The sequence below is a fragment of the Hyperolius riggenbachi genome, unplaced genomic scaffold (assembly GCF_040937935.1).
Source record: "Hyperolius riggenbachi isolate aHypRig1 unplaced genomic scaffold, aHypRig1.pri scaffold_243, whole genome shotgun sequence".
NCBI classification, from domain to species: Eukaryota; Metazoa; Chordata; class Amphibia; order Anura; family Hyperoliidae; genus Hyperolius; species Hyperolius riggenbachi.
In genome coordinates this window covers 30536-152894 of record NW_027152454.1, presented here as the reverse complement: position 1 = coordinate 152894, position 122359 = coordinate 30536, and the positions used below count along the sequence as shown (strand labels likewise).

Below are 122359 nucleotides of genomic sequence, written 5' to 3'. Positions count from 1 at the left end.
TTAGGCAGGGGGACGCACTGCGAATCTATGAAAACGCAATCGCTGCACATGTAATGTATTTCAATTGCATTGACATTTTTGTGTGTTCATATGCAATTTGGTTTTGTGATTTTTCTGTGTGAAATTCAGATGGCAGGTCTGATATTTCTTGTGTACGATTTGTTATTTGAGTTTCAATGCAAGTCAATGGCAACACAGAACATGTTTGCATAAAAATTTGCATTTTGCTTGAAAATGTGCATGGAAAAGTGGCCCCCTATAAATTTCCCTGGTGTCTAGTGGTCTCCTATATATTTCCCAGCTGTCTAGTGGTCACCTCCCACCCATGAAGAGATGGGCAAGCAGGTAGCATTCTGGGAAAAGTATACCTCACTTCTCCTGGTTTTAGCCTTGTACTGCCAGATTGACCAGGTCCAGGCTTGATGACAGGGAAGTCACACAGGAGAGCCACGATCATCGTTGTAACCAGGAAAGGTGTGAGGTACTTAGCCCCGCATGCTTCCTGCTTGCCGTTTTCTGCATGGGGGTGAGAGGTCAGCAGAGTAAAGGGAAGGCTTCCCTGGTTAGTGTTGGTATGGTGAGGGAGGTAATGAGCTCATTGATGCAGCTGCAGTAGACCTATGTCTTGGAGCCTACAGAGGCTTCAGAAATGATGTAGATCTACTGTAGCAGAGTCAGAAATGGCTATGTGAACACTGGCTGATTCATAAATACCAAAGAGGAAAAAAAAAGTGACGCTAAAGGGGGGTGTTTGTCCATTCACTGAGAAGCTGCAATTTGATTGGTTGCGCTGGGAAGGTTAATTAAGCTGCACTTTTCTATGCACCAGACTTTATCCTTTACCTCTGTGCATTTTTGAGGGACATTCTAGTATTACTTACCTGTGTCTGCAGCTACATCATCTAATTTGAGTTTGATTGGACCATAGGTGACTGTATGAGGAGCAGGAAGTTCTCTCTTGTTTCTGGCTACTCTTCTGTGGTTAGTACAGTTCTAATAAATACAAGAATAAAACATTTTTTTAGGTTAATTGTGATACCATGACTTGTTCCACCAATGTGAAGGATAAGTGTGCCATGAAAGAGGTAGAACATATTAGATGCGTATCTATGCATTGTAAATCCAGTTGTCCAGTTCAGATGCACTCATTTCCATGTTTTCTGCATAACATATCACATATCTATTAATTATGTGATGAATCAACATTGTAACATTAGAAGCTGCTATGGACCTCTTCATCATGACTCTACAAGATACTGCTGCCTTTGTGTGTTATTAAGGATCCTGACAAAGAGGTTAGTAGCACTGAAACATGTTTTTTTGGTATATTGCATATAATTATAATCACATTCATGTTGCTGGTTTTAACTTTTTGTCACCTGTACGTGAATTAATATATTATTAACAGAAATTAGATGAGGCCAGCATTACTTTAATGCATATAATATGTACAATACGCAGTGGCGTAGCTAAGGAGCTATGGGCCCCAGTGTGAGTTTTACATTGGGGCCCCCCAAGCACTCTATACATAACAATTGATGTGATGCACCAAAACCTTCCAAGGACAACTACAGTGTCAGAGGTGCAGGAAGGGGATGGGGAACAGTATATTAAAGATTACTACTATTCAAAGCATCTATAGAAGTGATTATTACCAGCACAGTGCTTATAAAGAGCTAAAACTGTAATTGAGGGAGAGTCCTATGGGGCCTCTCTGATCCAAGGGCCCTAATGCGGTCGCAACCTCTTCAACTCTTATTGCTACGCCAATGACAATACGTTACGCATGATAAACAGGAGTTAAATACAAAGCCATTTATGTGTTGGGCAGCATGGTGGCGTAGTGGTTAGCTCTCTCGCCTTGCAGCGCTGGGTCCCTGGTTCGAATCCCAGCCAGGGCACTATCTGCAAAGAGTTTGTATGTTCTCTCCGTGTCTGCGTGGGTTTCCTCCGGGCACTCCGGTTTCCTCCCACATTCCAAAAACATACAGATAAGTTAATTGGCTACCTCTAAAAATTGGCCCTAGACTACAGTACTTATACTACATAATATAGACATATGGCAATGGTAGGGATTAGATTGTGAGCTCCTTTGAGGGACAGTTAGTGACAAGATATATATATATATATATATATAAACACTGTAAAGCGCTGCGTAATATGTCGGCGCTATATAAATACTAAATAATAATAATAATAATGTAATAGATTTGAAAAAGAAGCTTGAGGATCCAATGGCCATGCAAATGGAACTTAAAATGAGACTAAAATTGTCTTGGTAACTCCAGTTATAGATCATTGTTGGGTATACAATAGGTGTGCCATAACAGTAGAGAAAACATATTCCACAACACATTTTGCATACTGTGTAGATTCCCACAGTGCACAGAGTAGCTGACTGGCAGAATGTGTCCTCTCTTTCAGAGCTGAGTAGATATCACTGCTCAACTCTGAGTGGGAGGATGTGCTGCTCATATGGCTATGTATACAGCAGGGATTTATTACAGCTATGCATATACAGAAATTATTGGAATGGCAGCTTTTTGTACTTAACTTGCCTTTTTTGTTACTTACTCTTATCAGCAAATCAATAGCCCCTAGGCCTGTCACATATAGCATCTCACAAAAGTGAGTACACTTCTCACATTTTGTAAATGTTTTATTCTGTCTTTTAATGTCACAAAACTGAAGATGTGACACTTTGATACGATGTCAAGTAGTCACTGTACAGTTTGTATAACAGTGTAAATTTGCTTTCCCATCAAAATAAATCAACACACAGCCATTAATGTCTAAACCCCTGAGAACAAAAGTGAGTACACCCCTAAGTGAAGAATGTCAAAATTGTCCCAATTAGACATTTTCCTTCCCTGAGGTCATGTTACTCATTATTGTAGGCCTCAGGTGTGAATGGGGAGCAGGTGTGTTACATTTGGTGTTATCGCTCATACACTCTCTCATACTGGTCACTGGACGTTCAGCATGGCACCTCATGACAGAGAACACTCTCAGGATCTGAAAAAAAATTGTTGCTCTACATAAAGATGGTGTAAGCGATAAGGAGATTGCTAACAATCTGAAACTGAGCTGGAGCATGCTGACCAAGACCATACAGCAGTTTAACAGGACGGGTTTCTCACTTTTGTTGCCAGCGGTTTTAGACATTATACAAGCTGTACACTGACTACATTGTACCAAAATGTCAAATCTTTAGTGTTGTCCCATAAAAAAAGATGTAATAAAATATTTACAAATATGTGAGAGGTCTACTCTATTCTGTGAGATACTGTATATATGTATATAACAAGTCAGAGGGGCACATTTTATATAGGCCTCGCTGTTTTTCACAACACTTTTGAAGAAGATATCATTAGCTGTATTCTACTTTTTAATACATTTGTAAAATGCCTCAAAAAGGTCCACTTTCATCATTTACTGAGCTCTGTCAATGCCAAACTGACAAAAGGAAACTGAAAAAAAAACAACTTCAAAAATTTGACACTGCTTTCTCTATCTGGAAGTTGCTGAAAATTGTCTGGATAAAGACATTTCACTCGGGTGGATCTCTCATTACATATTTATGTGTAAATTACATATCCACATGTACTTTAACCGCGTCACCTCCCCCAGGACGAGTAACTACGTCTCTGAAAAATCCCACAGCACCGCACAGGGACGTAGCTACTACATCCCTTGCTGCCGTGCACTCCTGCTCGCTCCTGCACTTGTTCTCGCTGCCAATCAATTGATGGGAGATCAATGAATGGGAACACAGTTCCCATTCATTAATCTAAGTCCCAGTGTGAATGATCGCCGCCATCGATGAGGCAGGGAACACACTTCTGCACAGAAAAACTGAGAACTCATGTTAATCAATGGGCCAGTTCACACTTAATGTGTTTTTCGCTGCATCATGACATGAAAAACCGCACGTTTTTGTGCACAGAAACACACTTGGTGTGCAGAAAACGTATGCAGAAAAACGCGTGCAGAAAAGTGAAAGACAAGCGTGTTCCCTGCCTGCGATGGCGCTGTCATTCACAAGAACTGATACTTACCCGTACACGTATTACTTCCTGTTTGCGTAGTAATACTATCCACAGGAAAGTTATGCGCGAAGACATGTTGTGGGCCAAATAGTAAAATTACATCTACAAACATTTTTTTTCATTAAACTTTTTTTACATTTAAAATTAACCCCTTATCTTCCACACTCGCCAATAGTTACATGCATGCATATGCTTACTGCTTACTGCATACTTATGCTCATTGCAACCCAATGGCTGTTCATCAAGATATAAGTCTGGCTTTTATGACATGATCTGTTTGACACATGCTGCACTATAATCCTTGAGTTGCTGCCTCTGCTCTAACACACCATACTGGTTGCTTTATATCCTTTTTGCCATGTGGACACTCATTGTGGTGAACTGCAAGTATTGGGGGAGATGAAGATGCCTCTTGTTCTGATATGCTGTTGCAATTTTTGGATCCTTTTTTGAAATCACTATCTGCCCGCGGGCAGTATACATAAATTTATCTAGTGGAAATTCTGGACTGGCTCGGTGGATCCGAGTCCATTGTGAATTCACAAAACAACCTACATCTTATGACCAAGTTTGTATCCTAACTGCGCAGTTACTAAACTGGTTCCGTACCATATGCATGCTTGAGCTATCCTAGCGAGAATTCCAGGGGGAATCTGGGTGTTTGGGGGGAGCGGGTGGGTTTATGTGGATGGTGGTCTTTGGCGGGAGTTGTCTTATGCTGTATATTTTTTTACAATTTTTTGATAAGTAATCAATAAAGTTTTGTACCCTTTTTGAATTATAAGTGTTTGTGCTCAATCAGGTCACACCCCTCCTTTACCCTATCTCAAAGTTTATTTCCATGTATTATTTTATAATGGTGGAAAACTGAGAAATATTGATTTTTTTCAATTTTTTCTTATTATTCCCATTAAAACGCATTTAGAATAAAATAATTCTTAGCAAAAAGTACCACCCAAAGAAAGCCTAATTGGTGGCAAAAAAAAATGTATAAATGATTTCGGTGTGATAAGTACTGATAAAGTTATTGGCAGATGAATGGATGCATCGCTGAAAGGTGAAAATTGCTCTGGTATTTAAGGGGAAAAACCCTTGGAGGTGAAGTGGTTAAATAATAATAATAAGTAATACAATAATAGTTGTTGTTATTATTAACCTAATATGTACCGTAGTTGTAAAAAAATGTGTATGTTAATATCAACTTTGTTGTACTTTTCAATATAGTAGAACATAGGTAATATTTAAACCTAATCTCAGATTAATTACTATGGATCAAATGAATGAAAACTGGGGAGTGCAGTCCATCCCTTTTACTGCTCAGACTGGATTAGTGCTATTGCAGGCGGCAATGCTGCTATGCCCTAATATACTGTGCACAGAGGCCACTATTTGCCATTCACAGTTTACATATTAACCACTTAAGGACCGCCCCCAGCCGATGGGCGGCGGCAAAGTCCGGGCCCAAACTACCGCAATACACCCATCGGCGGGGGCGGCATCAGCGGTGGCTGTGCGGCGATCACGTCATCAATGACGCGATCGCCGCCGGCAATAGGCTCCGCCCACCCTGCTCGTAAACCCGCCGGCCAAGTAGCAGCGCTGGCGGGTTTCAAATGCGGCGATCGGGCCAATCAGAGCAGTATAATACACTTTTTTATTGTAACAAAGTGTATTATACTGGCTGCCTCCTCCGCTGATGGTCACTCGTCGTGCGACCATCAGAGAGGACGGCAGCCTAGAGGATAAGTAAAAACACACACACTTTAGCCCACCCAGACCCCCCGATCGCCCACCCCAGCCCTCAGAACCCCCCTTGACCACCCCAGCACACCAGTATCTGCACCCCACCACCCACCTAAAAACCCATCAATCACTCCTTGTCACTATCTAGGGACGCTATCCCCTAGGTTAGGTCCCTAACTGCCCCCTAGGGTCCCCTGATCACCCCCCCTACCCTCAGATCCCCCCCAGACAGAGCCGTCTCAGTCATCAGGCAACTATAAATATTTGCCTAGAGCGGCATGGGTGGGGGAAGGGCGCAAAGCAGGGAGGCCACTCGCCGCAGCTACTTATGCAGCCAGTGTGTGTTTTTTCTTCCTTCATGCTGGCCGCCTCTGTGACAGGCAGCTCAGCTCAGCTGTGCCGCCTACTGGACCGCCCCCTTCTCTCTTCACTCAGAGCGACAGAGGCATAGGGAGGGTGGGACATCTGTCTGCAGGTACAGCATCTTGGGGGGCGCTTTGGCAGTGAAGCCAATGCTATAATTTACTAGCCAGAGTCTCTGCTATGTATCAGCAGCTGCAGAGCTCGGCACTTGGCTGCCCCGCCCCCTGTCTCTCCCCGGCTGTGTCACATGACACATACACACACAGCCTCTTTCTCATTAGAGATGGGAAGTTCGGATCTTTTCAATGATCCGGATGATTCAAATCGGATCATTGAAAAGATCCGGATCTTTGATCCGAATCTCGGATCATTTTACAAGGGAAGCATTCGGTGAGGTGAAATGACTAGCAGGGCAGGGAGTGGACAGAGAAGGGAGGAGGGACGAGCAGAGAGCAGAAATGTTTGCTTGCACACAATACCCACATGCTGCAATCATATGCTTTACATATATTTCACCTACATGTTTATCTGTATACCTTGAATGGAAACGTCGCAGTGAAAGAAAGCATTCCCGGAAGATAAGTGCAGCTGTTTAGTGCCGAGTGCAGGAGGATCATATTGCGCTGCAATCACAGTGCCTGCAAAGTTACTGAGCTATGCTGAGCTGAGCCAAAAGTTTCCAATGTGATCACTGTGCACAACTACGGAACAGACAGCCTATAATGAGCAGCACGTTATAGCCAGTATGTGTGCTCTACACATATCTGGCAGTGGCACCCATGTCCCCTCTACCTGTCCCTGCAAGCCTGGCTCCTCTGAGTCCCTTCCAACAGAGCGATCCATCTCTGCTCTGCTTCCAGGACCCCGCTGCCCGCTGAGAGGGGGTGTGTCGCTCCTGGCCCCGCCCCTTTTGCGATCCGAATCACTCATTTTGATGATTCGGATGATTCGACTCACAAAATAGATTCGGATCAAAGATCCAAATCGTTCATGATCCGGACAACACTATTTCTCATTGCTCAGCCCAGCGCGAGGTTTAAACCTACAGGAGGAGATCTGCTGCTGCTGCCAGACATGCAGAGGCATAAGGTGGGGGAGATTCCATCTGTCCTCAGGTACAGCATCTGGGGGGGCGCTGCTCACATGCCTCCACTCATTGCACGCTGCCTGGCACTGGCAGTACTTCATTAGTTCATGAAATAGCTGTAGTCTCCAGCACCCCCCACTGCCCTCCCTCCTCCCTGTGGGTCATCTGCCCTGTCGTAAACACTGATAGAACCACAGGAAACATTGTGAATGCAGAAGACACACATACTGCTGTCCGTGTCTCTGCTCTACCTGAACTATTGACCCCTGTGTGTGCCTGTCCTGAGCTGACTCCCCCCCCCCCCCCCCCCCCCCCATGGAAGTATAGCTACTGAAGGGAAGCCAGAGCTGATATGCCAGGTCTGGGGATGGCAGAAGACAAATGAAGACTCTCATCTGATTACTGTCAGTAGGACATTCCACCAACAGCCTGCAGAGATCATTCAGGAGCAGACAGTTTAGAGGTATGCAGGGCATTGTATGGGATGCACACACACATACAAACACATTTGCATAGTATACAGACACAAACACATGCACAGAGTACACACACACACATGCACAGAGTACATACACACACATGCACAGAGTACACACACACACACACATGCACAGAGTACATACACACACATGCACAGAGTACATACACACACACATGCACAGCAAACTTTTTATCTGAGTATGCTAATCCCTGATCTCCAAACCGATGCAGCCAAAAACTGCTTGGCTATACTATAGCCTATCACACATTCCCAACCCAAACTAACCCCTGGCGCTCATTTATAGTATAGCTGAGCACCCATTCCTGATTGCCAAACTGACACCACCGAACATTGCTTGGCTATAATATAGCAGATGGCTTATTACAGATAAAATCTTTGCTGTGCCTCTCTGAAATCCCCATACAACTAGCCTGAGATTGGCAATACAATGGCAGAATGCTGGCACCTAAATTACGCACTCAGTGCCGCCATAGCGGGATGTTGCATTTCAGCCTGTGGCAGCACCCTAATAACCGGGCATGTCAGGAGCCCATTTTAAAGGACTACTGTAGGGGGGGAAAAACAGACTTACCTGGGGCTTCTAGTGATCACCCGCAGACGTCCTGTGCCCGCGCAGTCACTCACCGATGCTCCGGTTCACTTCTGGAATTTCTGACTTTAATGTCGGAAAACCACTGTGCCTGCACGGCCGTGTCCTCACTTTTGCTGATGTCACCAGGAGCGTACTGCGCAGGCACAGACCATACTGGACCTGCACAATACACTCCCGGTGACATCAGCGGGAGTGAGGACACGGCAACGCAGGCGCAGTGGTTTTCCGACTTTAAAGTCAGAAATTCCAGAAATGAACCGGGGGGGGGGGGGGGGGGGGCGGGCGGAGCATTGGGAAGTGGCTGCGCGGGCACAGGATGTCTGCGGGGGACCATTGGAAGCCCCGGGTAAGTTCAACTCCTTTTCCCCCGACCCCCCACCCCCCCTACAGTACTCCTGAGCCAAAGATACTTACCTAAAGATAGGGAAGCCTCTGGATCCTCTGGTCCCTTGTAGCTGAGCCCAGACCCCCGGACGATTGCTGACAAGGGCTAATTGGTCATCTAATTGGGGTCACAGTCCTCTTTTGTCACCAAGTGCAGCTGTACCTGTGCAGCTGGCAGCATGACTGTGCTGGTAACAAAGAGGAGCACAGCCCCAATGTGCAGCAAGTGGGTCTGCGCTCAGCGGCAGGGGACCATAGGACAGCAAGGGAAGCCTCAACAGGTTCCAGAGGCTTCCCTCTCTCTAGGTATCTCTTTCTGAACCAGAGCTTACTTTAACTGTTCCGGTATATTCATTATTGGATGGTAAAAATGTACAGTATGTGCGTACGAAGTGCATGTAAATGTTACCTACACACTGCGCACATTGCTTGTGTAATGCACTACACAAATAGCAATACATGTTAAACAAGTAATGTAAGCATTATGTGTATGTATTTTATGCAAACTGTGTAATGCTGGGAATCTCCAAAGCAAGCCTTGATCTATTCAGTACACTGACACTGTGCATAGATTTCTGTGTGTGTGTGTGTGTGTGTGTGTGTGGGTGTGTGTGTGTGTGGGGGGGGGGGGGGGGGGGGGAGGGGAGCAGAGTAGTTAGGGCCCTTTTCCACTGGCTGCAATCCAATTTAAAAAGCGGATCGCAGCCATTTTTCTAGTCGCTAGGGGACCGCATGTAAATTGTGTTGCTCATTTTCCACTACAACGCTTCAATCTTGGTTGGGTTTTTGCTGAAATGCGATTGCCGGCCAGCGCGATTCTCGTCGCGATTCTTATTCCCGACAATGGTAAAGCGGAACGCGGATAGTGGAAGATGGAGCTTGCAAGATTGCAAGCGCAAATCACCTGCATTTGCTAGTGGAAAAGGGTCCTAAAGGGAACCTAAACTGAGAAGGATATGGATTTTTCCTTTTAAAATAATACCAGTTGCCGGACTCTCCTGCTGATTCTGTGTCTCTAATACTTTTAGCCACAGCCCCTGAACAAGCATGCAGATCTGGTGCTCTGACTGAAGTCAGACTGGATTAGCTGCATGCTTGTCTCAGGTGTGTGATTCAGCCACTACTGCAGCCAAAGAGATCAGCAGGACTGCCAGGCAACTGGTATGGTTTAAAAGGAAACATCCATATCCCTCTCAGTTTAGGTTCCCTTTAAGTTTGAGTGACGCAGCAGCTGCTGCAGCACCACTGATGATGATATCAGCAGCGAGCAATCATGCTGTCTGAGGTGATGCTGCAGCATTGCTGCTGCTGAATCTTGGCCTCAGTCAGAGACAGAGAGACGCAGACCCAGAGACGGTACACTACAACTTTAGCGCTATGTGTGTGTGTGTAGGGGGGGGGGGGGGGGCGGCACAGGTTTTCTTGCCTGGAGTGACAAAATGGCTAGAAACGCCCCTGCCCCCAGACCACCCCCCTGTATACTGTATACATTTGTATACAGCTGCCTTACCCACTGATCACCTGTCTATCACCTGCCTATCACCTGCCTATTACCTTTTGTCACCACCACCCATCAGAGCAGACCCTAAACTGTCACTTGGGGGTACCTGATCACCCACCCAGACCCTCAGATTGCCCTCAGACCCCTCCTCCTGATAACCTCCCCAGTGCATTGTTTACATCTATTCTCCCCTGTAATCCCTCACTGATCTCCTATCGTCAACCCCTGTGTCTGCCACCCACCAGATCAGGACCCAGTCTGCCCCGTGCGGGCACCTAATCAACCCCCCACACCCTCAGATCACCCTCAGACCCCCCCTTTATTTTTTTATCAAAACTCAGTGACCACAGCTTTCTACTTCTCAAATACTCCCTTTTGCTAGGTAGGTGCTCTTTTTTTCTGGGTAGTCTCAGAGGAATACCCCCTAAAATTAGCAGCCCACCATGGCAAGAAAGGGGTATTCCGATGATGAGGTTCTCAGGTACATGGCCCAGTCGGATGAGGACGATTGGGACACCTCATTCGACGAATCTTCCGGGTCAGAGTTTGAACCTGAATTGAGCAGTGGCTCACTGACCGATAGTGATGATGAGGTTGAGGTCCCGGCTAAAGCCAGGCGTACAACACCCCATGTTGTTGGACCGCAGGTGGCGCAGGATCGGCCTCAAGGGCAGCAGAGTGGTGTTCGTGCTGGTCTGAGATTTCATGGTGGGGCAGGCACCAGCAGCACAACTTCTCCTGGACCTAGCACCAGTACTTCCATAGACCCTGGTGAAGTGGCGAGCACCAGCATGGAAGTTGAAACTGGTTCGGTGGCACGTGCAGTAAGATCCCAGTCGCAGCCACCAAGAAGACGGGCCCGTACTACCCCTAGTTTACCAGAGGTGCTGGCAAACCCAAATTGGCAATCCCCTGATTCCGCCGCACCAGTACTTCCCCCTTTCACCGCCCAGTCTGGAGTCCAGGTGGAGACAGATAATCTAGGATCGGCCCTACACTTTTTCTATCTGTTCTTCACCCAGGATCTCTTAGACTTAATTGTGGCAGAGACCAACCGTAAGGCCACACAATATATAACCGCCAATCCGGAAAAGTTCCTTGCCCAGCCTTTTCGGTGGAAACCAGTCCAAGTTTCCGAAATTAAAATTTTTTTGGGCCTTCTCCTTCACACGGGACTAGTAAAGCAGAATGTGTTGCGGTCTTATTGGTCTATGGACCCAGCATATCATGTTCCCCTGTACTCTGCTGCCATGTCCAGGACACGATTTGAGAACATCCTGTGCTTCCTGCACTTCAATAACAACGAAACCTGTCATCGAAGTGACCACCCTGCTTTTGACCGGCTCCACAAAATTCGACCCCTTATAGACCACCTGTCATCCAGATTTGCAGATGCTTATACCCCTGACCAGGACATCTGCGTAGACGAGTCCCTCATACGTTTTACCGGGCGCCTTCGCATCAAACAGTACATCCCAAGCAAGCGCGCCCGGTATGGGGTGAAACTGTATAAGCTCTGTGAAAGGGCCACAGGCTATACATCTTATTTTAGGGTCTATGAGGGAAAAGACTCAAAATTGGAGCCGGTCGGATGCCCTGACTACCTGGGGAGCAGTGGAAAGGTTGTGTGGGACTTGGTGTCACCCTTGTTCCAGAAGGGGTAACATCTTTTTGTGGACAATTATTACACAAGTGTGGCCCTCTTTCAGCACTTAAAAATAGAAAAAATCCGATGCTGTGGCACCATGCGGCCTAGTCGCCGGGGCTTCCCCCAACGGCTCATTACCACCACACTTGAACGGGGTAGAGGGCCGCCTTGTGTGCTGACGACCTGCTCGCGGTGAAATGGAAGGACAAGAGGGAGGTTTACTTCCTGTCCACCATTCACGCAGATAGTTGAAATTCAACGGCGAACTGAGGTAATTGAAAAACCCCTTGTCGTCCACGAGTATAATACTAACATGGGAGGGGTGGACTTCAATGACCAGAGGTTAGCGCCCTATTTAGTTGCCCGAAAAACAAGACGCTGGTATAAAAAAGTGTCTTTTTACCTCATTCAATTGCCAATTTTACAACAGCTTTGTTCTCTACAGTAAGGCTGGGAGAACTGGATCGTTTATTCAATTTAATAAACAGATCGTGATGGAACTCCTGTATCCAGGAGGTGCCGTGGCCCAACCCCAAGATGCAACTAGCCGGCTGCATGAAAGGCATTACTCCTATCCAATTCCGAGTACCAAAGGTCACAGAATCCGAAGAAAACTTTGTCGTGTCTGCAGCAGGGCTGGAATAAGGCGTGACACCACTGTTTATTGTCCCACCTGTCCTGACCAGCCTGGCCTATGCATGTACCATGAGCAGGTACACTATTAGAGAGTAGGGAACGCCAAACACAGCGGTAGGCACACAAGGGTCTCTCAGTGCTATTTCACACTGCTGCGATGCGTTAGGGCAAAATGCCTAGCGAAAGTCACACTTTGCGGTCCCCCCCTACGCCGGAAGTGCTTGACTTAACGCTAGTGCATGCCTACGTTACTGCGTGGCTTCTTTGGCAATATCGATCGGCCCGGAAGTCATGTTAGTCTATGGCGACGCAGTTCATTACTAGGCCGAATGCTACTCTTGTGGTATTCCCTGGAGGTCTGTTTTGGACGATACGGTGCAGCGGGCTCGACCCACCGGATTTGTCAATATGCAGTGTGAAACCAAACATCTGGTTTCGAGAGATCGTAATACACAGGGCTGCCAGAAACCTCTCCAATCACTTGGGACAAAATGCGTAATGTACTTCGCCACAACTCTGTGCGATTTGCACGTCGCACATTGTCCCATAGGGGAGGAGAGGTTTGTCCTCTGGAGGTAAGTTTTAAAAAAAACAAAAAAAAAAACAGGTAAGCAAAGAAGTTAATGTTTGGTTTGCAATGTTAAGGTTTTTATTTAAAAAGGTGAAAGTTTATTAATGTTAATGAAGTAATTGTTTTGCTGCTTGCTTGTTTTTTGGGTTTTTTTGTATTTTTTTTTTCTTTTTCCATCCAATAAGCTTCCAGGTGGACTGAGCGAACGCCTAACCAGCTGCAGCACTGATGTTGCATCCTGACAGAACATTATGCGTCTGTCAGCTTACACACAAGTCGGTGCATGCAGCGCTGCAGGACGAGATTTCTCCTCCGCAGTCAAAAAGATACGTTTGCCGAGGCATATGGGCCGAGGAGTGGTGTTGGGGTTTCATATGCTTTGGCAAGCACTTTGTATCAAAAAAGAACTCTGGCAATGATTTGTTCATCCACATCGATCGGTGTGAATAGATAAATCAGGTTTGCCAGGGCATACGAGCTGGTGGGTTTGGATTTTTGGGGCGGCAGCTCCTATGTCCTGGCAAACGCCTTCCCCTCCTTTTTGTATTGTTTTGTCTTTTTACTTCTCTCTTTTTTTCTATCCAGACCAACCAATCAGCTGCAGCACTGATGGTGCATCCTGACAGAACATTGCGCGTCTGTCAGGTTACACAAAATCGGTGCATGCAGCGCTGCAGGACGAGATTTCTCCTCTGCAGTCAAAAAGATATGTTTGCCGAGGCATATGGGCCGAGGAGTGGTGTTGGGGTTTCATATGCTTTGGCAAGCACTTTGTATAAAAAAAGAACTCTGGCAATGATTTGTTCATCCACATCGATCGGTGTGAATTGATAAATCAGGTTTGCCAGGGCATACGAGCTGGTGGGTTTGGACTTTTGGGGCAGCAGCTCCTATGTCCTGGCAGACGCCTTCCCCTCTTTTTTTTTTTGGGCAGATATTTTTTCATCCACATTGATTGATTGATTGTTTGATGTTCATTTTTCCTTTCAGCCCAGAGTGCATTACCCTTATGCCCAATATAAGGCGTATAGCAGAAACTCCTAATACTGGCCATACATGTAATGATTGCAGAGACCCTAAAATGCCAGGACAGACCCCACGAATGATGCCATTTTGGAAAGAGGACACCCCAAAGTATTCCATTAGGTGCATGGTGAGTTCATAGAATATTTTATTTTTTGTCACAAGTTAGCAGAAATTGTGGTTTTGTTTTTTTCACAAAATTTCATTTTCCACTAACTTGTGACAAAAAATAAAATTTTCTATGAACTCACCATGGCCCTCATGGAATACCTTAGCGTGTATTGTTTCCAAAATGGGGTCATTTGTGGGGTTTGTTAACTGTCCTGGCAAGTGGGGGGGGGGGGGGTGCTAAATTGTAAGCACCCCTGTAAAGCCTGAAGGTGCTCATTGGACTTTGGGCCCCTTAGCACAGTTAGGGTGCAAAAAAGTGCCACACATGTGGTATTGCCGTACTCAGTAGAAGTAGTATAATGTGTTTTGTGGTGTATTTTTACATATACCCATGCTGGATGGGAGAAATATCTCTGTAAATGACTATTTTTTTTATTTTTTTACACACAATTGTCCATTTACAGAGATATTTCTCCCACCCAGCATGGGTATGTGTAAAAATACACCCCAAAACACATTAAACTACCGAGTGCGGCGATACCACGTGTGGCACTTTTTTGCACCCTACCTTTAGGATTTCACAGGTCATTTTGAGAAATTTCGTTTCAAGACTACTCCTCACGGTTTAGGGCCCCTAAAATGCCAGGACAGTATAGGAACCCCACAAATGACCCCATTTTAGAAAGAAGACACCCCAAGGTATTCCGTTAGTAGTACGGTGAGTTCATAGAAGATTTTACTTTTTGTCACAAGTTGGCGGAAATTGATTTTTATTGGTTTTTTTCACAAAGTGTCATTTTCTGCTAACTTGTGACAAAAAATAAAATCTTCTATGAACTCACCGTACTACTAACGGAATACCTTGGGGTGTCTTCTTTCTAAAATGGGGTCATTTGTGGGGTTCCTATACTGCCCTGGCATTTTAGGGGCCCTAAATCGTGAGGAGTAGTCTTGAAACGAAATTTCTTAAAATGACCTGTGAAATCCTAAAGGTACTCATTGGACTTTGGGCCCCTTAGCGCAGTTAGGGTGCAAAAAAGTGCCACACATGTGGTATCGCCGTACTCAGGAGAAGTAGTATAATGTGTTTTGGGGTGTATTTTTACACATACCCATGCTGGGTGGGAGAAATATCTTTGTAAATGGACAATTGTGTGTAAAAAAAATCAAAAGATTGTCATTTACAGAAATATTTCTCCCACCCAGCATGGGTATGTGTAAAAATACACCCCAAAACACATTATACTACTTCTCCTGAGTACGGCAATACCACATGTGTGACCCCTTTTTGCAGCCTAGGTGCGCTAAGGGGCCCAACGTTCAATGAGCACCTTTAGGCTCTACAGGGGTGCTTACAATTTAGCACCCCCCAAAATGCCAGGACAATAAATACACCCCACAAATGACCCCATTTTAGAAAGTAGACACTTCAAGGTATTCAGAGAGGGCTATGGTGAGTCCGTGGCAGATTTCATTTTTTTTTGTCGCAAGTTAGAAGAAATGGAAACTTTTTTTTTTGTCACAAAGTGTCATTTTCCGCTAACTTGTGACAAAAAATAAAATCTTCCATGAACTCACCATGCCTCTCACTGAATACTTTGGAATGTCTTCTTTCCAAAATGGGGTCATTTGGAGGGTATTTATACTATCCTGGAATTTTAGCACCTCATGAAACATGACAGGGGGTCAGAAAAGTCAGAGATGCTTGAAAATGGGAAAATTCACTTTTGGCATCATAGTTTGTAAACGCTATAACTTTTACCCAATCCAATAAATATACACGGAATGTTTTTTTTTTTAATCAAAGACATGTAGCAGAATAACTTTCGCGCTCAAATGTATAGGAAATTTTACTTTATTTGAAAAATGTCAGCACAGAAAGTTAAAAAAGTAATTTTTTTGACAAATAACAATTTAATTTGGCACTCCGCAACGCGTTTTGCAGGTATAACCCGCTTCATCAGGCAAGGAGTGCAAGCTCAAAAAGGTCCAATAGTGGCAATGCGCCTCTGTCAGACAGAGGCGCATTGCCACTATTGAGAGGCGCATTGCCACTATTGAACCTGAGTGGGATCAGGTTCTAATGCTCCCCACCTGCAATTCAAGTGGTTGCCTATGTGGTGTTTGTGAGTATATCCACATCTGTTAATTATTTCGCCAACAATTGTTAGACTTACTGCACTATATTGGGCTCTCGGTTTTTCTTTTTGTTTCAAGTGCATTTTTTTGACAAAATTCATGTGTTTTTTGATGAATATAATAAAAAGTAAAACTTGCAGCAGCAATCAAAAAGCACCAAAAGAAAGCTGTATTAGTGACAAGAAAAGGAGGTAAAATTCATTTAGGTGGTAAGTTGTATGAGCGAGCAATAAACCGTGAAAGCTGCAGTGGTCTGAATGGAGAAAAAGGCTCTGGTCCTTAAGGGGCGAAAAGACTGGGGTCCTCAAGTGGTTAAAGGGACACTTAAGTCAAACAAAAAAAATGAGTTTTACTCACCTAGGGCTTCCAATAGCCCCCTGCAGCTGTCTGGTGCCCTCGCCATCTCCCTCCGATCCTCCTGGCCCCGCCAGCAGCCACTTCCTGTTTCGGTGACAGGAGCTGACAGGCTGGTGACGCAAGTGATTCTTCGCGTTCCCAGACACATTAGCACCCTCTATGCTGTTATATGGTATATGATATATGCTATAGCAGCATAGATGGCGATATTGTGGCCAGGAACGCGAAGAATCACTCGCGTCCACAGCCTGTCAGCTCCTGTCACCGAAACAGGAAGTGGCTGCCGGCGGAGCCAGGAGGATCGGAGGGAGATGGCGAGGGCACCGGATAGCTGCAGCGGGCTATTGGAAGCCCCAGGTGAGTAAAACTCATTTTTTTTATTTGACTTAAGTGTCCCTTTAAGCAATAACTGTTCATTCATAAACTCAGAGTTCACTGTGTTATTCATTTGTAAACAGGAAGTGCTGCAGTTACAAGTTTAGCTTCAATAGGGTCGTGTCACAAACTGTTCTCTCAACACATCTTTCCTTATGTAATGTTCACCTTATCCATATAGATTCTTTTGAACACCCAAAAACCTCAGTGGTGCAACCAGAAAATGCCTCAACAAATGAATATAAAGGTGGCCATACATGATTCAACCAAATCGATCAATTTTACATTTTTTTTTTATTTTTTTTTAAATTGTATAGAAAATAATTATTTTGCAATTAAGAAACAATTATTGTTTTTTTGATGAATATCGAATTAAATATGACGAAAAAAAAAACAAATAACAATATAAAAACTGAAATGTATTTAATCATTTTTTACATTTTCTGTAAAATCAGTGATACGTGTATGGTATATTGGTTACATTTTTCAAAAATTGAAATGTCTATGGCCATCTTAAAGCTGAGGCCTCACCACTATGCCATAGTGGTTCTGCATCTCTATTGTATGAACACTCTGTAATGTTTCATTGCAAGGTCCACTGCCACTCCAGATGAAGTACAATGCAGTCCACTGTTTGGAAATTCATGCTGGTCAAGAATATCACAAGAACAACACTGCAGTGCTCATCAGGGCCGGATTTACCATAAGGCACTGTAGGCACATGCCTACAGGTGCCTGATGTTGGAAAGGCGGCTGTGAGGCCTGGCAGATCTCTCGCCTTCCTTTAGCCTCTATACCCCAATCTAATAACACGCTCTTCACCTATACGCCAAGCCCCCATGAACAGAAGACCAGTACGCCTACCCAACTACGGTTACCCCGCAGGACTTCTGAGAGCAAAGTATAGAGCAGGGGTGCCCACACTTTTTCGGCTCGCGAGCTACTTTTAAATTTGCCGAGGCCAGGAGATCTACCAACGACCCAAATGCTAAGAACGCGCCCCCCCCCCCCCCCTGGCGTAGGTTAGCCAGGTGTATGTGCCTGCAGCATAGGTTACGTGCCCTCAGTATAGGTTAGCCTGGTATATGGGCCCTCAGTATAGGTTAGCCTGGTATATGGGCCCTCAGTATAGGTTAGTCAGGTATATGGGCCCTCAGTGTAGGTTAGCCAGGTATATGGGCCCTCAGTGTAGGTTAGCCAGGTATATGGGCCCTCAGTGTAGGTTAGCCAGGTATATGGGCCCTCAGTGTAGGTTAGCCAGGCATATGGGCCCCCAGTGTAGGTTAGCCAGGCATATGGGCCCCCAGTGTAGGTTAGCCAGGCATATGGGCCCCAGCCATGACGTAGCGGCCGCGCCGCCTCTCTCCTCCCTCTCTGCCGCGTCTTCTGACTCTTCTCCCCTGCATTCTTATTGGCCGGCAGCTAAACATGCTGCTGGCCGCAAAATTTAAAGAGACGCGGCCAAGAGGCCGCGATCTACCAAGAAGGCAGTCGCGATCTACCGGTAGATCGTGATCGACGTATTGGGCAGCCCTGGTAAAGAGGCTGTGGCCGGGAAGACAGGACTACTACCAGAGCTCACAAAACTAGACAAATGTGGCTGGGTAATATCAGGTAATAGTGCGGGATGCACTTGTGGAGAAGGCTACAGATTGCAGCAGGAGTAGTAGACTAGAGACAGGAAGCAAGATTTCTCAGAGCGACAGCAGCTCTGAGCTTCCGATAACCGCCACAATAAACGAGACACAATGGTTGTTCAGAGTGACCGCAGCTCCGAGCTTCTGTTGTCCGCCACACTGAATATAGGTGCCCATGCATGGTACAATTAATTTTTTTTCCGATTAGATCATTTAGTTCAATTATTCCATTATATCAAATATAAACATTTTTCCAACATGTCTGATCAGATTTTTATTGAAAAAAACGGGATAATTGTTCACTTTTCTTGATCGAAAACAAAAAAAACATTCTTTTAAACTTTCATTTGATTTGATTCCATTGGTCAAAAAAAATGGGAAAATTGAAAGTTTTTATTGTACCGTGTATGGGTACCATAAGACAAGGACAGACAAACAGGAAGAATGTTTGCCAATGGTTGCTCAGAGCGACCGCAGCTCTGAGCTTATGTTGTCCACTACACTGAATAAGACAAGGAGAGACAAACAAACAGACTTCTGTGCAGGCGCAGAAGTACTTCACCTGTGTAGAATGCTCCAGACCCCATGAGCGTGATTGACAGCGGCGCTCGCACAGGCGCAGTAGATACCGACCTGGCGAGGTCGGCATCTGAACTGGAGGGTTCCCGGGAGCCAACAGAGCTGCGAAGAGAGCAGAGGACGACTGCCAAGGACTGGAAGAAGCCCCGGGTAAGTAAAGCTCATTTTTCCCCCCAATGCTTCCTTTAAGTAAGAGAAGAATCTAATAAACAGTAGAAGTGGCAGATATGGGTCCTGGAGAAGTAACAAAGAATCATCAAGACTTCTATTACCTTGCAGTAGAAATAAACTAATTCCTATTAACTCTACTGTTGTTCAGGTAAAAAAATGCACATGTGTTGTGACGGGACAGTTGAATTGGGTGCTGGTTAATACTGATAGTAAATTATGTATTATATTACTGATATTTTTACTAACCCTCAGGGCTAGTTCTCTCATGAAGCAATGTGAAACATTTGCATCAGGCACAGAAATTGCAGAGGCAGCATGTTTCAAATATCAGGTATGTAAGTGGCTGACTAAATCCTGACTCAAACAGGAAGTGACTACAGTTTGACCCTCTCTGATAAGACATTCCAACTTTAAAACACTTTCCTAGCAGAAAATGGCTTCTGAGAGCAGGAAAGAGATAAGATTCGCTTAGCATAGCTGCTGTCCAATTCACCTGATTTGAAAAGAATACCATATGTGGAACTATTGTAGGAAAACCCCGCCTGCCACTTTTTAAAGTGACACTGAAGCGAAGTAAAAACTTAATAAATAAACTTATAAGTTCTTCAGAAAACAGCACTGTAGCCGACCCAAGCTGGGTCAGAGCGCTCAGATCAGCTCTTTTGCATAGATAACAACTGAAGTTTCTTAACTCTTCCTGCACTGTAAACAATAGGAAACTCATATCTTTGCTACTAATGTTCTATTTCTTAAAGAGACTCTGTAACAAACTTTTCAGCCTTAGTTCTTGTATCCTATAAGTTCCTTTGCCTGTTCTAATGTGCTCTGGCTTACTGCAGCTTTTCCTAATTGCACAGTGGCTGTGTTATCTCTGGTATATGATCTAATCTGTTTTCTTCTGTCGGCACAGTCGGGCTAAAGCTGGAATGTGTGGAATGTGCAGGGCTGCTTGTGATTGGTAGAAGCTATACACACCCCCTCCAGGCCCCCTGCAGGCTCTGCATGACTCACACACTCTGCTTATGTGAGCCTATCAGAAGCTGGTTAGTTTGTTTGTAAACACTGCCTAAAACTGTTAATTTGGTTTGCAGCAGAGAGTGGCAGAAACAGCACAGAGGGGCCCAGGAGAACATAATGAATAGAATGGTATGTTTTGCTGTAAAAATGTTAGAGTACAGATTCTCTTTAACCCCCTTGTCGTTCCAATTCTAACGGCAAGGGGTGGCGCAGCACTTTTTTAAAAAAATTTTTTTTAATATTGTAGCGAGCCCAGGGCTCGCTACATGATAGCCGCTGACAAGCGGCATCCCCCTACCTAGTTCGATCGCCGCCGGCGATCTTTGCAAGCAGAAAATCCCGTTCAGAACGGGATTTCCTGCAGGGCTTCCCCCGTCGCCATGTCAGAGGGAATCCCGATCCATAGCCGCTGACAAGTGGCATCCCCCTACCTAGTTCGATCGCCGCCGGCGATCTTTGCAAGCAGAAAATCCCGTTCAGAACGGGATTTCCTGCAGGGCTTCCCCCGTCGCCATGTCAGAGGGAATCCTGATCCACCCCTAAGCGCTGCCTGGCCAGGCTGCACAAGGGGTATGGAGGGGGGGGGGGGCACGGCACGGCGGGTAGCGTCGAATCGGCAGTGAGCGGCGGCGATTGGGATATGCACGCAGCTAGCAAAGTGCAGTAAAAAATTGTGAAAATCGGCACAGCGGGGCCGGAGAAATCCTTCTGCGTAGGTTACCTGCTCCGGCCGGCGCGAGTCCCCTGGTCCACCGCTGTCTTCTTCTCCGCCTGGTCCCGGCATCTTCTCCGCATCGGCTCCCGGCTGGCATCTTCCGGCATCCGCTTATAACTTTCTGTCACTCCAGTGACAGCGGAAGTTCAAATAGAGCGCCCTCTATTTGTACTTCCGCTGTCACTGCAGTGACACAGAAAGTTATGCCGGATGCCGTGATGCGGAAGATGATGCGGAGAAGATGCCAGCCGGGAGCCGGGAGGTGACAGCGGTGACAGCGGGGACTCGCGCCCGGCGGAGCAGGTAATGTATACCCGCTGTATTGCGTCGGTCGTCGGGCATTCGAACGCCGCTATTGACGCACTCCCGACCCGCCGGCGATCGAGAAAAATCTTCCGCACGGATGGATCGACGGGAGTCGACGGGAACGGTTGGATTTCAGAAATCCATCGTTCTGTCAGCAGTGTGCGCAGCGATTTCACGGCCGTTTCGATCACTGTGATCAAAACGGCCGTATTTCGCCGGGAAAATCGTTAGGTGTATGGGCCCCTTTAGCTGTACTACGCGTACAATTAATTATCTCATAAGTTTATTTTTATTTCAGATTCCCTTTAAAGTGAATCAGAAGCGTATTTTACAATAAAAAGCAGATGCTCACCTAAAGAGAGGGAAGGCTCTGGGTCCTACAGAGTCTTCCCGTTCTGCCGGTCTCCTCATTCCCCCCGCAGGCTCCTCTGTTTGAATCTCCAACCTCGGGAGACTTTGGCAGTCTTCAGAAGTGCTTGGGCTTCGGAAGAGTCTCCCAAAACCCGGAAGAGAGCAGTCCATGACCAATTGGTCATGGGTCGTGGACTGCTAACTCAGGGGCAAATCCAGGATTTTCAAGAGGGGGATTCCTGAAAGCGGCATGTGGGCGTGGCCAAAACATGATGTGCGTGGAGCCAAATACTAGCAGTTTCTAGGCTAAATTGCACCCAGGGCGAGGGCGTAAAATGTGCCCCAATGTGGAGACAGGTATAGGTGCCCACAGTATAGGTAGCCAGCCGAGTATAGGTAGCCCATATAGTTGCCCCCAGTATAGGTTAGATAGGTATATGGCTCCAGTATAGGTTAGATAGGTATATGGCTCCAGTATAGGTTAGATAGGTATATGGCTCCAGTATAGGTTAGATAGGTTTATGGCTCCAGTATAGGTTAGATAGGTATATGCCCCCCAGTATACATTAGATAGGTATATGTCCCCCAGTATAGGTTAGTTAGGTATATGCCCCAGTATAGATTAGATAGGTATATGCCTCCAGTATAGGTTAGATAGGTATATGGCTCCAGTATAGGTTAGATAGGTATATGGCTCCAGTATAGGTTAGATAGGTATATACCCCCCAGTATAGATTAGATAGGTATATGTCCCCAGTATAGGTTAGATAGGTATATCCCCCCAGTATAGATTAGATAGGTATATGTCCCCCAGTATAGGTTAGTTAGGTATATGCCCCAGTATAGATTAGATAGGTATATGCCCCAGTATAGGTTATATAGGTATATGCCCCAGTATAGATTAGCTAGGTATATGCCCCTCAGTATAGCTTAGATAGGTATATGCCCCAGTATAGGTTAGATAGGTATATGTCCCCCAGTATAGGTTAGATAGGTATATGCCCCCCAGTATAGATTAGATAGGTATATGCCCACCAGTATAGATTAGATAGGTATATGCCCCTCAGTATAGCTTAGATAGGTATATGCCCCAGTATAGGTTAGATAGGTATATTCCCCAGTATAGGTTAGATAGGTATATGCCCCAGTATAGGTTAGATAGGTATATGCCCCAGTGTAGGTTAGATAGGTAGGCGGGGGGGGGGGGAGCGGGGAGAGAGGAGTTTCCACTTACCTGCCTTCATCCTGCACGCAGCTTCTATCTTCTGCTTGTCCCGGCACGCGTCGCATCGGTAAGAGCTCCCCCTGTGATGACATGCGGTACGTCATTACAGGGGGCGCTGTTACCATAGCGACAGACGCCGGGACAGCAAGTACATGGAAGCCGCGCAGGATCCAGGCACCATAAGTGTAAAGTCTTCTCTCCCCGCAGCTCTGCCTTACGCCCGCCGCCAGCAGCAACCGAGGCCCCCCGCAGCGCCGCACACATATCCTTCTGGTCGCGGGGGGGGGGATGTTCCAGACACCCGGAATACCCCCTTCGGTGCGCCAGTGTAACTGGCAGCCTGCGGGGGAACGCGGACACTGGGAGGAGACCTCTCTTCAGGTGAGTAAGGGCCTGATTCACAAAGCGGTGCTAACAGTTAGCACACTGGTGAAAAGCCCTTTATCACGCCTAAACTTAGTTTAGGCATGATAAGTTTAGGTGTGATAAGTTTAGGCATGATAAGATTAGGCGTGATAAGTTTAGGCGTGATAAGTTTAAGCACCAACTGGGTTAGAACCGCAGTGCACAGCTGATCAAAAGTTTTGCGCTAGCAAAGTCTGGTGCACTTCACATAGAGTTTAATGGCGCTGCTTTGCGTGCGGGACTTTGCGCGCAATCTAAACTTATCTAAACTTATCACGCCTAAACTGGCTTTTCACCAGCATGATGCAATGGTTATCATGCCTAAAGTCTCTAACTGGGTTAGCACCACTTTGTGAATCGAGCCCTATCTGTTTTTTATTTAAAAATATGCTTCAGACTCCCTTTACAACTTAAATAAAGCAGCAGAGCAGATGTTAGTTTATATGATGTTGTCAGGCATAAATGTCACTGCTGACCATAGCTGTAAGAATCTCAACATATAAGGGTATAAATAGAAGCACTTACTGGTTTGCATATGGTATCAGTGTTGTGACATATCTGGACACTGCAGTGTAGGAAGACGTTGTTATAAGCCAGACCAACGAACTTGAACATCTGAATCCTGAACATTGCCTCAAAGCTCACCCCATTCATAATTATTGATAAAGTTTCATCCAGAAACACATGAGAACAGCTGTTTTAGAAGAAATGTATGACAAATAAAAACAATGTTAAAACAAAAGCATTTGTAGAGATAAGTACCAGTAAGTTTCTGTGCCTAATACTCCAGTGTGAAAACAGAGGAGGTACACAACAGTAGCTACTTTACTTATTATTGTTTACGGAGCTGATTCACAAAGCTTTTCTGCTGAATTAACTGACCTTTTCTTACTAACTCACAATTTATCTGTCCTTAAATTACTTAACTCATGATTTATCTCTCCTCATCTAGCTTAAAGTAAACCAGAGACGTACACACATAAAAGATACCTGGGGCTTCCTCCAGTCCCTTTCGCATCGATCGCTCCCACAACGTCTTCCTCCGCCTTCTCCCGGTCCCGGTAGAAGCCCCATAGGTTTGGTGAGTCGGGGTGCACTGCACATGTGCAGCCTGGCCGTGTGCGCACGCCCCGCATCGCTTCCGTTGCTGGGAGTTCTCTGCGCAGGTGCAGAACGCTCCCAACAGTGGAAGCGAGGCAAGGGGACGCGCATCCACACTGCGCATGCACCGACTGACCCCGACTGGCCAAACCTACGGGGCTTCTATTGGGACCAGGAAAAGATGGAAAAAGACCTTGTGGGAGTGATCAATGCGGAGGGGGCTGGAGGAAGCCCCAGGTATGTATAAATCTTTTACGTATGCTCCTCTCTGGTACACTTTAACTACTGATTTTTCATTCTGTATAGTAAACCTTTAAGGAAAAAAGTGCTCCTTGGGGCACTTACCTCGGGAGGGGGAAGCCTCTAGATCCTCATGAGGTTTTCCCCATCCTCCACAGCAAGCTCGTTACAGCAATGGCTCACCTGCAGCAACATACACAATAATATTGACAATCGGTGGTGCGATGGGCTTCAGCAGAAATAGCTAAGCCCGATCGCGTCGTTCTACTGAACATGTGTGGAACATCTGCTCCTGTGTAGTAGGTTGGACCCGATCGGACTTGGCTATTTCCATCTGAGCCCACCTGAAAACCACTAGTGCGATGGTGTGCACCACTGACAGGCTCTTGTCGGCAGACTCTTTGTGGGTCCCAGTGCTGGATCCCCTCTGGTTAAGAGTACAGGTTATATCTCTATAGGATCCAGAGTCTTCCCTCTCCCGAGGTAAGTACCCCCTAGGGGCACTTTTTCCCTTCAGGTACATTGATTTAGCTCATGGTTTATCTCTCCGTATTATATTTAACTCATGATTTCATTCTCCTTATCTGTTTAACTTGGAGCAATATTTCAAGCATTTAACCTCCCTGGCGGTTTATTTATTTTGCCAGGGAGGCTGCAATGTGTTTTTTTTTAAATTAAAAAAAAAATATTTCATGCAGCCTGTCAGGAATATACTGGGGTGCTTATGATGTAAGGATAATATTTTCATTTGCCTGTCTGACTGCTATGTACTGTACTTCAGATGCGTATGTATGGGTCATCATCTGGCTTTGGGGGAAGCTGTACTTGTCTGTGTGACAGTGTGGAATACAATTACCCTCAGTTCCTCGGAGAGCAGGGAGCTAATTAGAAGCCCTATTGTCCCATTATACCAATCAGGACATAGTCAGGGAACTTCAAAGACCTACATTTGCATCTAAAGAGGACTTCAGTGAATAATGCTTGGGGTAATAAGACAATGGCAGAAGTGAAGTGTGTTGAAGTCCTTTTGATACCATTTGCTACCTGTGGAAATTGAATTATTGGTGGAGGTGCAACCTCCTTATCTTTGATCAGCTAGGAAGTACTGTCAACAATGGGGTTGTCACCTGTAACGTGGACTAGGGAGATCTTTTCATGTATGTGGGTGATTGTACATTTTTCGCAGGTGGATGTTAGATCTCTGGAGATCCAATTATGACTGAGGATGTAATTAAATCTAGCTTCCCCCCGTCCACACAGGCTTACAGCCTCGAGGCGAATATTTCATTATAAAAACCAGGGGACATCTACCTCAAATCAGTTCTCTTCTGACGGTAGCTACGGCTGGTCTCCTGGCCTAAGCTAGTGGACTCCTGGCCTAGCCAGAACTGTGTCCGTCCACACAAAAGTCCACGATTCTTCTATCTGGACCCCTTTATTTTGGTAAGCAAAATCGCTTTGTGTGTTATATTTGTAACTTTTATCTTGTAACTATTTTTACTTTGTTTTTTGTAATCTTTTTGTATATATTAAGTTCTGCACTGTTCTATGTTTTTCTGGAATATTAAATTATTATTTAATAAGCTTGACTTCTGCTGTACTAAACTAACACTCATAGCCTAGAAGAGACTGAAGTGTAACCGTGTATAAGTTCATGCCTAGTTGTATGTTTGAGCAACACTACCGTATGAAATTGTAATTGCATTGTGTGTGGGGGCGTTTGTCATACGTTGGCCTAAGCGCGCAGCTGACCCAACGTACGAACAACGCCAGTGCGAGTAGCGACAGCAGAGTGGCTAACAGTATCGTTCGGAACGACTGTTAGTGGGTCTTTGCTTCACGACAGTGTAAGATTGCAACTGTGTGTGTGTGTGGGTGCGTGGCGTTCCCGTATTTGGCCTAAGCGCAAAGCTGACCCAAATACGAAAACGCAGATTGCGTATTGAGCACTCGATAGCTGAGTGAACGTGTCTAGCAACGCTAGTGGTGGCAGTGGGAAGTGTTTGAGGGGTTCCAGCCTTGGTTGTAGCTTAAATAAGGCTGTTCCCCGCTTACTCTGGTCAAACCCGCAGTCGGGAACCGTATACGCAGGCGTGCCGCGGGCCGGTTCCTGACATAATTGGCTGGCAGTGGTGGCATCAGTTAGTACATTAGTACGCAGTTTAGCTCGCTATTCTGAGTACTAAAGGCTGGAAGCTTGCTAGAAGCAAATAGCCTACAGAAGTCTACTCAGTGCAGAATCTATATACGTTTTTTTTTTTTTTTTGGTTCAAAGATACACACTTGGTATTTGCTTTCCCTTCCCCCCCTTTTTTCTTTTTCTTTTTTTGCAACACGATGGCTCAGAAAGCATCCAGCTATGCAAGGCAAAATAAAGAGATGCTACTCCACCTGTGTGAGCACAAAGGCATCGAGACGGTGAGCGGCCAGACTAAGGAGCAGTTGGTTCGTGCCCTCGAGGAGCATGATGAGGCAGAGCAAGCCCGTGCTTCAACGTCAGCGGATGCAGCTCACGACATGCCAGAGGAGGAATCGCTCCCGCTACAGGATGCGAGTGGAGACGATGTCCTGGATGATCCACCGAACACGGAGATGACATCTCTGGAAGCTGATCTACAGCTACTGAACTCGGCTGATCCTGAACTGCGCCTAAAGCTGATCCTACTGCACCGACAGGCAGAGAAGGAACAAGCGGCACAGCGACTCCAGGCCGAGAGGGAACAAGCTGCACAGCGACACCAGGCCGAGAGGAAAAGTGCTGAACGGCAACACCAGCTGGAGCTGGCTAAACTTCAGCAGCAGAACCGGTCTGCTGGACCCGCAGAACGCGAAGGTGAGCGAGTCCACAGAATCCCCCTGGATAAGTTCCCCGCTATGGACAAGGACTCTGACATAGACACTTTCCTACAGGGGTTTGAAAGGACTTGTCGGCAGTATGGGGTGCCCCGTGAGCAGTGGGCAAGATACCTCACACCAGGGCTGAGAGGCAAGGCCCTGGAGGCGTTTGTGAGTCTCCCCCAGGAGGAAGAAACAGACTTTGAGGCGATTAAGAAAGCCATTATTGCGCGATACCACCTCACGCCAGAGGTGTATCGCAAACGTTTCAGGACAGTGCAGCGAGGTCCTAATGACAGCTACCTGGATCATGCTTGCAACCTGCGCACTGCCTTCCAGCAGTGGCTAAAAGGACTGTCAGTTAAAACCTTGGATGCCCTGCAGGAGCTGATGATAAAAGACCAGTTCCTACACACCTGTCCTGTTGAGGTCCGGCTGTTTGTGCTGGATCGAGAACCAAAGACAGTGGATGAGGCTGCGGAAATGGCCGATGCCTACACCGCCCATAGAGCACCTGAGTCCCGGAGGACTACTACGCCCAGCTGGAGAGGAGAACAGATTGCTAAAACTGTTTCACCCAGCACCCAGAGGAGGCAAGCACCGCTGTCTCCTGGATTCAAGCAACCTGACACTCGGAAATGCTTTGTATGTGACAGGGTGGGTCATATCAGCACGACTTGCCCAGAGAGGAAGAGGGAGGCCCCAAAATCCAGTGAGGCCTCAAACGCCAGTGAAGTCCCAACGGCATTGTGTGCTACCAGGAATGCCACTGGCTATGCAGAGAATCTGCAGCTTGTCACGGTTGGGGGTACAGTTGCCACTGGGCTGAGAGACACTGGAGCAGAAGTGACTCTCATACATCCCCAGCTTGTGAACCCGGAGCAGTACATACCTGGGAAAATGATTGCTGTCAGAGGAATTGGGGGTGTCACCCCCGCCATACCCACCGCCTTGGTCCACCTGGACTGGGGGGCCGGCAGCGGATTGAAAGAAGTTGGGGTAACCGACAAAATCCCCACCAACGTGTTGCTGGGTACTGACCTGGGATGGTTAGTGGCCCGGTATGAGCCTACTCCAAACCCCGTGGAGCCTGCATCCCCAGCAGAAGTTCAGGACTCTTGCAAGGTACTGACTGATAATGCTGTGCAAATGGGGAGTGCTGGTGAGGCCCCAGGGGCTATGGACTGTGTGCTAGGAGCCAGCCCTAGTGAGTCTCCAGTGCCTAGGCCTGGAGTGGGACATGTTGATACAAAGAATGCAGAAATTGATAATGTCATTTATGACGCACGGACTATCGAGGCGATCGAGGCAGGAACTGTTGATGATACTTGTGAAGTGCTGAGTAGCAATGGGTGTAATGCTGCAGATAATGTTGATGTTTTATGTGAGGGCCCAAATGACCATATACGTAGGGCTGATTATGCTGATGTCACCTGTGTTGTGCTACATAATGCTGTGTGTCATGTGGACACTCCGTCAGCTGCCGGAGTAACCAGCGGCGCTCGCTGGGCTGCAGCAGGTGGACTGTCCACTGAAGGGGCAGATGGCACCAGGCCAGATCCTCCCCCTTCAGATGGTTTCAAGACCAAAGGCGATGTGATTTACGATGTGTGTAATGTGGGCGCTCCCTCAGCTGCCGTGGTAACCCGCAGCGCTAGCGAGTCTACAGCACAGGGACTGTCCACCGAAGTGGCAAATGCTGCTGGGTCAGCCACATCTAATTCGGAACCTGGCCCTGAGGGCCCAGGAGCCTCTCCGTCTGCAGCCTTCCTAGAATGTGTGACAGGCAGCACTGAGCTCTCTGGGGCTGTTCAATTTGACAGCAGCCTGGAAGAGCTCAGGGGGCTAGCCAGCAGGTCACCAGCTGGAAGGGGCGGGCTGAGAGGGTCCTGGGAAGTTATTCCCTCGGAGCTGTCCGAAGTGGAAGAGGCAGACCAGCAGATAATCGATCCCCAAAGGGACCGAGAGATAGCTCCTGCCACTATAGAGAAAGTGCGTGTAGCGACGGTTGGAACCCTCCCCCAGCTGCAGCACTGTCTCTATGGTCGCGAATTCACGGTTGTCACTGACCCTCATTCCCCTGGTTGGTTACGTCAGGTTGTCAGGGGCAATGACACATTGCAGCAACCTGACCTAGCTTTCCAGTCCTGTAGCTTGGAGCTAAGGAATTACCCCCCCAGGACTGGCCGACAGTGTCGGCTTTGGCAGGACGATTCGTTAGAATCATCTGCCGGCGCCATTTGGAAGAGGGGGCGTGTCAGGAATATACTGGGGTGCTTATGATGTAAGGATAATATTTTCATTTGCCTGTCTGACTGCTATGTACTGTACTTCAGATGCGTATGTATGGGTCATCATCTGGCTTTGGGGGAAGCTGTACTTGTCTGTGTGACAGTGTGGAATACAATTACCCTCAGTTCCTCGGAGAGCAGGGAGCTAATTAGAAGCCCTATTGTCCCATTATACCAATCAGGACATAGTCAGGGAACTTCAAAGACCTACATTTGCATCTAAAGAGGACTTCAGTGAATAATGCTTGGGGTAATAAGACAATGGCAGAAGTGAAGTGTGTTGAAGTCCTTTTGATACCATTTGCTACCTGTGGAAATTGAATTATTGGTGGAGGTGCAACCTCCTTATCTTTGATCAGCTAGGAAGTACTGTCAACAATGGGGTTGTCACCTGTAACGTGGACTAGGGAGATCTTTTCATGTATGTGGGTGATTGTACATTTTTCGCAGGTGGATGTTAGATCTCTGGAGATCCAATTATGACTGAGGATGTAATTAAATCTAGCTTCCCCCCGTCCACACAGGCTTACAGCCTCGAGGCGAATATTTCATTATAAAAACCAGGGGACATCTACCTCAAATCAGTTCTCTTCTGACGGTAGCTACGGCTGGTCTCCTGGCCTAAGCTAGTGGACTCCTGGCCTAGCCAGAACTGTGTCCGTCCACACAAAAGTCCACGATTCTTCTATCTGGACCCCTTTATTTTGGTAAGCAAAATCGCTTTGTGTATTATCTTTGTAACTTTTATCTTGTAACTATTTTTACTTTGTTTTTTGTAATCTTTTTGTATATATTAAGTTCTGCACTGTTCTATGTTTTTCTGGAATATTAAATTATTATTTAATAAGCTTGACTTCTGCTGTACTAAACTAACACTCATAGCCTAGAAGAGACTGAAGTGTAACCGTGTATAAGTTCATGCCTAGTTGTATGTTTGAGCAACACTACCGTATGAAATTGTAATTGCATTGTGTGTGGGGGCGTTTGTCATACGTTGACCTAAGCGCGCAGCTGACCCAACGTACGAACAACGCCAGTGCGAGTAGCGACAGCAGAGTGGCTAACAGTATCGTTCGGAACGACTGTTAGTGGGTCTTTGCTTCACGACAGTGTAAGATTGCAACTGTGTGTGTGTGTGGGTGCGTGGCGTTCCCGTATTTGGCCTAAGCGCAAAGCTGACCCAAATACGAAAACGCAGATTGCGTATTGAGCACTCGATAGCTGAGTGAACGTGTCTAGCAACGCTAGTGGTGGCAGTGGGAAGTGTTTGAGGGGTTCCAGCCTTGGTTGTAGCTTAAATAAGGCTGTTCCCCGCTTACTCTGGTCAAACCCGCAGTCGGGAACCGTATACGCAGGCGTGCCGCGGGCCGGTTCCTGACACAGTCAACTGAAAGTTGGCTGCATGAAAGCCCACTAGAGGGCGCTCCGGAAGCGTACTTTCGATCGCCTCCGGCAATCGAAAGTAACAAGATAGGCCGCAATGAGCGGCCTATCTTGTTTCGCTTTCCTCGTCGCCATGGCAACGAGCGGAGTGACGTCATGGACGTCAGTCGACGTCCTGACGTCAGAGCCGCCCGATCCAGCCCCTAGCGCCGGCCGGAACTGTTTGTTCCGGCTGCGCTGGGCTCGGGCGGCTGGGGGGACCCTCTTTCGCCGCTGCACGCGGCGCATCGCCGCGGAGCGGCGGCGATCGGGCAGCACACGCGGCTGGCAAAGTGCCGGCTGCGTGTGCTGCTTTTTTCAGAACGAAAATCGGCCCAGCAGGGCCTGAGCGGCGACCTCCGGCGGCATACCCCGAGCTCAGCTCGGGATTACCTCCAAGGAGGTTAAAGAGAGTCTGAAGCCTCCGAAATCACCTTTTTTTAGCCAGTCTTGTTAAGCACTAATGATTTAGCTGAAATGCCACTATCCCGCGGCAAAACCAGGCTATATGATAGGGGTGGGGAGGAGGCAGAGAGCCAAAGGAGATTGACACAAATGGAGGCAGAGCTGCAGCTCAAAGCTCTGCCTCCCCGGGCAGCAAAATCCATGACCAGGAAAGTCATGGATTTTTGCCCCAGTATTTGAGGGTGAATAAAGCCTTGTTTTGCCATGGGATAGCAGAGTTTCAGCAAATCCATTAGTGATTAACAAGACTGGCTTAAAAAAGGGTGCTTTTCGGAGGCTTCAGAGTCTCTTTAAGTGAGGGAAATCAGTATTCAAAGATTAGTTGCAATAATTTGTATAGCGCCTTTCTCCTGTCGGACCCAAAGCACTTGCGAGGCAGCCACAGGAACACACTCAGTAGGCAGTAGAGATGGCTCGAACCTTTGATTTTCAGTTCGCGAACCTCAAACGTGAACCTCCGCAAAAGTTCGGATCGCGCAAACTTTCAAACTGCAATAGACTTCGATGGGGAGGCGAACTTTGAAAACTAGAAACATTTATGCTGGCCAGAAAAGTGGCAAAGATGTTTCAAGGGGTCTAACATCTGAGTTTTTGCATGGAGGAGTGGGATACACGCCAAAAGTCCCAGGGAAAAATCTGGATTTGACGCAAAGTAGCGTTTTAAGGGCAGAAATCACATTGCATGCTAAATTGGAGGCCTAAAGTGCTTTAAAACATCTTGCATGTGTATACATCAATCAGGGAGTGTAATTAGAGTACTGCTTCACATTGACAGCCGAAACTCACTGTGTAACGCACCGCAAACAGCTGTTTGTGTAGTGACGGCCGTGCTGGACTGGTGCGCACCATGGCGAGAGTGCAGGTGATGGCGGCTTTCCAGCCCATATGGTCGCCGGGCTGAGGTAGCTCAATGACAGAACAGTAACTGTCCATCTGATCGAATTTGGTCTGTCCACAATGAAGCAACAACCTTATTATCTTGGGTGTGCCCCCCCCCCCTCCCCCCGAGACACTCATATAGCCGGCGGTTATTGCTTCCCTGCGGCAAGGTAACGATCACGATGGGGAATTGACACATGTACATGCCTTTTGTTTTGTTGTTGCAGCTGCAGTGCAGCCAGACAAATTAGGCAGGCATGTACATGCACCAGAAAAATTATTATAGCGGCCTTAAAAATTCAGGAAACCGCTTGGAGTCCTGGACCCTGTTGGTGGTGGTGGAGAAGGCCGCTTGACTGCAGGCAGAGATGCTGTGTGGGGAGCGACTTAGTCATGAAGCAGGCAGTCACACGGCGTGCAGGCAGAGATGCTGTTTGTGGGGACTGACTTAGTCTTTGGGCGGGCAGTAGCCCTCCGGGATCCATGCCTCATTCATTTTGATAAAGGTGAGGTACTGAACACTTTTGTGACCTAGGCGACTTCTCTTCTCAGTGACAATGCCTCCAGCTGCACTGAAGGTCCTTTCTGACAGGACGCTTGAGGCAGGGCAAGACAGAAGTTGGATGGCAAATTGTGACAGGTCTGGCCATAGGTCAAGCCTGCGCACCCAGTACTCCAAGGGTTCATCGCTGCTCACAGTGTCTACATCCACACTTAAGGCCAGGTAGTTCGCTACCTGCCGATCGAGGCGTTGGTGGAGGGTGGATCTGGACGGGCTAAGGCAAGGCGTTTGACTAAAGAATGTCCGCATAGCCAACATCACCCTGAGATCGCTTGAGCGGCCTGTCCTTGCCTGCGTGGACATGGGAGAAGGATTTCTGGCAGTGGTACCTTTATTCCGTTGTGCTGTGACATCACCCTTAAACGCACTGTAAAGCATAGTTGCCAGCTTGTTCTGCAAGTGCTGAATCCTTTCTGCCTTCTGGTGATTTGGAAACATTTCCGCCACTTTGTGCTTATACCGAGGGTCTAGTAGCGTGGCCACCCAGTACAGCTCATTCCCCTTGAGTATTTTCATACGGGGGTCCTTCAACAGGCTGGACAGCATGAAAGACGCCATCTGCACAAAGATGGATGCAGATGTACTATCCATCTCCTCTTGTTCTTTCTCAGTGATGTCAGCTACGTTCTCCTCCTCCCCCAGCCATGAACAATACCACGGGAAAGTTGAGCAGGACAAGCCCCCTGCAACGCCTGCTGCGGTTGTTCTTCCACCTCCTCCTCCTCCTCCAAAACAACACCTTCCTCATCTTCTAAATCCTCTTCCCCACACGACTCTTCCTTCTCCTCCCCCCCCCTCTGTGCTGCCGCAGGTGTTGAGGAAACATCTGGTTCTGATGAGAATTGATCCCACAACTCTTCCTCCTGTTCCTGTTCACGCTCCTCCACAGCTTGATCCACCACTCTACGCACGGCACGTTCCAGGAAGAAAGCATATAGGATCAAGTTGCTGATGTCGCCTTCACTGCGACTCACCATGTTTGTCACCTCCTCAAACGGCCGCATGAGCCTGCAGGCATTTCGCATGAGTGTCCAGTACTTCGGCCAGAACATCCCCATCTCCCCAGACTGTATCCTTTGACTGTAGTTGTAGAGATACTGTTTGTCGGCTTTCTCCTATAGTAGCAGGCGGTCGAACATCAGGAGGGTCGAATTCCAGCGAGTCGTGCTATCGCAAATCAAGCGTCTCACCGAAAAATTGTTTCTCCGCTGAATATCAGCAAAGCGTGCCATGGTCATGTAAGACCGCCTGAAATGCCCACACACCTTCCTGGACTGCTTTAGGACATCCTGTAAGCCTGGGTACTTAGACACAAATCGCTGAATTATGACATTCAGCACATGTGCCATGCAGGGTACATCTTTCCCAAATTCAAAGCAGAAATGAGATTGCTGCTGTTGGCAGCACAGGCAACGCGTTTCGCGAGTCAGAGCCCGCTTCCTCAGGCCAATAACAGTGCAAAACTCGGCAAAGGGATCTTCCAGTTAGTTTGGCACTGTTATTGGCCTGAGGAAGCTCTGACCCACGAAACGCGTTGCCTGTGCTGCCAATAAAAACCTTTGTTATTACAAAGATTTTTTCGTCATTGAGGTAAGCGACCTCAAATTTATTTTTCGTTTTAAACTGTTTTTAGATGCTTTTATACTACACCAGGGCGCCTCTTATCCCCTAATAATCGTTATGTGGGAGCATTCACCAGACAATAATCGTTATGTGGGAGCATTCACCAGATAATAATGATTATGTGGGGAGCAGTCACCAGACAATAATCATTATGTGGGAGCATTCACCAGACAATAATCGTTATGTGGGAGCATTCACCAGATAATAATGGTTATGTGGGGGGCAGTCATCAGAAAATAATCGCTATGTGGGGAGCAGTCACCAGAAAATACTCTTTATGTGGGAGCATTCACCAGACAATAATCGTTATGTGGGAGCAGTCACCAGACAATAATCGTTATGTGGGAGCAGTCACCAGACAATAATCGTTATGTGGGAGCAGTCACCAGACAATAATCGTTATGTGGGAGCAGTCACCAGATAATAATCGCTATGTGGGGAGCAGTCACCAGAAAATAATCGTTATGTGGGAGCAGTCACCAGAAAATAATCGTTATGTGGAGAACAGTCACCAGACAATAATCATTATGTGGGAGCAGTCACCAGACAATAATCGTTATGTGGGAGCAGTCACCAGACAATAATCGTTATGTGGGAGCATTCACCAGATAATAATGGTTATGTGGGGAGCAGTCATCAGACAATAATAGTTATGTGGGAGCAGTCACCAGACCATAATCGTTATGTGGAAGCATTCACCAGATAATAATGGTTATGTGGGGAGCAGTCATCAGACAATAATCGTTATGTGGGAGCAGTCACCAGACAATAATCGTTATGTGGGAGCAGTCACCAGACCATAATCGTTATGTGGCAGCAGTCACAAGACAATAATCGTTATGTGGGAGCAGTCACCAGAAAATAATCGTTATGTGGGGGCAGTCACCAGAAAATAATCGTTATGTGAGGGCAGTCACCAGACAATAATCGCTATGTGGGGGCAGTCACCAGAAAATAATCGTTATGTGGGAGCAGTCACCAGATAATAATCGTTATGTGGGAGCAGTCACCAGACAATAATCGTTATGTGGGAGCAGTCACCAGACAATAATCGTTATGTGGGAGCAGTCACCAGAAAATAATCGCTATGTGGGGGCAGTCACCAGAAAATAATCGTTATGTGGGAGCAGTCACCAGATAATAATCGTTATGTGGGAGCAGTCACCAGACAATAATCGTTATGTGGGAGCAGTCACCAGACAATAATCGTTATGTGGGAGTATTCACCAGACAATAATCGTTATGTGGGAGCATTCACCAGATAATAATGGTTATGTGGGGAGCAGTCACCAGACAATAATCGTTATGTGGGAGCAGTCACCAGACAATAATCGTTATGTGGGAGCAGTCACCAGACAATAATCGTTATGTGGGAGCAGTCACCAGACAATAATCGTTATGTGGGAGCAGTCACCAGAAAATAATCGTTATGTGGGGGCAGTCACCAGAAAATAATCGTTATGTGGGGGCAGTCACCAGACAATAATCGTTATGTGGGAGCAGTCACCAGACAATAATCGTTATGTGGGGGCAGTCACCAGAAAATAATCGTTATGTGGGGGCAGTCACCAGAAAATAATCGTTATGTGGGGGCAGTCACCAGAAAATAATAGTTATGTGGGGGCAGTCACCAGAAAATAATCGTTATGTGGGGACAGTCACCAGAAAATAATCGTTATGTGGGAGCATTCACCAGACAATAATCGTTATGTGGGAGCATTCACCAGATAATAATGATTATGTGGGGAGCAGTCACCAGACAATAATCGTTATGTGGGAGCATTCACCAGACAATAATCGTTATGTGGGAGCATTCACCAGATAATAATGGTTATGTGGGGGCAGTCATCAGAAAATAATCGCTATGTGGGGAGCAGTCACCAGAAAATAATCTTTATGTGGGAGCATTCACCAGATAATAATCGCTATGTGGGGAGCACTAGCAGTCACCAGATAATAATCGTTATGTGGGGAGCAGTCACCAGAAAATAATCGTTATGTGGGAGCATTCACAAGATAATAATCGCTATGTGGGGAGCAGTCACCAGATAATAATCGTTATGTGGGGAGCAGTCACCAGAAAATAATCGTTATGTGGGGGTAGTCACCAGACAATAATCGTTATGTGGGAGCAGTCACCAGACAATAATCGTTATGTGGGAGCATTCAATAGATAATAAACTTGTAAAAAAAAATTCACTCACCTGGCCACTGGCCAGCCTCCCCCGTGCAGCTCCTCCAGCGACAATCCTCCTTCAGCACATCTCCCGTGCTGACAGGAAGAGTGCAGGGCTACGGGAAGATGGCACCCGAAGCCCTGTACTGGAGACACAAATAGTCTCTAGTGCAGGGCTTCGGCAGCCATCTTGCCGTAGCCCTGCTCTGCCTCCGGGAGGTAGTCCCCGCAGCAACTCACAGGCCGCTGACGTCTCTGCTGTGCCAGAGAGATGCACGCTGGCTTTCTAATTAGAGGGGCTGGCGGCGGGCGACATCGGTGACCATGGCAACAGGCACAGAGCGGAGTGGAATGTATACACTCCGCTCCCGGTCCGTCATCCGCAGACAGCCTGGTGGTCAGTACTTTGTGAACTGAGGTGGGGGCGCAGGCAGCGTGACCACAGGGGAGAGAAAGGCGGGCAGCCAAGCAAAACAGTCCTGCTCCTTGCGCCCGCACAGACTGTCATTGACTTCCGCCCCAAGGCTCCAGCCTCGTCGGCCTCTGTGTCGGCACGGCCCTGCTGCGTAATATGTCAGCACTATATAAATACTGGCTGGCTGGATAGTGTAATGGTTAAGGGCTCTGCCTCTGACACGGGCGACCAGGGTTTAAATCTCGGCTCTGCCTGTTCAGTAATCCAGCACCTATTCAGCAGGAGACCTTAGGCAGGTCTCCCTAACACTGCTACTGCCTATAGAGCGCGTCCTAGTGGCTGCAGCTCTGGCGCTTTGAGTCCGCCAGGAGAAAAGCGCTATATAAGTGTTTGTCTTTGTCTTTAAATAATAAAATAATAATAATAATAAAATAAAACAAAACCTATCTATGTGTTAGAATGGCCCAGTCAAAGTCCAGATCTAAATCCAATCGAGAATCTGTGGCAAGATCTGAAAACTGCTGTTCACAAACGCTGTCCATCTAATCTGACTGAGCTGGAGCTGTTTTGCAAAGAAGAATGGGCAAGGATTTCAGTCTCTAGATGTGCAAAGCTGGTAGAGACATACCCTAAAAGACTGGCAGCTGTAATTGCAGCAAAAGGTGGTTCTACAAAGTATTGACTAAGGGGGCCGAATAATTACGCACACCCCACTTTGCAGTTATTGATTTGTAAAAAAATGTTTGGAATCATGTATGATTTTCGTTCCACTTCTCACGTGTACACCACTTTGTATTGGTCTTTCACGTGGAATTCAGATGCAATTGATGCATGTTTGTGGCAGTAATGTGACAAAATGTGGAACACTTAAGGGGGCCAAATACTTTTGCAACCCACTGTATCTCCTCCTACTCCTCTCTGACTCCCCCTCTGAACTGTCCCCCTGGTCTTCATGTCTCTTAGGATCCCACGTAGCATCCGTATCATCATAATCATCATAATCATCCTCCCCAGCTTCACTTGCCTCAGACACCTCATAAACTGCACCAACAGCAGGTACTTAATCATCCTCCTCCTCACACTTTACGTCCATAGTGTCGCCTAACTCAGACATATGAGTTGGTGTAACTTGCTTAGCGCCTTCATCTGGTTGTAACAATAATGTCTGTGAATCAGTTAATTCTCCACCAAATAACTCCTGCGAAGTGTCAAATGCAGCAGATGTGGTGCTTGTAGTAGCGCTGGTGTCTGCGGAAGATGAGGTGTTCTGTGTTAAATAGTCAACCACGTCCTGACAATCTTGGGAGTTTATGGGACGTGCCTTCTTCTGAGCACTGTACTTTGGTTCAGGGCCACACGAAATCCTGTCAGCACGACCTCGAACAGACCTGCCGGGTGGCCTGCCTCTGGGTCTGCCCCTGCCTCAGACTCCACCTGTTTTGTCCATATCAGGGGGGGATGAAGTGAAAGGTATGCACTGACTTGACTAATACAATGTGCAGTCACACAGGTGCAGTGAAAAGTATGCAGTGACTGATATTACAATACAATGTGCAGCTGTCACTCAGGTGCAGTTGACTGGTATGCACGGACTGGTATATTACACAGCATGCGGTCACACAGGTACTGTGAACAATTATGCAATGACTGGTATTACAAATTTGCAGCTGTCACACACACAGGTACTATGAACAGGTGCAGTGACTGGTGGTATATAACACTGCGTGCAGTCAGGTAGGTAGGTGCACTGAACAACAGGTGGGTATGCAGTGATTGGTATTACAAATGTGCACCTGTCACACACACAGGTACCGTGAAGAGGTGCAGTGACACTGCGTGCGGTCACGTAGGTAGGTAGGTGCACTGAACAACAGGTGGGTATGCAGTGATTGGTATTACAAATGTGCAGCTGCCTGTTACACACACAGGTAGTCACTGAATGTGCTGGGCCTGGCAGTGGCACAGTAGGAATTACCAAGGCTGTATATGGAATTACCAAGGCTGTATATGCAACACAAGTGTCTGTGGGACACACACACAAAAAAAAAAACAGATCACAAGAACAACATTAGCTCTCAAAAGAGCTATTGAGGATGAGGAGTGCTTTTTAGCAATAAGATCAGCAAGAAGGAGCAACCTAACAAGCCTAACACAAGAGCCTAACTAAGCTTTCCCTGTCAGCAGCCAGGTTCTCTCCCTTCTCTAATTACTGCAGCCACACGAGTGACTGAAATGGCCGACGGTGCCTGTGTTTTATAAGGGTGGAGGGGGCTCCAGGAGGGAGTGTAGCCTGATTGGCTACCCTGTGCCTGCTGACTGTGATGTAGAAGGTCAGAAGTTGACCCTAATAATGTAATATAGTGGGCGGGTTGAATTCGCATAAAGTTTGCGGTTCACCGCGAACGCAAACCACCGAAGTGTGCTCGAATAAGTTCGCGGTCGAACCATTCGGGCCATCTCTAGTAGGCAGTAGCAGTGTTAGGGAGAGTTGCCCAAGAAATTCCTTACTGTATAGGTGCAGCTTACTGAAGAGGCAGAGCCAAGATTTGAACCCAGGTCGCCTGTGTCAGAGACAAAGCCCTTAACCAGTACACTATTCAGCCACAGCCAATAGCTGATATCAATAAGGTATTCCTTTTATTTAGCAGATCCTGGAGTTCTCCTTTGAAATGGGTCCCTCCGAAATACATCAGTAAGGAGAACATTGTTATTTTAGGTCATAGAAGATGGTCCACTGATACTTTAAGAATTACTAGTTATTTTAATTTGTAATACCAATCACTGCATACCCACCTGTTGGGGCAGCACGGTGGCGTAGTGGTTAGCTCTCTTGCCTTGCAGCGCTGGGTCCCTGGTTCGAATCCCAGCCAGGGCACTATCTGCAAAGAGTTTGTATGTTCTCTCTGTGTCTGCGTGGGTTTCCTCCGGGTACTCCGGTTTCCTCCCACATTCCAAAATCATACGGATAAGTTAATTGGCTCCCCCTAAAAATTGGCCCTAGACTACAGTACTTACACTTCATAATATAGACATATGGCAATGGTAGGGATTAGATTGTGAGCTCCTTTGAGGGACAGTTAGTGACAAGACAATATATATATATATATATATATATATATATACACTGTACAGCGCTGCGTAATATGTCGGCGCTATATAAATACTAAATAATAATAATAATAATTTATATAGTGCTGATATCTTCTGCAGCACTTTACACAGAATATGTAGTCTTGTCACTAACTGTCCCTCAGAGGAGCTCACAATCTAATCCACAACATAGTCATATCTCCATGATAATCTAGGGCCAATTTTTATGCTGGATACACACGGTGCGTTCGTGCACTCGATTTTCCCGTCGATTCCCGTTGATTCCCGTCGATTCGTTTATTTCCAACATGTCCGATTTGGATTTCGATGGATCGTTAGGTCGATTCGCATGCAAAATATGCCGAATCGACCTAACGATCCATCGAAATCCAAATCGGACATGTTGGAAATAAACGAATCGACGGGAATCGATGGGAAAATCGAGTGCACGAACGCACCGTGTGTATCCAGCATTAGGAGGAAGCCAATTTACTTATCTGTATGTGCTTGGGGTGTGGGAGGGAACCGAACTGCCCTGAGGAAACCCACACAGACCCGGGGAGAACATACAAACTCCTTGCGGATAGTGCCCAGGCTGGGATTTGAAACAGGGACCCAGAGCTGCAATGCGAGAGTGCTATTCACTATGCCACCGTGCTGCCCTTGCTATACCAGTTGTAGAGTGGGAACAGGCACGCCTGCAGCCATGTACAGCTGTTCAAAATCCACAGTCGTCACCGCACCGATGGATTGCAATACATGTGCAGGAATCGTCTTTGGAGTCACAAGACACAGCAATGTAGATTCATCAGATTCGCACCATCTAAAAATTCTTTATTAAGTAATGCTCCTTAAAACATGATAAAATAGTGGGTATCTGTGAAGTCGATGACGCACAGGCGTTTCGGGCTGCCTCACAGATACCCACTATTTTATCATGTTTTAAGGAGCATTACTTAATAAAGAATTTTTAGATGATGCGAATCTGATGAATCTACATTGCCATGTACAGCTGTAACATCACAGAATAGCTATTGTAAATAATAAAGCCCCTCAGAAACATTCATTTTACATTATTTTACTCCTAATGAGTGGAAGTGTACTCTATGCAACAGTAATTTGTATGTCAAAGACAATTGTTTTTTTTCCTAAACCTTACCTGTCTTGGATAAATGTATATTGCACTGGGTGAGAGGGATCATTGGTTGGTGTGGCCCAACACTTCTCTAATCTTATAATCAAATGTCCTGGAATCTGAAAAACAAGAAGGACACAAATTTGTGAAAATCAAACATGTATACCTGTAGGGGACTCAACAATGAAGTTACTTCAAATTAGAACACTCAGGTTAGATTAGGTTACTTATGAAATGATTACTGAATCGATTGTGTGAGGTATTGTCCAGTGTTAAAGTGAACCTAAAGTGAGGAAACTTACCTGCAGTGGCGGCTCCAGCTTCAAATTTATGGGGGGCACAAAGGGGGCACTATGGCTGCCTAGTTTATTTGGGGGATTAAAATCGATGTTTGTATGGCGAACTTTAGATTCCTTTTGCCTAGCTCAGGTGATAAAATTAAAGCTAACTAGTTCAGCAATGATAGGAACCGAATGTGAAAATTACAAACAAAACCCTTTTAAGCAGAGTGGATTGTCCAAATGATGGTGCTATTATGGAAGAAAAGTTACCTACAGATTTAGGCCTCTTTTCCATGGGCAGTTGATAGGCAACTCTCACAATTGCTTGCTGCTTCCAGGTAACTGCTCACTGCTGCCTGGTAACAGCTTGCTAAGCACACAGTTCAACTGCCTTTGGAAAAGAGGCCTAACTTGCCTAGTTTGCTGGTCTGCTTTAATCGTTACTTGCTAGCAAGCTGCTCATGAGTGGACAGATCACACACAAATAATTCGGAGCTAGTCTACTTTAGGGGACCCACCATAAATCCCCATAGAGAATTGGAGCTGTGCTGAAACCGGAACAAATTTTCCGCTTTCAGCTCTTTTAAATCCCCACAAGCTATAGATCTTTGGAAAGGTTAGAATCTGCTCTAACGGATGATGCTACTTTCGGTGAGCAAAAGGTGCAACTCACCATGTAGGAAGCGCCGGAACGGCCGCGATCGCGGCTCTGTCGGCCATCTTACTTCTGTGCTGCTCATTTTTCTCCCTTCTCATTGGAGGGATTGTTAGCTGGGGGCGTGTCAGAAACTGCTCTCCCTTCTCCCCGGACAAGACAAACGCAGAACTAGCTACCTGACGGTTTTTTTTTTTTTTCCCTCTGGCACGCCCCCAGCTAACAATCCCTCCAATGAGGAGGGAGAACAATATGAGCCAGCACAGATGTAAGATGGCTGACGGAGCCGCGATTGCGGCCTTTCGGCGCCTCGTTCACGGTGACTTTCAGTTTCTTCTCACCGAAAGTGGCATCATTCGTTAGAGCAGATTCTGAGCTTTCCATACATGTATAACTTGTGGGAGTTTAAAAGAGCTGAAAGCGGAAAATTTGTTCCGTTTTCAGCACAGCTCCAATTCTCTATGGGGATTTACGGTGGGTCCCCTAAAGTAGACTAGCTCCATAATTCTATCCCCGAGTCTGTGTCTCCTGACTCTACAAGCAAGGGGAGGGGAAAAAGGCAGAAGGGAGAGAAACACTGTGTGTGTTATTCCTTATCTTATTGGCTAAGCATTGCTGGAGACTACAGCTTGTATTTTACAGACAGCAAATTTTAAATCAGGATTATCCCGATTCAAAACTTCCTTTGTGTAAAAAACAATCTCTAGCATATTGGCTTATTAAAAAGAAAAATAGTAAGCTTTCAGCTTGTAAGGCTTCCTCAGACTATTCCTGACTATTCCTGTTGACTGACAATGTTAGAACATACAATCAGAAGGAGGTAGAGATTTTTTTTTTGCAAATATAAGTGTCATCCACATTAATTACTAGGAAACTTGCAAGGATTGAGAGGTATTTATAGTAAATAGATAAGACCTTTGATTTACTTAAAGAGGAGCTGTTAGCCATACTATCTCAGAAAAAAACACATATTAGTAGATACATACTTGCTCTACTTACATAACATATGTATTGCACTGTCCACATTTTGATTTCAGTGAGTTTTATATAGCAAATAGAAAGAATTCCATTTCTGTCCATTTCCATTTTGAAATCCCTGTGTCTGAAGCCAATCCTAATGTCATTACCTCCCTTATGCTGGGAATACACCGTTCGATTCTGCCGTGTGCGATTCTCCTCTCGATCGTTTTTGCCGCTCGATTCTGTAGTCGATTTTCTTATTTTCCGCTCGTTTTTCTTATCTTTTTCCATTCACTTCTATCCCAAATCGAGCGGCCAAAGTATTGAAAGGGAGATCGGACATGTCGGAAATTATCTATCCAACCATCTAATCACCTAAAAAACTAACTGTGTATTCCCACCATTACTCTGTTTCCTCTCCTCTTTCTGATTGTGTACGCATTGCCGGCCCTCCTCTCAGTCTTCAGACACTCCCACACAGCGCTGCAGTAAGAAGTGCATCATCACAAATCATTGTGTGACTTTGAAGACCTGGTTTATTTGTATGGATCGGATTTCAGCTGAGTCACTTTCTCAGCTTCTCAGCACAACAAAAATTGGCCAATCTGAGAAGAACAGAGGTGTGGGAGGGGAAAAATAGAGTGAAAGAAACTTCAGCCAATCAGGCTGCATTAGTTAAGTCTGAGGGGAAAAGGGGAGTAAAGTAAATAAGAAAAAAAAAAACAGCAAGCACTGCAACTTCTCTTTTGGGGCAGATCAGTGGCGGCGCCAGGGGGGTGCTTGGGGGTGCTCACGCACAGTGGCGTACCTAGGGCATTTGACACCCGGTGCTGGGTATTATACGACACCCCTTCCCCCCCAAAAAAAAAGAGTAAAGGGGCAAAAAATGGGTGGCGCGGCAAAAAAATGGCCGTGGCCATGACCAGATGAGTGCGGAGCTAACTGTAATTTAACGTGAACCCGGGTGAGAGTGATATGGAGGCTGCCACATTTATTTCCTTTCAAACAATACTAGTTGCCCTGCTGATCTATTTGGTTGCAGTAGCGAAATGAATCACACCAGAAACAAGCATGCTTGTTCAGGGTCTATGATTGAAAGAATTAGAGGCAGAGGACCAGCACGGCAGCCAGGCAACTGATATTGCTTAAAAGGAGATAAATATGGCAGCCTCAATATTATTCTCACCTCGGGTTCCCTTTAAAAGTGCAACGCAAAGACAGTGGACCCAAGTTTTGGTGACCCTTTCCCCAGAAAATTCACATACTTGTGCAGGTTTTCTCAAGAAAATAAACATAATGTGTGCAGATTTGCCCAGAGAATACGTTCAATCATGTCGGCAGATTTGCCCAGAGAATAAGTTCAATCATGTCGGCAGATTTTCCCAGAAAATACATGGAATCATGTCGGCAGATTTGCCCAGAAAATACATGCAATCATGTCGGCAGATTTGCCCAGAAAATACATGGAATCATGTCGGCAGATTTGCCCAGAAAATACATGGAATCATGTCGGCAGATTTGCCCAGAAAATACATGCAATCATGTCAGCAGATTTGCCCAGAAAATACATGCAATCATGTCGGCAGATTTGCCCAGAAAATACATGCAATCATGTCGGCAGATTTGCCCAGAAAATACATGCAATCATGTCGGCAGATTTGCCCAGAAAATACATGCAATCATGCAGCAGATTTGACCAGAAAATACATGCAAACGTGTGGCAGACCAGTCCAGAAAACACTTCAATCGTGTAGCAGACCTGGCCAGAACATAAACGCTACACCTGGCTGCTAATATAAATAAAAAAAAACAACATATACTCACCTGCAGTAGAGCTCCTGTTCCGGCCTCCGTCCGGTGCGCAGCTCCCACGATCCTCTGAAGCCAGCAACTGAAACTCCCAAAGTCTCCAGAGCAGGGCTTCAGACATTTTACTATAGCCCTGCTCTGCTGCTGCGGTGAACTGACACGGCATCTATTAGATGCCGAAAGTCAGTTCACGCTGGGGGGTGCTTGGAGAATTTTAGGGGGTGCTTCAGCACCCAAAGCACCCCCCCGGTGCCGCCACTGCCCCCAGTATAGGTAGCTAGCAGTTGCCCCCAGTATAGGTAGCTAGTTGCCCCCAGTGAAGGTAGTATAGTTGCCCAAATATAGCTAGTATAGTTGCCCCCAGGATAGGCAGCATAGCTGCTGCCCCCAATGTAGGTAGTGTTGCTGCCCCCAGTGTAGCTAGTATAGTGGCCCCCGTACAGCTGCCCTCCAGTATAGGTAGTATAGTGGCCCACAGTTTAGATAGTATAGTTGCCCCCAGTGTAGCCTCCATTGTAGCTGGTATGGTGCCCCCCCCAGTATAGGTAATATAGTGGCCCCCAGTATAGCTAGTATAGTGACCCCCAGGCCCAGTGTAGCTAGTATAGTGGCCCACCGTATAGTGGTCCCAGCATAGCTAGTATAGTGGCCCCAAGTTTAGGTAGTATAGTGGCCCCCAGTTTAGGTAGTATAGTGGCCCCCAGTTTAGGTAGTATAGTGGCCCCAGTTTAGGTAGTATAGTGGCCCCCCATTTAGCTGCCCCCAGTATAGTGGCCCCCAGTTTAGGTAGTATAGTGGCCCCCAGTTTAGCTGCCCCCAGTATAGTAGCCCCCTGTTTAGGTAGTATAGTGGCCCCCGTTTAGCTGCCCCCAGTATAGTGGCCCCAGTTTAGGTAGTATAGTGGCCCCCCGTTTAGCTGCCCCCAGTATAGTGGCCCCAAGTTTAGGTAGTATAGTGGCCCCCCATTTAGCTGCCCCCAGTATAGTGGCCCCCAGTTTAGGTAGTATAGTGGCCCCCAGTTTAGCTGCCCCCAGTATAGTGGCCCCAGTTTAGGTAGTATAGTGGCCCCCCGTTTAGCTGCCCCCAGTATACTGGCCCCAAGTTTAGGTAGTATAGTGGCCCCCAGTTTAGCTGCCCCCAGTATAGTGCCCCCCCCCCCCCCGTGTAGCTAGATGGAGGGGTGACAGCAGGGATAGCGGTGGGGAGGGGGGGACATATCTCCCCCCTCCCTCACCTGGGTGCCCCCAGGATAGGCAGCATAGCTGCTGCCCCCAATGTAGGTAGTGTTGCTGCCTCCAGTGTAGCTAGTATAGTGGCCCCCGTACAGCTGCCCTCCAGTATAGGTAGTATAGTGGCCCACAGTTTAGATAGTATAGTTGCCTCCAGTGTAGCCTCCATTGTAGCTGGTATGGTGCCCCCCCCCCAGTATAGGTAATATAGTGGCCCCCAGTATAGCTAGTATAGTGACCCCCAGGCCCAGTGTAGCTAGTGTAGTGGCCCCCCGTATAGTGGTCCCAGTATAGCTAGTATAGTGGCCCCAAGTTTAGGTAGTATAGTGGCCCCCAGTTTAGGTAGTATAGTGGCCCCCAGTTTAGGTAGTATAGTGGCCCCAGTTTAGGTAGTATAGTGGCCCCCTGTTTAGCTGCCCCCAGTATAGTGGCCCCCAGTTTAGGTAGTATAGTGGCCCCCAGTTTAGCTGCCCCCAGTATAGTGGCCCCCAGTTTAGGTAGTATAGTGGCCCCCGTTTACCTGCCCCCAGTATAGTGGCCCGAGTTTAGGTAGTATAGTGGCCCCCCGTTTAGCTGCCCCCAGTATAGTGGCCCCCAGTTTAGGTAGTATAGTGGCCCCCAGTTTAGTGGCCCCCAGTTTAGGTAGTATAGCGGCCCCCAGTTTAGCTGCCCCCAGTATAGTGCCCCCCCCATGTAGCTAGAAGGAGGGGTGACAGCAGGGATAGCGGTGGGGAGGGGGGGGACATATCTCCCCCCTCCCTCACCTGGGTCCCCTCCTTCTGCCTCTCCCCCCCCCCCCCCCTCCCAACTGTGGGCAGCGGGCAGCAAACAGGGCGAGCAGGCAGGCGCGGAGAATACTCACGTTACTTCCGCGTATCAGCCTGGAACATGCGTCACCGTCACGTGCCTCTACTGCGCCTCCAATGATTGGAGGCGCAGAAGAGGCACGTGACGGCGACGCAGCGTTCCAGGCTGATACGTGGAAGTAACGTGAGTATTCCCCGCGCTCGCCTGCTCGCTGACCACTGCCCCTGGCCCGCTGCCCGCATTTTGAGGGGGGAGAAGAGAGGCAGAAGGAGGGGACCCAGGTGAGGGAGGGGGGGGGATATGTCCCCCCTCCCCGCCGCTATCCCTGCTGTCACCCCTCCTCCTAGCGCTGCTCTTCCCCTCCTGAGTCCGGCATCTATGGGGGGTCGTGGCGACACCCCCTGGCTGTCTGGCACCCAGTGCGCCCCGCCCCCTGCGCCCTGTGGTAGAAACGCCACTGCTCACGCACCCCCTAAATTTGTCCAAGCATCCCCAAAGCACCCCCTGGCGTGAACTGACTTCAGGCGTCTAAGAGACGCCGAGTCAGTTCACAGCGGCAGCCCGAAGCAGCAGAGCAGGGCTACGGTAAGATGGCCGCCCGAAGCCCTGCTCTGCAGACTTGGAGTCTGCAGTGCAGGGCTTCGGGCGGCCATTTTCCCGTAGCCCTGCTCGCCGGGTAATGCAGGCTGCAGGCAGGAAGTCACGTGAAGGAAGAGGATCATGGGAGCTGCGCGCCACAAGGAGGTCGGGAGAGGAGGAGGTCAGAACAGGAGGTCTTCTGACTAGGTGAGTAAATGGTTTTTTCTTTTCTTTTTCAGGTGGTGCTGCTGATTGTGGTCAGAACTGCTGAGCATTGTGCATATTGGGGTCAGAACTGCTGAGCATTGTGCATATTGGGGTCAGAACTGCTGAGCATTGTGCATATTGGGGTCAGAACTGCTGAGCATTGTGCATATTGGGGTCAGAACTGCTGAGCATTGTGCATATTGGGGTCAGAACTGCTGAGCATTGTGCATATTGGGGTCAGAACTGCTGAGCATTGTGCATATTGGGGTCAGAACTGCTGAGCATTGTGCATATTGGGGTCAGAACTGCTGAGCATTGTGCATATTGGGGTCAGAACTGCTGAGCATTGTGCATATTGTGGTCAGATCTGCTGAGGATTGTACATATTGGGGTCATATCTGATAAGGATTGTGCATATTGGGGTCATATCTGATAACGATTGTGCATATTGGGGTGATATCTTATAACGATTGTGCATATTGGGGTCATATCTGATAACGGTTGTGCATAGTGGGGTCATATCTGATAACGGTTTTGCATATTGGGGTCATATCTGATAACGGTTGTGCATATTGGGGTCATATCGGATAACAATTGTACATATTGGGGTCATATCTGATAACGATTGTGCATATTTGGGTCATATCTGATAACGATTGTGCATATTGGCGTCATATCTGATAACGATTGTGCATATTGGGGTAATATCTGATAGCGATTGTGCATATTGGGGTCATATCTGATAACGATTGTTCATATTGGGGTCATTTCTGATAACGGTTGTGCATATTGGGGTTATTGAACATGTTTTTTGTTCAAATCTGCTCACATTACGTGTATTTTCTTGAGAAAACCTGCACAATTATTTGAATTCTCTGGGGAAAGGGTCACCAAAACTTGGGCCCACTGTCTTTGCGTTGCAATTTAAAGGGAACCCGAGGTGAGAATAATATTGAGGCTGCCATATTTATCTCTTTTTAAGCAATACCAGCTGCATGGCTGCCGTGTTGGTCCTCTGCCTCTAATTCCTTCAACCATAGACCCTGAACTAGCATGCAGCAGGTCAGGGGTTTCTGACAATATTGTCAGAACTGACAAGATTAGCTGCATGCTTGTTTCTGGTGTAATTCAGTTCACTACTGCAGCCAAATAGATCAGCAGGGCTGCCAGGCAACTAGAATTGTTTAAAAGTAAATAAATATGGCAGCCACCATATCACTCTCAAGCTGGGTTCACTTTAAATTACATTTAGCCCCGCCCTCATCCGGTCATGATCATGCCCATTTTTTCGCCGCTTGTAGCCACACCCATTTTTTGCAGCGGCGCGCAAATGGGGCAGATGTACCAAATAAGAGCCAGGGGACCTGGTAAATGCTATTCTATTGAGAAGAAAATTAAGAATGATTTTTAATTTTTGGATTTCCTAGTTAGAATCCTTATTATTTGTTAACCATATAAAAATAGAGAATTGATTTTTTATTTTATGCCTAACAGTTACTCTTTAACGCCTACATAGACTCAGGCTGACATGGAGAGTTTTTTACAGCCCGTATCCCGTATTCTGCTGGAGCCTGTAAACCATTAACTGTATGTTATTGAGCAGGAAGGGGGGCACTTGGGGGGGGGGGAGGGGGCACAGTGATTCCCAAAGGGGGCCAGTGCCCAAGCATACCCTAGTGTAGTGCCACCCATGCTTACCTATATAGAGGGAGGGCTCTGGATACCATAGCACCTTTCCAGTCCTCAGTCTGTCCTGTAGTTCCACCTCTGTCCCCCATTGAAGCTACAACCTGTTAAATTGAATACCTCTTCAGCACTCTTCATGCAGCCTTTAGAAGTACTTCTGAAGACGAGTGCATCTGTACTGCGCACACGCAAATTTGCTTTAAAGCAAACCTGAACCGAAAAAAAACTTATGGGATGATTAAAGGACACCTGAAGTGAGAGGAATATGGAGGCTGCCATAATTATTTCCTTTTAAACAAAACCAGTTACCTGGCATCCTGCTGATATTCCATGCATCAGTAGTGACTGAATCAACCAACTGAGGGCTCGTTTCCACTATCGCGAATCTGCATGCGTCCAACGCATGCAGATTCGCACATGTAATGCAAGTGGATGGGCCTGTTTCCACTGTAGCGTTGTTGAGGTGCGTTTTTTTCAGCGGTAAAAAAACGCACAAAAGAGCCAACGAATTCGCCTGCGAGTGGAATGCATGCGAATCGCCGCTAATGTATTTAATAGTAAAAACGCATGCGTTTGTTACATGCGTTTTTACCCGCGATTTCGCGTGCGATTTCGCACCTTTTTCAATTTTATTTTGCCCTGGCAGTGTCATGGTTAATTTCGCATGGCACCCTGCCATGCGAAATCGCACGCGAAATCGCGGGTAAAAACGCATGCGGAAACGCATCCGCATGCGTTTTTACAAGCGTCGGAATGCCGGCGAAATCGCGTCGCAACAGTGGAAACAAGCCCTCAAACAAGCATGCAGCTAATCTAGTCAGACTTCAGTCAGAGCACCTGATCTGCATGCTTGTTTAGGGTCTATGGCTGAAAGCATTAGAGGCAGAGGATCAGCAGGACAGTCAGGCAATCTGCATTGTTTAAAAGGAAATCAATATGTCAGCCTCCATATTCCTCTCACTGTGGTTTAACTGTGGTTTAAACATATGTGTAGTACTAATGGTAAATGGAACTTCAGTAACATAGAAAAAAGTCTCATATTTTTATTTTCAGTTTAAGATCTACATTTTTAAGACTGAATTCTAAACAGCAGCCATAGCAGTGTGATGTAAAAATCGGCTTCATTCAGCTGCTAAACAAATAAAAGTAAGGCCCACTAGCAGCACTTTTCTAAATGCTTGTGATTTGTAAAGCTCTTGCTAATGAAATGCTATGGGGGATTTTTAAAAAATCACATACTTCAAGTGGGATCACACCCATAGCATTACATTAGCAAGAGCTTTTCAAATCACCAGTGCTTACAAACGGCTTAGAAAAGCACTGCTAATAGGTTCCAGACTATTGAACTTTTCAGCATTAAACCAGCATTGTTTCCTCAGCCAGATAAAAGGGTTTTGCCTTTTATTTATTTCAGGACTTCGATTTGACTTTCAGCCCGATTGCCTCTTTTGCATAGATAACAAAACTCATTCTTGAACAGTTGTACAGGAAAACAGAAAGGCACAATTTCTTAGTAGGACTAGTAAAATGTACCTATGTTTATCTCATTATGTCACATGCAGCTTTTGAAATGTTTATTGAATGTTCTACCTTTGGTGAAGGCGTTTTCCATTTCCACTCAGTGTGGCTTGCAGCTTCTGGCACCCTTGTTGACATGGTTCCTCCATCTCCGGCCACCAGAGGTTGCTGTTGGGAGATGGGCTCTCTGTTAGTTTAAATGAGTAGCCCACCTCCTGTCACCTAACAGAGCCTCTGTTGGTGGGCAGGAACAGGGGAGGACTCATATCAACAAGTGATCTTCCATTGCAGAAAGTGTTAGATGCTTGGTTATATAATGCATATTCTCTGACTATAAAGGTAGCCATACACAACACAACCAAATTGTTTGACTTTCCTGTTTTATTTGATAAAATGATCAATTGTATAGAAAGTTTATATATATCATTTATGCCACCTCATAACATTTTGAGTAACTCACCCAGAAGAAGGATGCAGATCAGGAAATGTTGACGGTTTCTAAGTAATTTATCTACAAACAGTCACCAAATGACCACCGTTGGACATAAGCACAATCTTGCCAATTTAATGAAGAATAACTAATTTCAAAGCTCATGGGGAGCTAGTATGGTTGAGGTGACCAAGCAAGAAAATCAATAAGGAACAGTTCTCCAATCACAGTAACGTCTACAACTTGAAGCATTGTAACTGGCCAAATAGTGTGGACGTAACATTACAACAACCTATATGAAGCCTAGAAGTTTGAGAGGATGCTGTCCGCTTAACCACGTTAGTGGAATTTCCCTTTGGACTTTCTCACTTGGTCACCTCAACCATACTAGCATAGTGGTTAGCGCTCTCGCCTTGCAGTGCTGGGTCCCCGGTTCGAATCCCAGCCAGGTCAACATCTGCAAGGAGTTTGTATGTTCTCCCTGTGTCTGCGTGGGTTTCCTCCGGGCACTCTGGTTTCCTCCCACAACCCAAAAACATACAGATAAGTTAATTGGTTAATTGGCTTCCCCCTAACAAATAGACTACAATACATACACTACACGATATAGACATATGACTATGGTAGGGACTAGATTGTGAGCTCCTCTGAGGGACAGTTATTGACAAGACTATATATACTCTGTACAGCGCTGCAGAAGATGTCGGCGCTATATAAATACTAAATAATAATAATGTCCTAAAACACGATAAAAGTAATTGTTTTTATTAAGCACGGTGGCGTAGTGGTGGGCAGCACGGTGGCGTAGTGGTTAGCTCTCTCGCCTTGCAGCGCTGGGTCCCTGGTTCGAATCCCAGCCAGGGCACTATCTGCAAAGAGTTTGTATGTTCTCTCCGTGTCTGCGTGGGTTTCCTCCGGGCACTCCGGTTTCCTCCCACATTCCAAAAACATACAGATAAGTTAATTGGCTCCCCCTCAAAATTGGCCCTAAAACTACAGTACTTACACTACATAATATAGACATATGGCAATGGTAGGGATTAGATTGTGAGCTCCTTTGAGGGACAGTTAGTGACAAGACAATATATATATATACACTGTACAGCGCTGCGTAATATGTCGGCGCTATATAAATACTAAATAATAATAATAATAATAATTAATTTAATGCCAGCTAGGCATTCTAATTCTGGCAAGTGTGCCATAATTTAGGGGCCTCTGTACTTCGCAGCACCTCGGGCATTTTACTACATTTTTAAAACACATCTTCAGGCACAGACCAAAATATATGAATAAATATGGATAAATGTTTTCTTTTTTTTTTTTTCTTTTTTTTGTTAAACTGTACTTCTGCAGTCAGATTATCATATTGAATTCAGTTTTAGGATCATCGGATGTTGCTGATACTGCACAAATTGTTTAATCTGCAGGGCGATGGCACAGACTGAAACCATGCAGCTTATAGCAATGTCAGCCCAGGGGAGCTTGATAAAGCAGGGGTGCTCCCCTGGGAAACATGTTCGCAATAAAGATTTCAAACACATCCTTTACATATAATTGCGGCTCACACCACCTTGCTTTAATAGCTGTTTTTATCTCCTACTACACTCATAGCCGGGGAATCAGGCTCATACCGGCCAAGCGCAGAAAAACATTTACACGCCCACCGCAGCTTGTTCCAAATAACCACCGTGGAATCCCAACCGGATCACCATCCAAGACCGTGAGGATATCCGTGCAAGCCAGGTCCCCGGCATAAGAGGGACACAAGCATGCAGAGCCGGGACAAGGTCCTCCAGCACCCAAGGCTGAGACACCAAAATGTGCACCTCCATCCCTCCCACCCCAGCCGTCACACACTGATTGCTATTAGACTAAGAGGGCCACAGGGCCCACAACCTCCCCAACACCTTAATACCTAGTTATCTGGCTTGCAGTCACTGCCATGTATCCCCTTTTCTTATTTCTTACTGCTTTATACACAATTAGGAATGACAGCTGAATGAATTGTGCGCCCCCTCCTACACTGCGCCCTGAGGCTGGAGCCTCTCCAGCCTATGCCTCGGCCCGGCCCTGCAAGCGTGACAGCTGGCAAACCTATATACCGTAGGTTTCTACAGTCTCGACAACAAGGTGAGACCTTTCTTATAGGGCTTAGAGCCCTCACCTACCAGTATCACAGTGTGCACTTTTTCTCCTTTCTGTCTCCATATCCAGCACTGTTTCACTGTATACAGGTAGCAGCACCTGTGATACAAGGGGACCCGCAGATCGCTCTCTGATAGTAAACTATACTACCAGAACCCACAGATCTACATATCCTTATAGGCTTAATCATGGATTACTTTATAGACCGTTATGTTTTTTTTTTTAAGTTGTGTCTTTCCAGTGTAATTTTAAGGTTTGTAAAATTTATTATAGGCTTCACTTTATTGTGCATTACTGAAAAAATCCTATATTAATAAAGAGAACGAAGGGTTGTCCGCACAATGCTCCTAAAATCAAATACTTTATTCATGGACGTATCCAACAAAGATCAACACACATCACCAGCTGACATGTTTCGGACCTACTTGTCCTTATTCATAGCTAGAGTACCAATAGCACAGAAAGCCTAATATATACCCTCCCCCTGTGGGGTGGGCGGTCCCTGAAAACCAAGCCCAGGAACACACCCCTAGCCCCACACACAGGAGGGGATATTAACAACATAGAATAGCCTAGTAAATATCCACAATCATTCTTTGGCTAAATATTTGAGTTACACAGGAGGCCCAAGTGTTCAAAGTACAAAGTTCCACTCTACCCTAAAATAACAATATACAATTATTAAGAAAGAATAAAAACTAGGAAGTATAAATTGTACAGGTAAAACCACCTGGGAGCAGCGTGTATAGAGGAGCCAAAAACACTATGTCAGCAACGCCAAATCCCAGTGGGAATTCAGACCATTGGGGAGTCTTGTTCCCAGTCTGAAAATCCACAATGCCTCACGGCTCATAAGCCGTTTTGTCATGTCGCCTCCTCTCTGGGCAGGTGAAACCCTCTCCAGACCATGAAAAGAAAAGGAGGACATGTCCCCTTGATGCACCTGGCGAAAATGTTTCGCCACGTTGGAAATATTGGTGCTAAGCCAGCCCGGACCGCAGTAATGTTCCCCTATCCTACCGCGTAGCGGTCTCGTGGTGCATCCCACATACTGTAGGGCACAAGCCCCACAGGTAATGAGATACACCACATTCGACGTCCCGCAGTTGACAAACTGCTTAATGGGAAAACTGCGTCCGTTCTAGGCCGACGTAGCCACCCGAGTTCGAGTATGACCCCTGCAATAGTGACATGTCCTCACTCCACATCTGTATGAGCCCAACAGATCCAGCCAAGTAGATGACCTGGTTCGGGACTCATACAGACTAGGAGACAGAGATTGGGCCAGGGTAGGAGCCCGCCTACTAGCAAAATATACCCCCTGTTGTAGGACACTGCGCAAATCCTCATCCCCCTCCAGAGATATTTCTTGAGGATAGACACAATCTTATCAAATTCAACACTGTAGGTTGTTACAAAGGTTGGTTTACAGGCCTTTGAATTAGCGTCTGTGTCCCCTGTCTTTTTAAGCAAAAGGTCCCTGTTTTTAGAGTTGGCCCTGATTTTTGCCCTGTTGATCATCCAGTCGGGGTACCCTCTCTCCTTTAACCTTCCTCCTACTTTTTCGAACGCCTCCCTGAGCCAAGCCTTTTTCGAGTAATTACGGCGGGCCCTGGTAAATTCTCCTACGGGAACCCCCCGTATGGTGTGTTTCGGATGGCAGCTAGTGGCTCGAAGGGTAGTGTTCCCACTGCACAGCTTTCTGTAGGTCCTTGAGTGTACCCTCCCCTCATTGGAGTCACCGACCAGAGTTACATCCAAATAGTCAATAGAGCCCACTCCCCAACTAAAGGTGAACTGTAAACTGAAGGTGTTGATGTTCAACTCACTCATAAATAAGGGGATGTCCTCAGGTCTTCCCCCCCATACCAGGAGAAGGTCGTCAATGTACCTCCCGTACCACGCAACATCCCCCAGATAACGGCTCCCACCCCCACTTACTTTTACCTGTACAATTTATACTTCCTAGTTTTTATTCTTTCTTAATAATTGTATATTGTTATTTTAGGGTAGATTGGAACTTTGTACTTTGCACACTTGGGCCTCCTGTGTAACTCAAATATTTAGCCAAAGAATGATTGTGGATATTTACTAGGCTATTCTATGTTGTTAATATCCCCTCCTGTGTGTGGGGCTAGGGGTGTGTTCCTGGGCTTGGTTTTCAGGGACCGCCCACCCCACCGGTGGAGGGTATATATTAGGCTTTCTGTGCTATTGGTACTCTAGCTATGAATAAGGACCAGTAGGTCCGAAACATGTCAGCTGGTGATGTGTGTTGATCTTTGTTGGATACGTCCATGAATAAAGTATTGGATTTTAGGAGCATTGTGCGGACAACCCTTCGTTCTCAAGTGTACCTTTTGGATTGGCTGTCCTGGTCCCGCACTGCCCCTCGTGGAGTGAGCGGTTTTCTACTTTCTTCCTCTATTAATAAAGAGACTTGCTGCAAAAAAGCATCATCATGTATAGTAGCTACATCTATAGCATGTAGATATATAGCACATATGATCATACCATATAAACTCTTACGAATATGTTGTCATCAAGCTTAAGAAATGGCACTGTGGTCCACATGTCCTGAAAAGCTTCATCTTTGTACAGCATCATGGACACAGAAAAATTCCCATCTTCTGTAGATAGCGTTATGGTTCTGCAAAATAAAACATTAACTAACTTGTTAGAATGAATGGCAATGCAAATAGTTCAATGTAAGTGCATTAATGTTCTTAACTTAGTTTTATCCTTCTTGGGCGCCTCTTCAAACCTCTTTTGCAAGATTAATGCAACCCTCCTTAATGCTATGTACACATTTTGGATTACTCCCACCCTAAACCAGCACTGGGGCAGCTACTGTAGGTAAATGTCTAATTTAAAAGTAGAAGGGAGAGATTTTGGAAGCAGCACCACAAGTTGGTGGAGATGTGTGGGTGGTTACCGGGTAACGTGTTGCTGATGGTGTGCTCTGGGCCGAATGTGAGTGAGACAAAGGCGGTCCAAAATAGAAGAAAGTGGTCCAGCACTACCAACAGTGGCTTGTGATTTTATTCAGTAAGCTGACATGTACTCTTTTGGCTGGGCTGGGTTCTTTTGAGGGGGATCGGTGCTGTTGTGGCAGTGTGGCCAGGTGATGGTACCTGACGGTCATTTCGCACCGTAAGGCACTTCTGCAGAGACTGTGGAGAAAGCACTTGAAACAGCCATTAATCAAACACCTCACCCCACTGCCACAACAGTACCGATCCCCCTCAGAAGAACCCTGTATGAGACTTCACAGTGTACATGCATGTAAGCAGATGTTAGCTTGCTGAATAAAATCACAAGCCAATTGTAGTAGTGCCAGACACCTTTCTTCTATTTTGGCTAATTTACAGCTTTTCACTTATCTGCATTATAAATAAAAGCTTTATGTATGTCTTGTTTGAAGCCGTCCTTGAAGACAAACATAAAATGCTGCAATTTATTCCTTTTATGTATTCTATAAAATAGCATTCAGAGTATTTTTCTATTCAGCTAGTATTAATACAAAAATCTGTCATTTTCGCACATTTAAAGGACCACTTAACAACATAATAAAAGCAGCCCAGCCAAAGGAGTAATTAGCAGGCTCAGTGGGATGGGCTTATTCTGTTACTTGACTCTGCATCATCATGGGGGCAAGGACTGATACATTTGAACAAATTACAGCCAGCGCTCAGGAAGTCTGAAGTGTTATTCCCTACAATAATAAAGCATACACTGACCTTATATCCACACTGATCCTGCTTTCACCATTTGGCTGCTGTACCATGTAGTTAACTGGGTATCGACAGGCAAAAGTAATATTGATATAGGACCTTGTAACCACATCAGAGGTATTGCTGTGTATAGTGTTAATAAACACAATGTGGGAGTCATCTGATGTCTGAAAAAAAAAGACAATAAAAATGGTAAAATACACAATGCATGTAAGCAGGGGCGTAGCAATAGGGGTTGCAGAGGTAGCGACCGCATCGGGGTCCTTGGGCCAGAGGGGCCCCATATGGCCCTCTCTCAACGGCTGTATTTGCTCTTTATTGGTCCTGTGCTGGTAATAATCACTTCTATAGATACTTTGAATAGAAGTAATCATTAATAAACTGTTCCCCATCCCCTTCTTGCACCTCTGACACTGTGGTTGTCCTTGACAGGTTTTGGTGCGCTGTATCAATTGTTATGCATAGAGTCCTGGGGGGCCCAATGTAAAGCTTGCACCGGGCCCACAGCTGCTTAGCTACGCCACTGCATGTAAGAGACTGGATTTATAGCTGGATTAAAATGAGGTATTGCTAAAACATACAAAAGGTGATCCTGTTACATTTTTGCCCCACTATTGGCACAAAAAGGCCCAAGGAAACAGGAAATCTGCCTTTAAAACACATTATCTAAAGTGCAATTAATAAATTGATTTTTTTTCTGTCTCTGTCTGTGGTATGTACCCCTATAATGGGAGGAAAGTGGTCTTTGACATTCCATCTGAAACTTTATTTGAACCTCTAATTCCTTTAAGGGCAATTCCTTATCCGTCCATGCTCACTATATACTTTGTAGGTTTTTTTTTTCAATATTAACATAATCACCGTTTTTTTATCTGTAGACTGCAAGATCCTAGAAGATTTCTTATAGCTGAGTAAGGAGAGGGCCATATTTACCCATTTCCAGCATAGTGGCTGTCTGTGTAACAACCAGGGTTTGTGTATCCTTTCATCATTCCTATTCTGCATTTCCACTGTTCAGACATATCATTGGGTCTTGGTTGTCTCTTCTGTTTTTGAAGTCCTTGTTATTCCTTCCATAGCTCTCATTATTGTATTCTAAGAAGGTAATAATGTAACTTGCTGTATTTTTTTAGTACTCTTTAAAATTCTTTAGATTTAAAAAGGGACTGTAACCAAGGATTGAACTTCATTTCAGCCAGTAGCTGATACCCCTTTTCCATGAGAAATCTTTACCTTTTCTCGAAAAGATCATCACAGAGGGTTTGTATTGCTGATATTGTGGTGAACTCCTCCCACAGTCATGTCTGGAACTTAGCCTTATTGCACTGTGGCAAATAACAGCTGTTTCCAACTGCAAAGCCCTCTGTGCATACGTATATCAATAAAAAAAAATGACCTTCTCACTTTGCAATGTATTGATTTATTTGTTTCCCCTTTTCGATAAAGTTCCTCTTTCAATTAAACTAAGGGCTAATTTACAAGGATGGCTGACCCAAATGGTTTAATCACTTATCTAACAGTGGATGGGGGAGGGTTGGGGTCAAGTTTGGTTGATGTGTAATACAAGTGAGTGTCAACATTTGTAGTTAGTTTCGGTATTTACGTATTATCCTGTATGGAAAGTTTGGCAGCTTTTTGTTAAAGTTCTGTTTGCTTGCCAAGGGAGATCTGACCATTTGGAAAGCTGAAAGTCCCAGTTTTCTGTTGCACCGGGTCCCGAGTTAGTATGATGCTCAGTTCCCAAGTTATGGGGTTTTGAAGAAGGGTGTCCCCTGAACTTGGCTACAGAAAGTGCAATTACAGAAGTACGGGACGAACCCGACATGATGATAAGCAGCACACCCGGTAGGTCTTATTCTTTCTTTGCAGTATAAATCTGTGTCTTCAAAACTTATGACAAGTTACCTGGGTCTCTCATTACAGATGAAGGAGCAGGAGAAGCTATGCACCCTCCTCTCCTCTCTTTCTTATGGCCCATACTCACGAGGGACTTTTGTCGCCTCAACACGCGGCGCGCGCGTGTTGCGGCGACAGGTCGCCCGTGAGTATGGGCCGTCGCACACGCGCGCACCCCGAACTGTCGCCCGCCGCTCATGTCGCCATGCGATTGAAAGTTTCAATCGCATGGCGACAGTCGCCGCCGCACCTCCCCCGCAACTGTCGCTAGTCCGCGTGAGTACGCGGACTAGCGACAGCAACCTCCATTGTATCAAATGGAGCTTCCGGCGGGGGGAGGAGGAACGTCGGCGACAGCTTCCGCCTCGCCGCTGGTCCCTCTTCCGCGTGTGTACGCGGAGGGACCTGGCGAGAAGCTGTCGCCGGCCTGTCGCCCACACGCTCACGTGTGCTGGCGACAGGCAATATTTGCAGCCCGTGAGTACGGGCCTTTACTGGCATGGGCAGGAGACTCAATTTCACTGTGCTCTCTGCAGCAAAGTGCAGGGGACACCCGGCCCCGACTTTCAGCTTTCCAAAAATGGTTAGATCTGGCTAGGGGATCAAACAGAACTTTAACAAAAAGCTGCCAAACTTTCCAGACGGGATAATACGCAAGAACTTTTGTTTATTTATGATATCATACAGTCAGTCTGTTTATCTCACACTTGTTTCAAAAGCAAATGCTGGCTGGACCACAGTGGAAATGATTGGTGCCTTCAGACATTAGATAAGGTTTATACATAAAGAGACTCAGAGATGAGTCTCAGTGCAGCTTTTTACTTACCCGGGGCTTCCTCCAGCCCCATAAGCATGCATGTGTCCCTCTGCGTCCTCCTCAGCGCCACCGTTCTCCCGCAGTCAACCCCCCGGTAAGCGGCTTCAGCCGGGGCCTTCTGCGCTTGGGCAGAAGGTCCGCCAGCATTGACGTCACTGAGCCACTTACCGGGGCTCACCATGGCTGAATGGGACATCGTAGGAGGACGGCGAGGGACACAGACATCCTTATGGGGCTGGAACAAGCCCCGGGTGAGTAAAAAAACTGTAGTGAGACTCATCTCTGAGTCTATTTAAGCTATGTACACTCGCTCGACCAGTGACGTTATAAAATGAGTGATCCCCAGGCCCGAGCGGTTTGGGATGAACGACGCTGGAGTACATTGGAATGTTTGAATTCAACCATGGTCTACCTATCAAATCATTAGAGGAAGCGCTAAACTGAGGAACCGGAAATGTGTAAATAGCCACATGTGAGTAGTTTGAATGTAGTGATCATTTGTTATTGTTAAATACGAACAACTAACACCGATTATCTGCCAGGATGGATTGGTCTACAGATAATAATCAATGTCTTTTACTGCTGATGGAAAACTTTTTGTGAATGATTCTTGTCTGACCGTCATTCCTCATGACAGCAGTCGAGCATGCGTATGGAGCTTTAGTGCGTGCCAAAAAATAAACTTGGAAACAAATGTTCACATAACTATGGCATTGTCCAGTCTAAGCAGAGAGCTGAGCTATTAGCTTGGGATAGACAAAGGACCTCTAGAACTTACACTTGTCCTGAATACAGGAAACAAATCAAAAGTCACCCTGTACTGCAAAAGAATCTGAAGTTGGGGAAACTGTGGAATGCTACCTTTGTGTTTCTGACTGTGACTCTCTCCCAATGAAGAAGAGATTTTCTGTACATATTGTATGTATCCCAAGTTCCTGCTGTAACAACGTGCATATACTGTGAGGCTTTCATGTGTCCACTTCAGCTCAGTACAATACAATACAACACAATAACATTTGTAAAGCGCTTTTCTCCCATAGGACTCAAAGTCATACACATAGTTGTGTCTCAGATCAATACAGGATTGCAGGTTGGACTGTGTTACAGAGGAAAGTCAGCTCAGTAGACAGCCAATCACACACTAACTCTGCTCTAGAGGACTGTAAACACCCAGATCATAAGGTAATTATGGAATTTCACATTTGTGCATGTCACAGTTACTGCAATGTTGAGAACCATTGTATGTAATACTTACCTGCTTGGATGTGCATTAATCGGTCAAGAGCCATAGCATTGTTCATGCTTGAAGCTGCCTGCAAGCACCATGGGAGCACTGATTTCAACTGTCCATCAATAGAATTAAATCAATCATATAGACAATACATTATTTTATTGGGATACTAGTTACCCATTTCCACTTAACAGTATGTAGTATTACCATTATTGTTCCACAGTCTGTGAAATTGGTCTGGATGCTGAAAACATAAGAATCGTCTATTTCTCTTCCTCGACATTCTGGATCATTGAGATGCAAATCAGAAATCTGAAATAGTTTTTAAAAAGTACATGTTAAATTGTGAGGAACATGTTCTATCAGAAATACCAGAAATAAGTTCATCATATAAAAAATAATTAGTGTGTATCTCTGCAACATTAAGGTTAAGATATGTTGGCCCTTATTCAATTCATTTTTTCTGCTAAGTTTTCTCCTAGAAGATAGTTTTTGATCTTCTGTTTAAAAAAACTATTCAGGACTTTGCAATTGAAGAATTACCAAAAAGTAGGTGAAAAAGTACTGTCAAAGTACTGTGGGTCAGTTCACACTTGAGCGGATGCAAAATGGGCATGGTAAGGGATTCCATCCTTTTTCCATCTGCTTGCATAATCAGTACAGCCCTCTCTGTGTAAACCTATTCAGCCCTCCGCTTTCATCGTGATCGCTACTCACATGTCCAACCACCGATCACCACTGTTTGGTCCCCGGTACACAGTCCAGAGGCTGGTAGGGGCATGGAATTCTCCATTGCACACAATAGACCAATTCTCCCCTGCAACAAGGAGAATTTTCATTGGTCCACCATGAACCAATGAGAATTCTTTCTGTTGCTGAGTCTTTTGCAGCCCAATGGAGATCTCCATGCGTCTGCTGCCCACCTATTTGCGCGGATTGGGGGGGGGGGGGGGAGAGAGAGAGACATGAGTATTTATGCAGCGCCAGTAATTCACCTCTTTAGCCTTCAGTCATTTTTTACCTTATGCATCTGAGAAATTTTCACCTCCCATTCATTCGCCAATAACTTTATCACTACTTATCCCAATGAATTGATCTATATCTTGTTTTCTCCAACAACAATTAGGCCTCAAATAGGCTTTCTTTGGGTGATAAATTTTGCTAAGAATTATTTTTTTCTAAACGCAATTTAATGGGAATATTACGAAAAAATGGAAAAAAAATCATTATTTCTCAGTTTTTGGCCATTATAGCTTTAAAACATTACATGCTAACATGATTAAAATCCATATATTTTATTTGCCCATTTGTCCCGGTTATTACACCATTTAAACTATGTCCCTATCACAATGTATGGCACTAATATTTTATTTGGAAGTAAAGGTGCATTTTTCAGTTTTGCGTCCATCACTATTTACAAGCTCATAATTTAAAAAAATAATAGCAATATACCCTCTTGACATGCATATTAAAAAGGTTTAGACCCTTAGGTAACTATTTATGTGTTTATTTTTTATTGTAATTTTTTTTCTAAATGTAATTTATTGTGTGTATTAAAAAATGTATGTAGATGTAGTTTTACTATTTGGCCACAAGATGGCCTCAGTCATTTTTTTTTCTTCCTGCAAGCGAGCGGTCACGCTTACAGGAAGTGAAGGGAGGACGTGAAAGTTTTTATTTATTTAGAAAGATTGTGGCTTCTCGTAGAAGCCGTCTGTCTTTCTAACCGGGGCTTAGATCAATGAATGGGAACTGTGTAAAGTGTGGATGCATTGCAGTATAATGACATGTGGCATCATAACGCACTGCATGCAGTGTAATACCACAAAATGCGCATCAGTGACATGAAAGCATACTTTTCATTGGCTGCATGCTTCGCAGTACTTCACTGTATGTGACACAACGCGTGGATAAGGTGCGGTACCGCTTTCCCGATCCGTTGCGTTCCAGCTGTTACAGGGAATGCAATGCAATGGCCACTGTGAACCTAACCTAGCCTAAGACCTTTCTTGATCAGTTTTGACAAAGAAAAAGATTATAGACTACTTAATGGATTGTGAGAACCAATTCTCTTATTGATCATCAGCAGGCAGAAACGTCCCAAGAAGACGAAGCATGACAGAAAATGTGCAGCTGCATAGCTCTGTGTTGCAAAGGAGCATAATTAACAAAAACAATGAAAGCATTAGAGCAGATCTTTGTGATACACAGGTGTAGAAGTGATGCAGTTGCTTAAAGCCACCAATCTGAATGCTTGATCTTGACGTCTGAACCATTTTCACCACAAGAGGTTCCAACGTTTCCCACACTGGTTTTGATAAATCAAATGGTGCAAAGCTACTAGTGGCTGAATTCGGGTTGATTTCTTTTTTCTGCTGAAATCAGATTGAAGTAAAATGGTGCATAGAAATTAACCATCCATATTGCTAGACCAGTTTTTTTTTTATTGGGGATTACTTAACCAGCTGAGCGGTCTGGACGAGCTCAGCTCGTCCAACACCGCCAGCGGCTGCCGCTCAGGCCCTGCTGGGCCGATTTTAATGAAATAAAAAGCAGCACACGCAGCCGGCACTTTGCCAGCCGCGTGTGCTGCCTGATCGCCGCCGCTCTGCGGCGATTCGCCGCGAGCAGCGGCGAAAGAGGGTCCCCCCAGCCGCCTGAGCCCAGCGTAGCCGGAACAAAAAGTTCCGGCCAGCGCTAAGGGCTGGATCGGAGGCGGCTGACGTCAGGACGTCGGCTGACGTCAATGACGTCACTCCGCTCGTCGCTATGGCGACGATATAAGCAAAACAAGGAAGGCCGCTCATTGCGGCCTTCCTTGTTTATTCTGGGCGCCGGAGGCGATCGGAAGATCGCCTCCGGAGCGCCCTCTAGTGGGCTTTCATGCAGCCAACTTTCAGTTGGCTGCATGAAATAGTTTTTTTTTTATTTAAAAAAAACCCTCCCGCAGCCACCCTGGCGATTTAATCAGAACGCCAGGGTGGTTAAAGAGAGTCTGAAGCCTTCTAAAAATCATCTTTTTATTAGATATTTATCATTAGCAATATCAGCAGTGCTTAAACGCTGCATTCCCATGGCAGAACGATGTTATTAAACCCCACAAATCCTTGGGACAAAATGCGGGGAGCGATTCTTGTGAGAGGCAGAGCTTTCTGCTGTAGCTCTGCCTCTACTCGCATCAATCCCCACTGACCGCCGCCTCTTCTCGACCCTCTCAGTCTTCTTTAACTGAGAGGGGTGGGGAGAGGCGGCGATCAGCGGGAAGCCATATATGTATCCTTTAAACAATACCAGTTGCCTAGCTGCCCTGCTGATCTATTTGGCATCAATAGTGTTTGAATCACATGACTAAAAGTATCAGAGTTAGAGGATCAGCAGGACAACAAGGACATTTGCATTGTATAAAGTGGACCTCCAGTGTATTCCTTGGTCCTTTCCTCCTAACATACTGTATAATCACCTGCCGTGTCTTCTTCTAGTACATAAATGCATAAATCACCCCAGGGGCTGTGTGTCCTCCAACGCCATTTGTTTTCTGTGCTCTAGGAATACACGTCATTTTTCAGCTTGGAGCGTTAGATGCCGAAAGTCGGCGGACATGGAGCCTCGAGGGTGATTCACAAGAAGACACGGCAGGTTAAAATTGTGCAAGGGTCTCTATGGAGCCTTTTACACCTATTGCGGTTCATTGCTATGTGCCAGAAGTATCTGATCGGGTCTGCAGTGCATTACCGCAAGCACCTTGCGTAACGCATGTAATGGAAGTCTATGGGCGACGCAGTAAGTGTGAACGCCGGAGTGTAGTGTGTTGCGGTGCCCATGCACAGACTGGCGGGAATCCCAGTGATGTACTTCCTGCCCAGCAGGAATTTACTATAGTCAGAGGTTTGCTCTGTAGCTGAGTTTACAATAACGAGATTCTTCTGTACAGCATAAACTATGTTTTTTGGTAGTTTGTAACCTACTTTTAGTTTGTTTTAAACTACTTTCAACAGTTTATAGGATACTGTAACATAACAACAAAAATAAGTAATAAAAAAACTGTAATGTATATTTGGTACATAGAAACAATTTTGTTTGTCTGTATGAAAATTATAACTCGAATCGTTTGTAAGTAGCAGGGGCGTTGCTAGCCCCAAAGATCAGTGGCACGTGCCACGGATATATTCTGGGGTGCCCTGGATGTCCCCCAGGCAGAGTCAGTGCTGTGGAGCCTCTGTTTGGCATGCTGGGAGCTGTGATGCATCAATGGGGAGTATGCTGGGTGCTGTGGTGCCTCTATGGGGCATGCTGAGTGCTGTGGTGCCTATATGGGGGCATGCTGGGTGATGTGGTGCCATGCTGGGTGCTGTGGTTTCTTTATGGGGGCATGCAGGGAGCTGTGGGTATTCTAATGCGGCATGCTGGGAGGCCCATGGGAGCATGGGAGGGGTCCACTAGAAGGTCAGGGAATGCTATGGAGGACTGCCAGATAACCTGGTAGCAGGCCAGCCTGCCCAGCAGAAAGCCAGACCAGCCAGCACAGAAGCCAAGTAACTCTCTCTAATTATGTGTAAGTGGCACTGCCTATTTATGTGATATGCTGCATTTATTTATTTGAATTAATGGAGAGGGGGGATTCATCCAACAGTTTGCTGGGCAGGCCTACTTAGACCACTGTTACTTTCATGTAAATTTGGCTCCACCCCTGACCACACCCATATTCTGGTGTGTGTGACCCACCATTTTTCAGCTGGAGTGCCCAAAAGTGCCCCGCATCTCTTAGGATCCTAACAACACCCCTGGTAAGTAGGGGACTTCCTGTATTTTAATCTTGACCCTGTTAGCATTCAATAACAGTGATTGATAGGAGGAACCAGTTGCTGAATAGTTATCAATACATGAAGTTCTATGTCTATACATAGGCTGTCCTCCAGAAACATGCATGCAACCCAAATATGTGCATACATTAAACAATACATTCCCATTGCAGTTAAAGGAAACTACTGTATAATTATGTTCCACATAGAAGTAAATGATAAGACCGGCACACAGTGACCTAGCAGCTGTGTTTGCCAACATGAAACAAATTGCAGATCGCTGGCACTGAGAAGCCCAGTAACATGCTGCCTGCCAGGGTTGTTTTGGGTCATTTTAGTGCCCCAGGTGAGGCGTCTTTTGTTTCACTATACACTTCCCAATCAAAAATAATTCATTTTGCTGGTACCATTAAAAAACTCATAAATGATATACAGAAATGATGTATTAAATTTCTCAAATCATGTGGCACACACTTTGCCTAAGCCACCCACAGGACTATGACCAATGTCTTGAATCTAACGCTATTTGTCAATATGGACACTTTACCTTTACTTTATGTTTGTTTTATGTTTATGTAGATTATTGTATTCTAACTTCATTTTGCAGCCATACAGTACCATCTACTGCCCACCTCGATATATGTAAATATGCTCAATAGGACATTGACTTTTGTACCTGTTCCTCTACTACTCACATCCACATTAGATAAAAATGTATATGGCTTTTTGCTATTGTATTCTCTCTGCAAATGTTTACCGTAATAAAAATCAAAGATGGAGAAAAAAAATCCAGCTGAAGAGGGTTAAATATTGGAGTCGACTTATACACGAGGTATATACGGTAACTTGCGCTGCACAATAAATAATTGCCTTCATAACAGGATCATACTTCTATAGCAGCCTCGGGCTGTGTCAAGTTCCTCCAGAGAAGATAAGTAAACAAACCAGCAGAGAATAAAGAAAACGACCTCAGAAAGATAGAAACATTTGCGTACTCCAGCTGTAGAAAAGTTTAATACCATACAAAAAGCAGCATCTACTGGAACACTATAGTCACTCTGTACCATGCCCTTCAAACAAACAGCGGCACTGAGCACTCTAAGAACACATCTTTTATTCAGATACTAGAAAAAGGCACTAGAGCAGGGTTCATCAGACTGAGCTGTAGAATAGGCAAGCTGTACATTCTGGAGTATCAAAAGCTGCATGGCACAGGAAAAAGCTGATTTTCATGAATTTAAAGGAGTACTGTAACCTTAAAAAAAGTTCATGTTCCTGGGGCTTCTACTGCCCCCCAGCAGACGTGCTGTGCCCACGCTGTTACTCTACGATCCTCTGGTCCCAGTCACGGCTCGCTTCCAGTTTTTGCGACTTTAATGACGCAAACAACTGTGCCTGCATGGCCCTGGCTACATGCATCCTCGCTGACGTCGCCGGGATCTCCCTGCGCAGGCACAGTGCAGTTGCTTGCGACATTAAAGTCGCAAAAAACGGAAGCGAGCCGCGGCGGGGACCCGGAGTATTGTAGAGTGTCAGCGTTGGTGCAGGACATCTGCGGGGAACTGGTAGAAACCCCAGGTAAGTTGAACAAATTTTTTCTTTGGGTTACAGTACTCCTTTAAAGTACAACTGATGTAATTTTTTTTTTTTTTTTAAAAAGGTAAATACGTACCTCAGTTAGGGATGATCAATAAGATGCAAATAATTTCTTCTAACATTCAAATTTCATATAAATTATATGTAGCTTGAACTTGGACCAATAAATAAATGACAGGAAGTTGTTATGATTGGTTTAATGTCAAGCTGAATATAATTTACATGAGTCGGAGTTGAGGAGTCTGAGCAATTTTTGGGTACCTGGAGTTGGTGGTTTCATCAACTGAGTAGTCGGAGTTGGATGATTTTTGTACTCACTCCATAGCCCTGCAAGGGCTGTGCAGTCGGAGTTGTGGAGTTGGAGCAATTTTGGGGTATCTGGAGTTGGAGTCAGCGGTTTCATAAACTGAGGAGTCGATGTTGGATATTTTTTGTACCAACTCCACATCCCTGATCTCATTGATCATCCCCACTCATTAGTTGAAAGCCTTTGGATAGGTCAGATGCTTCCCGGATCTTTGTAGAGCCCACTGATCCAGAGCTGGGTTGCTCTGAACAAATGCATCTGGACTTGGGAAGCTCAAGTTAGATCAGCACATTTATTCCTCCATGCACAAGTGCTTTGGTCTGTCGGTCATGCCCAGTCCAAATGCACTTGTCAAAACCTGGGAGCTCAGGCGGAAGAAACCTAATGAACTGGCAAAAGTCAAATGGGTATAGAGGGACTTTACACTTGACACGTGAGTTGCCGGCGGTTCTAGGAAACCACTGGACTATCCACAGGCTTCCCACTACTGAGGTAGGAATCATACTTTTTTATTGTAACGATCGGTGTAACAGAGAGAGTCTGATTACCGGTGAACTGCAGTATCACCGAGAATACAGAATATACCCGATTATTGATGATCTGCAGTATCACCGATAATCAGATATATCTACTAACCTCTGGACACCTGAGATATGCGAGTGTTGGTGCAACAGTAATACTTTGAGTACTGCACCTCAGGAGAAGGTACAGAAACAGTAAGGAGTACTGCACGGAAGTAAGTTCCTTCCGTTGGCCTAGACTCTCCCGGAGGAGGGGCTAGGCTGAGAGTAGGAAGGACAGAGCGTGAGTGACACCAGTGAGAGGGTGTCACTAACAGGTCTGGGAACTGCCTCTAACAGTAAGACCAGTTCTCGAGGTCGGGCTAACCAGGTCGTTAACACACAGACAGATAAGGTACAGATTCAGGAGACAGATACGGAATCCAATGAACAGGCAGGGTTTGGCAACGGAGTATCAGAATAGCAAGGTACAGAATCAGGAGGCAGATACGGAGTCCGGGAACGAGCAGAGTTTGGCAACAGGATTTCAGAAATAGCAAGGTACAGAATCAGAGTTCAGAGGAATAGTCAGGCAGGCAAAAGGTCATAACAAATAATACAGTTCAATATTCCTAATGCTAAGGTGTGAGCTCCTTGATCGTCAACACCTTTGGAAACTATGCTAGAACACAGAAACAGACAAGGTCTGAGTGCTACCACGTAGTGATCGCAACGCCAGACACCAGAGAAATGACCAGCACCCAGTATATATACTATAGCGCTCTCCAGTGCCACCCCTAAGTGCTGGACCAATGGAAGGTGGTGAAAATGTCAGCTGACCAGCTTGGTCAGCTGACTCTTCTCTGGCTGTCATATAAGCTCTGTCTCTCAGCGCGCGCGCGCGCGTCCTTCTGAACCTGTGTGGACTAGCAGTCCCAGCCACACCAGACATGTTTTGCAATGTATCCGCTAATTCGGGCGCGGGGGCCGCCGCACTGCTCTCCAAGCAAGCGGCGGCTTCCCCGCGTCCAACCACAATGTCAGTAGTATTGTTATGCGCGCAATCCGCCGCATCCAACGCGGACTCCACCGCTCTGCCCATGCGGCATGCGGCGGTTTCTTCGCGTTGTGCTGCCATGTTGGACGCGGAGACAGCCGCCTCACTCTGAGCACCTGCGGCGGCTTTTCCGCGTTTCCTCACAGTACCCCCCCCCCCTCCCCCCTGAGGAGTGGACTCCGGACAACTCCTACCAGGCTTCTCAGGATGCAACGCGTGGAACTCCCTTCTTAATTTGTCAGCATGTATGCGACCTTCAGGTACCCATGATCTCTCCTCAATACCATACCCTTTCCAACAGGGGTGAGCCTGGGGTCCCTGGCACCTGGGTGCAAGATTTTCTCTGGCGCCTATGGGAGTGGTTAAATTAACCGCGCCCAACCACATAACCACACCCATGTCCTGCCTAATCACACCCACACCTTCCACCTCTTTACGCATGCATGTGATACTCCATTCCTACCCCTCTTCCATTGGCTTGCTCCTGGCTGGCTTTGGCTGCCTGCAAGTCTGCTAGTCTCTGGACTGACTCAGGCTGAGAGGCTCTGCGAGTGCAACGCAGTCACACACTGCGTATTTATGGCTGCCTGCGGCCACCCTACTCTTGCTCGCTGTCGTCGGCTCCTCCCCCCGCCAAGCCCAAGCGTGAGGTTGGCTGCCTGTATCTTTCCCGTTGCGCCGCGCAGCCTGCCAGTGTTGCCAACCTTTCACGTTACTTTTTACTGACAAATACCTAAAAATTTACTGACAAAAGATTTTTACTGACAACATTTCCCCACTAAATGCACATAAGAGACAGCGTTTCACCAGTAAATGCACGTAATGACAGACAATCTTTCATCAGTAAATGCACATAATGACAATCTTTTATCAGTAAATGCACATAATGAGAGACAGCTTTTCCCCAGTAAATGCACATAATAAGAGACAGCTTTTCACCAGTAAATGCACATAATAAGAGACAACTTTTCACCAGTAAATGCACATAATAAGAGACAGCTTTTCACCAGTAAATGCACATAAGAGACCGCTTTTCACCAGTAAATGCACATAATAAGAGGCCGCTTTTCACCAGCAAATGCACATAATAAGACACAGCTTTTCACCAGTAAATGCACATAATAAGAGACAGCTTTTCACCAGCAAATGCACATAATGACAAACAGCCAGTGTCCCCAGTATATGCAGCCAGGGATATATGTGCCCAGTAGATGTAGCCAGGGATATATGTGCCCAGTAGATGTAGCCAGGGGGTATATGTGCCCAGTAGAGGTAGCCAGGGGGTATATGTGCCCAGTAGATGTAGCCAGGGGGTATATGTGCCCAGTAGATGTAGCCAGGGGGTATATGTGCCCCGTAGATGTAGCCAGGGGGTATATGTGCCCCGTAGATGTAGCCAGGGGGTATATGTGCCCCGTAGATGTAGCCAGGGGGTATATGTGCCCTGTAGATGTAGCCAAGGGGTATATGTGCCCAGTAGAGGTAGCCAGGGGGTATATGTGCCCAGTAGATGTAGCCAGGGGGTATATGTGCCCAGTAGATGTAGCCATGGGGGTATATGTGCCCCGTAGATGTAGCCAAGGGGTATATGTGCCCAGTAGAGGTAGCCAGGGGGTATATGTGCCCAGTAGATGTAGCCAGGGGGTATATGTGCCCAGTAGATGTAGCCATGGGGGTATATGTGCCCAGTAGATGTAGCCAGGGGGTATATGTGCCCAGTAGAGGTAGCCAGGGGGTATATGTGCCCAGTAGAGTTAGCCAGGGGGTATATGTGCCCAGTAGAGGTAGCCAGGGGGTATATGTGCCCAGTAGAGGTAGCCAGGGGGTATATGTGCCCAGTAGAGGTAGCCAGGGGGTATATGTGCCCAGTAGAGGTAGCCAGGGGGTATATGTGCCCAGTAGATGTAGCCAGGGGGTATATGTGCCCAGTAGATGTAGCCAGGGGGTATATGTGTCCAGTAGAGGTAGCCGGTCGGTATATGAGCCCAGTAGAGGTAACCAGGGGGTATGTGTGCCCAGTAGAGGTAGCCAGGGGGTATATGTGCCCAGTAGAGGTAGCCAGGGGGTATATGTGCCCAGTAGAGGTAGCCAGGGGCCAGGGGGTATATGTTCCCAGTAGAGGTAGTCAGGGGGTATATGTGCCCAGTAGAGGTAGCCAGGGGTATATGTGCCCAGTAGAGATAGCCAGGGGGTATATGTGCCCAGTAGATGTAGCCAGGGGGTATATGTGCCCAGTAGATGTAGCCAGGGGGTATATGTGCCCAGTAGATGTAGCCAGGGGGTATATGTGCCCAGTAGATGTATCCAGGGGGTATATGTGCCCAGTAGATGTAGCCAGGGGGTATATGTGCCCAGTAGATGTATCCAGGGGGTATATGTGCCCAGTAGATGTAGCCAGGGGGTATATGTGCCCAGTAGATGTAGTGAGTGACAGCGACCCCCTTTAGTTAGTTAGTGAGTGAGTGAGTGAGTGAGTGAGAGTCCCCCAACCACCCCCCCCCCCCTAGCCGCCGCCGCCGCTTCCACCTCACCTTGCAGCAGCGTCAGACCTCGATCAGCGGGCGACCCGACCAGTAAGAGGGCGCCGGACGCACCCACTCTATATGCGGAAGTGATGTCACTTCCGCATATCAGTGCGGCGTGCTAGGTCCTAGCGCCCGCACTACTGGTCGCCGCCTGATAGAGGTCTGACGCGGCGCCGGTGCACCTGCTGCTAGAGGGAGGGAGGGAGAGAGCGGCGGCCACAGAGGGAGAGCGACGCCGGGCGGCGCCTCTCAGAGGCAGGCGCCTGGGTGCCTTGCACCCGCAGCACCCGCCCAGGCTCGGTCCTGCTTTCCAATGAACCAGATATTGTGCTGAATTCTGAACTATGCGTGAGTCTAAAATCTTCACTACTTCGTACTCAGGTTGGTCATCTATCATCACAGGAAGAGGAGGAGTGGGACCCACATGGACTGCTGGTTTAAGCAGGGACACATGAAAGGATCTTACGCCGCGCATACTGGCAGAAAGATCAATGGCATAAGTAACATTGTTGATCTTTCTAGTTACTGGAAACGGACCCACAAACCTGGGCCCCAACTTGGCTGAGGGCTGTTTCAAGGTCAAGTGACATGTGGACACCCAGACTAAGTCTCCTGGTTAAAACCTCCACTCTAAGGAACGTCTTTTGTCAGCTTGACCTTTTTGACTTTGAAACGCCTTCTCCAAATTATTTTTCACGATCCACCACATTTCTTTAAATGACCTTTGCCAGGCCTCCAGAGCTGGAAACGGAGTGGAGGCGACGGGCAATGGGGAGAATTTAGGCAACTTCCCGGTCACTATCTGAAATGGACAAAATCCCGAGGAAGAACTTTTCAAATTATTGTGCGCAAATTCTGCGAAGGGCAAAAACTTGACCCAATCATTTTGCGCCTCTGCAACGTAACACCTCAAAAACTGTTCCAATGATTGATTGACTCTTTCAGTCTGCCCATTGGTCTGTGGGTGGTAGCCCGACGAAAATGACAGTTCCATGCCCATTTGGTGACAAAATGCCCTCCAAAATCTTGAAACAAATTGGACTCTCCGATCCAACACTATGTTTTCCGGAATGCCATGCAATCGGAAAACGTGGCTGATGAACAAATCGGCCAACTCCTGGGCCGAGGGGAGTCCTTTCAAGGGCACAAAATGGGCCATTTTACTAAAGCGGTCGACTACCACCCAAATGACCGACATGCCCTCAGACCTGGGAAGTTCACCAACAAAATCCATGGACACGTGGGTCCACGGCTCACTCGGGGTGGGCAAGGGCTGCAACGTTCCCACAGGTGCCAGCCGGGAGGGCTTACTTTTTGCACACACCGCACGCTCTCTAACATATTCCTTGCAATCTGTTGCCAGAGAAGGCCACCACGCGCACCTGGCAACCAGATCCTGTGCTCTGGAGGCCCCAGGGTGTCCCGCATTTTTGTGTGAGCGGAACATCTGTAAAATCTGAAGACGGAAAGGCGGTGGTATAAACATAACCCCCTTGGGCTTCCCCTCTGGGACGTCCTGCTGAAAGGGACCTAAAGACTCTGTCCAATCTTTCCAAGTCTCAGTTGTTGCTAGTACCAGCTTCTGTGGGACAATGGTCTCTGGGGCGGAGGGCTGTGCTGTCTCCGGCTCAAAGCATCTGGACAGGGCATCTGCCTTAATGTTTTTGCTACCCGGAGTGTACGTATTTATAAATCTGAACCTCGAGAAGAACAATGACCATCGAGCCTGACGGGGGCTTAATCTCTTAGCTCCCTCGATGTATTCCAAATTTTTGTGATCAGTGTAAACTGTAATCGTATGTTCTGCTCCTTCCAACCAATGACGCCATTCTTCAAAGGCCAATTTGATGGCCAGGAGCTCCCTGTTGCCTATATCGTAGTTTCTCTCTGCCGGAGAGAACCTACGAGAAAAATAGGCACATGGGTGCAATCTACCCTGCAACCCTGACCGCTGGGACAGCACAGCCCCTACTCCGACCTCCGAGGCGTCCACCTCAACAATAAAGGGATAGGAGGTGTCAACGTGTCTTAGGATGGGTGCAGAGCAAAACAAATCTTTCAAAGTGGAGAATGCATGCAGAGCTTCTGGAGACCAGTGGGTAGTATCTGCCCCTTTCTTAGTGAGACTGGTGAGGGGTGCAATGACAGTAGAGTACCCCTTTATGAACCTTCTATAGTAATTGGCAAAGCCTAAAAATCTCTGAAGAGATTTTAACCCCACTGGTTGAGGCCATTCCAACACAGCAGAGACCTTGGCAGGATCCATAGACAGGCCCGAGGTGGAAATTATGTACCCTAAAAAGGTGACAGATGTTACCTCGAAGATGCACTTCTCCAATTTAGCGTAAAGCATGTTCTGCCTTAGTTTGTCCAATACAAAGTTGACGTGTGTCCTGTGCTCAGAGAGGTTGTTTGAGAAAATAAGTATATCATCTAGGTATACTAACACGAATTTGCCCAACACCTCCCTGAATACCTCATTAATTAGTTCTTGGAAGACGGCCGGGGCGTTACACAGCCCGAAGGGCATCACTAGGTACTCGTAATGCCCGTCGGGCGTGTTAAAGGCCGTCTTCCATTCATCGCCCTTTCTAATCCGCACCAGGTTGTATGCACCCTGTAAATCCAATTTTTAAAAAAAAGATCTTAGCGTCGGTAACCTGTGTAAACAAGTCATCTATCAGGGGCAATGGGTAGCGATTCTTCACTGTGATTTTATTCAGGCCCCGGTAATCAATACATAGCCGCAGGCCTCCGTCTTTTTTCTTAACAAAAAAGAACCCTGCGCCAGCGGGCGACCGGAAAGGGCGAATGAACCCCTTGGCTAAATTTTCACGAATGTACTCCTGCATGGCCACTTTCTCTGGCCCAGACAAATTGTAGAGATGACCCCTAGGGGGCATACAACCAGATCGGAGATCGATGGGGCAATCAAACGGGCGATGTGGAGGTAACTTATCAGCAGCCTTGGGACAGAACACATCGGAATACTCGGAATATTGTACTGGTACACCCTCCAAATGAATCTTGGTCTGGCCCAGTGTCACCCTCCCTAAACACTGCTGAAAACAATGAGTTGACCAGCTAGTTAGCTGACCAGTAGCCCAATTGATCTGTGGGGAGTGAAGGTGCAACCATGGCATGCCAAGGATGACTGTGGAGGTGGTCATGTGTAACACAAAAAACTGCAGTTTCTCCTTATGTAGCACCCCTATAGTGACTTCCACCTCTGGTGTCTGAAACAGCGGATGATTACTTTGCAGGGGGAATCATCTACTGCCGTAACCTGAATGGATGGTTTTACCGGGGTGAGCGGAATACCCAATTTCTTTGCAAATTAGAAATCCATAAAATTAGCTGCAGAACCGGAATCAACAAAAGCCTCAGAAACCTCAGTTTTATCTTCCCATGTAACCGTACAAGGAAGAAGTAATTGTTTATCTTCTAGGGGTAAAAGTCGTGCGCCTAGGGTGTTACCCCCTACAACTCCTAGGCGGTAGCGTTTCCCGACTTGTTAGGGCAATTACGTACTCTATGACCCCCCTCTGCGCAGTAAAGACACAGCTGCTCAGACATCCTACGTCTTCGCTCCACTTGGGATAGTTTCGACCGACCAATTTGCAATGGTTCGGGTGGAGACGAGACGGGAGGAGGTGGAGTTACTGGAGGCACAGCGTGGGACACCATTCTTACATGACTACTAGTACTACCCCGGGTCTGTTTCTGATAGCGCAGCCTGCGGTCGACTCGAATGGCCGATGAAATGGCCTCATCGACTGTTTTTGGTTCAGGCAGACTGAACATGAGATCTGAGACCTCATCTGACAACCCTGATAAGAAACAATCTAAGAGGGCATAGGTGTCCCACCTGGCTGAAACTGACCACCTCCTAAATTCGGCTGCGTAATCCTCGACCGGACCCTTGCCTTGACGCAAAAGCTTGAGCTTCCGCTCAGAAGTCGCAGCAAGGTCTGGGTCGTTGTAAATTACTGCCATAGCTTTAAAAAGTTCATCCACTGAGGTGAGGGCTAAGTCTCCGGTGGGCAAACTGTACGCCCACGTCTGAGAATCGCCTGATAATAAAGTCTTAATAAATGTGACCCTTTGGGCCATAGTTCCAGAAGATCGGGGTCTCAACTCAAAGTAAGATAACACTCTACTTCTAAAATTTCGGAAGTCAGATCTGTGACCAGAAAATTTCTCAGGTACAGGCAAACGTATGTCAGAGCTAGAAGGGGATCGCATCTCATCCACTGCTGTCTGGAGGGTTTGTAAAGAACCAGACAAGGCGTCAATCATAATCTGGTGACTACCCAGCACGTGGTTGATGTTTTCCACCGAAGTGGCAAGTGCGCCCAGACGGTCAGTGTGTGCGTCCATTTGCATTTTGGTCTGGCGTTCTGTAACGATCGGTGTAACAGAGAGGGTCTGATATACCCGATTACTGATGATCTGCAGTATCACCGATAATCAGATATATCTACTAACCTCTGGACACCTGAGATATGCGAGTGTTGGTGCAACAGTAATACTTTCAGTACTGCACCTCAGGAGAAGGTACAGAAACAGTAAGGAGTACTGCACGGAAGTAAGTTCCTTCTGTTGGCCTAGACTCTCCCGGAGGAGGGGCTAGGGTGAGAGTAGGAAGGACAGAGCGTGAGTGACACCAGTGAGAGGGTGTCACTAACAGGTCTGGGAACTGCCTCTAACAGTAAGGCCAGTTCTCGAGGTCGGGCAAGCCAGGTCGTTAACACACAGACAGATAAGGTACAGATTCAGGAGACAGATATGGAATCCAATGAACAGGCAGGGTTTGGCAACGGAGTATCAGAATAGCAAGGTACAGAATCAGGAGGCAGATACAGAGTCCGGGAACGAGCAGAGTTTGGCAACAGGATTTCAGAAATAGCAAGGTACAGAATCAGAGTTCAGAGGAATAGTCAGGCAGGCAAAAGGTCATAACAAATAATACAGTTCAATATTCCTAATGCTAAGGTGTGAGCTCCTTGATCGTCAACACCTTTGGAATGCTATGCTAGAATGGACTATGCTAGAACACAGAAACAGACAAGGTCTGAGTGCTACCACATAGTGATCGCAACGCCAGACACCAGAGAAATGACCAGCACCCAGTATATATACTATAGCGCTCTCCAGCGCCACCCCTAAGTGCTGGACCAATGGAAGGTGGTGAAAATGTCAGCTGACCAGCTTGGTCAGCTGACTCTTCTCTGGCTGTCATATAAGCTCTGTCTCTCAGCGCGCGCACGCGTCCTTCTGAACCTGTGTGGACTAGCAGTGCCAGCCACACCAGACATGTTTTGCAATGTATCCGCTAATTCGGGCGCGGGGGCCGCCGCACTGCTCTCCAAGCAAGCGGCGGCTTCCAACCACAATGTCAGTAGTATTGTTATGCGCGCAATCCGCCGCATCCAACGCGGACTCCACTGCTCTGCCCATGCGGCATGCGGTGGTTTCTTCGCGTTGTGCCGCCATGTTGGACGCGGAAACAGCCGCCTCACTCTGAGCACTTGCGGCGGCTTTAACGCGTTTCCTCACATTTATTTATTTATTTTTTTTAATCACTCCGAGTGTATTCTTAGGAGCTTAAACACTCCACAATGTATGTATTTATGTATAGGGAACACTGAACCATAAATATAAGGCTTGTTCCCCAAAAGAGCTGGATCTCCAACCACCAACCAGAGAGGACTGCGCAGTATTCACACTGGTGGTCTATTTGGAGAGTGGAGCAAATGCATTTCCCAAAAGGACTTCAATGGAAACTGCATTCACTCATCCACAATTACCATACAGGTAGGGACTTGGCCTTCTTTGGACCGCAACAGATTGCAATGGATCCACTGCAGATTGATGTGTGTGTATGGATCTTATTAATAGTGGAGAATACATAAACAATTCCATTTTGTGATCCGTAAAACAAACAAAAAGTGTCCATTTTTTTCGGCTCAAGTGTAAACTAAGCCAACCACGAGTTGATTACACCCCAATATGCCAATAAATCCCTAAATCACACAGTAAAAGGCCATCACCCACCTCCACTTCCCCCTGCACAGAGGTTTTCCAACATGTTTTATCAGACTTTCGATTGATAAACTGCTCAAAATCAATAGATAGAAAGTGAATCAACTGGACATGTTGGTGCAATAATCAACTGGCAAATTCAACCAATGCGATCAAACCAGGCAGAAATTGGTTGGGAGAAGAAATACAGGCCAACCTTACATGCGAAAGTCTTCTCTATACTTTAATCCTTTCCAATTCAATTTCAGGATCACATTGGTGATCCATAAATGGCTGCAGTGGTGGGGATCCAGAGGGTGTCTACCTTCAATTCTAAAGCAAAGAGACGACCCCGGATCAGGCTGAGGAGTCAGGCCCAACAACAGCTTGCGAACTGTAGCAACGTCCCCCTTGCACACATGCCAGTGTTATTATGTGACGCCGCATACTGGTGAAGGGAATTAAAGTGTCAGACTCGGTCGAAATTTTATCCAGCCACAGCCATTTTAATGATACATTTACTGCCATGCATATGGCCGATGTTGCAGCATATGTCATTCACATTATGGTGACAACAACATTCCCCACACAAAGACTATAATGTTAACCACTTCACCACTGAGGGGTTTTACCCCTTGAACACCAGAGCAATTTTCACCTTTCAGCGCTCCTTCCATTCCTTTGTCTATAACTTTATCATTACTTATTGCAATGAAATGAACTATATCTTGTTTTTTTCGCCACCAATTAGGCTTTCTTTAGGTGGGACATTATGCCAAGAATTATTTTATTCTAAATGTGTTTTAATGGGAAAATTGGAAAAAATGTGGGAAAAAAATCATTATATTTCAGTTTTCGGCCATTATAGTTTTTAAATAATGCATGCTACTGTAATTAAAATCCATGAAATGTATTTGCCCATTTGTCCTGGTTATTACACCATTTAAACTATCACAATGTTTGGCGCCAATATTTTATTTGGAAATAAAGGTGCATTTTTTTCAGTTTTGCGTCCATCCCTAATTACAAGCCCATAGTTTATAAAGTGACAGTGTTATACCCTAGTTCAGTCCCTAAGGTAACTATTTATGTTTTTTTTTATTGTAGTTTTTCTTTCTTTTTATTACAAAAAAATAAAAATTGGGGAGTGTGGGAGTTAATGAGTTAATTTACAATGTAAAATAATGTATTTAATGTAATAATGTATTGATTACCGGTCATTTTTTCAAAGATTTTTCATAGACATGAACAGAAAATCATTTGAAAAATCGGAAATTCAGAAATCACACCGGGCATGTTAGAAATAATCGATCTGACTGTAAATCTGTCAGAAAATTGCATCGTGAGTACCTAGCATGAAACCTCTTCTACAGAGTAACAACACAGACTTGTAAAAGGTGATGTTGGAAACTGCAAGAAACTACTGTATATACTCGAGTATAAGTCTAGAAGTTTAGGTCCGATTCACTTCATAAAAGTATAGGGGTCGACTTATACACGAGTCACGGAAACACTGGCACACTGAGTAATGTGTGTACTCATAGTGACATTCTCATTTGCAGCAATTTACCCTGTGATAAGTGACACTTTGAGGAAAGGAAATGCCAAGAAAACACAGGTCTGATAGTCCTGGCCCCAACAATTAACAAGGAAAGGGGCGGGATACTGGGCTGCATAAAAGGGAGTGAATAATTGCAGCACTTGGGGGCCTGGATAAGGTATTGGCTGCACTTAAAGGAATACTTAAGTCAAACTGAAAAAATGACTTTTACTCACCTGGGGCATCCCTCAGCCCCCCGAAGCTGGATGGTGCCCTCGCAGCCCCGCTCCAACCGTCCTGTCCCAGCCGGCGGCTACTTCCGGAAAATCAGCCGCGTTCCCAGCCTGTCGGCGGCTGTCGCCGATCCCGGAAGTAGCCGCCGGCGGGGACAGGACGGTCGGAGCGGGGCTGCGAGGGCACCATCCAGCTTCAGGGGGCTGAGGGATGCCCCAGGTGAGTAAAAGTCATTTTTTCAGTTTGACTTAAGTATTCCTTTAAGGGACAGGAGGGGTTAATGGCTGCAATACTTTATGCAGGGCAATCATTAACCCCTCCTCGGCCCCAAGTGCAGCCATTAACTTTGCTGTGTAGATTTATACTTGAGTTAATGAAAAATTCCAGCTGACGTATTATTTGGAGTCTGCTCTCTTTTGGCCTAGGGATAGCTAACAATAGCTCTGTGGAGTTCCCTCCTGCACGTGTCACTCCAGGCATCTGCCTGGTTTGTCTATGCCTAAAAACAGCCCTACTGCCAGTATATGTCTAACTGCAAACAATTTTTATGTAGAGTACCAAACCTGTAGAATACAAATCCCAATTAATCTTTCCAAATAAGGTAATTGTAATTTCATGAAGAAGGCCTTCTTCATGCCGTATTTCTTCTCCTTATCAGTATCAGTATCAACAGACATTCATGAATCATGTCATTTCAAATGACTCATGAAGCTGTAACCTATTTGCTAATCTGCTATCATGATTTTTTACATTTGTGCTTATTAAATATGCAATAAACAGGAACTTGGGTATGGTGACACACTTACCAGGATTGGAGGGTTCTTGGTCAGGAAGAAGATGCTTGGGATGTCCACTTCTATTAAATCCTTTGTGCAGATGATTGTCTCATTGATTTCTACTGTATGAAAAGAATTTCATCACTTAAACTTTCATTATAAAGCCTCTGACTCTGGCTATGGTGTGACTGCTTTGTCAAAATATAGTTTCATGCATTGCTTATGCGCTATTTGAAGAAACGTGTAAAGTAATCAGGGTTGCTCTCCAGAATTCCCGAATTATTCGGGTAAATTTCAGCGTTCCCGAAGTCGAAGCCGAAGCCGAATGCGCCGGACCCGAAGCCGAAGGCGGGCGAATGTATGCATTTGAATTCGGCCGGATGACACGTTGGGTTCGGCTTCGGGATTCGGGAGTGACACTGGCCAATCAGAATTCCTCCAGCCGAGTCCCTGGCAACGCTAGCAACCAATCAGAGGAGGGGAGCCTGGCCCTCCCCTCCTCTATATAAGGCGGCGGCCATTTTGCGGAGCTACGCACTTGTGTGACTGAGCTGGTACTGAGAGCATCTCCAGTGGTGTGCTGCGTGTCTGAACAAGTGTATTCTGTGCTAAACCTAGCGTTTTGCTTCCTAAACAGCTCCTAAACACATTCATTGTACTGTTATATAGATAGATAGTAATTTGATTGTTTGTAGTCAGCTAGTGTGTACTGTATTCTGTGCTAGGCTAGTGTTAGTCTTTGTGCAGGCTAGGCCTGCTAGCCTAGGGCAGCCTTAGCCTACTACTAGCTTAGGTAGGTTAGGGATTCTAGTTAGTTGTGTACTATAGTAGTTTAGTTATATTGTACTGCTGCTGTTTGCTGTAGTCTGTTAGTTTATAGCTTCAGTACTGTTAGTTAATACTAGTTAGTTACTGATTGACTGTGTACAGGCCAGCATCCCTTGTTGTCACCTGCTGTGTGACTGTCATTTGCCGGCGCACCCTATTGATTGCGTCTGACTGTGTGTGACTGACCGACTGTAATTTGCCACCCACTGTCTGGCAGTTAGTTATATTGTTTACTGTTTAGTACAGCAGGCGTTTAATAGTTACTACCTGCGCGTACAACTGTACTACTACTAGGTAGGTGGTAGTCTCTCTTCCACTACTACTACCACCCACCCCTTCATTTAATTGTTTTCATTTGTTACTGTGTAATTTATTAGTATTACCTTTCTGTAGTAAATTGTTACATTCGCAGGCCAGCATCCCTAGTTGTCACCTGCTGTGACAGTCATTTGCCGGCGCACCATATTGATTGCGTCTGACCGTGTGTGACCAACCGACTTTAATTTGTCACCCACTGTCTGGCAGTTAGTTATATTGTTTACTGTTTAGTACAGCAGGCGTTTAATAGTTACTACCTGCACGTACAACCGTACTACTACTAGGTAGGTGGTAGTCTCTATTCCACTACTACTACCACCCACCCCTTCATTTCATTTTTTTTCATTTGTTACTGTGTGATTTATTACCTTTCTGTAGTAAATTGTTACATTCGCAGGCCAGCATCCCTTGTTGTCACCTGCTGTGACTGTCATTTGGCGGCGCACCCTATTGATTGCGTCTGACCGTGTGTGACCGACCGACTGTAATTTGTCACCCACTGTCTGGCCTGTGACATTGCCTGCTGCCATACGTCACTACTCCTCCTCCTCCTCCTCCTGCTGCTGCCTGCTATAGTTATCCTCCTGCCTGTCTGTGTTCCCACCACCAGGGTCCACACATTGCCTGCTGCCATTCAACACTCCTCCTCCTGCTGAGTTTATCCTCCTGCCTGTCTATGTTCCCACCGCCAGGGTCCACAGAATTCAGCGCTGCTGCCATGCGCCACTAGCTATTACGCCACTACAATAGCTATACTGTTGTAAAAAAAAATACAAAAAAATTCGGAGGTGTCTGGGTTGAAAACTGTGCTGTCCCAGTTGTGCATTGGGCACAATGTGGGCTGCACGACTGCTGTCCGGAACCTCCTCCTGCTCTTTGGTGTTTATTTTCAGCCATGGTACCAACGCTAGGTACCATTGGCCTGTGACATTGCCTGCTGCCATACGTCACTACTCCTCCTCCTCCTCCTGCTGCTGCCTGCTGCTATAGTTTTCCTCCTGCCTGTCTGTGTTCCCACCGCCAGGGTCCACAGAATTATGCGCTGCTGCCATGCGCCACTAGCTATTACGCCACTACAATAGCTATGCTGGTGTTTTACAACAGTAGAGTTCTGTAAGGGAAAAAACAAAGAATGTTGGTGGTGGACGGTGAAGAAGAAGAAGAATATCCATGAGAAGAAGAAGAAGAACCATGAGAAGAAGAAGAAGAACCATGAGAAGAAGAAGAAGAAGAAGAAGAACCATGAGAAGAAGAAAAAGAAGAAGAAGAACCATGAGAAGAAGAAGAAGAAGAACAACCATGAGAAGAAGAAGAAGAAGAAGAACAACAACCATGAGAAGAAGAAGAAGAAGAACAACCATGAGAAGAAGAAGAAGAACCATGAGAAGAAGAAGAATGCGGCTGCAAGACTCATCCATTCTTCGCACCGCTCTGCATCCACATCTCCCCTTTGTGAATCCCTGCACTGGCTCCCTATCCGTTTCAGGATAAGTTTCAAGATTCTATGCCTGGCGTATAAATCTGTGCACAAAACCTGCCCTACCTACATCTCGGAGCTTGTTCACAAGTATACACCAGGTCGCCCCCTCCGTTCCTCCAACGACCTTCGCCTCACCACCCCACGCATTTCACACTCCCATGCCCGCCTGCAGGATTTCTCAAGAGCTGCCCCCACCCTCTGGAATGCCCTTCCACCACCCATCAGACTTGCTCCCTCTTTCAACACATTCAAGCAAGCCCTCAAAACCCACCTCTTTATGATGGCCTACCCACCTCCTACCACACAGTAACTCTCTAAGGAATATTTAACAGCCCCACCTAGTGTTTCCACCCCTCTCTTTAGACTGTAAGCCTCTGGCAGGGTCCTCCACTCCGTAGTGTAATCTACAGGATCATGTGCTCCTGTCCTATGACAGCCTGTACTTGTATTACTGGGCCTACCTAACCAGCCCATATTGCATGATCATGTATTTTGTACAATTTGTATATATAACTTTGTTCTATGTATATAACCCTATGTATGTCATCCTTGTATCATTGTATATATTTATTGTCCAGCGCTGCGTAATATGTTGGCGCTTTATAAATACAATAAATAATAATAATAAAGAAGAAGAAGAAGAAGAAGAAGGAGGAAGAGGAGGAAGAGGAAGAAGAGGAAGAAGAAGAAGAAGAGGAAGAAGAAGAAGAAGAAACAATATAAGATGAACCAGGTGAAGAAGAAGAAGAACTTAAAGAACCAGATGCCAGTGAAGAAGAAGATGATGAAGATGATAGTAATTAAAGATTGATGACGAGAAACAAAAAGAGGGTAGAACAGAAAAAGAAGATGGTGAAGAAAAAGATGGAGAGAAAAAAAAGAAGACGGTGACGATGAATAAACAAGAAATGCTGAAAAAAGTTTTCCATCACATTTTTTGTTTATATTAGACCTATTTACATGTGATTTCCCTTTAAAAAAACAAAACAAAAAAAACATCCGAATTCGCGCACACTAATTTTTCCCAAATTTTTTTACGCAACCCGAACCGAATTCGAATCCGAACCAAATTCGGCGATAGCATCCGAATCCGAATTTACCGCGGGCCCGAATTCGAATGTACCCGAATCGAATTTTGGTACATTCGAGCAACCCTGAAAGTAATAGCCAAAGCCACATATACATATAAGAGGCCTGTCAGCCAAAATTATCTTTGAATTGATTTTTTTATGACAGTCAAGAAGTGATCAGTGTATAGGTACGCCTTTGCTCCCTGCTGAGCTGCCTGTTCTGTGAAATGGAGGGAGGGTGCCTTCTGGTTGCAAAATCCAAAGTCAAATTTTCTGTACTATTACTCCTCTTTCTTTGACACTGTTGATCAATCTCTGCTTCTCCAGACCCTCTAATCACTGGTATCAAGGGCCTAGCTCATTCCTGGATCTGCTCTTACCTGTCTGCATGTTCTTTCAATGTCTCCTACTGTAATCCTAACTCCTCTCCACGCCCGCTGTCTTTTGGTGCACTGCAATGCCCCAATCTTAACCTTGGACCTCTTCTCAATTTACACTCATGGCCTGGAACAATTAATAAGCCATTTTGGTTTTCAATATTACCTCTATGCTGAAGACGCGTACGTTAAAAAAGGGCGCCGGGAAAAAAGGGCGCAGGGTTTTAAAAGATAATCATGAATAACGTTTAAAAAAAATTGTGTTATATTTCGTTTAAAAATAATGTTTTATAAAGTTATAAATCATTAAATAATGTGTATAAAATCGGCAATTTTAAAAACGTTAATCTTCCCTATTTAAAAATTGAAATTTATAATAACGTTTTATAAAACATTAATAAGAATTTTACTAAAGCTATACCTAACCCTACTCTCACACAGAACCCTCCCTGTACCTATCCCTAACCCCTAGACCCCCCTGTTGGTGCCTAACCCTAAGACCCCCCTGTTGGTGCCTAAACCTAAGACCCCCCTGTTGGTGCCTAACCCTAAGACCCCCCTGTTGGTGCCTAACCCTAAGACCCCCCTGTTGGTGCCTAACCCTAAGACCCCCCTGTTGGTGCCTAACCCTAAGACCCCCCTGTTGGTGCCTAACCCTAGGACCCCCCTGTTGGTGCCTAACCCTAAGACCCCCCTGTTGGTGCCTAAACCTAAGACCCACCTGTTGGTGCCTAAACCTAAGACCCCCCTGTTGGTGCCTAAACCTAAGACCCCCCTGTGATAAGCATTAATAACGTTTTAAAAAAATATGGTGCGGTTTTTCGTTTAAAAATGCAAAAAAAAAAAAAAAATTGTATGGTTTTTCGTTTAAAAGTAATGTTTTAAAAATTATAAATCATTAAATAATGTGTAATCATGAGAAACAGTTATAAAACATTAAAAGTCTCCGGGCGCCGCTTTTAAAACGTTATTTTTCTCCGGCGCCCTTTTTTCCTGTCGGGCGCTGATTTAAACGATATTTATTATGGGAGTGAATGGCGGCGCCCTTTTTGTCCATCTGCCTCATGCGCCCAAATTTCCTGCTTCCGCTGAAGACACCCAAATCTATTTCATAGCCCCTGACCTCTCTTCACTATTATCGCGAGTCCCTGACTGCTGTCTCTACATTCACGTCATACTGTTTCCTTAAACTTACAATGAACAAAATGGCAGTTGTGATATTTCCACATTCTCTCTTTGCAACACCACCCAAAGTTACCATCAATGTAGATGACAACTTCTGTTACTTCCATCTCAAAAACATTTTATGGTTTGATCCCCCCAGCCAATGACAAGACCAGCGTTCCCGAAAGGTGATACGCCCCCCAGGAAGCCTGCTTCTCTTGCTCTTCCTCACCCCAGCCACCATCCTCCTCCTCTGAGGCCTGGTGCACACCAAAAACCGCTAGCAGATCCGCAAAATGCTAGCAGATTTTGAAACGCTTTTTCTTCTTTTTCTGTAGCGTTTCAGCTAGCGTTTTGCGGTTTTGTGTAGCGGTTTTGGTGTAGTAGATTTCCTGTATTGTTACAGTAAAGCTGTTACTGAACAGCTACTGTAACAAAAAACGCCTGGCAAACCGCTCTGAAGTGCCGTTTTTCAGAGCGGTTTGCGTTTTTCCTATACTTAACATTGAGGCAGAAACGCATCCGCAATCCAAAATCTGCTGCAGCCCGGGAGTATGCGTTTCTGCAAAACGCCTCCCGCTCTGGTGTGCACCAGCCCATTGAAATACATTACCCTAGCGGATCCGCACCCGCAGGAGGATCGCAAACCGCAGCGGAAACGCTCTGGTGTGCACTAGGCCTGACTGCTCTTTACACTCCTCCCTGTGCCTAGGTACATCCAATGATGATATGGCCCCCTCTCCAGTTTGCGACAGCTTGAACTCTTCCTCCTCTTCATGCCCCCGCTCATTCGTGGCTTGGTTAAGGACACGTCACATGGCACGCTCCAGAAAAAAAGATGTAAAACATGATGGCACAGATGCCGGCCTTTGTGTGACTGACCAGATTAGTGGTCTCCTCAAAAGGGCGCATCAGTCTGCAGGTGTCGCATATGAGCACCCATTGCCTCGGGTACAAATACTCCATCTCCCCAGAGACTGTCCTATTAGCAAGTGCACACAGGTACTCATTTACTGCACATTGCTGCTGGTACAGCCGAGCCGATCCAACATAAGCAACGTTGAATTCCATCTGAGGGGGCTGTCATAAATAAATCATTTCTTAGGCATTTTGTATTGTCACTGAATGTCAGCAAAGCGGGCCATAGCCATGTAGGATCAACAGAACTGTGTAGCCACTTTCCTGGTCTGCTTCAATCAGGACGTCCTGGAATCCGGGGTACTTGTCCACGAAATGTTGCACAATCAGATTTGTGAGACAATGTCCTACCCCCTATCCCCTACAACATGTGCAGTGGCTCAGCAGCTGGAGACAGGTAAAAATGGCACAAAAATGGCGCCGCCATAGTCCGCAATAGTAAAACCCTGCGATAAGCAGCAGTTAACAATAATTATGGTGCCCGATAAATAGCAGGCACCCAGTGCCTGTTATTTATTGAGCATCATAATTACTGTTCACTGCCGCTAATCGTAGCTTTTACTAGTATTGCAGCTTTGACTATTAACCCCTATGGAGGCAGCAGGGTAGTTTGGGGGTTAGGTTAGGCAAGGTTAGGGTTAAGGTTAGACATTGGGGTAGTTACGTTTATGCAGAGGGTTTGGTAAGTATGGAGTAGGGTTAGGTTAGGCTATAGTAAAATATCAGTAAAGATTACCAGTATTTTACTATCGGAATTAAAGAGACTCTGAAATGAGTCTAAATTCCAGTATTAGTATTCTAGTATTTATGTAAAGCACTATATGTAATGCTACACCGCCGCATCCCTGCGGCAAAATGAGGGGTTTATACACCCCTCTGCAAAATCCACAACTTTCTTGGTCGTGGATTTTGCTACTCATGGAGTCAAACGGGAATTTAGACTCAGAGTTTCTTTAAAGCGGAATATAACCCTGCATTTCAACTTTGCTCTAAAACATTATTTACAGCATATTATATGCAAAAAGCATTTTTTTTTACTAGACCAGCATTGGAAGGGTTAAACACAGAGGTTTAAAGTTCCGTGGAGAGATATGCAGAAGTTCAGATTGTTACATTCTATTTAGTTATATGTATCTATTGAGAAATGTTACACACTCTTTGGCTGTCCTCCAACTCCTTCTCAGTGAGGGAGATGAGTCACATTCAACACTTAGATACATTTATGTAAACAAAATGTATCTATGTCAACTTCGGATGCCTCTGCAGAAATCTCCAGGAACTTTAAAGCCCTGTGTAACCCTTCCAATGCTGGTCTAGTAAAAAAAAAATGCTGGTTGCATATAATATACTGTAAATAATGTTTTAGAGCAAAGTTGAAATGCAGGGTTATATTCCGCTTTAAGTAGTATCCGGCGCTATTTTTTTTTCCTGCACCATATTTATAGGTATGCCTGCAGCTGGTCATGTGACTCTCATCATTTCAGCAGTAAGTTTGCACTCATATTTCTGTTCTTATTGGAAGTCAGCCGTAGCATTTCCCCACAAGGCTAAACAAAGATGCTGTGGGGTTACCAGGAGGATCAGATTTATTAGGTAATAAAAGCAGTGAACACATTCTCACTGCCTTTCTTCAGATACACTGCTGTTTGTATTTGTCCACTTTGGTGTGTCTGTAAAGGCTCATACACATGCTCAATAAGTTCCCTGAAACAAGAGTTGATGAGTATGGCAGCTTTAACCACTTCAGGTTCGAGTGAAAACTTTAAAAACAAAAATACACTATTTTTAATGGGCTTACTGTCACTTTAAAAAAACACTTTTGTTTCGTTTAACTTTATGTGAATGATTGCTGGTAGCAGCAATCATTCACTGTCAGAAGAGTGCACGAGCATGAGGGGCGCACACGTGCACGCGTGGGATGCCAGAACGGAGGCATAACTTGTACGTCCTGGAATACAGAGAGGCACCGATTTGAACGTACGAGGTACGTCCAAACACCGCTGCCCAGGACACTTCTGAAGACCGTCACTGCGCTCCTCTTCATGCACGAGCTTGGCCATACTGCACCCTTTCAAACACGCCCACACCTGCGCAGGCTGTACTCACACAGGCACATAACATTTTCAACAAGCTCTTGCCCGATATGTTCCAGGGGTCCATGCGTGGCAATGGTGGGGGCCAGGAGGATGTGGGAAATCTCTGTAGGATCCAGAAGCTTCCCTCTTCTTAGCTAAGTATCTGATTTTTTAGTACCGCCTTGGGTACGCTTTAAAATGTTTCAGGCATAAATCCAGGGTTCATACACAGACAATCACGGGGCTTTAAATGAACAATTAATCTTTTATTCTTCTTTGAAAATGTCTTCAAGATTACGGACAAGCATGCGAACACAATCCAAATCACATAAAGATTGCCTGACACATGTTTCACGGCCAAAGACCTCTTCCTCAGAGGCATACAGTATACACACATCTGTTAAAAAAACATACAATATGAATTGTACAAGTTGTTACATACCATCCAAGATCTATGCGTACGTCAGGAAGGATACAGAGGCCAAATAAAATATCATAATCTTACCAAATGTGGACCCTCAACAGATACATGACCGCAATCTGAAAAATGCCACAAGTACTGACGCTTGCCTGGCTCTGAGCACACTAGCACATACCTATATGCTGCATGTATACTTTTTCACTTGAGGTTTCTACCATAGGATACTTTCTCCATGACACATATGGGATGTATCCATTATACTATGCGGTGGTTTAATGTGGTATGGTGCGACTTCACACTTTATATGATTATATCAAGACTGGTACACACTACAGTGGTTTGCAAAAGTATTCAGCCCTCTTGAAGTTTTCCACATTTTGTCACATTACTGCCACAAACATGAATCAATTTTATTGGAATTCCACGTGATAGACCAATACAAAGTGGTGTACACGTGAGAAGTGGAACGAAAATCATAGATGATTCCAAACATTTTTTACAAATAAATAACTGCAAAGTGGGGTGTGCGTAATTATTCAGCCCCCTTTGGTCTGAGTGCAATCAGTTGCCAATAGACATTGCCTGATGAGTGCTAATGACTAAATAGAGTGCACCTGTGTGTAATCTAATGTCAGTACAAATACAGCTGCTCTGTGACGTCCTCAGAGGTTGTCTAAGAGAATATTGGGAGCAACAACACCATGAAGTCCAAAGAACACACCAGACATGTCATGGATAAAGTTATTGAGAACTTTAAAGCAGGCTTAAGCTACAAAAAGATTTCCAAAGCCTTGAACAGTGATCAGTGCTCTCCTTGTTCGGCCTGTGCGTTTAGGTGGACGGCCTTGTCTTGGAAGGTTTACAGTTGTGCCATACTCCTTCCATTTCTGAATGATCGCTTGAACAGTGCTCCGTGGGATACGGAGCACTGTTCAAGCGATCATTCAGAAATGGAAGGAGTATGGCACAACTGTAAACCTTCCAAGACAAGGCCGTCCACCTAAACGCACAGGCCGAACAAGGAGAGCACTGATCAGAAATGCAATCAAGAGGCCCATGGTGACTCTGGACGAGCTGCAAAGATCTACAGCTCAGGTGGGGGAATCTGTCCATAGGACAACTATTAGTTGTGCACTGCACAAAGTTGGCCTTTATGGAAGAGTGGCAAGAAGAAAGCCATTGTTAACAGAAAAGCATAAGAAGTCCTGTTTGCAGTTTGCCACAAGCCATGTGGGGGACACAGCAAACACGTGGAAGAAGGTGCTCTGATCAGATGAGGCCAAAATGGAACTTTTTGGCCAAAATGCAAAACGCTATGTGTGGCGGAAAACTAACACTGCACATCACTCTGAACACACCATCCCCTCTGTCAAATATGGTGGTGGCAGGATCATGCTCTGCTGGTGCTTCTCTTCAGCAGGGACAGGGAAGTTGGTCAGAGTTGATGGGAAGATGGATGGAGCCAAATACAGGGCAATCTTGGAAGAAAACCTCTTGGAGTCTGCAAAAGACTTGAGACTGGGGCGGAGGTTCACCTTCCAGCAGGACAACGACCCTAAACATAAAGCCAGGGCAACAATGAAATGGTTTAAAACAAAACATATCCATGTGTTAGAATGGCCCAGTCAAAGTCCAGATCTAAATCCAATCGAGAATCTGTGACAAAATCTGAAAACTGCTGTTTACAAAAGCTGTCCATCTAATCTGACTGAGCTGGAGCTGTTTTGCAAAGAAGAATAGGCAAGGATTTCAGTCTCTAGATATGCAAAGCTGGTAGAGACATACCCTAAAAGACTGGCAGCTGTAATTGCAGCAAAAGGTGGTTCTACAAAGTATTGACTTAGGGGGCAGAATAATTACACACACCCCACTTTGCAGTTATTATTTTTTTAAATGGAATCATGAATGATTTTCGTTTTGGTGATTCACATATGGTATACTGTGCCTTATATGGAGCAGTGGCTTTTTCTGGTTTCTATTAGATATAGCATTTACATCAGTACTTATGGAATTTATGCAATTTTTCAGATACAGTCATGTATCTGTTGAGGGTCCACATTTGGTAAGATTATGATATTTTATTTGGCCTCTGTATCCTCACATACGCATAGATCTTGGATGGTATGTAACAACTTGTAAAATTCATATTGTATGTTTTTTAACAGATGTGTGTGTATATTGTATGCCTCTGAGGAAGCGGTCTTTGGCCGTAAAACATGTGTCAGGCAGTCTTTATGTGATTTGGAACTCCGAAATTGTGTTCGCATGCTTGTCCATAATCTTGAAGACATTTTCAAAGAAGTATAAAAGACTAATTGTTCATTTAAAGCCCTATGATTGTCTTTGTATGGAACTTATATAGCATTGTAATTAGGAGTGGGACAACATTACTCTTTTTATTGTTATTATATAAATCCAGGGTTGCTGATGTATAGTATGCCCATAACCTATTCATTTTACATAACCGCAGACAACTGTTCTTGGATAAATTGGCATTCATCGGTGCAAGGCAAGTATTGGGATAATTTAATGGGCAGGACTTTGGAAATAGGGTTTCCACAGAGCAACCAGTATGCCGTGGTGAAACTAAACACTACAGCTGTATGAGCATTTAAAAGAACCTAAAAGTCTATGTTAAAAGAGCTTTCTAAATATGATGTTGCCTTCTTAGAGCAGAAGATATTTGCAGTTCTCCAGGTTTATGAAAGGAAAAAGGTACTCCACTCATTAAGCAGGGGTCATATGTTATGGTAGTACCTTCTTGTTGGACAGTGTAATGGTTAAAGGGTACCTGAGATGGCTGAAAAATAAAATAAAATTATACATACCTGGGGCTTCCTCTAGCCCTCTTCAGGTTAAATCGGTCCCTTGCCATCCTTCTCCACTCCCTCGATCTTCCGCAGTTCGGCCTGGTAATTTGGCCAATCTGAACTACTGCGCAGGCGCAAAATATCACCGCGATGGGGCGCACGCACACGACCAGGCCGGGCTTGCGCAGTATGTGCCAACTAGCGGCAGGGCCGGAGCTACCATAGGAAAAAATAGGCAGTTGCCCCAGGGCCCCAAAGCTTGTAGGGGCCCCCAAGTTGTCCCTCCCCATCTGAACTGTTGCTCCCCAGGGACACTGCAGAGTCTGTTAAGTTGGGGGAGGGTCAGCAGCCAGCTCAGGGGCCCAGGAGGGAAATTTGGCTGCAACAAAGGGCCTCTGAGGACACTTTCTGGTCAGGGTGGTGTCTGTTGCGGGGCCCCCAGGCTAATCTTGCCCTAGGGCCCCATTGTTACTTGAACCGGCCCTGACTAGCGGAGTTACCGGGTTGAATTGCCGAGGATCCAGGCAGTGGAAGACAGTGAGGGACTTATTAGCCTGATGGGGGGCTAGAGGAAGCACCAGATATGTATAATTTTTTTTATTTTCAGCCACCTCAGGTTTACTTTAAGAGCCCAGCCTCACGAACACAGGAGACCTGGGTCCAAATCTGGATCTTCCTGTTCAGTAAGCCTGCACCTATTCAGCAAAGAGTGGCTGCACCCTAGTGGCTGCAGTCCACCAGGAGTAAAGTGTAATATAAATGTTATTTGTCTTGCTCCCATAAAGTTGAAGAATTCTAATTACCTTCGGTTTCAAGAAGGAAATTATATTCAGCAGAGCTTTTTTAACATGAGCTTTTACATTCCATTTGCCTCCTTGTGCAATCTTAGTGGCTCTGGCATACCACGACCTAGCCGGGTACCAAACTGATGTAAGCAATCCTATCACAAGATCTGATTTAGTGGTGCTGTGCTTTTCAGGATGGCTTTTATCCATTATGGGCTTTTTATTAGGTTTTACTTCCATACTGTGATAGTGACTTTGATCTTCCTGTGCCCTTTCATTTTTTGTTTGGCTCTGACAGTTCAGTGTCAAAGCAACAGCACAAAGGACAACTTCCCGTGAGGCCACCCTACCTGTAAAGGAATCCTGCACTGTTTGTTACCACCACAGGTTTTATGAACAGAAGTAAACAGAGCCAGAACTTCCCTTGCTGCTAGTAGCATTCAGTCCAGTCCTGTGTTGTCTCTTGTTTTGCTCTTTATGTATGAGAGGCTGCACTTGGTGCTTACTACTGGTCATCATGCCCATCAATTGTTGTGAGAGTAAAATAAATACTAAGTACACACACATAAATAACATAAAAAGAGAATAAAACAAGACTGAACAGGGTAAAAGTGAGGGCCCTTGTGTAAGCTGTGCTTCCTTTTAGAAGTCATGCTCTATTAAGCAGCAATAAACGATGTTGTATTTCATGTATGAGAAAGTCTGGGGTGGTTTTGTGTCCAGCCTCTTTGTTGTGAGCCCTTTTTATACCCAATACCAGCTCAGAATGACATGGGAGTTGTAGGTCCTCCCCCCAAGGAGAAAGACCTGAGATTTCCCATGGCTCACTCATTATAAATCAGAAAGTCGGTGTCATAAAGGTATGCTACTTGTGTGCCTGGAATTGTACTGTGCCATTCACACTAGTTGTTTAAAAGTAAACAGCAGGTATATTGTATATTTCAGGTCAAATACATAAGCAAAGTACAATATAAACATTAGAAACATACTGGAGTGGTAATGCCCTGAGGAGAGATCTAGAAGCATTGCAGCAAGAAAGGAGCACTAGAAAGGATCAGTGATGCAGTTTATGTGACAGTATAAAAACAAATGTTGATGGAATTTCTTAAACTCCTTATATGTGCATGTGAACAAATGACATTATAGTACTGAGGCAGTCTGCTGTCCGGGATTGCAGGTGGAGTAAAGGCACACAAATTCATGAATTACAAGTTTCCCAGCTTAACCATGAACAGTTTAAAGCGGTATCGTCACCATAAAAAAATCACATTTCAACAGCAACTGGTCTGAGTGTATTAAGTGATAAAGATGCTAAACCTGCATTCAAAACTTTCAAAACTTTTTCTGCTGTTATGATTTGGAGTTATCACATACTTAAGGAACCCTGGCCTTTTAGTAGTTGTGCCAAAGAATTGCATGCTTGGGGTTCTTTTTATCTATAATCTATTCCTCCTCTTCCCTTTATTTCCCTGCCAGCTTCTTATCTGAAACCTAATCCCCTACTCACTTGTGTTTACAAGCAAGGCTGAGGCGACTCAGCGATTGGAGGAGACAAGAAAAAAAGTAAAGGGCAGAAATGACATCACGAGTTAGCCTTAACTGTGGGCAAAAGACATGGCCCCCACCAGGAACAGAATTTAATTTACTATATAACATTCACTGAAATCGAAACGTGGACAGTATAATACATGTGTTTTGTAGGTATGTCAAGTATTTATCTACTTATATTCAGGGATGGATCAAGACCAAGTTGCGCCTGGGGCAAGGTCAGGTTTTGGCGCCTAAAGGTCAGGTTTTGGCGCCTAAACTGCCATTCATTTTGCCGCCTTTTTAAAGAATTCAACAAACTGCGCCTGGGGCAAGATACCCGCTTGCCCCCCCCTAGATCCGTCCCTGCTTATATATGTGTTTTTTCTCCCTGGCATAGTATGGCTGATCCTACTGCTTTAAGGGGGGGATAATACAAGATGGTCTGTCAGATGCTCATAATCCTATATAATAATTAGCCTGTGTCGCTGCGTCCACCTGTATCCCTGTTATTTTGTTACTGCGCATGTGCACAGTAACGGACAGTTGGAGGGACCAGGGAGCGAGGTGGGCGGGCAGTTGCGTGCGGTGGGCACGCGCGGCGGGTGCACGCGCATGCGCAGTGACTGGTGGCGGCGGCGGCAGCAAAAAAAAAAAAACCTAGAGCCCGTTTTTAAACGGGCTTGGGTCTACTAGTTCAATATAATTAAATATGCGCATGCACACCGCAACACTACGGCAACACTCTATAAAGATTGTCTGTGGCTTCAATGACTCCCATAGAGTCGTGCACCACGCGCTACCACTCGTACCACTCAGCAACGCACTGCAGCTTCTGCCCTTACCGGACTTCTTCCGTTGTATCTCGAGTACTGCTGCCTGTCTCTTTGAGATCAATGACCACTGCAATGAGCTGCATATTGGGGGAGCGGTGGGGGAGAGTAACGCAACGCGCTATGGGCTTGATTTACTAAATCGCGATCGCGCGCAAACGAGAAAACGTGTGAAAACAGCCATGATATGAGTTATCACGGTTTAGTGAATCAAGCCCTATGTGTGCAAGGGGCCTAAATATTTCTATCAGTTTCATGGTTAGCTGATTCAAAAAGATTGAGGGCCTGTTCACACTAGGGGCGTTTTCGGCCTTTATTCAAACGCAGCCGATTTTTAAAATCGCCCACAAGACGCGTTCAATGAATCAGCGCTGCGTAATATGTTGGCGCTTTATAAATACAATAAATAATAATAATAAATAATAATAATCTCTATGAGAAGGTTCATATCAGCACGGTTCGTGTGCTGTGTGTTCAGCAAAGCAGTGCCTGTACCATTTTTGGGGCGTTTTTGCTATAATGGAAGGTATAGGAAGAGCGCTAAACACTCACAAAAGCGCATTATGCGGCTATTGCATTCACGTTTTTTAGAATAAATACATTGTATTTATTCTTTTCCGGGTCATTGAGTTCACTTCCTGACCTGCGTCAGGGAGTAATTCACAAAACCGCTCTGAAAAAGTGCTTAGAAATGCGCTTTTACCAGAAACGCAGCGCGCAGTGGATCACGGGGGGGGGGGGGGGCGCGCTGGAAGCACACAAAAATGCAAAACGCTTGCGTTTTTTATTTTAGGTGTGAATGAGGCCTAAGGGTCTACTTTCCTCAAGCTCCAGCCCGATTTGCTTGGCCGTGCCATGCACAGCTACAGGAGTTTGGGTGTGTGCTGCAGAAAACTGCAGTGGAAACGGACCCTTAATTAAGCTGAAGTAAAAAAAACTGATAAGATAAATAATTGTATTTGTAGTCCTACTCCTAAACAGGACTATTCTGGAATCCCATAGTCTTTTTTGTATCTGAAGGTTAAAACATAACGTTAACCTTTGCACTGTCTTAGGTACTTAACGGCAATTAGCCACCTACCACACATACTGATTCTTCCTGCAGCACTTGCAATTGGTGTAAATTGCTAACACTGCATGTAGCATTTTTGGAGCAATCGCGATTCTAGTTCCCCTGAACAGGAACGCAAAGCTCAATTGCAATGCAAAAATTGCAATCACTAAGCTGAGAAAACTCTGTGTGGCTAACAAACACTTTGGGCTGGATCACACTCGAGCACTTTTCAGCACTTTGCTGATCGCCGGTGATCTTCTAAGCGCTTTAAGAAAACCGCAGTGCCCACCAGAGTGCTGGGAGGGGGGGAAATCGCCCACAAAATCGAAAATCGCAGCCGTCAGCGATTTCGGTTTTAGATGTGAACAAAGCCTAAAAGTCACAAATCCCCTTTTAGTGTTGAAAAGAAATAAGTGAATGTACAGCATAGCTGGTAGGAAACACACTTGCTAGAGAGAATCGTGCCTGATTTGCCACGGACGGCAAAATGTGCACAGCTGCACTTGTCATTAAAGTCAATGGCTCTGCTCCGGAAATGCATGTCATTAGCATTCGCTCGCATTTTGCGCTTTCCCCCATTTTAAACCACACAGCTTTCTGCTTTTTCTCTGCATGCCACGCACAGTCACAATTACATCATTTAAATTGTATTCCGACAGGAAATGCAAACATTCTACGTCAGAATCCGCAGACAGAAACGCACCTGCATGTGTGTTCCAATCCCCACCTAACATTTTCTCTTAAATCCTAGAATCTTGATGCCAACCTATATTTAAACTATGCTAGCCTTAATTGTACACAAGTAATTGGACACCTGCCACAGAGACAAATACAATGTGTTATTTCACTTACCTACACCAACGTCAGTATCGGCGGATATGCGATACACTACAAGTAAACATGTATGGAGAATGGCAAGCAGCAGCTGAAAACAGGTCCTCATAGTCATGGCCACTCTAAAGCTCCAGCCACATCAGTCTGCAGAAGATCTGTGTTGTTCCCCAAGCTTGGTTCCTTGTGATGAGTTGATTAAGGAAACGCCTAGCCCTAATTTTTTAAAAGTGCTTCTGTATTTTATCACCTTTGCAGCGATGAGTGCCTCTTACTCAGACGTGAGACAATAAATTTCAAGGCCAACAATGAGATTCCCTAAATTCATCAAGACTGTTAGTTGAAACCATGACAACCCACACAAAACTTTCACATTTCTCTTTTAAGACCAAATTGCCCAACAATAGAAAGTAGAAAACAAGACATTTTTTTTCCTGTACTATAGTAGCGGTGTGATAACTTGTTATTTATTGGCCTGGAGTGTGGAGCCCTTCTACTTCCTCACTTCATTGATGTCTTTAAAACCTGATAGTGTTTATCCGGTCAGCTATGAACACTTGTGAGTGGGAAAGAGTATTTTTATTCCAGGAAACTATAAATACCAAAGGTGTCATGCGACAGTTTGCGGTCAGATGAAAATAAAAATACAAACCCCTTTTGAAATAATCCAGAAAACACTTCTGTTTTGCCATAAGTTTGCACAGGAAAGAATGAGAAGGGACTCCTAGGATACATGATTGTGTAATGGTGTTTTAAAGAGCGGCAAAGAATTTATTGCGTGTCCTCAACACACAGAGCCATATGCTCCTCACAAATTTGTGTAGACAACATACAATTACCTCATGTTAAAACCTTGTTAATACTCTAGTGGTATATGTGTATCCTTGCTTGTGGCATTCTAGGTAGACATCCTGAGAACTGCATAGCACTGAAAGAACATGGCGTAGTTCTCTGTAGTGCTCTCATATAAAGGCCCATACCCAATAAGCTATTTTCCCAAACGATCTTGCACATGTCTGTTGTTGTTGTTTTTTTGTTTTTTTTGCAAAATCACGCACCATCGTTTAATGAAAGTTCGTTAAACAATGTTCAATGGTGGCCGATTACGTGTGATAATCGTTCGCTTAGAACGACCGTCATGACATTTCCAAACCTGGATGGTCGTTCCAATCCCCATTCGCCGCCGCTATCGTTGGCTCCCGTCTTTTGTTCGCACGGTACACGATTGTGGAAGGTGGATCACGGAGCGATCATTCGGTGCACCGTTCAGCGCCGCGTATGCCCAATCCATCTTCCCCGGTCTTTGTGGTGGGTATTCAGCTTTTAAGAAGGACTAATGGCATGTAAAGAAAGCATCTGGTCATACTGTATTGCAAAGTCATTGTAATAACAATGTTTAATTAAAGTCTTTGCTTTTAAAATTGCATTGTTATTTAGATATACCTTGTAAAACTGTGGGTGAGCTTGCCTATTACAGTAACAGTACCATGCTCATGGTGCATCTTCATATGATAAATTACAGCAGAATAAGAAACACTAGGAGGAGGTCTATGCCCTTGCAAGCTTACAGCCTAGAGGGTAGTGGGTTGGATACATTAGGGAATGAGACAAGGGCTAGTGGATGAGGCAGTAAACATCCTACACTACCAATAGCAAATTATAGGCTTGTCTGAATAGGTTTGTTTTGAGAGTATCTTTGAAGGTTTTCAGGCTCAGAGCATGATGGACAGGTTGTAGGAAAGTGTTCAAAAAGGAGAAGTGATGCTCATGAGAAGACCTGGATGCAGTGAGAGTAAGCGACTAAGCTAGAGGAAAAAAAAAAATCGGGAAGGTCCGCACACTCGGATGAACCAACGTCCAGATTTATTCAAACAATGTGACACAAGTCCCCTTTGTCAAGGTAAAGCAGTACAGAATACCATTCTGTACTGCTTTACCTTGACAAAGGGGACCCCACGGGGCCCTTAAACGAGTCGTCGGTATATGGAGTGGACTTGGGTCACATTGTTTGAATAGACCTGGACGTTGGTTCATCCGAGTGTGCGGACCTTCCCGATTTTTTTTGCAGTTTAACCACTTGAGGACCTAGGGCTTTCTACCCCTTAAGGACCGGCAACTTTTTTTCCATTCAGACCACTGCAGCTTTCACGGTTTATTGCTCGCTCATACAACCTACCACCTAAATGAATTTTGGCTCCTTTTCTTGTCACTAATAAAGCTTTCTTTTGGTGCTATTTGATTGCTCCTGCGACTTTTACTTTTTATTATATTCATCAAAAAAGACATGCATTTTGGCAAAAAAAATGATTTTTTTAACTTTCTGTGCTGACAGTTTTCAAATAAAGTAAAATTTCTGTATACATGCAGCGCGAAAAATGTGGACAAACATGTTTTTGATTAAAAAAAAACCCATTCAGCGTATATTTATTGGTTTGGGTAAAAGTTATAGCGTTTACAAACTATGGTGCAAAAAGTGAATTTTCACATTTTCAAGCATCTCTGACTTTTCTGACCCCCTGTCATGTTTCATGAGGGGCTAGAATTCAAGGATAGTATAAATACCCCCCAAATGACCCCATTTTGGAAAGAAGACATCCCAAAGTATTCACTGAGAGGCATAGTGAGTTCATAGAAGATATTAATTTTTGTCACAAGTAAGCGGAAAATGACACGTTGTGACAAAAAAAAAAAAGTTTCCATTTCTTCTAACTTGCGACAAAAAAAAATGAAATCTGCCACGGACTCACCATGCCCCTCTCTGAATACCTTGAAGTGTCTACTTTCCAAAATGGGGTCATTTGTGGGGTGTGTTTACTGTCCTGAGATTTTGGGGGGTGCTAAATTGTAAGCACCCCTGTAAAGCCTAAAGGTGCTCATTAGACTTTGGACCCCTTAGCGCAGTTAGGCTGCAAAAAAGTGCCACACATGTGGTATTGCCGTACTCAGGAGAAGTAGTATAATGTGTTTTGGGGTGTATTTTTACACATACCCATGCTGGGTGGGAGAAATATCTCTGTAAATGACAATTTGTTAATTTTTTTTACACACAATTGTCCATTTACAGAGATCTTTCCAAGGTATTCCGTTAGGAGTATGGTGAGTTCATAGAAGATTTCATTTTTTGTCACAAGTTAGCGGAAAATGACACTTTGTGAAAAAACACAATTAAAATCAATTTCCGCTAACTTGTGACAAAAAATAAAATCTTCTATGAACTCGCCATACTACTAACGGAATACCTTGGGGTGTCTTCTTTCTAAAATGGGGTCATTTGTGGGGTTCCTATACTGCCCTGGCATTTTAGGGGCCCTAAACCGTGAGGAGTAGTCTTGAAACGAAATTTCTCAAAATGACCTGTGAAATCCTAAAGGTACTCATTGGACTTTGGGCCCTTTAGCGCAGTTAGGGTGCAAAAAAGTGCCACACATGTGGTATCGCCGTACTCGAGAGAAGTAGTACAATGTGTTTTGGGGTGTATTTTTACACATACCCATGCTGGGTGGGAGAAACACCTCTGTAAATGACAATCTTTTGATTTTTTTACACACAATTGTCCATTTACAGCGGTATTTCTCCCACCCAGCATGGGTATGTGTAAAAATACACCCCAAAACACATTGTACTACTTCTCCCGAGTACGGCGATACCACATGTGTGGCACTTTTTTGCACCCTAACTGCGCTAAGGGGCCCAAAGTCCAATGAGTACCTTTAGGATTTCACAGGTCATTTTTGTTTCAAGACTACTCCTCACGGTTTAGGGCCCCTAAAATGCCAGGGCAGTATAGGAACCCCACTAATGACCCCATTTTAGAAAGAAGACACCCCAAGGTATTCCGTTAGGAGTATGGTGAGTTCATAGAAGTTTTTATTTTTTTTGTCACAAGTTAGCGGAAATTGATTTTAATTGTTTTTTTTCACAAAGTGTCATTTTCCGCTAACTTGTGACAAAAAATAAAATCTTCTATGAACTCACCATACTCCTAACGGAATACGTTTGGGTGTCTTCTTTCTATAATGGGGTCATTTGTGGGGTTCCTATACTTCCCTGGCATTTTAGGGGCCCTAAACCGTGAGGAGTAGTCTTGAAACAAAAATGACCTGTGAAATCCTAAAGGTACTCATTGGACTTTGGGCCCCTTAGCGCAGTTAGGCTGCAAAAAAGTGCCAATCATGTGGTAACACTGTACTCGGGAGATGTAGTATAATGTGTTTTGGGGTGTATTTTTACACATACCCATGCTGGGTGGGAGAAATACCTCTGTAAATGACAATTGTTTGATTTTTTTTACACAGAATTGTCCATTTACAGAGAGATTTCTCCCACCCAGCATGGGTATGTGTAAAAATACACCCCAAAACACATTATACTACTTCTCCTGAGTACGGCGATACCACATGTGTGACACTTTTTTGCAGCCTAGGTGCGCTAAGGGGCCCAACGTCCTAATTACAGGTCATTTTGAGGCATTTGTTTTCTAGACTACTCCTCACGGTTTAGGGCCCCTAAAATGCCAGGGCAGTATAGGAACCCCACAAGTGACCCCATTTTAGAAAGAAGACACCCCAAGGTATTCCGTTAGGTGTATGGCGAGTTCATAGAAGATTTTATTTTTTGTCACAAGTTAGTGAAAAATGACACTTTGTGAAAAAAAAACAAAAATCAATTTCCGCTAACTTTTGACAAAAAATAAAATCTTCTATGAACTCGTCATACTTCTAACAGAATACATTGGGGTGTCTTTTTTCTAAAATGGGGTCCGTTTCTGGGGTTCCTATACCGCCCTGGCATTTTACGGGCCCAAAACCGTGAGTAGTCTGGAAACCAAATGTCTCAAAATGACTGTTTAGGGGTATAAGCATCTGTAAATTTTGATGACAGGTGGTCTATGAGGGGGCGAATTTTGTGGAACCGGTCATATGCAGGGTGGCCTTTTAGATGACAGGTTGTATTGGGCCTGATCTGATGGATAGGAGTGCTAGGGGGGTGACAGGAGGTGATTGATGGGTGTCTCAGGGGGTGGTTAGAGGGGAAAATAGATGCAATCAATGCACTGGGGAGGTGATCGGAAGGGGGTCTGAGGGGGATCTGAGGGTTTGGCCGAGTGATCAGGAGCCCACACGGGGCAAATTAGGGCCTGATCTGATGGGTAGGTGTGCTAGGAGGTGACAGGAGGTGATTGATGGGTGTCTCAAGGTGTGATTAGAGGGGGGAATAGATGCAAGCAATGCACTGGCGAGGTGATCAGGGCTGGGGCCTGAGGGCATTCTGAGGGTGATTGAGTGCCCTAGGGGCAGATAGGGGTCTAATCTGATAGGTAGCAGTGACAGGGGGTGATTGATGGGTAATTAGTGGGTGTTTAGGGTAGAGAACAGATATAAACACTGCCCTTGGGAGGTGATCTGACGTCGGATCTGCGGGCGAACTATTGGTGTGGGTGGGTGATCAGATTGCCCGCAAGGGGCAGGTTAGGGGCTGATTGATGAGTGGCAGTGACAGGGGGTGATTGATGTGTGGCAGTGACAGGGGGTGATTGATGGGTGGCAGTGACAGGGGGTGATTGATGGGTGATTGACAGGTGATTGACAGGTGATCAGAGGGTTATTACAGGGAAGAACAGGTGTAACTAATGCACTGGCGAATTGATAAGGGGGGGTCTGAGGGCAATCTGAGCGTGTAGGCGGGCGATTGGGTGCCCGCAAGGGGCAGATTAGGGTCTGATCTGATGGGTAACAGTGACAGGTGGTGATAGGGGGTGATTGATGGGTAATTAGTGGGTAATTAGTGGGTGTTTAGAGGAGACAATAGATGTAAACACTGCACTTGGGTGGTGATCTGATGTCGGATCTGCGGGCGATCTATTGGTGTGGGTGGGTGATCAGATTGCCCGCAAGGGGCAGGTTAGGGGCTGATTGATGGGTGGCAGTGACAGGGGGTGAGTGATGGGTGGCAGTGACAGGGGGTGATTGATGGGTGATTGACAGGTGATCAGTGTGTTATTACAGGGAAGGACAGATGTAAATAATGCCCTGGCGAATTGATAAGGGGGGGGGGGTCTGAGGGCAATCTGAGCGTGTAGGCGGGTGATTGGGTGCCCGCAAGGGGCAGATTAGGGTCTGATCTGATGGGTAACAGTGACAGGTGGTGATTGATGGGTAATTAGTGGGTGTTTAGAGGAGAGAATAGATGTAAACACTGCGTTTGGGTGGTGATCTGATGTCGGATCTGCGGGCGATCTATTGGTGTGGGTGGGTGATCAGATTGCCCGCAAGGGGCAGGTTAGGGGCTGATTGATGGGTGGCAGTGACAGGGGGTGATTGATGGGTGATTGACAGGTGATTGACAGGTGATTGACAGGTGATCCATGGGGATAGATGCATACAGTACACAGGGGTGGGGGGTCTGGGGAGAATCTGAGGGGTGGGGGGTGATTAGGAGGGGGCAGTGGGCAGGGGGGGAGATAAAAAAAAATAGCGTTGACAGATAGTGACAGGGAGTGATTGATGGGTGATTAGGGGGGTGTTTGGGTGCAAACAGGGGTCTGGGGGGTGGGCAGGGGGGGTCTGAGGGGTGCTGTGGGCGATCTGGGGCAGGGGGGGGAGAAATCAGTGTGCTTGGGTGCAGACTAGGGTGGCTGCAGCCTGCCCTGGTGGTCCCTCGGACACTGGGACCACCAGGGCAGGAGGCAGCCTGTATAATACACTTTGTAAACATTACAAAGTGTATTATACACTTTGTATGCGGCGATCGCGGGGTTAACATCCCGCCGGCGCTTCCGTATAGCCGGCGGGATGTTGCGGCGGGCGAGCGGTGACAGGCGCCGGCGGAGGATCGCGTCACGGATGACGCGATCGCTCCGCCCATGCCCTTAAATGGACCGCCGCCTCTGTGGGTGAGTCGGTCGTTCAGGGCTCCACTTTCCGGCCGCCTCTGTGCGTTAGGCGGTCGGGAAGTGGTTAACATTGGTCCAGCACCTCCACGGTGGTGTGCGATTCTTTCTTTGATTGTAAGCTAGAGGACAAGAGGGTCTACTAGGAGGCGTGAAGGTTCCGGCTGGGATGGTAGCTGAAGATTAGTGAGGAAATGTAACGGAGTAACAACTTATGTAGACCTTTGAGAGGGGCTTCATCAGTTGAGTGGAAGGAAAGGTGGCTGAGGTGGGAAGTAGAGTTCAATATGCAGGGGTGTAGCAATAGGGGGTTCAGAGATTTCAACCGCATTAGCTCTCTATTGGTCCTGTGTTCATAATAATCACTTCTATAGATACTTTCAGTAGTGGTAATCATTACCAAACTGTTCCCCATCCCTTTCTTGCACCTCTGACACTGTAGTTGCCATTGGCAGGTTTTGGTGTGCTGTATCAATTGTTATGTATAGAGTGCTTGGGGGACCCCAATGTAAAACTTGCATCAGGGCCCACAGCTCCTTAGCTATACTACTGTCAATATGAACTGAAGAGGTGCCAGTCCGGTTTTTGGTAGACCTGGTGGAACTCCTCAGAAAATGTTCAGAGCTTGATGAATCTCTGCATAAGAATTATCCTCTACAATTTATGTTAAACATCCACTTATGTATATTAACCTATCATTCAACAATCATAAGCCCCCAAATGGCAAATGTTGAAATATTAGCCCACAAATGTAGTAACATAAGGGTACAAATGTAGCAAAATTAGCCCAGAAATGACAAATGTGGCAACATTAGCCCAGAAATGAAAAATGCCCTTGCGGGCAATCTTAGAAAAGACAAATGTGGCAACATTATCTCAGAAATGACAAATGTGGCAACATTAGCCAACAAATGTAAAATTATAGTAATATTAACCTACAAATGTAAAATGCACAATATTAGCCTACAGATGAAAAAATGCGGGAACATTAGCCCTCAAATGACAAATGGAGCAACATTACTGCACAAATGACAAATTCAGCAAGATTAGGCTACAAATGTTAAATATATCAACACTAGCCCACAATTAACAAATGCAGCAACAATATGTCCCAGATATCAAATACAGCAGTTATTATCCCCAAACAACAAATGCACCAATCACTATCGCACATAAGAAATGCGCAGTCCCAAGTCCCCCATTCACTGGTGCTCACTGAGCTGGAAAACTTACCCCCTCCCCCCCTGTTGAGCAGTCACTGTCGCCTTATCATCTTTGCTCAGTGGGAATTAAAAAATATTCACCGGGAGCCTGATTGCCTCTTGCTTCTCTGTCTATGTTTTCTTCCCTCCTCTGTCCATCCTCCTTGCTGCCCTATGTAACCTCTGCTGCATCTCTGCCTCCTTAGAACCCCAGTTGAGAATCTCTAGTCAAGACACAGCACCTTGTAGCCTAGTATTTATAAATAATCACCGCAGGGAGCATATACAGTACAGCAGAGATGGATTAAGATGTAATGGGGCCCTAGGCAAGTTAAAAGATGTGGAGACCGTTTATGGTCTTTTTGGTAAGCTAAAGTAGAGTGAGGTCAGGGAAGGTAGCTGGTGGGCCCCTTGAAACCCACTATGCCCGAAGCACCTACCTAGGTTGCCTGGTGGATGATTCTGCTCTGCAGTACAGCCTTACCTCTAGTGAACACTGTATCAATGTAACACAGGATTGCTTTAAGTGTTCCTCACCCTGGTCCTCGATACAGGTTTAATTTAGAACTACTAAGAATGTTGAGTCCTGTGAATAATTTTTCTGCCACAAAACATGTAGCATTTATTTTCTGTTGCAATATTTTTATTGAGAATGTCAATAGAAGCATTACAAGACTGAAGCATGACAAGAGTAGATAGTAGTTTACATGAATAACCCTTTCCCACACTGGGGAGAGTAGTAATTCTGGAGCGTAAAACTCTGGCATTGTATATATGCTGTGTTGATATATTTCTAATTCTCTGTTTCAATTTTTTTTCAAAAATCTTTATTGAAAAATGTAGTAACCACAAATCCAACAACAATCAGGCAGTCAGACTTTTGCAAACAATGCTCTCGCAGGCGGTGCGTACGTTGGATAAAACAGAACACACAAAACTGTCAACATTATAAACCACTAGACAAAGCAGTAGAACAGAATGGGCCTGGATTAAATCCAGCCCATCAGTCAGGCTCACATCAGACAAAACACAACTGACATTTCAGGACCATCCCAGCCCACACACATAGGGAGAAGACAAGGATTGGGTAGAAATCAGAGGAGTTAGGAAGAGAGTTAGTAACAGAAGATTCAGAAAAGTTTCCGCAAAAAAAAACAAAAAAAAAAACAGACTGTTCTCATTGAGGACTGGGTAGCAGTTTGATTTTAAGAGACTTCCCGCTAGCCAATTGGCAACGGAAAGTGGCTGTGTACAAGCGTGTACATGCGGGAACCCATGGGTTTACTGTGATTGTCTCTCCGGCAAAACAGATTGTTTTCAAATGTCTGTTTGCAGGAACTGGTAAATTCCACATACATTTCTCAATGTGCCCTACTAGTAAATCATCACTATGGTGTCTGCTCTGTTGTACATTTGAAAAACATATTACCTGTGTTGGACAAGTCTCTTGGCAATCCTTAGTGAGTGAGGGTTCTCCCTCTTGTGTTGTGCGATTAGGTGACTAATTCACCAAAACAGCGCTCACTGTGTGTACAAGAGGTAGCCAAATGGCCGCGTGGACAGGTCTCACCTGGCTTCGGTGGACTGTTAGGTTAGGAATCAGCCATAACGCTGATTGTTGCACTGGTAAGAGGTCTGCATGCACGGGCAGCACGGTGGCGTAGTGGTTAGCTCTCTCGCCTTGCAGCGCTGGGTCCCTGGTTCAAATCCCAGCCAGGGCACTATCTGCAAAGAGTTTGTATGTTCTCTCCGTGTCTGCGTGGGTTTCCTCCGGGCACTCTGGTTTCCTCCCACATTCCAAAAACATACAGATAAGTTAATTGGCTTCCCCTAAAAAAAAAATTGGCCCTAGACTACAGTACTTACACTACATAATATAGACATATGGCAATGGTAGGGATTAGATTGTGAGCTCCTTTGAGGGGCAGTTAGTGACAAGATATATATATATATACACTGTACAGCGCTGCGTAATATGTCGGCGCTATATAAATACTAAATAATAATAATAATAATAATAATAATGCATACAAGTAATTGCTGGTGCAGCGTGTAAGGATGCAAAATGCAAAAACCTGTGGGCTAATATTTAAGTTATATTTTTAATCATATAAAGAAATTACAATGCGCTTTGCAAGGGCTCGCCCTCACTTTATCAGGTAAAATGCACACAGTATTAAAAAGACAGTTTAAATAGTTTTTCACATGGGACACGAGATTGCTAGATGAGCTTGGTCCAGAAAGTGATGTCAAGGGGGGGGGGGGGTCCTATTGGATCTTATGCATATGCAGGAAATGGGAGTTGTCGGGACATTGCTTATTGTATTTCTTGCATGGACAGTAAGTATGGGTGATCCTATTGATGTAATTGCAACTATTAAGTAGTGCTTGGCGTAATGGAAAAAACTACGCTTACGGATCATTACGCGTAATTTTACGCTATTACGCATTACGGAATTACGGTTACGGTGTAGACATTTATCTACGTTTCATGTCTGTAATTACGCATGGTCCTTACGCAATTACGCGTAAGAATACCGTAATGCAGGTTGTTACGGTACGGTCTTACGCGTAATTTCCTACTAGCAATTAATGCGTAAGGCCATGCTCCCAAGCGGAAAAGTTGACGCATGGATCAATGTTAAATGTCAAATCAGAAGGAACCTCATTGGTCTGCTAAGGACCAATGGGGCTCCTTGGAGCCCAAATTCAAAGATGCTTAGAGAGCTCTGAGCTATATAGCTCAGAGCTCTGTCGGGTCCGTGCAGGACGCTAAGTCCCCGCCGGCTCCCGCTGCCCTCCCCGCCTCTCCCACATGTCACTCACATGTCACCCACATGTGGGTGACATGTGGGTGACAGATGTGGGTGGGATGGACAGTGGAAGCCGGCGGGGACTTAGCGTCCTGCAAGGACACGTAAGTGTATTTGGCGGCTGAGCGGCGAGTGACGTCGGGTGCGGCGTAGTTACAATGTAACAAAGTTGTTACATTGTAATAACTTTGTTACATTGTAACTGATAGAACATTTCCGAGGCTATTGCAAGGGATCATTTATTTAAAGGGACAGGTAAGTATTAATGGTTAATTAAGAATATTAACCACCTTAGCGGTATGGACAAGCTCAGCTCGTCCATTACCGCCGGTGGCTGCCGCTCAGGCCCTGCTGGGCCGATTTGCTCGCTGTAAAAAGCAGCACACACAGCCGGCACTTTGCCAGCCGCGTGTGCTGCCTGATCACCGCCGCAGCGCGGCGATCCGCCGCGTGCAACGGCGAAAGAGGGTCCCCCCAGCCGCCCGAGCCCTGCGCAGCCGGAACAAACAGTTCCGGCCAGCGCTGAGGGCTGGATCGGAGGCGGCTGACGTCAGGACGTCGGCTGACGTCCATGACGTCACTCCGCTCGTCGCCATGGCGGCGAGCAAAACGAAACAAGGAAGGCCGCTCATTGCGGCCTTCCTTGTTACTGCGGATCGCCGGAGGCGATCAGAAATATGGGTTAGGAGCGCCCTCTAGTGGGCTTTCATGCAGCCAACTTTCAGTTGGCTGCATGAAATCGTTTTTTTTTATTAAAAAAACCCCTCCCGCAGCTGCCCTGGCGATCTTAATAGAACGCCAGGGTGGTTAAAGGACTTTTTTCGTGGTTATGTTTTTTGTTCAATTAAAATACTTTTTCTAACCCTTAAAGGAAATGGGTAAGGGGTACAAGTACCCCTATACTCATTTCTCCTGGGAGGGGGGGGGGTGGGTGGGCATCTGGGGGACCCCTTTTTAAAGGGGACTCCCAGATGCCACCATGAACCCCCCCCCCCCCCCAGGAAATCGCGGCCTCCACCTCCACCGCCCATCGGAGGTGGAGAAGAGCCCCTTGTCCTTGGATTGGACAAGGGCTCGGAGGGGGAGGGGAAAGCTTGGCTGCCCCTCCCCTTCCGAGACCCCCCAATCCATGGACCATGCGGGCTGGTATAGTCAGGGTGCGGAGCCCCACGCGGCCGGTGCTCCGCATTCTGGCTATCCCAGCCTGCATGGGGGACAAGGGATTAAAGAGGTCTGGGAGGGGGGACCCCACGTCGTTTTTTTTTTATATTTCCCACACTCAGAACGAAGTAAGTAAAACTCTTCCAACTTGGGGGAATCTATGAAAATAATACACAATTGTTACCTGTGCAAAAAAAAATGACATTTTCCGCATTTGAAAGACATTTTTCCCCTTGAAACTTAAAAATCGATTTTCTCAAAAACTATAGGGTCTTTTTGAAAAAAAATGTTTCCTCTTATTCCCACTGATCCCCTTAATATACCCTGGGAATTTGGTGTTCCTAAAGTTTAAGCAGGCTTTGCTATTAACCATTAAAGTCGGCGGGTTTTTAAATGTATACATTTTTCCTTTGAAACTTTAAAATCGATTTTCTGAAAAACTATAAGGTCTTTTTGAAAAAAAAAATTTCCCTCTTATTCCTTCTGATCTCCTTAATATATTCTCCAAATTTGAGGCTCTTAGCATTTAAGGGGGCTTTGCTATTAACCCTTAAAGTCGGCTGCTTTTTTATATTATACGTGAGCGTAATATTACGCGATTACGGCAGACTGTGTAATTTCAATAGGAGTTTACGGTCTTACGCGTAATTTGTTACGCATAATAACATAACTTACGGTCTACGCGTAATTAATTACGTGTAATACCGTAACCTTACACGTAACGCTTACGGTGCATTTGTAGTGAATTACGATGCGTAATTACGCTAATGCGTAATTTCGGCCCAGCACTACTATTAAGGGATGGTTTGATCTGTTTTGTAATCTTTCAGCACTACATGAATTGAGGAAAGGAGACTGTCATCCGCTGGCGTGCATGTGAAGATGCAGGAGTGGAGTTGTGGAGTTGGTTCACCCAGGGCTATTGTGCCCAGTTGCAGATTCCAAAGCGATTAACATCTGCATAGTACTTTAAACCGTTCAAATTGGTTCCTATGATGTACCTGTAATATTACACTACACAGAGAATTAAATGCGTGCATTAAACACCAAGTGAACACCTGACATAGCTGGCTGAGCAAATTTGGCCTAATTGGCTATTCATGAAGCAATGCTCATGCAAATATGCATTTGCTTTCGCATGCCGACTTATGCAGGCAGGGGCGCTTTTAGGCATAGGCAGTACAGGCCTTTGCCTGGTGCACCATTGGTCCTGTGGGCACCATGTTGCTATATTAAGCCCCGCCCCTAAATGAAGCACCGCCCCTGATTATGCCCCACCCTGTGGGTGTTCTATTACTTGCTTCTGCTGCATCTGCTTAGTGTAAGCTGCAGGCAGCTGCCATTGTGTCCCTCTGTGCCTTGTGCATCCTTTTTTCCCCTTTGTGCCTCCTATCTCCTTGTGCCATGTCTGACCCCCTGTTTGTCCTTCTGTCTCCCTTTATTCCTCCTTCTGTCTCCCTTTGTGCCTTCTGTCTCCATGTGCCTCCTTCAGTCCCCCTGTGCCACCTCTGCCTCCTTCTGTCCTCTTTTGTGCCTCCTTCTCTCCCACTCTGTCTCCATATGTCCTCTTGTGCCTTTCTTTGTCCCCTTGTGCTACCTCTGCCCCCCCTGTTCCTCCTTCAATCCCACTCTGCCGCCTTATGTCTCCCTTTGTGCCTCATTCTGTCTCCATGTGCCACCTCTGTCCCCTGCACCTTCCTCTGTCCCCCGGTGCCTCCTGTGCCCTTTTGTGCCTTCTTCTGTCTCCCTGTGGCTCTGCCTGTCCCCCTCTGCCTCCTTCTGTCTCCCTGTGCCTCCTTACATCCCCCTCTGCCTTCTTCTGTCCTTCTTTTGTGCCACCGTCTGTCCCCCTTTGGGCATCCTTCTGTTACCCTTTTAGCCTCCTACGGTCTCCCAGTGCCTCCTTCTGCCCCCCTTTGTACATTTTTTCTGTCCCCCATTGTGCCTCCTTCTGCCCTGTGTGCCTCCTTCTGTCCTGTGTGCCTCTTTCAGTCCTCCTGTGCCTCCTTTTGTCCCCCTTTGTGCCTCAATCTGTCCCCCAATGTACCTCCTTCTGTCTAACTTTGTGCCTCCTTCTGTCCCCCTGTGGCTCCTTCTGTCCTCTTTTGTGCCTCCCTCTGGCCCTCATGCCTTCTTCTGTCCCCCTATACCTCCCGTTGCCCCTCTGTATACCTCCTTCTGTCCTCCATTGTGTCTCATTCTGTCCCCCATTGTGCCTCCTTTTGTCCCTCATTGTGCCTCCTTCTGCTCCCCTGTGTGCCTACCTCTGTCTCCCTGTGCCTCCCTATGTCCCCCTGTGTGCCTTCTTCAGTCCCCGTGCCTCCTTCTGTCCCCCTTTGTGCCTCCATGAAAGTGGAGCCCTGCATATGTGTATTTCCTGGTGAAACGCTGCCGCAATAAGTGTAATTTCTGGTGAAACTATGCCACATTATGATTATTTTCTGGTGACAATTTACCGCTTCCTGATTATTTTCTAGTGAAAAACGCTGCCGCATTACGATTATTTTCTGGTGAAACACTTCTGCGTTACGATTATTTCCTGAGGAAACACTGCCGCATTACAATTATTTTTTTGCATGAAATGCTGCCACATTACAATTAATTTCATGGGGGGGGGGGGGGGGGGTTTCTCGCCTGGAGTGACAAAATGGCTAGAGGCACCACTGTATGCAGGGTCAAAAACCAATGCCCTGCAGGAATTAGTTCATGCTACAATAGCACTGTCCAGGAGCGCCACGGGGAGGCTTCCCAATGCCCCCATACAACCGGGGGACCGCGGGGTCCCAGGCGCTCTCACTGCCTGGGAACCACAGCAGCACCCTGGAGGGGAAGCTGGGTGGAGCAGGTGACCCCCCAAGCGTAGCCAGCGCCGGGGAGAGCCGTCCGCACCCACCTCCCAATATTTAAAACAGGCACTTACCTTAACGTCCATTGCGTTCTGCTGCTGAGCATAGCTTGGGTGCAACACATTTGAAAAGGAAAGGAATGAAGCATGGGTCGCACCGAGCTTTGGAGCTCAGGGCTGGCTCACACACTGCACTCCAAGAGGGGAGGACAGGCGCAGACAGCCCACTCCAGGGCTCACACCCCCTGGAATAAGCCATCCACCACCCGCCTCCAAAGGAGAGACATTCATAAATCACTACACAGAGAATTAAATGCGTGCATTAAACACCAAGTGAATACCTGACATAGCTGGCTGAGCAAATTTGGCCGAATTGGCTATTCATGAGGCAATGCTCATGCAAATATGCATTCGCTTTCGCATGCCGACTTATGCAGGGTCAAAAACCAATGCCGCAAAGCGGTTGCCCTGCAGGAATTAGTTCATGCTACAATAGCACTATCCAGGAGCGCCACGGGGAGGCTTCCCAATGCCCCCATACAACCGGGGGACCGCGGGGTCCCAGGCGCTCTCACTGCCTGGGAACCACAGCAGCACCCCGGAGTGGGAGGCTGGGTGGTGCAGGCGACCCCCCCCCCCCAAGCGTGGCCAGCGCCGGGGAGAGCCGTCCGCACCCACCTCCCAATATTTAAAAACAGGCACTTACCTTAACGTCCATTGTGTTCTGCTACTGAGCATAGCTTGGGTGCAACACATTTGAAAAGGAAAGGAATGAAGCATGGGTCGCACCGAGCTTTGGAGCTCAGGGCTGGCTCACACACTGCACTCCAAGGGGGGAGGGGGGAGGACAGGCGCAGACAGCCCACTTCAGGGCTCACACCCCCTGGAATAAGCCATCCACCACCCGCCTCCAAAGGAGAGACATTCATAAATCACTACACAGAGAATTAAATGCGTGCATTAAACACCAAGTGAACACCTGACGTAGCTGGCTGAGCAAATTTGGCCTAATTGGCTATTCATGAGGCAATGCTCATGCAAATATGCATTCGCTTTCGCATGCCGACTTATGCAGGGTCAAAAACCAATGCCGCAAAGCGGTTGTCCTGCGGGAATTAGTTCATGCTACAATAGCACTATCCAGGAGCGCCACGGGGAGGCTTCCCAATGTAATATTACCACTTCCAGTAAAGAAAAGTCTTTCCCGTGTTGAAGTGAAAGTTCCCTAAAAAATGAGGAAACAATTTATGCAACAATCACTATATGTGATCGCTGTAAGTGTTTATTAAAGTAAATATGATGAAACAGCATTAGTATTTTTCAGACTATAAGATGCTTCTGACCATAAGAAAAAAGGAGAGGCCATCAGGATGTGTGCTCCATCCTAATCCCTAGATAGGTTTGATGCAATGAATGTTTGCATGTCTGCACTATGCAAAGTTGGGACACCTATGATTATCTGAGTACTTCTATGCAGTGTGGTGACTACGCAAGAGAATACATTCTTTTGTAAACGAAGACCCTGACTTTTAACTTAGCTGTAGGGATAACAGTGGAGCTTGTATGAGGGAATCTGTGAATGCATTTGTTTGAACATTTGCATGTGAGTGTGCAAATTTGCCCCTTCATGTGGGCAAATAAAATGCTTTAATACTAATCTATGTTCTCCCAATTCCAAGCTGCATACAATCTGATTTTATATTTGAATGCAAGCCAGAAAAATTGGCATCTCATTGACCACCTCCAATCACAGATAAAGTGTGCAATATGTAGACCAAGAAACACCACCCGGGGCGTAACTAAAGGGGAGCAGCACCTGCAATTGCAGGGGGCTAGAGGGGGGACAGACCTGTGAAAGCCTCAACTACTAACCTTCCCTTCCTGCGATACAGGGGACTATACTTCAGATCACGTGTTTTTGTGGCTACACCTGTTATGGGTGTGAAGATCATGATAGCCACACTTATTTTATGAACCTTGTGAGTGGGCTCCAGAGGCCCTGAAGGGCACAAAGGGGAGGCAAGCGAAGTGGTGTGACCATTGGGGGGGGGGGCACAATCAAAGTTTTGCTGGGGGCACCATGAATTGTGGTTACGCCACTGCACACCCCCAAGCCTCACTTTCCAAACCTAATATTAATTGATTTAATACATAAACATACAAACAGTCGAGGAAACACAAAACAAAAGTAAAAAAAATAAAAAGACAACAGAAGAGGCTTTCAAATTTAAATCCTACAAAGAGGCAAATATAAATTAGAAAGAAAATAGGAACATTTCATGTAACTGTAAATATCTGTACTATGTGAACTGTGTGCTGAACATATTAGCACTATAAAAATACAGGAAATCTATACCTCCACCCAGCCATCAGTTACTGCTTCCTCTATGACTGTAAATAAAGTGTAAGCCATACACAAAATTTTACTAAATACCTCTCGCCAGAAAATCTAGCTACCGGTTTTAAGAAATCAGTAATAATGATTGCAGCTAGTTCATGTGCACGGCTGTTTGAGCAACACAACAAGGTATCTGGTCACCTCCTGAGCAGCCTTGATATTATCCCAGATCCCCCAACCATTCACTCAGCTGGCTCTCACGTTGTTCAGAGAAATCTGTCAACTCCTGCAACAATTTCTGATGATTGCGAGATGCCAGGCCCTGCATGACTCCAGACATTCAGACAGTACAGCAATACTGGAATGGAACACAATGTAATGCCTGGAAGATGCCTCTTTCTCACGTCTGTGAAATCATTAATGTACCCCATGAGTACATGGTGAGCCCAGAGCAAAATCTAAACCTAGCGCCGGCCTCTCCCCCACCACCACATAAGGCACTATGTGAGTAACTGACAAGCAGCAAATTCACCATCACACAGCTGCTGCCATACCAGACGACGTCCAGTAACTGGTAGACAACATTACATGCAACAACAATTCCAGTATTTCTACTTTGACACATTACACAACACTTCAGCAACACAAACCAAAATATTACATTCTCACCAACACAATATTCTACAATCACATATTTAATTATAAAAACTGAATTTCCATAAAATAAAATAATAGAAGTACTTTGCCCAGTACACACTGTGATTAAAGACTGACTGGAATATATTGTTAAATTAATTCAGAGAATATATAAGAAGCAGATGTGGGAGAGCCAAATATCTGGCATGCAGAATCTTTAGCAAACGTCAGGCTGCCACTGTACATACATGCTGGAATCACTATAGATTCTTGGCCAAGGTGGTTGTCATGATCGCTGCTGCAGCAGGTATTGCTGGAAGTAGTAGTGCTGCAGCTCAGGCAGTTCTGATCTCTTTCTATGCAAGCTGCATAGCTTTGTCTGCCTTTCCCTGCTGTCAGCTTGTGACTGATTATCATTCACCTGTGTGGGAATCTGCATGTCTGCTCCCATTGGATGACCTCAGTATAAAGATCTGCTTCCTGCAGGACTGCTCGGGTTTTCATAGCTTCAGTTTAAGCCTGTCTTGCTGTTGCTTCAGCCCCCGATCGTGTTTCTTGTTCTAAAGATACTTTGCTGGTCTTTGCATCATATATTGGTTCATTGCCAATATATATGCATACCCGCACGTTTATTATTTTCCTTGTATTCGTGTTACGTTGATACATCAGTGTCGCTGATGTATACGTACACGAACTGTTTATATCCTGTGTGCAGTTAGTCAGCTTTCCAGCACGTTTTGGTAGGTTGCGCGTATCGTGATCACCCGTGCTGAGTTAGTTACCCTGCTCCTGGTTCTGTTTGTGGATTGCGTTCATCTCTGCGAAGAGATAACGAATCCTTCTGAATCCTGTTCTGTTACCGTTTGTGGATTGCGTTCATCTCTGCGAAGAGATAGCGAATCCTTCTGAGTCCTGTTCTCTGTATTGCTCCAGTCCTAGTCAGTGTTCCTGCTTATGTCATATATCGGTTCATTGCCGATATATACATATGTTAGTCAGACGTTACAAATAGTTTCATTGATAGCTGTAATTGTAATACGCTAGGAAAACATACTTATTGTATTTTTGTCTGTGTTACATTCATCTATCTTGATCCTGCTATTTCCTGACTATCCTGTCCTGTCTTTGTGAGGCACGCCATCGCTGCAAATGCATTGGCTGCCTCATTCCAGTCTGTCTTGTTTTGGACGCTTGCTGTCACTAAGTAGCGGCTAGCTAGCAAGCGTTCATTCTGTCTACCTGTCCTGATCTCCTCAGTTCTGGTTTATGCGCTCAGCGCTACTTTGCGCTGTGACGTTATAGCGAAAGTATTGTTTGTGGCTGTCGGATCTGCACCGGCTCTGTGCGCCACAATCTCCTATTGGAGTCAGTCCTCCCCTCCACTATACTAGGGATAGCCTGTTTCCTTGTGCTAGTGTGTGTACCTCCTTCACGTCAGCTCATGCGTTGCATGCTGACTGTGGAGAATACACCACCAAGCCTTACAACGGTCTTTATTGGCTGCCACAGCTAAGTTCAATCCGTCATGTAAAAGTAGCTTTATTTCTGCAGACATAACGTCTGCCAGCTGGCAAAGTCTACACTTAAGGTGGGTACACACATGAGATAAAAGTCTTTGGAAAATGAAAGATCACAGACCAATTTTACCCCCTTCCATATAGTATGAGAGCCATACCGACACAGTCTATTCTATTGAGCTGAACTCCCCATCAGATAAAAATCTTTGCAAGATGCTGGACACAAAGATGCTGTACACATGCAACAGATCAGTATCTGCAAAAGATCAGTTCCTGCAAAAGATCAGTTCCTGCAAATTGCATTCATAGTCTATGAGATCTGCAGATCTCATACACACCTTGTTTAACAGACATTCATCTGCAGATCTGACAATTATCTGCAGGTCTGAAGATCCATCCTGGTGGATCTGATCTGCAGATGATTGTCTGTTAACCTCCTTAGCGGTATGCCCGACACTGTGTCGGGCATACCGCCGTCTGTCCCCAGGAGTCCCCCATTAAAATTTTAAGTGATCGGATAGTTCTAATATCTTCAGCTAGCACTAGGCTAGCTAGCAGTGGTGGTCGGCATCCTTAGATTACTTCTGATCCCTCCCGATCACCGCTAAATACATTACCCCCCTTGGATCCAGTGATCGCGCAGCCTCCCGGCACATCTCCTGTCCTCTCTATGGGGAGGATCGGGTCTGCGCATGACATCATGACGTCATGTTCGATCCTCCCCATAGAGAAGAGCGGAGCTGTCCGGAGAGGCTGCAGCGATCGCTGGATCCAGGCAGGTAATGTATTTAGCGGCGATCGGGAGGGATCAGAAGTAATCTAAGGATGCCGACCACCACTGCTAGCTAGCCTAGTGTTAGCTGAAGATATTAGAACTATCCGATCACTTAACATTTTAATGGGGGACTCCTGGCTACAAACCCTCCGGCGTGCGTAACGCCCAGGAGGTTAAACAGGGTGTGTATGAGATCTGCAGATACAGTGGCTTGCAAAAGTATTTGGCCCCCTTGAAGTTTTCCACATTTTGTCATATTACTGCCACAAACATGAATCAATTTTATTGGAATTCCACATGAAAGACAAATACAAAGTGGTGTACATGTGAGAAGTGGAACGAAAATCATACATTATTCCAAAATTTTTTACAAATCAATAACTGCAAAGGGGGGTGTGTGTAATTATTCAGCCCCCTGAGTCAATACTTTGTAGAACCACCTTTTGCTGCAATTACAGCTGCCAGTCTTTTAGGGTATGTCTCTACCAGCTTTACACATCTAGAGACTGAAATCCTTGCCCATTCTTCTTTGCAAAACAGCTCCAACTCAGTCAGATTAGATAGACATCGTGTGTAAACAGCAGTTTTCAGATCTTGCCACAGATTCTCAATTGGATTTAGATCTGGACTTTGACTGGGCAATTCTAACACATGGATATGTTTTGTTTTAAACCATTCCATTGTTGCCCTGGCTTTTGGTTTAGGGTCTTTGTCCTGCTGGAAGGTGAACTTCCGCCCCAGTCTCAAGTCTTTTGCAGACTCCAAGAGGTTTTCTTCCAAGATTGCCCTGTATTTGCCTCTATTCATCTTCCCATCAACTTTGACCAGCTTCCCTGTCCCTGCAGAAGAGAAGCAACCCCAGAGCACGATGCTGCCACCACCATATTTGACAGTGGGGATGGTGTGTTCAGAGTGATGTGCAGTGTTAGTTTTCTGCCACACATAGCGTTTTGCATTTTAGCCAACAAGTTCAATTTTGGTCTCATCCGACCAAAACACCTTCTTCCACATGTTTGCTGTGTCCCCCACATGGCTTGTGGCAAACTGCATACGGGACTTCGTATGCTTTTCTGTTAATGGCTTTCTTCTTGTCACTCTTCCATAAGAGCCAACTTTGTGCAGTGCACGACTAATAGTTGTCCTATGGACAGATTCCCCCACCTGAGCTGTAGATCTCTGCAGCTCGTCCAGAGTCACCATGGGCCTCTTGACTGCATTTCTGATCAGCGCTCTCCTTGTTCAGCCTGTGAGTTTAGGTGGACGGCCTTGTCTTGGTAGGTTTACAGTTGTGCTAAACTCCTTCCATTTCTGAATGATCGCTTGAACAGTGCTCCGTGGGATGTTCAAGGCTTTGGAAATCTTGTTGTAGCCCAAGCCTGCTTTAAATTTCTCAATAACTTCATCCCTGACCTGTCTGGTGTGTTCTTTGGACTTCATGGTGTTGTTGCTCCCAGGATTCTCTTAGGCAACCTCTGAGGCCATCACAGAGCAGCTGTATTTGTACTGACATTAGATTACACACAGGTGCACTCTATTTAGTCATTAGCACTCATCAGGCAATGTCTATGGGCAACTGACTACAGTCAGACCAAAGTGGGCTGAATAATTACGCACACCCCACTTTGCAGTTATTTATTTGTAAAAAAACGTTTGTAATCATGTATGATTTTCATTCCACTTCTCACGTGTACACCACTTTGTATTGGTCTTTTACGTGGAATTCCAATAAAATTGATTCATATTTGTGGCAGTAATGTGACAAAATGTGGAAAACTTCAAGGGGGCCGAATACTTTTGCAAGCCACTGTATCTTAGACTATGAATGCATTTTGCAGGAACTAACCTTTTGCAGGAACAGATCTTTTGCAGGAACTGATCCTTTGCAGGAACAGATCTTTTGCAGAAACTGATCTTTTGCAGGAAAGGATCTTTTGCAGATACTGATCTGTTGAATGTGTACAGCATCTTTGTGACCAGCATCTTGCAAAGATTTTTATCTGATTGGTAGTTCAGCTCAATAGAATAGACTACCCCCCCCCCCCCCCCCCCCCCCGCCGCTTCTGATACCTTATGAGCGGGCGGCCGCTTCCGGATTCCCCCAGGCGCCGCTCTCCTTCATGCAGTACTATCTCCTATAACAGCAGCGCGTCTTGCGTCTGCTGTAAGGAGGGAAGGAGGCGGGGCAGCGGTTCCCATGGTAGCGGCGAATAAGGTAACAGAAGCGGCGGCCGCGGGGGCACCACCTACGCATACTGGGCACTATACTAGCTATAGTTGGGCACTATACTAGCCATACTGGGCATCCTACTAGCCATGCTGGGCACTATACTAGCCATACTGGGCAGTATACTAGCCATGCTGGGCACTATACTAGCTATAGCTGGGCACTATACTAGCCATGCTGGGCACTATACTAGCCATACTGGGGCACTATACTAGCCCTGCTGGGCACTATACTAGCCATGCTGGGCACTATACTAGCCATACTGGGCACTATACTAGCCATGCTGGGCACTATACTAGCCATACTGGGGCACTATACTAGCCATGCTGGGCACTATACTAGCCATACTGGGGCACTATACTAGCCATGCTGGGCACTATACTAGCCATACTGGGCACTATACTAGCCATGCTGGGCACTATACTAGCCATGCTGGGCACTATACTAGCCATGCTGAGCACTATACTAGCCATGCTGGGGCACTATACTAGCCATGCTGGGCACTATACTAGCCATGCTGGGCACTTTACTAGCCATGCTGGGCACTATACTAGCCATGCTGGGCACTTTACTAGCCATACTGGGGCACTATACTAGCTATACTGGGGTAACTATACTAGCCTAGCCATGCTGGGCACTTTACTAGCCATACTGGGGCACTATACTGGGCACTTTATACTGGGGCACTACCTACCCATACTGGGACTATACTAGCTATACTGGTCATAATAATAGCTATACTGGGGCACTATACTAGTTACACTGGGGTAACTATACTAGCCATACTGGGGCAACTAAACTCCCCATACTGGGGCAACTATGCTAGCTATGCCGCCGCACCCCAGCCCCTCACCCCGTAACCCGCTGCGCACGACACTGTCCACTAGGCCACGCGCGCAATAACCCGCAAACCCCTCCCCCCCCCCCCCCCCCCCCCCGGGCCCCGGAGATAAATTTGGTCAGTAAGTGGTCCCCGGGCCGGAAAAGGTTGGGGACCCCTGGTATAGAGTATGCTCATATAGGGGTAAAATTAGTCTGTGATCTTTCATTTTCCAGAGACTTTTATCTGATGTGTGTACCCACCGCTACACGATCTTTTCATAGTCAATCCATAACTGCATGTTTTGAAATTAAAAAATGATAAACCATTTATAAACAAACATAAATAAGTCTTGTTAATTCAAAGTATCAAGAAGGGTTTGAAAAATATTTATGGTTTACGCCTAACAAAATCTACTTAAAAGCCCACAGGGGCGATTGGGGTATTGGTGGATGGAGTCATTAATAAAAGAGTACATACTACAGTAATGTTGATTAACACTGTCAAAGAGGAATGGCTGTGAGGTAAAAGTGCCCTCTACTGGTACTGTGTATATTTGCAACCATTTATTCATGTCTACTGTATAAACAACACAGTCAGTTCCTATATGCGAGCACAACAAAAACATTTTTACAGTTTAAGATATTCTATTTGAATCCATGACTGCTTAAGATTAGATACCCATTTGCAGCTGACACCAGGAATAGAAGGTAGTGGAAATCCCATTGCAAAACCTTTGTTGAGCAGAAGGGGTTTCTCCTGATCTGGGTACTGCTGCAGCCATGGAAGCAGTTTTCCCAAATTCACCAGAGCGGGAACTTTAAAGCAAACCTAAAAGAAAATAAACGTATGAGATAATGAATTGTATGTGTAGTACAGTTAAGTAGAAGCAGTAGAGTGTTGTACAGGATACAGGAATCAGTCTGATGAAGGCTTCATAGCCGAAAGCTTACTCATTTTCTTCTAAGTTAGCCAATAAATGGTATCATCCTGATTCAAAACGTCTTACTAGACATTATATATCGTCTCATATTGTTTTCCAGTACAGGATGAGTTAAGAAACTTTAGTTATCTATGCAAAAGAGCTTCTCTGAGCTATTTGACCTAACTTGGGTCGAAGTCAGTCCTGTTTTCTAAAGCATTTAAACAACCAAGAAACATTGAGAGACAGGGGGCTGTAATGATCCGCTCAGCTGGCTGCACAGGCAGACAGCTGTTTGACCATTCCTCTAGTCTGTGGGCTGCAGGTCTCTGGAAGAGAGACCTGTCTTTCCTTTGCAAGTTTCTGACCTGCTCTGCTGCTGAGGAATTTGCATACATTTGTTATGCCTCCTTTGAAGGCTGGCAGTATAAAAGCCATGTTTTCCCAGAATCCTTTGCTGGTCATCCTTTCATGGTTTGTTACTGAGAAACACTCCTTGAGTGTCAGCCTTCCCTGTTGGTTTGTTAAAGTTATCTTAGAGTAATTCTTGGGACTGTACTAGGTAGCTTCTCTAGTGCAGTTAGATTGTTTATCTGTTTTGTCTGCGTTGCCTCTCTGCTGCGATTGTCCTGTCGCCAGCGGTGGTCGACAGAAAATCGT

The 122359-nt window shown here is 45.8% G+C and overlaps 1 protein-coding gene across 1 annotated transcript; it reads right to left on the bottom strand.

The window, feature by feature from the left end:
- Window positions 1-881: 881 nt before the first annotated feature.
- On the bottom strand, window positions 882-97848 carry LOC137543850 (pancreatic secretory granule membrane major glycoprotein GP2-like; the record flags this gene model as incomplete). The annotated part of the gene is made up of 8 exons (XM_068264921.1): window positions 97579-97848; window positions 81097-81188; window positions 61916-62020; window positions 57771-57931; window positions 56545-56680; window positions 41746-41840; window positions 24013-24181; window positions 882-993 (listed from the first exon to the last, which is right to left on the bottom strand). Coding segments are annotated over exons 1-8 (967 nt in total), but the record flags the coding sequence as incomplete, so codon positions are not given.
- Between the last annotated feature and the right edge of the window lie 24511 nt (window positions 97849-122359).